Source organism: Pseudophryne corroboree, chromosome 4 (assembly GCF_028390025.1).
Source record: "Pseudophryne corroboree isolate aPseCor3 chromosome 4, aPseCor3.hap2, whole genome shotgun sequence".
NCBI lineage: Eukaryota > Metazoa > Chordata > Amphibia > Anura > Myobatrachidae > Pseudophryne > Pseudophryne corroboree.
Window position 1 is genome coordinate 454767589 of NC_086447.1, and position 144179 is coordinate 454911767.

The following is a 144179-nucleotide window of genomic DNA, read 5'->3' on the forward strand; positions in this document are numbered from 1 at the left end:
CATCAGAAGCAGAGCAAAATGCATGATCAAGGTCCTCCTATATTGTTTTTTTTTTTTTTTTGAAGAGTCACTTTGGATCATATTTCTGCCCATTATTTAAAAGGGCGATGCTTTTACTTGCTAGACATGGCTAGTAAAAGCATTGACCTTTTAAACAATAGGCAGACACATGATATAAAGTGATGGTTTTACAACTCTTCATAAATAAACTCTGGGGAGCCCCCTAAAAGTCTCATATATGTGATACCATGCCCAAGCAAGCAAGGTATCATCATTAAAAAGAGCCCCTTTAGGATATAAATCCTAAAGTGACTTTGAAAGGGACCCCTGTATTATAATATGTTATTATGAATGGAGTATATTCAAAGATTTTGATGCATGTTTCATATATGTAAAAATGTATGTAAATTAATATTATTATAAATAAAAAGGAATATGTATGACAAGCCAACGGGCACCTATAAGACTTTAAATACTCAGAGCAACTGCAGCATGAGCCACCAGCTATAAAAAGGAGAGGAGTCAGCCGGAGCCAATAAAAAATGGAAGAGATAGCAAGAGCCATGATCTATGGAAAGGGGAGGAGAGAGACCTTAAACTACTTTTACAGCACAATACCTGTGGAGGAAGAAAGCAATGCCCCGTCAGCTCTTCTGTCAGACCAGAAAAGTAGAGATGAAGTCAGGAGCAGTGTTAGGACTCAGCTAAGGCAGCAGGAGGAGTGAGGCAGTGACATGAGGCGGGGTGATGCAAGTGAGGCAGAGCCTTTCCTGTCACACTAACTTATATGCCAGAGTTTTTACTATATAAAGTGTATGAAAACCAATAGAAATGTGTCAAAAAATTAGTTTTATGCTTGGAGACATAATTTCAGAATTTTACTTTATACACTTTGCCTGGAGTTGCATCTGTACATCGCCATTTACCGGGAATTTCATCTACCTTTGTGCATTAGTTCTTTGTTTACTATCAAGAACAGTCATGTAAGCCTGTAGTCACGTGTCGTGTGAGCGCAAAGTGATCGGAAATAATCGAACATTACCAATGTGTGATTGTGCTGTTTTCTTACATTCCAGATTGTCAACAAGTTTCTTGAAAGTTCCAGTTAGTCAAAAATGGCCAAAAAGAACTGTGAGTTAAATGTAAAAACATGTGCTTAAATCATTGTTTTGCGGGAAGAAGGTTATTCTTTGCAGCAAATTCACAAACGGTTGAAGGTATCCATTGGGGCCATGCATTGGGCTATTGAACGAAAGTCAAAAAATGGTCAAAATGTTAAAAGAAAATGAACTGGTCGTCCAAAATCAACAACTGTTCATGAGGACAACTTCATTGTGACTACTATCAAGCATACCAGATGTTTGACAGCTCCAGAAATAGAAAGGGAGTTGCGGCGCTTGCATGAATATGGCCTTAGTAGTAAGGTAGTGGTAATAAAACAAACATAGCAAAAATGTGCTTTGGGCTGACAAATCGAAATTTGAACTTTTTGGCTCGCAACGCCGGGTTTTTGTGCATCGTCGTCCAAGTGAGCGCTTTCTCCCAGACTGTGTAGCGCCAACAGTTAAGCATGGAGGAGGCAATGTGATGGTTTGGGGATGTTTCACGGACAACCAAGTAGGTGACTTAGTCAGAATTGATGGAATAATGTATCAAAAGGTGTACCACAACATTTTAGTGCGTCATGCGATTCCCTCCAGAAGGTAATGATCCAAAACATACGTCCAAGTTGTGTACTAATTATTTGCAAAAGAAAAAAGACGCGCAAGTCGTAACAAAAATGGAATTGCCACCTCAATCACCAGATGTTTCACCCATCGAGCTTTTGTGGGAAGAACTAGACAGGTAAGTCCGAAAACAGATGCCTACTAACACTGAGGGCCTCTGGGAGGCTCTTCAAAGCTGCTGGAGTCGATGGATCACCAAAAGCTGGAAAAACTTGTAAATAGGATGCCAAGGATATGCAAAGCGCTTATCAAAGCTAAGGGATGCCACTTCAATGAAAGCAGTCTACCTAAATAAACTTGCCTAAAAGTCAATACAAGTATTTCTTTTTGTTTCCTTATTGGTCAAACAGTTGTTTATTTTTTCAACAAAGCCAATAAAACAGGTTTTATTTTGTAACTGTGCAGTTAAATTGAAAATTCCTTAAAATATACTGGTGTGGTCAGACTTTTGAAAGTACTGTAGGTAACTTAATTCTTGAGAGACCAGAGAAAAATCTAAAATAGTCATGTTAGAATAATGATAACATCCATTGACCAGCATTAAATATACTTCAAACACTCCAAAAGTAACTGGAACATATTAACAGCTAAACACTCAGTATTAATTATTAGTTTTAGATGTCAGTAGGTGATAATTTGTATTTCACACTGCAGAAAAGTTATCAATTTACAGGGTGTTCATTTTATACTAAATTGAAACATTAAATCGGATTTTCTGAATACTCCTCTAGAAAAGGTCAAGTACTTTTTCAGATGGTTTAGTATGTTAAAATAAAAAATAATAATAATAATAATAATAATAATAATAATAATAATAATAATAATTTTCAGATGCAAACATGCACAATGAAGCCACAGAGATTATGCCATTCTGGGAGGTAATAAGCCTATTTTGTGCGTATTTCACCCAAATGAAAAAATAAAATAAAAATAATGTGGGATAAGATTTTGATAGGGATTCAAGAGCTGGAGAGGATATGTATATGGGGGAATTTCTAGTTAACATGTACCCATAGCACCTTTTCTAGTCCAATGTCCTATAATTCTCATGTGTAAATGAAGCATTAAATGGAGATGGAAAGGGCAGCATAGATGGATAAAACTATTTTTAAACCATTCTCCATGATCCTGTAGCTGTAGAAGATAAAGTACTTTTAACAGTTGCTTAACAACTGTACTAATTGTATTAGGATTCAGTGGCAATATGGATCATGCAATAATAAATGCTGAAAAGCATCTTATGACATATACTGAACTAAGGACATGGTTCAAAAGTGGTACAGGCAGAATTGGGAAAGAACATGTTTATTCTTTCCCCAGTTTCTTAATAATAAGTGCATCTCCTTTTCCTATAGACAGTTGCCAATTAAAAGTCCTTTCCAGAACAATAGACACAACCTTGTCATCTTTAAAAGGGGAAAAATCCTAACACTAAGTGCTTGTTGATTAAGATCCATTCCAGGATTCAGGCCTGAACCAGCCAACCAACCAACCCTGAGTATTTACAACTCCTGCACTTTACCTTACTTTTTGATCCTTACTCTGCCTTTGTGACTGATCCCATAACCTGTGTACTGACCCAACTTTTATTCTGAATATGACAGCGCTTAAATCCTATGTCCAATGTGGTCTGTGCTTTGAATTAGAGTGAACTAAAGTTCTGTGACCAACCCAACTTTTGTTCTAGACTTTGATATATCGAAAATTCTGTGTACTGACCTGTTTTTTTTAATCTGGGCTCCAAGTCAACTGAAGTTGAATTGTGGACTTGCTTGCTATAAATCCTAATAGGTTACCTCACATTGGCTGTTGCTTTATATATAGACAGACTAACAAGAGCCAATACACATCCTCTGAAGAGGTGAGCAACACTATTATTATTATTTATTATTATCCTTTATTTATATGGCGCCACATGGGATCCACACCAAAAAATTACATGGGATCCACACCAACCAATTATAGAGTAAACAAGAAAAACATGAAGACAGTGACTTACAGTTCAATACAATTTAGGACATGTACAGGGTATATATACATAGCTGCGTCAGTAGACAGCACTGAAATAAGTATCAGGGTGGCAGAAAACCGAAGGATTTGGTGCCGTCAAAGGATGTTGAAAAGAAGATAAGTTAAGTAAGAGACATAAAAGCACATAAGGGAAGAGGACCCTGCTCGTGAGAGCTTACATTCTAAAGGGGAGGGACTATCACCTTAAACTGTTTTTCACAGTTGTAATTAGATGTTCCTGCCACTGTGGATTACATAGGATGATATATATACCTGACTGTGACAGTATTACCTAACCTGCTCTACGAAATGAATCCCCTAGGAACTCAAAACCAGTCCACCAATGCAACATCTGCTTAGGCTTATTGGCAATATTATGTATTGGTGCTTGTTTTGTTAAATGCGTTATTGTCTCTTATGTATACATTGTAATGTGTATGTATATTTCTCTCTTTTTGTTCTAACAGAGTAACTGAACTTTATACATATTTAAATAAACCCTATAAACCCTATAATAAAAGTTAAGTATTGCTAATTTCATATCACTGAGTGTATCTCAAAAAAACTTGTTAGCTGTTCCTATAATTTACAACTAAAAAGCACTAACCCTAATCCCTCTTCTACATAAATTGGAAACTAATATTTATGGTGAGTATACTATCTTTAATTTTTATTCACTTAGCTGGTGTGATCTGTTTTCCTACACTATTTTAGCTATGACAGAATTAACTAGCCTAAGAAATGGATCCCATAGGTACTCAAAACCAGTGTACCATGACACAATTAATTAAATCTGTGCAGAATTTACAAGCGCAATTAACCATTACTACAACAGAGGATTAAGGAAATAAAGTTACGCAGTATATGTGGGGGCTCAGCCTACAACCACTTTGCCAGATGTTGCTCTACATAACCCGAGCCTATCATGAAATTGCCAGAAATGTTTATTGAGGACAGAAGTCAATAACAGCAGTTTGTAGTCCAATATATTTTGGTCTTTTAAATGGATTCCAGGAGTTATCATTTTAACTCTTTTAAAGTCAAGTTAATGTTTACTTATAGCCAGAATTGGCATGGGTTCCCCAATTTTTGGAGAAACATGACTCACTGCTAAATTCTTTACCACTTTGTCCCATGCATTTGCTAGAGCATATGATTACTCTCCTATGGCTGCTTTTTTTTTATAAACTGTCTACTTTACATTAAGTAGCAAGGTTTTTAATGGAATATGCAATGGAATTCAGACAGTGGTTTGGAGATACTGGGGTCAATTCAATTGTGGCACATGACCCTGGTGGCTGTCTAAATGAATTAGAGTCTAATAGGGAAGGTCAATTGTTGCTATGATGAGACCCCCATTAGCATTTAACATGACTGACAGCTTTGGGTTAAGCCACATAAAGTGGCTAAACCAGTCTAAAGTTCACATTTGGGCATCTTAAAGTCCAGGTTTAGATGCCTTGTACCCAAACTACGGACTTTTCACACATTTTTTTCTAGCATCAGGTGGCTGCAAGAAAAAATGTGTGCCGTGACAAATGGGGGTCTGATTGGAACAACAACTGAATAACTGTGATAGATGACCATTCATTTAGATGGCCAGCAAGGGGAGTTTGCCACAATTTAATTTTCCCCACTGAATGTGATAAAACTGTCCAAATATGTCAGTTCCATAAGGGCTAATTTATAATATTAATGATAACATTACTCAAGTGGAATCTCTCACTGGATTAGAAGAATTTATGGATACGTGTATTATAATTGATGTATGGTTTAAAGAATGATCCACTACACATACATCCACTACTTCCAGATCTAGAATCGATGAAAGTGGGAGGAATCGTGTCTGTTAACTTCTAAAGAAAGACAACATCATACAGACATGCAACTATATCTTTACTGTCCCACTGCAAATAATCTTGTACCTTAAAAAAAGAAAAAAAGAAAGTGTCAGAAAATACCAACTCTATGAAGAGGGGGAGGGGATCAGTTTGAATGCTGCCCTCTAAATATTGACTCTGTTAAAATGATTAAAAGTTTGTCTTGATGTTATGCTTCACTGTAAATGAAAGTTCATTACAAAAGTGGCATTGATTGATTTTCTCTCAATGAGCAACTATATTGATCAGGGTCTGAAATAATCACATCAAATACCAGAATTCTCTAAGGATGTCAGTATACCTATACAAACTGATAAGTCTCCTATTATTTAGGACTGTTAAACTGTAAACTAACTGTGCATTGAAATGATCAAGGATGATGAAATCCTGGTGCTTGACATTGTACATTCACTCTGATTCCCTATTGTATTGGAAAAACATTCTTCAAAAAATTGTGAGATATGTGAACTGGCTATCCCTTACGTTGTCAAGTATGAAAATATATAGGCTCTGACATGAATACTTTGACTCTGGAAACTAAAGATAATATACCCAAATTTCACCAGGATTGAGGCTTGTGGGGTCCTCTAACAATAACATTGACAAAATCATATACAGTACTGAAGATGTTATTAAAAAGTATAACGCATATTTACTCCTAGTACCACAAATATGTTAAACACACTGTTGTTCCTCTCATTCACATTATGCCATATAGAAGCCCCAGTTCACATTTTGCCAAAGTGCCAGCTATACTTCTGATGTACAGTAGTTGTGTGTGGGGGCCCCTGGGCAACTACCCAGTTGTTAGTCTGGCACTTATATAGATGTCTTTGATAAGAGATAAGATGAAAAATTGCCTTAATAATAGAATCTGTTATTGTCCAGTTGACATTGCTCCTGCAGAACAAATTCCTTTTAGTCCCATCTTTTCTATATCAGTGCCTGAGTTGCAGACTTTGAAAGAATATATTGATGACAATCCTTCACAGGGTTTTATTTGACCATACACATCTCTTACAGGGGACACAATATTCTTTTTGGAAAAGCTGATGGTGGACTAAGACCTTGTATAGATTGTAGACTTCTGAACACAGTGACCATTTGGAATTATTGGTCTTTGCCTCTTATACTGTAGCTTAACTTTTTTATTTAAATTAGCATTAAGAGGTGTCTATATGAGTAGAAACAGTCTTTAGAACAAGATACAGTATGGTCATGTTTAATATCTTGTAATGGCATTAGACCTAGTGAATGCTCCAACTAAATACTTTTCAACACTTTGCAAATAACAATTTAAGAGATATTTTTAATATTTAATTATATATATTGATGATATAATAATACAATATACTCTCAAAAATTTGGAGATACATTGTATGCATATCAGAAAAGTTTTAGAGCACTCAAGAATCTATTGTGTATATGTTTAATTGGAGAAAAGTGCTTTTGAAACAGACAATATTGAATTTATGTCACATTTTGTGTCAGCAAGATGAATTGTGATGGATAAAGCCAAGACACTAGCAATCCAAAATTTGCCAGAGCTACTGTACATAATGTCAGAGCAGTACAATGCTTATTAGGGTTTGCAAACTATTATAGATGAATTGTCAAAGGGTTCTTTAAAATTATTCAGCCTCTAACTGCTCTTACAAAAAAAAAATACATTTTCTTTGGACTGATGTGGTTCACTTTGCCTTTAATCAATTAAAGAAAGGCTTTTAGACTGCTCCTGCTATAAGTTATCCTAATTTACAAATATATTTTGTACTTCAAGTTGATACTTCAGAAATTGCTATACTGTAGGTTCTATATTTTCTTAACAAAAACAAATTCTTAATTCTTGTGTTTGTTTTCAGAGGTTATTGTATGCTGAAATAAATGAATCCATTTGATATTGAGAATTATTATCAGTCATCATGGCATTACAAGAGTGGAGATATTTTTGGGGATTGAACTTTTCATCCAGTGACTATCTATGAAATTGATGCTTCAGAAACCGCTGTAGGTGCTGCAACAAATTCCTAATTTTTGTGCTTATTTTTCGAATACAGATATGACCGTCATCATCCAACCCATAAACAAGTCGCACATGAGGTCGCACTGCAATTGCGACCTATTCACAGGAGCACCATTCAATCATGTGGATCATGGGTGCATATGCAGTGCACACACATGACAATCGCCTAATGATTTCTGTGGCTAACAGTAAAGATGAGGGGCTCTGTCAATACAGTAACGTACAGATGTGTACATTACTGTATTGCCTGCTGAAATAAATTTCTCCATTAAATATTGAGAATTATTCCCAATTCTCATGTCATTGAAGGATATGAATAATTTGTTGGTATTAAGTTTTCTTCCAGTCACTATCTTTACAGTTCATCAAAACAGTATATCCAATATGCCAAAATATTACATTTCAGACAGGCCAGGTGGGCACTATTCTCTATTTCAAATTTATAGAAACTTATAGACCTGGGTCAAAACATAAAATAGAAGACAACGTATTTAAGAAATTTGAAAAAAATTCTGATTAATCTCAACTAATATGACCCAGTGTACCAGTAAGCAAGATTATTGCTACTCTTATTCAATAAACTTAAGTAATTAAGTAATTAAACTTATTAATAAACTTAATAAACACAAGTAAATGTGTGATAATAGCCAAACATAGACAGAGAACAGGAGTCTATAAAGATTTGCTTTCTAAAGGTGCACAAGTCATAGATGACTGCTTAGAGATATATTCTCATTTATGTGTTCCCTCATTACAGTTGCAGAAAGAGGTTCTTTAACAATTTAAAGATTCACCTACAGATGGGCATCTTATAATTAACATAACAATTCAATTAATATCTCAACAGTTCTGGAGGCCACAATTCACTCAAATTAAAGCACAATATGTAAAGCACTGTCCATCCTGAAGGATGTACTGACATTGCCCATAACAACCAATTATATTCTATAATTTAATAGAATGCACTTGGTTATTGTTACCTCAAAGCTTATTTGGTTGCTTCTGGCAACTTCTGCACTGGTCCACTTCTCCACTATTTTCACTGTTTTGTACATCAACCCTTAAGTGAATAAGGTCCATTTTTGGATAATGCCATGAATCTATTTGACTCTTGCACTTGACCTCTGTCTACAGTACATTAAGTCCCTCTATCTAAACCTGTGACTGGTCTGACAACTTGTGTACTGACTTGGCTTATAGTCTGACTTCTTGAGATCTAAAATCCTGTATATCGACCCAACTTGTGTTATGGACTTTCAGAAGTCTGAAATATTGTTTTGTGCATCCTCTGTTCATGCACTTTTTTCACCACTTTTTCACCCTCCGTACCTACTTCTCTGCTGGCCCATCTTACATTCTATCAGTTGATAGTGCATCAATTAGACACTGGCTTCAGCATGCACTATGCATTGGCAGACATGCTTGTACAGTGAGGACCTAATGGACTTGCACCTGTTTTTTTAAACCAGAGGACTGAGTAAATATTTTGTATTTGTTTAGAGGTATGCAGGGGCAGGGTTGTGGTTTGCTCAGCATGTGGAAGCTTTTTTTTTTTTTAAAGATGTCATCACTATATATTCATAGAGTTCAGTATAAATATTAAATACAGTTTTCCATTCCTCTCCCTCATTTATTCAAATAAGATTATATGTTCCCCAAAGATCATTTTTTTTAAAGATTTTGGCACCCCTCAATTGAATGAACAGATCATTAGGACAATTGGTTCTGTGGTAGTATATAGAAAGCCAGAGTCCCATCTTTTTTTAACATAAAAAAGAATACAGCCCCAGAATGGGATTTTGACTGGTGGATGATGGTTGAAACATTGCAATTGTTTTCTGTCAGTTTTGGTCTTCCATATATTCTGATGTGTTAGATGGTGATTGAAGGCCAATAAGGTAATCTTGTTGATAAATCTTGTGCTACTTGTGAAACATCTTTGAATCTCCTCAGGGAGGACCATGGTTAAGTGGTCTCTCCATGAATGATTTGTACCCTTCCAGTATATTGGCTGGTGATAATAATGTTAAGATCAGTCTCCTTTAGTAAACCATTAGAATAGTCATGTTAGAGCTTCCCTTATAACAGTAATTTTTCTCATAGATCTGAACACTATCACAGACTTAACTTTGAGTAGTAAAGGTTTACTAGCAGAAACTGATATTGTAGATGACATTGGAGTCTAAAATAACACAGTCAATGCAAAACAGATACAAAGAAATTATATAATCATGGAACTCTGGAATGGACTGCGGGGCAAAATTTTATAGGAATTTGGTTAAGGTGGGATTCTCAGTTGTGTTTGCCCATTATTCCAAACAGAGAAATTTACCAGAGGCAAACACAGGAGTGTCTTATCGAATTGAACTTCCAAACACTGGCTTTCATGCAAATACAATCAAATACATAATCGGACAAACTTGAAAATGCTTCCCATAGACATCAATGAAACATGGATTTTACAAAAAAATCATGTTTGCAAACATGGTCGTAAATTTAGCAAACTCATTCCAAAATAGAAGTTTCAAATACACTACCTCTTGTCCAGAGTGTTTGACATGTTACCACTTAAAGTAATTTTGCACACAATTACAGTACATTAAGTATACCACTTAAAATACAAATTGTATGTACATCTGTCCCTCTAAAATGTTCCAAAACATTGCCACTCTGTATTTTTTTTTAAACCTAATAGAACATTGTTTGTTACAGAATACATTTTTAACAATATACTGTACATTTATTTTTTTTAAAACAGACAAAAATGAAGTTAACAATATATTTGCTCAACAGCAAAATGATCGAAAAAATTCAAAGGTCATGTAACCATGTTTAACTATGTTAATTTTACCTAACATAAAAAGGGGTTAAAAAATAATTCTTTGCATAATTATGTTTTATCAATTTTTTTTAAAACATAACAAATTTTATTTTTCTTCCCAGCCTACCTCTAAATGAGGCCCGCCCTCTACATTGAGAGTCACCTGGATTTCGAGTACACAATGTGGGCCTTGTTGGGGAAGCAATGGGGGTTGTGTATGGGGCGTTACCTGCCAAAGTAGAAGCCTCGGTTAACCGGGCAATTAATTGAGTCCCTAAGCTTAAAAGGGTTGAATTTAAGATCTGAGTTGCATTGTTTTGTGATTCCATGATGTGTATAACAGTCTGATGGTGGGAAGTGTGTTCCTCCAACAAACTGATGTTTACCTGATAAAATTGTTGATTATCCTCCATCATGTGCAGGAATGTATCATGGAAATGATTGTTGTCATTGCAAATCTGCTCATCGTGTTTGGTCACCTGAGTAGTCAGTGATGAGGTGGTCTTGTTGCTCATGTGGCTATATTTTGTCAGGTCATTAATTTGCCTCACTTGGTTCTCTAAACAATTCAGTTGCTCAGTTTGGTAGTGGGACAATGTGGTCCAAAACGTTTGTTCAGGATTTTGTGGTGGTGGTGGTGTCGGACTGAATTGAGGTGGTGGTGTAGGCAGCATTAATGGAATTGTGGCTTTCTCAGTGACTGGCAGCAAATTTTATGTAAATATTTCCTCTTCTGTTTTAGGAAGCTGAGTATCTGCTGGTTGCAGGTCACTTTGATCATCCTCATCTGAAACTAAGGATGAGAAGTGTATAAGTATATTGTGCAATGTTTTATTTTTGCAAGTTCCAAACATACTTTTGAAACACAAAGTACATTATTTCTAATTTTAAAACCATAACAAAGTGTAGATGTACTTCAGAACAAACACATTTTAATTAGCTTATACTTTTAAATGTAAATACAAATATACATACTGTATAATATGTTTGTTGTTTATTTATTTGTTAGGGATCACATCACTACCTTTTATAAAGTATTAATGTAAATGTTTGTACATTGACATTGACCTTTTTAAAAGTCTGGACAAGTCAGCTTCATAATTTAACTTAATAGAATGTGTTATGGACAAGATTGCATTTTTATATATTATTTTAAAATAAAGTGTGTACATTTAAATTTTGGTAACGTTTGTGCAAAACCATTCACTGCTGTGATTATGTAGTTCTGAAAGTATATGTGATGCAATGCTAAAGTGTGTTTTTTCCCCCAAAAAACAGAGTCTCCAAGAAGCTGTAGAGAATGGTGACTTGTCTCTTCAGATGGTGCCAGGATGGTAATGGATGGCAGAGAGGACACCACCGACAGCCTGGGTTGTTTTGGCGGAGGTGCAGAAGGACTATAATATATAAAAGTGGGAAAAACAATACTGTAAACCACAAATATTGAAATTCATTGTAAAGAAAATACATTAAAAATATTCTAATACCATAATAGGGCTCCCAGTCCCCAGTCTCAGTGCCTCCACCAATAAGTTTACACTCCATGTTCTCCATGCAGCAAAAACTTCAGCATGCACAACTATTCACCACACTAAAGTCAGTACTTTGTAGAGCCACCTTTTGCGGCAATTACAGTTGCAAGTCGCTTTGGCTAAGTCTCTATGAGCTTGCCACATCTTGCCACTGGGATTTTGCCCATTCCTCAAGGCAAAACTGTTCCAGCTCCTTCATGTTGAATGGTTTCCGTTTGTGAACAGCAATCTTCAAGTCTGACCACAGATTTTCAACTGGATTGAGATCTGGGCTTTGACTAGGCTATTCCAACACATTTAAATGTTTCCCCTTAAACCACTCGAGTGTTGATTTAGCAGTATGCTTTGGGTCATTGTCCTGCTGGAAGGTGAACCTCCATCTCAGTCTCAAATCACAGGCAGACTGAAACAGGTTTTGCTCAAGAATAGCCCTGTATTTAGCACCATCCATCTTTCCCTGGACTCAAAACAGTTTTCCATTCCCTGCTGCTGAAAAACAACCCAACAGCAGGATACTGCCACAACCATGTTTCACTGTGGGAATAGTGTTCTTGGGGTGATTGGATGTGTTGGGTTTGCGCCAGATATAGCATTTTCCTTGGTTACCGAAAATGAAAATTTTAGTCTCATCTGACCAGAGCACCTTCCTCGATACATTTGGGAAGTCATCTACATGCCTTTTGGCAAACTCAAAACGTGTCTTCTTATTTTAAACACTAAGTAATGTTTTTTTTCTTGCCACTCTTCCTTAAAGCCCTGCTCTATGGTAGTGATGTGCAGCGGAAATTTTTCGGGTTTTGTGTTTTGGTTTTGGATTCGGTTCCGCGGCAGTGTTTTGGATTCAGACGCGTTTTGGCAAAACCTCCCTGAAATTTTTTTGTCGGATTCGGGTGTGTTTTGGATTCGGGTGTTTATTTACAAAAAACCCTCAAAAACAGCTTAAATCATAGAATTTGGGGGTCATTTTGATCCCATAGTATTATTAACCTCAATAACCATAATTTCCACTTATTTCCAGTCTATTCTGAACACCTCACACCTCACGATATTATTTTTAGTCCTAAAATTTGCACCGAGGTCGCTGGATGGATAAGCTAAGCGACCCAAGTGGCCGACACAAACACCTAGCCCATCTAGGAGTGACAATGCAGTGTCAGACAGGATGGCAGATTTAAAAAAATAGGCCCCAAACAGTACATGATGCAAAGAAAAAAAGAGGTGCACCAAGGTCGCTGGATGGCTAAGCTAAGCGACCCAAGTGGCCGACACAAACACCTGGCCCATCTAGGAGTGACACTGCAGTGTCAGACAGGATGGCAGATTTAAAAAAATAGGTCCCAAACAGTACATGATGCCAAGAAAAAAAGAGGTGCACCAAGGTCGCTGGATGGCTAAGCTAAGCGACCCAAGTGGCCGACACAAACACCTGGACCATCTAGGAGTGGCACTGCAGTGTCAGACAGGATGGCAGATTTTAAAAATAGGCCCCAAACAGCACATGATGCAAAGAAAAAAAAGGTGCACCAAGGTCGCTGGATGGCTAAGCTAAGCGACCCAAGTGTCCGACATAAACACCTGGCCCATCTAGGAGTGGCACTGCAGTGTCAGACAGGATGGTAGCTGGATGGCTAAGCTAAGCGACCCAAGTGGCAGACACAAACACCTGGCCCATCTAGAAGTGGCACTGCAGTGTCAGACAGGATGGCAGATTTATCAAATAGTCCCCAAACAGCACATGATGCAAAGAAAAAAAGAGGTGCACCAAGGTCGCTGGATGGCTAAGCTAAGCGACCCAAGTGGCCGACACAAACACCTGGCCCATCTAGGAGTGGCACTGCAGTGTCAGACAGGATGGCAGATTTAAAAAATAGGCCCCAAACAGCACATGATGCAAAGAAAAAGAGAGGTGCACCAAGGTCGCTGGATGGCTAAGCTAAGCGACCCAAGTGGCCGACACAAACACCTGTCCCATCTAGAAGTGGCACTGCAGTGTCAGACAGGATGTCAGATTTAAAAAAATAGGCCCCAAACAGCACATAATGCACATATATGGATAGTATACTTGACGACACATAGGTAGAGCAATAAACTACTGTACCGTACTGCTATATATATACTGGTGGTCAGCAAAATTATGCACTGTCCTCCTACTATATACTGCGCACAACTAAAATGCAGCACAGGTATGGATGCATAGTATACTTGATGAAACAGAGGTAGAGCAATGGACTACTGTACTGTACTGCTATATATATACTAGTGGTCAGCAAAATTCTGCACTGTCCTGCTACTATATACTGCGCACAACTAAAATGCAGCACAGGTATGGATGGATAGTATACTTGACGACACAGAGGTAGAGCAATGGAGTACTGTACCATACTGCTATATATATACTGGTGGTCTCAGCAAAATTCTGCACTATCCTCCTACTATATACTACAATGCAGCACAGCTATGGAGCGTTTTTCAGGCAGAGAACGTAGATATTTTCAGCACACTGAGCACAGATATTTGCAAGCACACTGAGCACAGATATTTGCAGCACACTGAGCACAGATATTTGCAGCACACTGAACACAGAAACTGAGAGAACGCAGCCACGTCCTCTCGCTATCATCTCCAAAGCATGAGTGAAAATGGCGGCGACGTGCTGCTCCTTATAGAGAATACGAATCTTGCGAGAATCCGACAGCAGGATGATGACGTTCGTGCACGCTCGGGTTAACTGAGCAAGGCGGGAAGATCCGAGGCTGCCTCGGAACCGTGTAAAATGGGTGAAGTTCGGGGGGGTTCGGATCCCGAGGAACCGAACCCGCTCATCTCTACTCTATGGAGTGTATGGCTTATTGTGGTCACATGCGCAGATACACCAATCTCTGCTGTGTAACTCTGCAGCTCCTTCAGGGTTACCTTTGGTCTCTGTGCTGCCTAATTAATGCCCTCCTTGCCCGGTCTGTGAGTTTTGGTTGCCGGCCCTCTCTTGGCAGGTTTGTTGGTGAAGGACATGTGTGGGTATAGCCGATGTCAAAGCCTGATGTGTTTAAGGGAGCTGTCATGTGATCGGGAGACTGTACTTATAGTTTTTTACCTTTTAATGTTTCCAAGGTCTTGTAGCAATATACATCAAATTAAATACTACCAGTCAGCATGAGTTGTATGTTTTACATAAAAGTCTCCCGAACAAGGGCTTTGATTGAAAGCTAAAAAAATATGTCCAGGTGTGTGGATTAATCATCCATGGATTGGACACTAAAGGCCATGTGATGTTATAGTACAGGGATAAAACCCCTGTCTGTTCATTAAGGTGGCACTTCTTGACAAAGGAGAAAGAGTTCCCCGAAACGCGTTAAAAGTCACTATTTTTAAACACTGGAGGCTACGTCTAAATAGAACCTGGGAAGACAAAGGACGGCTTTACCATCTGCTGGATTCACGTCATGTCTGCAGCTGGGATGTACACCTTTGGTTCCTACAGAGACTGTTCACTCACTTGGTACTTATCATCTGCCCTAGTTTGGATTTTTATTGTTTTTATATTGTTTTGCACAGATTGTCACATACTGTGGAGTTTATATGTAAATCAAATATCATTGGAAGCTTCACCTGATGGATCTGTGAATGATTTACAGCCACCTGTGAAAACTGAAGATACCTTTAAGTGCATGCGAGACAGAAAACACATGTAAGTGTTAAATTTTTAAGTTTCCAGTGTGTGGCCAAGCTAGGAGATCCTTTCCACATAAAGATTTCTTTATGTACATTCGAGAAAGGAATGGAATGTAAGTCTTAGTCTATCAGAGAGAGACGAAAGCATCGTCGATCTGAAAATGACTGTGTACATCTGACCATCCATCATTATATACAATTATTTATGCTGGGTTTCTTTCAAGCACTTGTTTTGAGCAATATTTTGTTTTCTATATTGTTGTGGTACCATGTTCTTTCCGTTAGAAGATGATGGATTTGATGGTGCTCCAGGGGATCATCAAAGATTTGGATATTTTTTTATAACCCAACCCTGACTTATACTTCTCAACAACTTTGTCCCTGATTTGTTTGGAGAGCTCTTTGATCTTCATGGTGTGATGCCTCTTGCTTAGTGGTGTTGAAGCCTCTGGAGCCTTTCAGAAAAGGCGTGTTTATACTGACAGATCACTTAGATTGAACACAGGTGGACTTCATTTCACTAATTATGTGACTTCTGAAGGTAAATGGTTGCACCAGAACTTTTGAGTGGCTTCATAGCAAAGGGGGTGAATACATATGCACATGCCAATTTTCTATTTTTTATTTATAGAAATTATTTTTTATGTAAATTTTTCTCATTTCACTTCACCAACTTAGACTATTTTGTACATATGCATATCAGAAAATTCAGATAAAAAAAAAAAAATTACAGGTTGTAATGTAATAAAATAGGTAAAAAGCCAAGCGGGGTGAATACTTTAGCAAGGCACTGTAACCCCTTAAGTGGCATGCCAGGAAAATCTCCAGGGCCCGATGCACTGGGGAGACTGGTTATTCCGAAGATTTCCAGGGCATGCCTTTGCTCCTCCTCCCTTGTATTCCATTCGGGGGCCATCATTCTGAAAAACTCCATCCCCCCGAGTGGAGTATGAGGGAGGAGGGGGAGGTGATTTCAGTGCTGGTGGGCTAGTGCCCGCCAGCAAAAATACACCCCCTTGGCGACAAGCATTCCCCTTGGCAATGAGCATTCACCTTGGCAATGAGTATTACCCTTGGATTCACGCTTTGATCCCAGAGCATGATACCCAGCATGTGATACCCCTGGCAACGTGCATAAAACCCCTGGCAACAAGCAGATAGTTCATTTGAAAAACAATTCTGGGAGGTATGACATAGTAAAAATAAAGTCACCACTGAAGGGATTAATAGAGCTAGCGGACATTAGGACCCAGCACGGCTCTAACAGCAGGTTCGTACGGCATTGTGCTATGGCCATGCACAGCGAGGTCAGAAATGACAGGACCCCCCCCCCCCCCCCCCCCCCCCCCCCCCCCACACACACACACACACACACACACACACACACACACACACACACACACACACCAGATCCGCCTATGAATGTGGGTATAAACTACAGACAAAAGGTTATTTAATTTTAATTATTTAATTTTAATATGAATTTGAAATATGTAAGGAATACTTACATGGTGATACTTTTTGCTTGTTGGGATACTTCCCTGTGATGTATTGAATTAGTGCAGGTAAAAATTATTTTTTATTTTCCCAATATCTTGTTTTCAAAACCTTTAAATGAAATGAACACATAGAGTATTTTCTTGTGGTACTAACTTTCCATATCTACGAAAAACAGTAAATAACATTTGACAGATTACAGGAAAAACAAAACATGATTTTATTTTTCTCATACAGAACATATTTCAAAGATAAATACAGTTTATCTATAACTGTCTGACCCCTATCTAATATGATCATGTACTATTTCACTGGTACAGATTCATAGGGTCATCATAATACTTACAGGAAAAGTATTAATAAACAATAATATGACATGCATCATCTAGCTAATTATATTAAGGGTTTATTGACAAATTGCATTGAAATCAAACTGTATTTTTAACTGGAAATTCTGCAAACCATAAAGACCAACCTATATTTTCTATTCATGATACTGGGAGCTGCAGATGTGACCAGAGTGAACTATTACTTTCACATCCCTGCAATGTAATGCCATAATTGATGGCATTATGCCACAGAAGAGGGGGGGGGGGGGGGGGGCATGGTGATGTAATTCACATCAAATTGCACCATTACACCTTAGTGAGATGCTAGAGGGTTGTTTACTTTAGCTAGAACACAGGAGAACTGCTCCAAATGTGTGTGTCTCACAGAAATTAGTGGGAGTGGGCAAATAAGTATAACAGGAACAGCACCATAAGTGTTTTCAAAAAGCAAATTTGTTCAAGCATATGTGCAGTAGATTTATATGGGGACAAAGCAGTTTGTTAAAAATTAGCAAGCACCATCAAGAGAATTTATACTGTACTTTCTAGATACTATGTCAGCGTCATTGTACTCTGGTTACTCTTATAAACACAATTAAATGAGCTGCACAATCATTTTAGTGGTATTCCTATAAGAAGTAGAGATGAGCGGGTTCGGTTTCTCTGAATCCGAACCCGCACGAACTTCATGTTTTTTTTCACGGGTCCGAGCGACTCGGATCTTCCCGCCTTGCTCGGTTAACCCGAGCGCGCCCGAACGTCATCATGACGCTGTCGGATTCTCGCGAGACTCGGATTCTATATAAGGAGCCGCGCGTCGCCGCCATTTTCACACGTGCATTGAGATTGATAGGGAGAGGACGTGGCTGGCGTCCTCTCCATTTAGATTAGGAGAGAGAGAGAGAGATTGACCTGAGGCTGATACTGTAGAAGAGAGTGCAGAGTTTAGTGACTGACCACAGTGACCACCAGCAGTGCAGTTGTTTTATTTAATATATCCGTTCTCTGCCTGAAAAAAACGGTACACACAGTGACTCAGTCAGATACCATATCTGTGTGCACTGCTCAGCCCAGTGTGCTGCATGCCTGCATCATCTATGTATATATTATATATCTGACTGTGCTCAGCTCACACAGCTTATAATTGTGGGGGAGACTGGGGAGCACTGCAGTGCCAGTTATAGGTTATAGCAGGAGCCAGGAGTACAAGACAGTCACATACCATATCTGTGTGCACTGCTCAGCCCAGTGTGCTGCATCATCTATGTATATATTATATATCTGACTGTGCTCAGCTCACACAGCTTATAATTGTGGGGGAGACTGGGGAGCACTGCAGTGCCAGTTATAGGTTATAGCAGGAGCCAGGAGTACATATTATATTAAAATTAAACAGTGCACACTTTTGCTGCAGGAGTGCCACTGCCAGTGTGACTGACCAGTGACCTGACCACACTGACCACCAGTAGAGTTAGTAGTATACTATATTGTGATTGCCTGAAAAAGTTAAACACTCGTCGTGTGACTTCACTTGTGTGGTGTTTTTTTTTTTATTCTATAAAAAACTCATTCTGCTGACAGACAGTGTCCAGCAGGTCCGTCATTATATAATATATATACCTGTCCGGCTGCAGTAGTGATATATATATATTTTTTATATCATTATTTATCATCCAGTCGCAGCAGACACAGTACGGTAGTTCACGGCTGTAGCTACCTCTGTGTCGGCACTCGGCAGTCCATCCATAATTGTATACCACCTACCCGTGGTTTTTTTTTTCTTTCTTCTTTATACATACATACTACTACATCTCTTTATCAACCAGTCTATATTAGCAGCAGACACAGTACAGTACGGTAGTTCACGGCTGTGGCTACCTCTGTGTCGGCACTCGGCAGTCCGTCCATAATTGTATACCACCTAACCGTGTTTTTTTTTTCTTTCTTCTTTATACATACATACTACGACATCTCTTTATCAACCAGTCTATATTAGCAGCAGACACAGTACAGTACGGTAGTTCACGGCTGTGGCTACCTCTGTGTCGGCACTCGGCAGTCCGTCCATAATTGTATACCACCTAACCGTGGTTTTTTTTTCTTTCTTCTTCATACATACATACTACGACATCTCTTTATCAACCAGTCTATGTTAGCAGCAGACACAGTACAGTACAGTAGTTCACGGCTGTGGCTACCTCTGTGTCGGCACTCGGCAGTCCGTCCATAATTGTATACCACCTAACCGTGGTTTTTTTTTCTTTCTTCTTTATACATACATACTACGACATCTCTTTATCAACCAGTCTATATTAGCAGCAGACACAGTACAGTACGGTAGTTCACGGCTGTGGCTACCTCTGTGTCGGCACTCGGCAGTCCGTCCATAATTGTATACCACCTACCCGTGGTTTTTTTTTCTTTCTTCTTTATACATACATACTACTACATCTCTTTATCAACCAGTCTATATTAGCAGCAGACACAGTACAGTACGGTAGTTCACGGCTGTGGCTACCTCTGTGTCGGCACTCGGCAGTCCGTCCATAATTGTATACCACCTACCCGTGGTTTTTTTTTCTTTCTTCTTCATACATACATACTACGACATCTCTTTATCAACCAGTCTATATTAGCAGCAGACACAGTACAGTACGGTAGTTCACGGCTGTGGCTACCTCTGTGTCGGCACTCGGCAGTCCGTCCATAATTGTATACCACCTAACCGTGGTTTTTTTTTCTTTCTTCTTCATACATACATACTACGACATCTCTTTATCAACCAGTCTATATTAGCAGCAGACACAGTACGGTAGTTCACGGCTGTAGCTACCTCTGTGTCGGCACTCGGCAGTCCGTCCATAATTGTATACTAGTATCCATCCATCTCCATTGTTTACCTGAGGTGCCTTTTAGTTGTGCCTATTAAAATATGGAGAACAAAAATGTTGAGGTTCCAAAATTAGGGAAAGATCAAGATCCACTTCCACCTCGTGCTGAAGCTGCTGCCACTAGTCATGGCCGAGACGATGAAATGCCCGCAACGTCGTCTGCCAAGGCCGATGCCCAATGTCATAGTACAGAGCATGTCAAATCCAAAACACCAAATATCAGTAAAAAAAGGACTCCAAAACCTAAAATAAAATTGTCGGAGGAGAAGCGTAAACTTGCCAATATGCCATTTACCACACGGAGTGGCAAGGAACGACTGAGGCCCTGGCCTATGTTCATGGCTAGTGGTTCAGCTTCACATGAGGATGGAGGCACTCAGCCTCTCGCTAGAAAAATGAAAAGACTCAAGCTGGCAAAAGCAGTAGCACCGCAAAGAACTGTGCGTTCTTCGAAATCCCAAATCCACAAGGAGAGTCCAATTGTGTCGGTTGCGATGCCTGACCTTCCCAACACTGGACGTGAAGAGCATGCGCCTTCCACCATTTGCACGCCCCCTGCAAGTGCTGGAAGGAGCACCCGCAGTCCAGTTCCTGATAGTCAGATTGAAGATGTCAGTGTTGAAGTACACCAGGATGAGGAGGATATGGGTGTTGCTGGCGCTGGGGAGGAAATTGACCAGGAGGATTCTGATGGTGAGGTGGTTTGTTTAAGTCAGGCACCCGGGGAGACACCTGTTGTCCGTGGGAGGAATATGGCCGTTGACATGCCTGGTGAAAATACCAAAAAAATCAGCTCTTCGGTGTGGAACTATTTCAACAGAAATGCGGACAACAGGTGTCAAGCCGTGTGTTCCCTTTGTCAAGCTGTAATAAGTAGGGGTAAGGACGTTAACCACCTCGGAACATCCTCCCTTATACGTCACCTGCAGCGCATTCATAATAAGTCAGTGACAAGTTCAAAAACTTTGGGTGACAGCGGAAGCAGTCCACTGACCAGTAAATCCCTTCCTCTTGTAACCAAGCTCACGCAAACCACCCCACCAACTCCCTCAGTGTCAATTTCCTCCTTCCCCAGGAATGCCAATAGTCCTGCAGGCAATGTCACTGGCAATTCTGACGAGTCCTCTCCTGCCTGGGATTCCTCCGATGCATCCTTGCGTGTAACGCCTACTGCTGCTGGCGCTGCTGTTGTTGCTGCTGGGAGTCGATGGTCATCCCAGAGGGGAAGTCGTAAGCCCACTTGTACTACTTCCAGTAAGCAATTGACTGTTCAACAGTCCTTTGCGAGGAAGATGAAATATCACAGCAGTCATCCTGCTGCAAAGCGGATAACTGAGGCCTTGACAACTATGTTGGTGTTAGACGTGCGTCCGGTATCCGCCGTTAGTTCACAGGGAACTAGACAATTTATTGAGGCAGTGTGCCCCCGTTACCAAATACCATCTAGGTTCCACTTCTCTAGGCAGGCGATACCGAGAATGTACACGGACGTCAGAAAAAGACTCACCAGTGTCCTAAAAAATGCAGTTGTACCCAATGTCCACTTAACCACGGACATGTGGACAAGTGGAGCAGGGCAGGGTCAGGACTATATGACTGTGACAGCCCACTGGGTAGATGTATGGACTCCCGCCGCAAGAACAGCAGCGGCGGCACCAGTAGCAGCATCTCGCAAACGCCAACTCTTTCCTAGGCAGGCTACGCTTTGTATCACCGGTTTCCAGAATACGCACACAGCTGAAAACCTCTTACGGCAACTGAGGAAGATCATCGCGGAATGGCTTACCCCAATTGGACTCTCCTGTGGATTTGTGGCATCGGACAACGCCAGCAATATTGTGTGTGCATTAAATATGGGCAAATTCCAGCACGTCCCATGTTTTGCACATACCTTGAATTTGGTGGTGCAGAATTATTTAAAAAACGACAGGGGCGTGCAAGAGATGCTGTCGGTGGCCAGAAAAATTGCGGGACACTTTCGGCGTACAGGCACCACGTACAGAAGACTGGAGCACCACCAAAAACTACTGAACCTGCCCTGCCATCATCTGAAGCAAGAAGTGGTAACGAGGTGGAATTCAACCCTCTATATGCTTCAGAGGTTGGAGGAGCAGCAAAAGGCCATTCAAGCCTATACAATTGAGCACGATATAGGAGGTGGAATGCACCTGTCTCAAGCGCAGTGGAGAATGATTTCAACGTTGTGCAAGGTTCTGATGCCCTTTGAACTTGCCACACGTGAAGTCAGTTCAGACACTGCCAGCCTGAGTCAGGTCATTCCCCTAATCAGGCTTTTGCAGAAGAAGCTGGAGACATTGAAGGAGGAGCTAACATGGAGCGATTCCGCTAGGCATGTGGGACTTGTGGATGGAGCCCTTAATTCGCTTAACAAGGATTCACGGGTGGTCAATCTGTTGAAATCAGAGCACTACATTTTGGCCACCGTGCTCGATCCTAGATTTAAAGCCTACCTTGGATCTCTCTTTCCGGCAGACACAAGTCTGCTGGGGTTGAAAGACCTGATGGTGAGAAAATTGTCAAGTCAAGCGGAACGCGACCTGTCAACATCTCCTCCTTCACATTCTCCCGCAACTGGGGGTGCGAGGAAAAGGCTCAGAATTCCGAGCCCACCCGCTGGCGGTGATGCAGGGCAGTCTGGAGCGACTGCTGATGCTGACATCTGGTCCGGACTGAAGGACCTGACAACGATTACGGACATGTCGTCTACTGTCACTGCATATGTGTCACGAACCTCGGGCAGCGGCGACCGCGCTTGTCCCTGCGGGTGGCCTGGTCTGCCCGGCGCCTCTCTTCCCCTGTCAGTCTCCGGCTTCAGCGGCGGGTCGGCGCTGCTCTCCGGCGGCTTCCCGGAAGCAAGGGCGCCGCCATCACAAGCAAGGGCAAGGAGGCGGAGCAGGTCTGACGTCACCTGCCTGCTCCGCCAATCAGGCTAGGGCGGGGAATTTAAAATCAGATACCAGGCAGAGATCCGATGCCTGAGTATCTTCGTTTCTCCTGTGGAAGCTATGATCCAGAGCTCCCTCGTCCCTGCAAGCATCCTGTGCTTCCAAGCATCCTGTCCCTGCAAGCATCCTGTGCTTCCAAGCATCCTGTCCCTGCAAGCATCCTGTGCTTCCAAGCATCCTGTCCCTGCAAGCATCCTGTGCTTCCAAGCATCCTGTCCCTGCAAGCATCCTGTGCTTCCAAGCATCCTGTCCCTGCAAGCATCCTGTGCTTCCAAGCATCCTGTGCCTACAAGCAACCTGTGCTTCCAAGCATCCTGTGCCTACAAGCAACCTGTGCTTCCAAGCATCCTGTGCCTACAAGCACCTCCGTGCCTCCAGTTACCTCCGTGCCTCCAAGCACCTCGTGCCTCCAAGCACCTCCGTGCCTCCAAGCACCTCCGTGCCTCCAGTTACCTCCGTGCCTCCAGTTACCTCCGTGCCTCCAAGCACCTCCGTGCCTCCAAGCACCTCGTGCCTCCAAGCACCCCGTGCCTCCAAGCACCTCCGCGCCTCAAAGCACCTCCGTGCCTCCAGTTACCTCCGTGTCTCCAAGCACCTCGTGCCTCCAAGCACCTCGTCCCTCCAAACACCTCGGTGTCTCCAAACACCTCCGTGCCTCCAAGCACCTCCGTGCCTCCAAACACCTCCGTGCCTCCAAGGGTCTCCCAGCACTCCCTGTACTCCCAGTACCTCAGTGCCTTCAATACCACAGTGTCTCCAATATCTCAGTACCCCAGCCTTCATTATTTCTACAAGTCTTGTCTTACAGGAGACCTACAAGAATTCCTCTGGGCCTCCCGCCTGCCGTCTTAGTTCTGCATGAGGAAGACCTACATCCGGCCATCTCTACTACGACCCAGTGGCGGTTCCTCTTCCCGGTCATCGGAAGAAGCCCCGAGTCCACAACACTCCCAAACCAGGTCAGTGATAGTATACTCAGGCCTCATGGACTCGGGGGATCGGAACACGGACTCTAGTGCCATCCAGAACCTGGCTTCTCGAGTGCAAAGTCAGGAAGCAGCACAAGGTCAGGTGATGCAGTACCTCCAGCAGTTGTCCGGGCGTCTGGATCAGATTCAGGCGTCTCTGGCCTCAGTAATTCCGGCTCCTGTTCCAGCAGTCGCACCAGTTGCCGTTGCCAGCAATGTTCAACCATCGGCCGGTGTCACTCCACGCCTTCAGTTGCCTACTCCGTCCCGCTATAATGGGAATCCCAAAAATTGTCGTGGTTTCTTGAACCAGTGCGAGGTACATTTCGAGCTACTTGCACACAACTTTCCTACAGACCGGTCCAAGGTAGCATATATTATTTCTCTGTTGGAAGGTTCTGCTTTGGATTGGGTGTCTCCATTATGGGAACGATCTGATCCCATGGTTTCCAACTACACCAACTTCATCTCGTCCTTTCGAAGGATTTTCGACGAGCCCGGCAGAATGACCACTGCTTCTTCCGATTTGCTCCGTGTTCGGCAGGGCGCCCGTTCCGTGGGCCAGTACGTGGTTCATTTCCAGACCATTGCTTCCGAACTACGCTGGAATAATGATGCCCTGAGAGCTGCCTTCTGGAACGGTCTTTCCGACCGGCTGAAAGACGAGCTGGTTACTAGAGATCTGCCGGATCCATTAGAAGATTTGATTTCCCTTTGCGTCAAGGTGGATCTTCGGATGCAGGAGCGTGGAAGAGAACGTAACCGTTCGGATCGTTCCAGGTTCCGGAATCCTACTCCTAGGCCGGTGGCCTCACCTAGCTCAGATGAGCCCATGCAAATTAACCGCTCCCGACTGTCTCCGGAAGAACGACAGCGTCGTCGTGAGGGTAAACTCTGCCTTTACTGTGGAGCCGCAGATCATTTTCTTAAATCTTGTAAAGTCCGTCCGGGAAACGGGCAGACCTAGCTTGTTCCGGAGGAGTCAAGCTGGGAGTTACGACAAAAGCTTCTCCAACTTCGGACTGCTTGCTTCCAGTAACTCTAGTCTCCAATTCAGTCTCCAGGTCTTGTGAAGCCCTATTGGATTCCGGAGCTGCAGGGAACTTCGTTTCTTCCTTCTGTGCCCAAAGTTTGGGTTTAAAGTTACGGCCTATCGAGCGGCCAATTTCACTGACGGCTATCAACGGGACTAGAATTTCCAAAGGTCTCATAATGTGGCGCACGGGGCCAGTTAAGCTGCGGGTCGGGGCTCTACATCAGGAAGATTTGGAACTCTTGGTAATCCCAGAAATGCCCCATGATCTGGTTCTTGGAATGCCTTGGCTGAAAAGTCATAACCCCCACATCGATTGGAAGTCGTCACAAATTCTGTCCTGGAGTTCCTTTTGTCACACTAATTGTCTTACTCCTGTTTGTCCGCTCCGTGTTACCTCCAAAACGGATGAAGAGCACATTCCGGAGGCATATCAAGGGTACAAGGACGTATTTTCGGAACAAGCTGCTGACCTGTTACCACCTCACAGGCCTTGGGACTGCCCTATTGACCTTGTCCCAGGGAAGACGCCACCTCGTGGTCGCACATATCCTCTGTCTCTTCCCGAGACTCAAGCCATGTCGGAGTATATTAAGTCCAATATGCTCAAGGGATTCATTCGCCCCTCTTCCTCCCCTGCTGGTGCAGGCTTCTTTTTCGTGAAGAAAAAGGACGGGGGGTTGAGACCATGCATCGACTACCGCGGCCTAAACGACATTACTATTAAGAATAAATACCCCTTGCCACTAATCACAGAGTTATTTGATAGGGTTCGTGGTGCCCGCATTTTTTCAAAACTCGACTTGAGAGGAGCTTATAATCTTATACGCATCCGAGAGGGGGATGAATGGAAGACTGCCTTTAATACCCGAGATGGGCATTACGAATACTTGGTGATGCCGTTTGGTCTTAGTAATGCTCCCGCGGTTTTCCAGGGATTCGTCAACGAAATCTTTCGTGATATGCTGTATCAGAGCGTTGTGGTATATCTGGACGACATACTGATTTTTTCCAAGAATCTTGTCGAACACAGGACTCAAGTCAAAGAGGTGCTACACCGTTTACAAGAGAATCATCTCTACGCCAAGCTTTCCAAATGTACCTTTGAAGTAACATCTATTCCGTTCCTCGGTTATGTCATCTCGGGGACGGAGCTTCGCATGGATCCGGAAAAGTTGTCGGCCATTCGTGATTGGACTCAGCCTCTTTCCCTGAAAGCAATACAAAGGTTCCTGGGCTTTGCGAACTACTACAGGAAATTCATTAAAGGTTTCTCCACCATTGTTGCACCCATTACTGCCCTGACGAGAAAGGGTTCTAATCCTAGTTTGTGGCCTCCGGAAGCCATTGTAGCTTTTTCTCGCTTAAAGTTAGCTTTCACGACGGCTCCAGTTCTCCAACAACCAAATTTCGAGGAACCCTTCTTCTTAGAAGTTGATGCATCTTCAGTCGGGGTGGGGGCTGTCCTCTCCCAGCATTCCTCTGATAAGAAATTACATCCGTGTGGCTTCCACTCTCGTAAATTCTCTCCAGCCGAACGAAATTACTCTATTGGAGACCAGGAACTCTTGGCAATCAAATCTGCCTTGGAAGAATGGAGATATCTTCTAGAAGGGGCTAAACATGTGTTTACCATCTACACGGATCACAAGAATTTACTGTACATCAAATCCGCACAATGTTTGAATCCTCGCCAGGCGAGATGGGCACTTTTCTTTTCCCGATTCTCGTTCATTATCAAGTACCGTGCCGGGACTCTCAATATTAAAGCAGATGCGCTTTCCCGTTCACAGGTTCCCACAGACGAGGATGAACCTCCGGAGCGGGGTTTAATTCTGAATCCAGTTTCTGTCTCTGCTGCTTTAACTACTCCAGCTCCTCCTCCTGGAAGAATGTCCGTACCAGCTAGATTCCGCCCAGGAATACTACGGTGGGTCCATAACTCCAAGTTTTCCGGTCATCCCGGCGCTCAGAAGATGTACAAGTTTCTGCAAAGGTCTTACTGGTGGAACACCATGAGGAAGGATGTACAAGATTGCGTTAATTCATGTCCCCAATGTACACAACATAAATCTCCTCGTCTGCCTCCTGCAGGGTTACTTCGTCCTCTGCCTATCCCTGTGAGACCCTGGACTCACATTTCCATGGACTTCATCACTGACTTGCCCTGTTCCAAGGGTTGCAACACCGTTTGGGTTATCGTTGACCGTTTTTCGAAGATGGCACACTTTGTGCCCTTGACTGGTCTTCCGACAGCACCGAAACTGGCTCTATTGTTTATCCGAGAACATTTTCGTTTGCATGGGTTGCCACAAGAGATTGTTTCTGACCGTGGAGTACAGTTCACCGCCAGGTTTTGGAAAGCCCTTTGTTCAACTCTACACATTAAACTTAAGTTTTCGTCGGCTTATCATCCCCAAACAAATGGACAAACGGAACGAGTCAATCAAGATCTAGAGACTTTTCTTCGGTTGTATCTCTCTCCTTCACAGGACAACTGGGTGGAGTTGTTGCCTTGGGCGGAGTTTGCCCATAACCATTTGTTTCATTCTTCCACTGGGGAATCACCATTTTTCGTCAACTACGGGTTCCATCCCCGTGTTCCGGAATTTCCAAGCCTTCCGATAATAGAGGTTCCTGCTGTAGCGTCCACTCTACGACACTTTGGACAAATTTGGAGAAAGGTTCATGCTAATCTTAAGCAGGTTTCTGTTCGGTACAAGTTCTTTGCAGATAAGAAACGGCAAGCCGCACCTCAATATAAAGTTGGGGACAGGGTATGGCTGTCCACACGGAATCTCCGGTTGAAGGTGCCCACCATGAAATTCGCTCCAAGGTTCATCGGTCCTTACCCTGTGCTACAAGTCTTAAATCCTGTGGTCTGTAAACTGGGTTTGCCTGCCCATCTTCGCATACCTAACGCCTTCCATGTTTCTCTACTCCGTCCCCTCATACTGAATCGATTCCACTCAGCACTCCCAAGGCCAACGTCCGTAGTGGCAGAAGCTGGAGCGGAGTTTGAAATCAAAGCTATTCTGGACTCTCGTTATCTTCATAAAAAATTACAGTACTTGGTGGACTGGAAGGGTTATGGACCTGAGGAGAGAAGTTGGATTGGGGCTACTGAAGTAACGGCTCCTCGTCTGATTCGGATCTTCCACTCCAGACATCCGACTAAGCCCGGGAAGTGTCCAGGGGCCACTCCTGGAGGAGGGGGTACTGTCACGAACCTCGGGCAGCGGCGACCGCGCTTGTCCCTGCGGGTGGCCTGGTCTGCCCGGCGCCTCTCTTCCCCTGTCAGTCTCCGGCTTCAGCGGCGGGTCGGCGCTGCTCTCCGGCGGCTTCCCGGAAGCAAGGGCGCCGCCATCACAAGCAAGGGCAAGGAGGCGGAGCAGGTCTGACGTCACCTGCCTGCTCCGCCAATCAGGCTAGGGCGGGGAATTTAAAATCAGATACCAGGCAGAGATCCGATGCCTGAGTATCTTCGTTTCTCCTGTGGAAGCTATGATCCAGAGCTCCCTCGTCCCTGCAAGCATCCTGTGCTTCCAAGCATCCTGTCCCTGCAAGCATCCTGTGCTTCCAAGCATCCTGTCCCTGCAAGCATCCTGTGCTTCCAAGCATCCTGTCCCTGCAAGCATCCTGTGCTTCCAAGCATCCTGTCCCTGCAAGCATCCTGTGCTTCCAAGCATCCTGTCCCTGCAAGCATCCTGTGCTTCCAAGCATCCTGTGCCTACAAGCAACCTGTGCTTCCAAGCATCCTGTGCCTACAAGCAACCTGTGCTTCCAAGCATCCTGTGCCTACAAGCACCTCCGTGCCTCCAGTTACCTCCGTGCCTCCAAGCACCTCGTGCCTCCAAGCACCTCCGTGCCTCCAAGCACCTCCGTGCCTCCAGTTACCTCCGTGCCTCCAGTTACCTCCGTGCCTCCAAGCACCTCCGTGCCTCCAAGCACCTCGTGCCTCCAAGCACCCCGTGCCTCCAAGCACCTCCGCGCCTCAAAGCACCTCCGTGCCTCCAGTTACCTCCGTGTCTCCAAGCACCTCGTGCCTCCAAGCACCTCGTCCCTCCAAACACCTCGGTGTCTCCAAACACCTCCGTGCCTCCAAGCACCTCCGTGCCTCCAAACACCTCCGTGCCTCCAAGGGTCTCCCAGCACTCCCTGTACTCCCAGTACCTCAGTGCCTTCAATACCACAGTGTCTCCAATATCTCAGTACCCCAGCCTTCATTATTTCTACAAGTCTTGTCTTACAGGAGACCTACAAGAATTCCTCTGGGCCTCCCGCCTGCCGTCTTAGTTCTGCATGAGGAAGACCTACATCCGGCCATCTCTACTACGACCCAGTGGCGGTTCCTCTTCCCGGTCATCGGAAGAAGCCCCGAGTCCACAACACTCCCAAACCAGGTCAGTGATAATATGATTCTCTCACCATTGAAAGAATGGTGGAGGATTATATGAGTGACCGCATCCAAGTAGGCACGTCACACAGTCTATACTTATACTGGCAGGAAAAAGAGGCAATTTGGAGGCCATTGCACAAACTGGCTTTATTCTACCTAAGTTGCCCTCCCACAAGTGTGTACTCCGAAAGAGTGTTTAGTGCCGCCGCTCACCTTGTCAGCAATCGGCGTACGAGGTTACATCCAGAAAATGTGGAGAAGATGATGTTCATTAAAATGAATTATAATCAATTCTTCCGCGGAGACATTGACCAGCAGCAATTGCCTCCACAAAGTACACAGGGAGCTGAGATGGTGGATTCCAGTGGGGACGAATTGATAATCTGTGAGGAGGGGGATGTACACGGTGATATATCGGAGGGTGATGATGAGGTGGACATCTTGCCTCTGTAGAGCCAGTTTGTGCAAGGAGAGATTAATTGCTTCTTTTTTGGGGGGGGTCCAAACCAACCCGTCATATCAGTCACAGTCGTGTGGCAGACCCTGTCACTGAAATGATGGGTTGGTTAAAGTGTGCATGTCCTGTTTTGTTTATACAACATAAGGGTGGGTGGGAGGGCCCAAGGACAATTCCATCTTGCACCTCTTTTTTCTTTTATTTTTCTTTGCGTCATGTGCTGTTTGGGGAGGGTTTTTTGGAAGGGACATCCTGCGTGACACTGCAGTGCCACTCCTAAATGGGCCCGGTGTTTGTGTCGGCCACTAGGGTCGCTAATCTTACTCACACAGTCAGCTACCTCATTGCGCCTCTTTTTTTCTTTGCGTCATGTGCTGATTGGGGAGGGTTTTTTGGAAGGGACATCCTGCGTGACACTGCAGTGCCACTCCTAAATGGGCCCGGTGTTTGTGTCGGCCACTAGGGTCGCTAATCTTACTCACACAGTCAGCTACCTCATTGCGCCTCTTTTTTTCTTTGCGTCATGTGCTGATTGGGGAGGGTTTTTTGGAAGGGACATCCTGCGTGACACTGCAGTGCCACTCCTAAATGGGCCCGGTGTTTGTGTCGGCCACTAGGGTCGCTAATCTTACTCACACAGTCAGCTACCTCATTGCGCCTCTTTTTTTCTTTGCGTCATGTGCTGATTGGGGAGGGTTTTTTGGAAGGGACATCCTGCGTGACACTGCAGTGCCACTCCTAAATGGGCCCGGTGTTTGTGTCGGCCACTAGGGTCGCTAATCTTACTCACACAGTCAGCTACCTCATTGCGCCTCTTTTTTTCTTTGCGTCATGTGCTGATTGGGGAGGGTTTTTTGGAAGGGACATCCTGCGTGACACTGCAGTGCCACTCCTAAATGGGCCCGGTGTTTGTGTCGGCCACTAGGGTCGCTAATCTTACTCACACAGTCAGCTACCTCATTGCGCCTCTTTTTTTCTTTGCGTCATGTGCTGATTGGGGAGGGTTTTTTGGAAGGGACATCCTGCGTGACACTGCAGTGCCACTCCTAAATGGGCCCGGTGTTTGTGTCGGCCACTAGGGTCGCTTATCTTACTCACACAGTCAGCTACCTCATTGCGCCTCTTTTTTTCTTTGCGTCATGTGCTGATTGGGGAGGGTTTTTTGGAAGGGACATCCTGCGTGACACTGCAGTGCCACTCCTAGATGGGCCAGGTGTTTGTGTCGGCCACTAGTGTCGCTTAGCTTAGTCATCCAGCGACCTTGGTGCAAATTTTAGGACTAAAAATAATATTGTGAGGTGTGAGGTATTCAGAATAGACTGAAAATGAGTGGAAATTATGGTTTTTGAGGTTAATAATAATATGGGATCAAAATGACCCCCAAATTCTATGATTTAAGCTGTTTTTTAGTGTTTTTTTAAAAAAACACCCGAATCCAAAACACACCCGAATCCGACAAAAAAAATTCGGTGAGGTTTTGCCAAAACGCGGTCGAACCCAAAACACGGCTGCGGAACCGAACCCAAAACCAAAACACAAAACCCGAAAAATTTCAGGCGCTCATCTCTAATAAGAAGTGTCCTGTCTGTACTGTAGTTTTTAACTATGTAGGGATTATGGGGATGGTTCTGAGTCACATTCAATTGCACACGCAGCAGCTATTGGCTGTCACCCATCTGCAAGTTTATGCAAATGCCACTACAAACTACTTCCTTGTGTACATCCATATGGCTGGATGTGACTGAGATACCTTTTTTTAGCATCTGTACATGCCATATTACTGATTGGTGCATCCTTAAATGCCACCATTAGTTGTACTATCAAAACTTACACCAGCGCTATAACAGGTGCAGTTTCTCCATCTGCAATGATATTATCATTTTTTTCTGTTGGTGCAGTGTATAAGATAAGTACAAAATGACCTGACAAATCTATCAAATAATAGTGCAATATATTCAATATCAACATGCACTGCAGTTATTCCAGAAAAAAGACTATCCACAAAAAATCTTTTAGGTCTTGTCACTGATAGATGAATCCAAATGTGTCACACTACCAATAGGTGAATTAAATACTCTTACTTTAAAAAGGAATGTATAGGCTCCACTTATTTTCTTTTCATACCTCTTATTCATACAGACATAAAACCATGGGCGAGAACAAAATAAATCATGAAATGCAACATTATAAAAACTCTCAATACATTTATTAATTGCACTTGCAATGACAGAACAACCATAAAACAGGGAACGGAAACACTGTATAGATATTGTAAATGGTTTGCCTATCATACCCTTTCACATCTCCAATGCCGGTTCCCACCCGAGAATTGGAAACGGTGGGATCCGGCATTGGAGACATTCCTACCCCTTTCGCTGGCTTCCAAACCCGGCAATATGAAGGGTCGGATGCCATAGCGGTGGGGGGCGGAGGTGGAGGTGGCGCTTGGAGATGAGCTCATCTCCACGCTGCCTCTCCCTATCTAGTAAATGGGTCCCGGGTTGCATCGACCCAGGAATACGTTTATACAGCCACTGACCCAGTATTCAACCCGGGAATAACACTGCTTATAACCCAGTTTGAATTACCGGGTCAGGCGACCCAGGAATTCAGACTTATGCTGGGTCGATACCGGGTAATTTGTGCAGTGTGAAAGGGGTATCAGAGGGACAAGACTGTGAGGCACATAAAGCATAAAGTTGATCTCAGTCCTGTATTCAGCTAGTTATGTCTCTGGAGTGCCCGGTCTACCTTCAGGTGGGAGTGGCCTCTGTGATCTCAGTCCGCTTAACGTGTTTCAATATCAATAAAAAAAAATTAAAAGCTGGCTTTGGGATGTATTTAGATATTGAATACATTCCACTGTTATTTGTTATATTTATAATTCAGGTTGTTTTCGAGCATTTGTATACACAGCACCAACAGAGAAAATAGTTTTTAGTAGAGAGGAGCAGGTTCAGATCTCAGAGATCAACCCCCCCCCCTGAACTTCACATCCCGAGCCAGGAACTGAGTTCAGCTCAGGACGTCCCCCCAGACTCGGAAACCAGAATGAGGTAAAATGTCATCATCCCACTATCGGATACTCGCGGGTTTTGGATTCCATAAAAACAGCCATGCATCACCACCATTTTCACTCCAGAAGTGGAGAGTGAGGGAGACAGACCTCTGTCTCTCTCTGTCGGAGATGGCATCGGGTGGGGACAATATGTGATCTCTAGGGGTGCTGTCACTGTGGTGTCCCTGTGATGTTAGGGGTGCTGTCCTGGCTATCACTGGTGTTTCATGTACTGTTAGGGGTGCTGCAGCTGTACCTGGGTGTTGCTGTCCTGGCTGTCACTGTGTTGTACAGGGGGAAGGGGCACTGTCCTCCTGTATGCTGTGAAAATACAGGGGTGTTGGTCCTGTCTTGTATGCTGTAAAAATTCAGGGATGCAGTGAAAATAAATGTACACTAGCCCTGTCTTGTATGATGTAAAATTTCAGGGGTGCAGGGAAAATAAATGTACACTGGCCCTGTTTTGTATGCTGTAAAAATTCAGGGGTGCAGTGAAAATAAATGTACACTGGCCCTGTCTTGTATGCTGTATAAATTCAGGGGCGCAGTGAAAATAAATTTACACTGGCACTGTCTTGTATGCTGTAAACATTCTGGGGTGCATACACTGGCCCTGTATGCTGTAAAAATACAGGGGTGCTGTTATTAGAATAAAAGAACACTGGTGCTGTATGCTGTAAAACTACAGGTGTGCTGTTGTTAAAATAAAAGTATACTGACCCTGTATGCTGTAAAAATACAGGGGTGCTGTTGTTAAAATAAAAGTACACTGGTCCTGTGTGCTGTAAAAATACAGGGGTGCTGTTGTTAAAGTAAAAGTACACTGATTCTGTATGATGTAAAAATACAAGGGTGCTGTGAAAATAAAAGCACACTGGCCCTGTATTGTCTGCTGTAAAAATACAGGTGTTCTGTGAAAATAAATGTACACTGGCCCTATCTTGTATGCTGTAAAATTACAGGGGTGTTGTGAAAATACAGGGGTAGTGGCACTGTCCTGTATGCTGTGAAAATACAGGGGTGCTGTCAAAATAAATGTACACTGGCCCTGTCCTGTATGCTTTAAAAATACAGGGGTGCTGTGAATATAAAAGGGGTGCTGGCCCTGTCTTGTATGCTGTAAAATTACAGGGGTTTTGTGAAAATAAAGGGATGCTGGCACTGTTCTGTATGCTGTAAAAATGTCATAAATCCCCAAGGAGAGTCCAAGTGTGTCCATGGTTGCTATGCCTAGGCCTGACCTTCACAACTCTGTATGGGAAAAGGAGGCTCCTACCACCATTTGCATGCCCTCTGCAAGTGCTGGGAGGAGCACCGCCAGTCCAGTTGCTGATATTGAGATTGAGCATGTCACTGTAGAAGTACACCAGGATGAGGAGGATACGGGTGTAGCTGGTGCTGAGGAGGAAGTTGATGATGAGGATTCTGATGGTGATGTTGTTTGTTTGAATAAGGCACCAGTAGAGACAGTTGTTATCCATGGGATGAAAAATCCCATTGTACTGCCTGGGCAAAATACCAAAAAAGCCACCTCTTCGGTGTGGAATTATTTCTCTACAAATCCAGACAATAGGTGTCAAGCTATCTGTTGCCTTTGTCAATCCATAAGTAGGGGTAAGAATGTTAACCACCTAGAAACATCCTCCCTTATACATCACCTGCAACACATTCATCATAAGTCATTGTCAAGTTCAGAAACTTTGGGTAATAGCATATGCAGTCCACTGACACCTAAATTATGTGGTTTGTTGGAATATTATTTCTCTGTGAGGATGAGGATGTAAACACTGAAGGGGGAGGAATCTGAGGATGAGGATGACATCTTGCCTCTGTAGAGCCAGTTTGTGCAAGGAGAGATTAATTGCTTCTCTTTTGGTGGGCCCCCAAAAAAACAATAATTTCAGCCACAGTTGTGTGGCAGACATCTTTTCTTTGCCACATCATTCCAGGGGTGCTATCCTATATGGGGTGCTGCCCCTCTGCCCTATCACTCCAGGGGTGCTGTGCCACTGCTGTTTAAGTCCAGGGTTGCTGTTACCTGTCTGCTGTGCTGTGTATTTCTCCAGGGGTTCTGCCTATGCTGTATAAATCCAGGGGTGCTGCCGTATAATTCCAGGAGTGCTGCTGTACTTGACCCCAGGTTTAAATAAAAAGCCTAGAGCAGAATATGAAACAAGCTTCAACATCACAACAGATGTGTGCAAACATAGCCGCAAAGGTGGAAATGGAAATTGCAATTTTGACGAAGTGTTTTCCAATGAGAAAACATTTGTGGCCAAAGTCAGTCAGACTCAGAAGAGACAGAATCATAATCCAGCGCAACTGCCGGAGAGGTAAAAGAGAGATTTTCTGCCGGATCATTAGAGAGAGGTTCTTCTCAATTATTTCATGTCAGGGGCTCACTCAAATGAATGGATCCAATTAGTCAACCTTAATGTTGATTTATTATTGATGTTCCACATTTTGGGATTATTTATATACAAGATGCGCATTTGTTGTACAGGGTTCTTTTCCTAAGGGCTGTATAGGGTTATCGCAAGGCCTTGCGGTGTTAGAAGAACAGAGTTTCAGTGATCTTGCATCAGCTTTCCATTGCACTGCAGTACTAGATGGGCAAGGAGCTCCTGTGAGTCACAAAGAGTTACTGAATAAGGCCTAGAATGGAGTCTCATGGTGGCTTACAGCCAGGAAGATGTCTGGCTTGCCAGGCTGAGGCATGATGTGGGCACAGAGGTTAGCATTGCTTCCTCCCACTGTCCTACTTATAGTATGAAATGATTTATGACTGTAGAGTGGTAAGCTTCACTAGGGCAGGGGCTCAATAGCAAAAAATTCACTGCACAGTCCTGCTTAGTACTTTACCGAACCCACCCAAACTCAACTTGCCCCATCCGGGGCTGCTGTGGGGACTCAGGAGGGGCTGCTAAAACATCTAAGGGGCTACTTTATTTAAAAAATTAAATATAAATAAAATAAAGACACACAGGTATGCTCATATGCATGTAACTGGGACACACAGGTATGCTCACATGCGTGTAACTGGGAGCTGTGAAAAATGAAAATAAGGCATCTGCCACAAAATATGTAAATAAAAATGCAATAAAAAAATGGAAAAAAAGAAACCCACGAGATTTTCACAAAAAAAGTCTCCAGACTCCGTGGAGGGGAAAATATTTAATCTTGATCCCGTGGTGTACAACAGTTTATTTGCATCCCAGCATTAACTTCGAGATTATCTTAATCCCTGAAAATGGAGAAGGGTGTACAATTTTGGAGGCTTTTGTCCCTAGTTTTTCAGTTTGTCCAGTAATGTGGTAATTATATATTTGCTTGGTTGAAGATCTTTCCGTTCCACACCAATATAGGAGTGGAGGTGAAAGCATGTGTGTTGTTCCTGATTGCGTGTGCAACCTTCTTGACACTGTCCTCTTCCTCTTGCCTCTTCTCATAATGTGAAAAGTCATCAAAGAAGGAGGTTGTATGTTTATAGCTAGCTAGGACTCAGTGAACTTGGCAAGCTTTTTCCAGGGGGACCACCTGTCGCTGAAATGAAGGGTTTATTAAACTGTGCATGTTCTGTTTAAACAACATAAGGGTGGGTGGGAGGTTCCAAGGACAATTACATTTTGCGCCTCTTTTTTTCTTTGCATTATGTGCTCTTTGGGTTTTATTGTTTAAAACTGCAATCCTGTCTGCCACTGCAGTGCCACTTCTAGATGGTGTTTGTGCCGCCCACTTGTGTCGCTTAGCTTAGTCATCCAGCTACCTAGGTGCAACCTTTTGGCATACAAAAATAAATTGTGAGGTGTGAGGTGTTCAGAATAGACTGAAAATGAGTTCAAATGAATGTTATTTAGGGTAATAATACCTTAGGATCAAAATTACCCCCAAAATCTGTGATTTTAGTTGTTTTTATGTTTTTTTTTTAAAACTTCTAGGGTTTAGTTTTGGCAAAACTTCACCCGAAAGGGTGGGTTTGGCAAAACCAATCCATATCCAAAACACGAACAGAGATCCAGATCCAAAACCAAAACACAAACTCGAAAAGTGTCCGCCCCACATCTCTAGATTTTAGGGGATGCAGTTAATTTGCCTTCCGTTGTGATCCCGGCAGTCAGGATACCAATGCTGGAATCCCGATCGCTGACAATGCCGACAGCTGAAATACCAGCTAACAAAGGCTATTCCCATTCGTGGGTGTCCACGACACCCATAGAGTGAGAATAGAACCTGTGGCGAGCGCAGCGAGCCACCGAGCCCGCAGCGAGCCCACAAGGGGACTCTGCACTTGCCTTTCCTGACAGCATACTGACAGCCAGGATGCCGTTGTTGGTATACTGATGGCCAACATCCCGACCGTCGGTATATCATACTGATCCCTTTTTCAGTACTAACTTTTTATTTGCAGCTGCAGTAAAAGGGTCCGCTAGACTATTTAATTTCAAACATTGCCGTTTCTCCATATTACTACAACCTACTACAACTGCACTTGTTTGTCTGTGAAAGCAGCTGATTGACACGCCTGTGACACTCTTATTTCACGCTTACTGTGGACCATTTTTGAGTGAATTTTTAACCACCTCCCAGTAACCACGAAGGGATGCCAATAACTTTTGTGGAACATTTCTGATATCATCTGTTCCAATCTCAACTGCACCTTTATGCATGCAGTCTGTGTATAGCATGTTCATAGGTGTTTTCAGAAACTTTCACTGACCTACAGTACAGTATGTGAACATCGGAAATATATATACAGTATATAGCTTAAATAAATGTGAATGCAGCAATGTAGCAACACATTTCATTACTGATAATCATTTTAGTTTGTACTTAGTTATAATGTCTTGCTAGGAGTGTACTCCGTGTCCCGGAAATCTGATATGCAATGCAGTTAATTACATCTTGGAAAGCAGGACAGGGTGTTTTGGGACAGGTGTGGGAAATATGGGGTAAATAGTGCTATTATTTTTTGCATATGTTGTGAAGGTTAGATTCGTATGCTGGTCCCGGATGAAAACAATGTATAGCTATTAAAATGTTGGACTTATGCAATCCATGTTTTTCACTATTTATGACGCCTCTGAGCTGTTTTTTTTACTCCTGCTACTTATATATATCTATGTACAGTATATACAGTATAAATCAAAAACTTTTGATTTATTGTGTGTTCCAGTAACCAGTGACTTAAGTGGCTCAGCTGTATCCAAGAGTAGAGGGAGTTTCACCTTCCCCCCACAGCAACACACTGCAGTACATACATTGCCTGGACATGTTCCCAATATCTACCTTAGGGTGCATCACATATTGGATATTTGCTTCATAGTGAAATGCAGCATGTTCAAAGTATTGCCATGGTTTTAACCCGAGAACTGCCATTCTTGCAGCATTAGTAAATTGTCAAATTTGTGTTGCTGCTGAAGACTCTAGAGGATGCAGTTTGTACATCATTGTTGACTGCTGGGTTTATCTTGAAGCTGGGGAATCCATTGATGTGAATGTAACAGTTTATGAAGCCTTGATTGACTGATGTGTTTGCTGACTCCATGTACCCTGATGGTGCATGTCAAGCAACATTGTCTAACTGATGTGTCTGTCTTGCAGCTGGATATTGAATGGCCCTGGATGCTGCATGTTGTAGCAGCATCAACAGATTGGCGAGCAAGCCTTGCATTGAGTGATTCTTGAGTGGCTGCTTGTCTCTCTTGTTGAGCTGCCAAGTGAGCTTCTACTTCGTCTGAAGTCTTCTTATGTCTTTTACTTCTAGCAGCTGAGGAGCTGCGACCCAGACTGTTTTTTGATTCATAGCTTTTCTGAAACTAGGTCTGTTGTTGTGCTTTAACAGTAAATGTGCTTGAAAAGGACCACACTTTTAGAGGCAGTGATGTGAAAAGAAGTAACCATAGTTTGAATATCGTATACTAAAATGGGAAACATTTAAGAAGGAACAGAGATGTCATTCACACCTGGATAACAATGCAAATTAGTAGTAATTTTCACTGCAGATAGGCATATTCTCTGACTGTTTGGAATGGGGTATATCAGGTGCAGACTGACTTACAGAACAGAAATCACCAGTATACTGTAGTTTCCAAAATCACTGTGGTTTTAGAAATTACTGCAGAACAGTAATCGTTGCTGAGCAGAAATCTCTGCAGGCCAAAATTGTAGATCATAGCTAGTAGCTGTCAGTGCTGCTGCAGTGTGACAGTTGATTCTCCCTCACTCATATATATTAGCATGTGCCTTCAGATCTGTGCAGTTTTTTGCACTGGTAGACATCCCGAGCATAGCTGCTTAAACACAAATTTCATTTCAGAGATTCCACAGCCTAGTTGGTGGCCACCATGTAGACCTCCATGGCCCAGACAAAGTACAAATCTAAACAAAAACATAATCCTGGTCAAACTACACCACAAATTTGGTTGTGCTAGGCACAAACCTTTGGCTGTGCATAAATGACAAACACACACACACACACACACACACACACACACACACACACACACACACTTTTAAAACTTGTGTTCTGTCTATCCTAAATCCTCCCCAATACCTCAGTACCATGAGTACCTACAGTAGAATATCCTTTTGCATCTGATCACCAGTAAGAACATCAATCTTTAAGGGAAAGATGGTTTGCTAAAAATGACCTCGTGAAGCTATTACCACTTCTCTATTTGTATCTACCTAACAACTGTTAGGCGCCGGGGTCCGCTCGTCGGTGCGGCCTGGCGCCTAGCAACCAGGGACGCCGTACGCGTACAGCCGCCGGCTCCCTGGCAACGCTAGACGCCGGGCGCACGGAGCCGCACGGACCCTAGCAACGGGGACGCCACTGGCGGACCGCGTTCCCCGTTGCTGGGTCCATTTAAATTAAGTAGGGCACCTGTTTCCTGGCCGTGCAGCAAGGCAGCTGCACGGCATCAACGCAATCAGCCCTGTCAGCAGTTGATTGGAGGGCTTCAGTTTATATGCTCTTGCAGTGCCTCACACAGATGCCGGTAATTGCTTCCTGCATGCTGTCTCTGTTTGCTGAGAGTGTTTCCAGTCTTGCTGTATCCGGTCGTTCCAGTCCTCAGTTGTCCTGCACTCGGAAGTCGTCATCTTGTTCCTGGAGTCCTGACTGAGCACCGTTTAAACATCCAGTGGTGTTCGTGAGTCGCGGCGTTGCCGTGTGTTGCGGCTTGGCCGCTTTATTATTTATTACTTATTATTTGTGTGTCGGAGCATTTTGCGGAGGATTCCGCTCCCACAGATCCACTCTGGTATCCAGCGGTGCTGGGTAGGAGTAATGGACTAGTGGATTTTTGTTGTCCTTTTACCTGGCGGTTTTTCCGCACATACTTCAGGTTTGGTTAGTTAGCTTGTTGCCCTTGGCCTGTTGTTAGTCAGAGGTCCTCTTGTCATCATCCTGCCTCGGATTTCCCTTTGTCTCTCACTAAGACCGGGGGGCACCGGAGTTGGGCAGACATAATCCGCCTTTCAAACGTGGCTGCCAGGGGCTCAAGAAACCATAGTCTCACAAGGGATTTCCGATAGCACGGGTGAGACAATAGAGTTAGGGCGCCAGGGGCAACTAGTCTTTCCTGCTCCCGTAACCAGCATTCCCTTCCAGTACTCTGGCCATTGTCATAAGATCTCCTCTGGTCAGGAGTACTGGAATCATAACATTATTACCGGCCAATACCAAAACTTAAAATTAAAACAGGGTTTAATTTTTTCCTTATTCAGTTTTGTAAGAGTTATCGGCCTCATGAATCCCACAGGTTTAGGGCCAAATCCTGGTCAGCTCCTAGTCAGCCAGATTCAAGAACTTACTCAGATGGTTCAGGATCTTTCCCTTCGGGTGAAGTCGCAGGAAGATCTTTTACGAACTTCCCCGAGGGTAGTCCCTGAACCAAAAATGCACTTGCCTGACCGTTTTTCTGGTGATAGGAAAGAGTTTTTTAATTTTAAAGAATCCTGTAAACTTTATTTTCGTTTAAGACCGATCTCCTCAGGTACTGAATCTCAGCTGGTCGGGATTATTATTTCTTTGCTCCAGGGGGATCCTCAGACCTGGGCATTTGGTTTAAAAGCAGAGGATCCGGCGTTGTTGTCAGTAGACGCTTTTTTTGGGTCTTTAGGGCTTTTGTATGATGACCCTGATAGAGAGGCATCCGCTGAGAGTCAGTTGCGCGCTCTCAGACAGGGTAGAAATCCTGCAGAGGTTTATTGTACGGAGTTTCGCCGTTGGTCGAACGACTGTGGCTGGAATGACCCAGCCCTGCGCAGTCAGTTTCGCCTCGGCTTATCAGAGTCTATAAAAGACAGTCTCCTTCAGTATCCCGCTCCTGAGACTCTCGATAAACTCATGGAGCTTTCTATTAAGATTGATCGTCGTCTCAGAGAGCGGAGGGCTGAAAAAGGAGCACCTGTCAGGTCTACTCCATGTGTATATTCCATTCCTGAGGACGTAGAGGAGCCCATGCAGATGGGTCTCTCCCGGCTGTCTCCAGAAGAAAGAGCCAGAAGGCAAAACTCTGGTCTTTGTTTGTACTGTGGGGGTAAGGGACATTTTGCCCGTAATTGTCCGAACAAGTCGGGAAATGCCTCGACCAAGTGAATTGTGAGGGGGTTCACTTCGGTCTGCAGCTTATCTCCTCGAATAACTCCCTTTTAGTCCCAGCTAAAGTTTCCTTTGGCAGCCTCAGTTCTTCGGTGTCGGCTTTTGTTGACAGTGGAGCTGCAGGGAACTTTATGGACTTAACTTGGGCCAAGGCCTTAGGCATTCCTCAGTTAGCCTTGGGTAGGTGTGTCACCATGCATGGTTTAGATGGAAGTCCTTTGTCCAATGGGGTTATTTCCCTCTGTACACCCCCTGTACTACTTACGGTAAGAGCTCTTCATTCCGAAAAGATCGAGTTCTTCCTTACCCATTGCCCAGCAGTTCCAGTGGTTCTGGGTCACCCTTGGCAGGCTTTTCATAATCCCACCATTGATTGGCGGTCGGGGGAGATTTCACAATGGGGTACCATCTGTAATAAGGAATGTATTACGTTTCCCGTCAGAATAGCAACTGCCATTCCTGAACTCATTCCCGTGGAATACCAGGACTTTGTTGATGTGTTTTCCAAGGGCAATGCGGACATTCTGCCTCCCCATCGGCCTTATGATTGTGCTATTGAGCTAATTCCTGGTGCCACATTGCCAAAGGGAAGGTTATATGCTTTATCCGGGCCAGAAACTGCGGCCACGAATGAGTATGTTAAGGAGAGCCTAGGGAAAGGATTTATTAGGCCATCTAAATCCCCTTTAAGTGCAGGCTTCTTCTTTGTGGAAAAAAAAAGATGGATCACTCAGACCTTGCATTGACTTTAGAGCCCTGAATAAGATCTCAGTTAAAAATACTTATCCTCTGCCGCTGATTTCGGTCCTCTTTGATCAGCTGCGTTCGGCTGTGATTTTTTCTAAAATTGACCTAAGGGGAGCGTATAACCTCATCCGAATCAAGTCTGGAGATGAGTGGAAGACGGCATTCAGTACTCAGTCGGGTCACTACGAGTATCTGGTGATGCCGTTCGGCTTGTCTAACGCTCCAGCAGTTTTCCAGGATCTCATTAACGATGTGCTCCGTGACTTCCTAGGAAGATTCGTGGTCGTTTACTTAGACGACATCCTGATTTATTCTGACTCAATTGAACAACATGTTACCCAGGTGCGTCAGGTTCTTCAAAAATTACGTGAAAATCATCTATATGCCAAGCTGGAGAAGTGTGAGTTTCATGTCACGGAGGTATCCTTTTTAGGGTACATTATTTCCCCTCGGGGATTCTGCATGGAACCTAAGAAGCTCCAAGCCATCCTTAGTTGGGCGCAACCCACCAATTTAAAAGCAATTCAGCGCTTTTTAGGGTTTGCAAATTATTATAGAAGATTTATTCATTCTTTTTCCGACCTGGTTGCTCCCCTTGTGGCACTGACTAAGAAGGGAGCGGAACCTACCAATTGGTCACGTGAAGCTGAGTTATCCTTTCAGGCCTTGAAACAAGCTTTTGTCTCAGCTCCAGTCCTCAGACATCCCAACCCAGAATTGCCCTTCGTTATTGAGGTTGATGCCTCGGAGGTTGGAGTGGGGGCTATCCTATCTCAAAAGGATCCGGAGTCTCTGGAACTACATCCTTGTGCCTTTATGTCCAGGAAATTCTCATCCGCTGAATCCAACTACGATGTTGGTAACCGGGAGTTACTGGCTATTAAATGGGCTTTCGAGGAGTGGAGGCATTGGCTTGAGGGAGCAACACATACCATTTCAGTATTGACTGACCACAAAAATCTTCAGTACATCGAATCAGCTAAGCGGCTGAATGCCCGGCAGGCTCGTTGGGCTTTATTTTTTACTTGTTTCAAGTTTATTATCACTTTCAGGCCAGGTTCCAAGAATACCAAGGCGGATGCCCTGTCACGCAGTTTTCTTCCAGTTCATAATAACAGTCCTGTTACTCCCATACTTCCGTCTTCAGTCATTCGGGCAGGCCTCACACAAGATTTATTTACCCAGTTAAAGCAGCTTCAACATCAAGCTCCTGGAAATACTCCTGTTGGTCGTCTTTACGTCCCTGAGTTTTTGAGAGCTACTATTTTGACTGAGTTTCATGATAGCAAAGTTGCCGGGCATCCGGGGATCTCTAAGACTTTGGAATTAGTCTCCCGCTCAGTATGGTGGCCTGGTCTTTCTAAAGACATTAAGGAGTTTGTTTTTTCTTGTCAGGTCTGTGCACAGCATAAGGTTCCCCGTTCCTTGCCTATCGGGCAACTTATGCCCTTAAATGTTCCTCTCAGGCCATGGTCTCATATTTCCATGGATTTTGTGGTAGACCTTCCTCTGTCAGCCGGATTCCGAGTCATATGGGTGGTAGTGGACCGTTTTAGCAAGATGGCTCATTTCATTGCTCTTCCCCGACTGTCATCTGCCCAGGGATTGGCTGTTTTGTTTCTCCGCCATGTTTTCAGACTTCATGGGTTGCCCACTGATATTGTTTCTGATCAGGGTCCACAATTCATTGCACAATTCTGGAAGTCTTTTTGTGCTTCATTAAAGATGAAATTGTCTTTAACATCCGGCTACCATCCCCAATCCAACGGGCAAACCGAGCGAGTTAACCAATCATTAAAACAGTATTTGCGTTTGTACTCAGCCAAACTCCAGAATGATTGGTCCGAGTTTCTTCCTTTGGCGGAGTTTGCTTACAATAATTCTTGTCATTCCTCCACTAATGTGTCTCCATTCTTTTCAGTTTTTGGTTTTCACCCCAGAGCTAATTCTTTTTTTCAACATTCTTCAGTTTCCTCGCTAACCTTAACCTCTCATCTCAGAGTCATTTGGAAAAAAGTGCACCTTGCTCTCAGAAAAGCGGCCTTTCGAGAGAAAATTTTTTCTGACAGGCTCCGACGTCCTTGCACTTTTAAGGTGGGAGATAGGGTATGGTTGTCGACTCGTAACATTAGACTTCGACAATCCTCAGCTAGATTGGGCCCCAAATTTATTGGACCATTTCATATTATTAAAAAAATCAACCCAGTTGCTTTCCGGTTACTTTTACCAAGAGCTCTCCGGATCGGAAATACGTTCCATTGTTCCCTGTTGAAACCATACGTTTCTTCCAGTAGATTTCCTCGGAAGATCTCTCAGGGGAAATCTCCAGTAGATGTACAGGGACAACAGGAGTTCTTGGTGGAGAAGGTTCTCGATTCCAAATTGTCCCGGGGTCGGCTTTATTTTCTGGTGCACTGGAGAGGCTATGGTCCAGAGGAAAGGTCTTGGGTCCTGGATAAGGATCTCCATGCCCCGAGGCTCAAGAGGGCATTTTTTCGGGAATTTCCTCAGAAACCTGGCTTTAGGGGTTCCTTGACCCCTCCTCAAGGGGGGGGGGTACTGTTAGGCGCCGGGGTCCGCTCGTCGGTGCGGCCCGGCACCTAGCAACCAGGGACGCCGTACGCGTACAGCCGCCGGCTCCCTGGCAACGCTAGACGCCGGGCGCACGGAGCCGCACGGACCCTAGCAACGGGGACGCCACTGGCGGACCGCGTTCCCCGTTGCTGGGTCCATTTAAATTAAGTAGGGCACCTGTTTCCTGGCCGTGCAGCAAGGCAGCTGCACGGCATCCACGCAATTAGCCCTGTCAGCAGTTGATTGGAGGGCTTCAGTTTATATGCTCTTGCAGTGCCTCACACAGACGCCGGTAATAGCTTCCTGCATGCTGTCTCTGTTTGCTGAGAGTGTTTCCAGTCTTGCTGTATCCGGTCGTTCCAGTCCTCAGTTGTCCTGCACTCGGAAGTCGTCATCTTGTTCCTGGAGTCCTGACTGAGCACCGTTTAAACATCCAGTGGTGTTCGTGAGTCGCGGCGTTGCCGTGTGTTGCGGCTTGGCCGCTTTATTATTTATTACTTATTATTTGTGTTTCGGAGCATTTTGCGGAGGATTCCGCTCCCACAGATCCACTCTGGTATCCAGCGGTGCTGGGTAGGAGTAATGGACTAGTGGATTTTTGTTGTCCTTTTACCTGGCGGTTTTTCCGCACATACTTCAGGTTTGGTTAGTTAGCTTGTTGCCCTTGGCCTGTTGTTAGTCAGAGGTCCTCTTGTCATCATCCTGCCTCGGATTTCCCTTTGTCTCTCACTAAGACCGGGGGGCACCGGAGTTGGGCAGACATAATCCGCCTTTCAAACGTGGCTGCCAGGGGCTCAAGAAACCATAGTCTCGCAAGGGATTTCCGATAGCACGGGTGAGACAATAGAGTTAGGGCGCCAGGGGCAACTAGTCTTTCCTGCTCCCGTAACCAGCATTCCCTTCCAGTACTCTGGCCATTGTCATAAGATCTCCTCCGGTCAGGAGTACTGGAATCATAACACAACTGTGCATTCCTTTTTTTTTGTATAGAACTGTCATGTGATATCAAAAGTAGTATATTAAGATTATTTAAATTTAAATGATCTTCAGACTCTTTCCAATATTAATATCATGAAGGTTACATTGAATATCAGATATTTCCTATAGTACAGCACTTCCATTTCTTTTTGTAAAAATTGCTGAAGCTGAAGAATTCTAAAACGTTTGTACTGAAATTAGCTTTTATGTATAATGATCACTGGCATATTTCAGTGGCAAATGCAGGATTTTCACGAGGGCGGGAGGAGTACAGTCATGCTTCGGGTGCCCTCATTAAAGATGCAATACAGGTATGGATAGATAGCAGTGGCGTGCGGTGAGGTCAGTGGCTGGTGAGGCACTACCATAATGTCCGCCTAATCCTGGCGATGACCCCTACCACTGCCGAGCCAATGCCCGCTACAGCCTCTGAGCCGCTGCCCACTGCCACCGCCAATGGCTTACAAACTCGGCCACCATCAACTGACCCAGCCCTCAACCACTAATTTACATCTCAGTCCGATGCCGCCAATGCCCGCTGCCTGCCTGCTCATCATAAAAAAATAAAAATTAGTGTTTGGGACTGGGAAGGGAGTGGGAGGAGGACATGAATGCAATTTTGTTGTCCAGGGCTTCCAGTAACTTGAAAAAAAAAATGCGTGAGGTCCCCCCTCCTAAGTATAACCAGCCTCGGGCTCTTTGAGCCAGTCCTGGTTGTTTAAATACTGGGGAAAAAATTGGACAGGGGTTCCCCGTATTTAGACAACCAGCACCGGGCTCTTAGTCCAGTCCTGGTTCCAAAAATATGGAGGACAAAAGATGTAGGGGTCCCCTGTATTTTTAAAACCAGCACCGGGCTCCACTAGCCGGGGACATAATGCCACAGCCGGGGGCCACATTTATGTAGGTCCCTGCGGCCGTGGCATTACCCCCCCAACTAGTCACTCCTAGCCGGGGTTCCCTGGAGGAGTGGGGACCCCTTAAATCAAGGGGTCCCCCCCTCCAGACACCCAGGGGCCAGGGGTGAAGCCCGAGGCTGTCCCCAGCACCCCTGGGCGGTGGGTGCCGGGCTGATAGCCATGTGTGTAAAAAAAAGAATATCGTTTTTTGTTGTGGAACTACAAGGGCCAGCAAGCCTCCCCCGCTTGCTGGTACTTGGAGAACCTCAAGTACCAGCATGCGGGGAAATAATGGGTCCGCTGGTACCTGTAGTTCTACAACAAAAAAATACCCAAATAAAAACACAACACATACACTGTGAAAGTAACATTTTATTATAACACACGTACACACTTACACATACTTACCTAAATCCCACACTGGTCACGTCCACTTGTCCAGTAGAATCCAATAGGGGGACCTGTAAAAATGAGAGAGATTACTTACCTACATCCCACGCCGGTCACGTCCACTTGTCCAGTAGAATCCAATACCTGGAAAATAAGTAAGTTACACATAAATGCTTCAATCCACAGGAGGGGGTGAAAGGGGAGGGAGAGAGAGGGAGGGAGAGAGAGAGGGGGAGAGAGAGAGAAAGAGGGAGAGGGAGAGAGAAAGAGAGGGAGAGAGAGAGAGAGAGAGAGAGAGGGAGAGAGAGAGAGAGAGAAAGAGGGAGAGGGAGAGAGAGAGAGGGAGGGAGGGAGGGAGGGAGAGAGGGAGAGAGAGAGACCGACCAAAAAAAAAAACCTGCCTGCTGTTGTGTGCGGACGGAGCAGCCGGAGAGAGCCGCACAGAGGACAAGTGGCTGTCAGCGGGATGGGAGGACGGAGCCGCCGGACACTGGCAGGTGTCAGCCGCCCACAGGAGAGACGTCTGGTGCCTGTGTGCGGGAGGAGGGGACGGAGCTGCCGGAGAAGGACTGGGAGAGCCGTACAGCCACAGAGGACAAGTGGCAGTCAGCAGGAGGGGAGGACGGAGCCGCCGGACTCTGGCAGGTGTCAGCCGCCCACAGGAGAGACGTCTGGTGCTTGTGTGCTGGAGGAGGGGACGGAGCCGGCGGAGCATGACAGGGGAGAGCAGCAGTCACTGCAGACCCACCGCTGCTGCTGCTCCCGTCCCAACTTCTGCCTCCCGCCGCGTCTTGGTGATTGGACAGCGGATCCAGTGCTGGATCCGCAGTCCAATCACAGCTGCCTCACTGACATGGGGGTGGTGTCCCTGTCAGCGAGGCACTTTTTTCAGTGCCGCTTTGCCACTGTTTTTCAATGGGCTTTTACAGCCCAGTGCTAGGCTCCGCCCCTCGCTCTCTCCACGTTCCTATTCTGTATGGGAGGCACTGCTAACAGTGCCTCCCAAAGTAATTTCACACAAAAAAAAAATATGGCATTACATAAGGAAGATACTTATGACATAGAATATGTGTCATAAGTATCTTCTATGTATTCTTTTACTAATTAATCACAGGGGAGGCACTGCCTCCCCTGACTGCACGTCCCTGATAGATAGGGCACTCCTGACGGCTGAATAAATGGCTCTAAGGCAGCATAGCAGTACAACGTTTCATTGCTTTAATACAGCAATTTTGTCAAGTCAAAGAACAAACAAACAGAGCTTACCTTATATACCTTAACACCATAGTGAAATGCCACATCCGGAAGGCGGATCACCCGCCCACCCCCGGCAGCAGCTATGCCCACACTGCACACCCTGCACCAATTATTTTTAATACTCACCCTGCAGAGTCCCGCGGTGCAGCAGCAGAGATGCAGGGATCCCTGGGAAAATGGTGCTGCACCATTTTCCCGGTGTGTCACTCATGCGCAGTAGGAAAATCACTGGGAAAATAGCTGCCGTGCCATTTTGCCATAGCTCTGCGCATGCGCTCTAGACCCTGTGACAGCGCTGGGACCCTAAAGCCCAGAGCTGAACAGCACTGCTGGCTTGAGTAGAGGGGGTCCAGACATAGCCTGCACACGGCCTGTTTATATATGCCCCTGATATTGATGAAGTATTTATTTGATGCATCTTCAATATCAGGGCCTAATTCAGATATGATCGCAGCAGCAAATTTGTTACCTAATCGGCAAAACCAGGTGCACTGCGGGGGGGGCAGATATAACATGTTCAGAGAGAGTTAAATTTGGTTGGGGTGTGTGGTGGACATTTTTCGTGTTTTGTGTTTTGGTTTTGGATCTGGACCCCTGCTCGTGATTTGGTTCTAGATTGTTTTTGCCAAAACCACCCTTTCACAGAATTTGGGGGTCATTTTTATCCTTCGTATTATTATCCTCAATAACATTCATTTCCACTCATTTCCAGTCTATTCTGAACACTGGATGACTAAGCTAAGTGACAAAAGTGGGCGGCACAAACACCTAGCCTATCTAGGAGTGGCACTGCAGTGGCAGACAGGATGTCAGTTTTAAAAACTAGGCCCCTAAGATCACATAATGCAAAGAAAAAAAAGAGGTGCAAGATGGAATTGTCCTTGTGCCCTCACACCCACCCTTATGTTGTATAAACAGAACATGCACACTTTAACAAACAAATCATTTCAGCAACAGGGTCTTCCACACAACTGTGGCTGAAATGATTGGTTTGTTTGGGCCCCACAAAATAAGAAGCAATTAATCCTCCCACCAAAAAAGAAGCAATTAATCTTTCCTTGCACAAACTGGCGCTACAGGGACAAGATGTCATCCTCACCCTCATCCTCGGATTCCTCACCCCTTTCAGTGTGTATATCCTCATGCTCCCAGAATATTAATTCGTCCCCACCGGAATCCACCATCACAGGTCCCTGTGTACTTTCTGGAGGCAATTGCTGGTAAAGATCTTCCTGGAGGAAATTATAATTAATTTTGATGAACATCATCTTCTCCTCATTTTGTGGAAGTAACCTCCTACGCCGATCGCTGACAAGGTTACCGGCTGCACTAAACACTCTTTCGGAGTACACACTGGAGGGGGGGGGGAACTTAGGTAAAATAAAGCCAGTTTGTGCAAGTTGCCTCTTTATTCTGACAGTATACAAATGGACTGTCTGACATGCCTACTTGGATTCTGTCACCCATTTAATCCTCCACCATTCTTTCAATGGTGAAAGCATCATACTCAGTGACAGTAGAGATGTCAGTAATCGTTGGCAGCTCCTTCAGTCCAGACCATGATGTCAACACTTGCTCCTGACTGCCCTGCATCACTGCCAGTGGGTGGGCTAGGAAATTTTATCCTTTTCCTTGCAGCCCCAATTGTGGGAGAAAATGAAGGAGGAGCTGTTGATGGTCACGTTCCACTTGAGTTGACCATTTTCTCAGCAGCAGGTCTTTGAACTTCTGCAGACTTGTGTCTGCTGGAAAAAGAGATACAACGTATGCTTTAAACCTAGGATTGAGCACGGTGGCCAAAATGTAGTGCTCTGATTTCAACAGATTGACCACCCTTGAATACTGGCAAAGCAAATGAAGGGCTCCATCCACAAGTCCCACATACTTAGCAGAATAACTCTGTCTTGACTCCTCCTTCAATTTCTCCATCTGCTTCTGCAAAAGCCGAAGGGAATGACCTGACTCAAGCTGGCAGTGTCTGAACTGACTTCATGTGTGGCAAGTTTGAAGGGTTTGAGAACCTTGCACAACACAGAAATCATTCTCCACTGTGCTTAAGTCAGGTGCATTCCCCCTCCTTTGCCTATATCGTAGGTGGATGTATTGGCTTGAATGGCCTTTTGCTGCTCCTCCATCCTCTGAAGCATATAGAGTGTTGAATTCCAGCTCGTTACCACATCTTGCTTCAGGTGATGGCAGGGCAGGTTCAGGAGTGTTTGCTGGCGCTCCAGTCTTCAGCATGCAGTGGCTGAATGTCGAAGTGGTCTGCAATTTTTTGGGCCACCGACAGCATCTCCTGCACGCCCATGTCATTTTTCTAAAAATTCTGCTCCACCAAATTAAATTGTATGTACAAAACATGGGACATGCTAGAATTTGCCCAGATGTAATACATGCACAATATTGGTGCAGTTTTCCGATATCACAAATCCCCAGTACAGTCTAAGTGGGGTAAGCCATTGTGCGATGATGTCCTTCAGTTTCCGTAAGAGGTTGTCAGCGGTGTGCCTCATGCAGAAACCTGTGCTACACAGCGTCGCCTGCTTAGGAACGAGTTGGCATTTGTGAGGTGCTGCTACTGGTGCCACTGCTGTTGTTGCTGCGGGAGGCAAAACATCTAACCAGTGGGCTGTCACAGTAATGTAGTTCTCAGTTTTGCCATCCTCCACTTGTCCACATGTCCGTGGTTAAGTGGACACTGGGTACAACCTCATTTTTCAGGACACTGAGAACACTTTTCTTAATGTCCCTGTACAGTCCAGGAATTGCTTTCCTAGTGAAGTTGAATCTAGACAGGATTTGGTACCGGGGACACAGTACATCCATTAACTGTCTAAATCCCACTGCACTAATGGCGGACACCAGATGCACGTCTAACACCAGCATACAGTAGTTGTTATGGCCTCAGTAATCTGCTTTGCAACAGGATGACTCTTGTCATATGTAATCTTCCTCGCAAAGGACTGTTGGACAGTCAATTGCTTAGTTGAAGTAGTACAAGTGGTCTTATGACTTTCCCTCTGGGATGATGATCAACTTCCATCATCAACAACAGCAGCAGCAGCAGTAGGCATACCACTCAAGGATACTCCGGAGGAATCCCGGTTAGGAGAGGACTCATCAGTCATGCCAGTGACATGGCCTGCAGGACTACTGACATTCCTGACTGAGGAGGAAATTAACTTTGAGGGAGTTGGTGGTGTGGCTTGCAGGAGCTTGGGTACAAGAGGAAGGGATTTAGTTGTCAGTGGACTGCTTACACTCTTATCCAAAGTTTTTGAACTTGACAATGACTTCTGATGAATGCGCTGCAGGTGACGTATAAGGGAGAATGTTACTAGGTGGTTAACATCCTTACCCATACTTATTACGGATTTACAAAGGCAACACACGGCTTGACACCTGTTGTTCGGATTTGTGGAAAAATAATTCCACAGTGAAGAGGTGGTTTTTTTTGGTATTTTGCCCAGGCATGACAATGGGCTTTCTCATCCCAATAACAACTGTCTCCAATGGTGACTTATTCAAACAAACAACATCACCATCAGAGTACTCACTGTCAACTTCCTCCTCAGCGCCAGCTACACCTTGCAGGGGGTGTGCAAATGGTGGTAGGAGCCTCCTCTTTCCATACAGTCTTGGGAAGGTCAGGCCTAGACATCACAACCGTGGACACACTTGGACTCTCCTTGGGGATTTGTGATATCTCTGAACGCAGTTGTATTTTCCTGTGCTTTAACAAGCTTAATTTCTTTAATTTTTTGAGAGGGAGGAGGGCTTCCATCCTCATGAGTAGCTGAGCCACAAGTCATGAACATAGGCCAAGGCCTTAGCCTTTCCTTGCCACTTCATGTCGTTAATGGCATATTGCCAATTTTACATTTCTCGTCAGATAATTTCTTTTTTTTCCTGATTATTAATTATTGCTTCTTGGATTTTACATGCCCTCTATGACATTGAGAATCGGCCTTAGCAGATGATGTTGATGAAATTGCATCGTCAATGTCATGACTGGTGGGAGCAGCTTCAGCACTAGAACTAGGAAATGGTAGTGGTTCCTGATCTTCCACTATTTTTTCCACCAAATTGTTTTTCTCCATTTCACAGGACAGCACCCGTTTATTATTACAGCACACAGAACAGTGTGCCTTTATTTTCACAGCACCATTCTATAGTTACAGCATTCAGGGCTGGTGTAATGTTATTTGAACAGCAGCACCCCTATACTTAACAGCATACAGGACCAGTGTGCTTTTAATTTTTAACAACTGCACCCCTTAATTTTAATTACATACAGGCCCAGTGTAATGTTATTAAACAGCAGCACCCCTATATTTTACAGCATATTGCAGTGTGCTTTAATTTTTTAACAACTGCACCCCTTAATTTTTATAACATACAGGGCCAGCAGCACCCCTATATTTTAAAGCATACAGGAGCAGTGTGCTTTTAATTTTTTAATAACTGCACCCCAGAATTTTAATAGCATACAGGGCCAGTGTAATGTTATTTAAACAGCAGCACCCCTATATTTTACAGCATACACCAGTGTGCTTTTAATTTTTATCAACTGCACCACTGAATTTTTACAACATACAGGGCCAGCAGCACCCCTATATTTTATAGCATACAGGATCGGGATTATTATTTCTTTGCTCCAGGGGGATCCTCAGACCTGGGCATTTGGTTTAAAAGCAGAGGATCCGGCGTTGTTGTCAGTAGACGCTTTTTTTGGGTCTTTAGGGCTTTTGTATGATGACCCTGATAGAGAGGCATCCGCTGAGAGTCAGTTGCGCGCTCTCAGACAGGGTAGAAATCCTGCAGAGGTTTATTGTACGGAGTTTCGCCGTTGGTCGAACGACTGTGGCAGGAATGACCCAGCCCTGCACAGTCAGTTTCGCCTCGGCTTATCAGAGTCTATAAAAGACAGTCTCCTTCAGTATCCCGCTCCTGAGACTCTCGATAAACTCATGGAGCTTTCTATTAAGATTGATCGTCGTCTCAGAGAGCGGAGGGCTGAAAAAGGAGCACCTGTCAGGTCTACTCCATGTGTATATTCCATTCCTGAGGACGTAGAGGAGCCCATGCAGATGTCTCCAGAAGAAAGAGCCAGAAGGCAAAACTCTGGTCTTTGTTTGTACTGTGGGGGTAAGGGACATTTTGCCCGTAATTGTCCGAACAAGTCGGGAAACGCCTCGACCAAGTGAATTGTGAGGGGGTTCACTTCGGTCTGCAGCTTATCTCCTCGAATAACTCCCTTTTAGTCCCAGCTAAAGTTTCCTTTGGCAGCCTCAGTTCTTCGGTGTCGGCTTTTGTTGACAGTGGAGCTGCAGGGAACTTTATGCACTTAACTTGGGCCAAGGCCTTAGGCATTCCTCAGTTAGCCTTGGGTAGGTGTGTCACCATGCATGGTTTAGATGGGAGTCCTTTGTCCAATGGGGTTATTTTCCTCTGTACACCCCCTGTACTACTTACGGTAAGAGCTCTTCATTCCGAAAAGATCGAGTTCTTCCTTACCCATTGCCCAGCAGTTCCAGTGGTTCTGGGTCACCCTTGGCTGGCTTTTCATAATCCCACCATTGATTGGCGGTCGGGGGAGATTTCACAATGGGGTACCATCTGTAATAAGGAATGTATTACGTTTCCCGTCAGAATAGCAACTGCCATTCCTGAACTCATTCCCGTGGAATACCAGGACTTTGTTGATGTGTTTTCCAAGGGCAATGCGGACATTCTGCCTCCCCATCGGCCTTATGATTGTGCTATTGAGCTAATTCCTGGTGCCACATTGCCAAAGGGAAGGTTATATGCTTTATCCGGGCCAGAAACTGCGGCCACGAATGAGTATGTTAAGGAGAGCATAGGGAAAGGATTTATTAGGCCATCTAAATCCCCTTTAAGTGCAGGCTTCTTCTTTGTGGAAAAAAAAAGATGGATCACTCAGACCTTGCATTGACTTTAGAGCCCTGAATAAGATCTCAGTTAAAAATACTTATCCTCTGCCGCTGATTTCGGTCCTCTTTGACCAGCTGCGTTCGGCTGTGATTTTTTTCTAAAATTGACCTAAGGGGAGCGTATAACCTCATCCGAATCAAGTCTGGAGATGAGTGGAAGACGGCATTCAGTACTCAGTCGGGTCACTACGAGTATCTGGTGATGCCGTTCGGCTTGTCTAACGCTCCAGCAGTTTTCCAGGATCTCATTAACGATGTGCTCCGTGACTTCCTAGGAAGATTCGTGGTCGTTTACTTAGACGACATCCTGATTTATTCTGACTCAATTGAACAACATGTTACCCAGGTGCGTCAGGTTCTTCAAAAATTACGTGAAAATCATCTATATGCTAAGCTGGAGAAGTGTGAGTTTCATGTCACGGAGGTATCCTTTTTAGGGTACATTATTTCCCCTCGGGGATTCTGCATGGAACCTAAGAAGCTCCAAGCCATCCTTAGTTGGGCGCAACCCACCAATTTAAAAGCAATTCAGCGCTTTTTAGGGTTTGCGAATTATTATAGAAGATTTATTCATTCTTTTTCCGACCTGGTTGCTCCCCTTGTGGCACTGACTAAGAAGGGAGCGGATCCTACCAATTGGTCACGTGAAGCTGAGTTATCCTTTCAGGCCTTGAAACAAGCTTTTGTCTCAGCTCCAGTCCTCAGACATCCCAACCCAGAATTGCCCTTCGTTGTTGAGGTTGATGCCTCGGAGGTTGGAGTGGGGGCTATCCTATCTCAAAAGGATCCGGAGTCTCTGGAACTACATCCTTGTGCCTTTATGTCCAGGAAATTCTCATCCGCTGAATCCAACTACGATGTTGGTAACCGGGAGTTACTGGCTATTAAATGGGCTTTCGAGGAGTGGAGGCATTGGCTTGAGGGAGCAACACATACCATTTCAGTATTGACTGACCACAAAAATCTTCAGTACATCGAATCAGCTAAGCGGCTGAATGCCCGGCAGGCTCGTTGGGCTTTATTTTTTACTCGTTTCAAGTTTATTATCACTTTCAGGCCAGGTTCCAAGAATACCAAGGCGGATGCCCTGTCACGCAGTTTTCTTCCAGTTCATAATAACAGTCCTGTTACTCCCATACTTCCGTCTTCAGTCATTCGGGCAGGCCTCACACAAGATTTATTTACCCAGTTAAAGCAGCTTCAACATCAAGCTCCTGGAAATACTCCTGTTGGTCGTCTTTACGTCCCTGAGTTTTTGAGAGCTACTATTTTGACTGAGTTTCATGATAGCAAAGTTGCCGGGCATCCGGGGATCTCTAAGACTTTGGAATTAGTCTCCCGCTCAGTATGGTGGCCTGGTCTTTCTAAAGACATTAAGGAGTTTGTTTTTTCTTGTCAGGTCTGTGCACAGCATAAGGTTCCCCGTTCCTTGCCTATCGGGCAACTTATGCCCTTAAATGTTCCTCTCAGGCCATGGTCTCATATTTCCATGGATTTTGTGGTAGACCTTCCTCTGTCAGCCGGATTCCGAGTCATATGGGTGGTAGTGGACCGTTTTAGCAAGATGGCTCATTTCATTGCTCTTCCCCGACTGCCATCTGCCCAGGGATTGGCTGTTTTGTTTCTCCGCCATGTTTTCAGACTTCATGGGTTGCCCACTGATATTGTTTCTGATCAGGGTCCACAATTCATTGCACAATTCTGGAAGTCTTTTTGTGCTTCATTAAAGATGAAATTGTCTTTAACATCCGGCTACCATCCCCAATCCAACGGGCAAACCGAGCGAGTTAACCAATCATTAAAACAGTATTTGCATTTGTACTCAGCCAAACTCCAGAATGATTGGTCCGAGTTTCTTCCTTTGGCGGAGTTTGCTTACAATAATTCTTGTCATTCCTCCACTAATGTGTCTCCATTCTTTTCAGTTTTTGGTTTTCACCCCAGAGCTAATTCTTTTTTTCAACATTCTTCAGTTTCCTCGCTAACCTTAACCTCTCATCTCAGAGTCATTTGGAAAAAAGTGCACCTTGCTCTCAGAAAAGCGGCCTTTCGAGAGAAAATTTTTTCTGACAGGCTCCGACGTCCTTGCACTTTTAAGGTGGGAGATAGGGTATGGTTGTCGACTCGTAACATTAGACTTCGACAATCCTCAGCTAGATTGGGCCCCAAATTTATTGGACCATTTCATATTATTAAAAAAATCAACCCAGTTGCTTTCCGGTTACTTTTACCAAGAGCTCTCCGGATCGGAAATACGTTCCATTGTTCCCTGTTGAAACCATACGTTTCTTCCAGTAGATTTCCTCGGAAGATCTCTCAGGGGAAATCTCCAGTAGATGTATAGGGACAACAGGAGTTCTTGGTGGAGAAGGTTCTCGATTCCAAATTGTCCCGGGGTCGGCTTTATTTTCTGGTGCACTGGAGAGGCTATGGTCCAGAGGAAAGGTCTTGGGTCCTGGATAAGGATCTCCATGCCCCGAGGCTCAAGAGGGCATTTTTTCGGGAATTTCCTCAGAAACCTGGCTTTAGGGGTTCCTTGACCCCTCCTCAAGGGGGGGGGGTACTGTTAGGCGCCGGGGTCCGCTCGTCGGTGCGGCCCGGCACCTAGCAACCAGGGACGCCGTACGCGTACAGCCGCCGGCTCCCTGGCAACGCTAGACGCCGGGCGCACGGAGCCGCACGGACCCTAGCAACGGGGACGCCACTGGCGGACCGCGTTCCCCGTTGCTGGGTCCATTTAAATTAAGTAGGGCACCTGTTTCCTGGCCGTGCAGCAAGGCAGCTGCACGGCATCCACGCAATTAGCCCTGTCAGCAGTTGATTGGAGGGCTTCAGTTTATATGCTCTTGCAGTGCCTCACACAGACGCCGGTAATAGCTTCCTGCATGCTGTCTCTGTTTGCTGAGAGTGTTTCCTGTCTTGCTGTATCCGGTCGTTCCAGTCCTCAGTTGTCCTGCACTCGGAAGTCGTCATCTTGTTCCTGGAGTCCTGACTGAGCACCGTTTAAACATCCAGTGGTGTTCGTGAGTCGCGGCGTTGCCGTGTGTTGCGGCTTGGCCGCTTTATTATTTATTACTTATTATTTGTGTTTCGGAGCATTTTGCGGAGGATTCCGCTCCCACAGATCCACTCTGGTATCCAGCGGTGCTGGGTAGGAGTAATGGACTAGTGGATTTTTGTTGTCCTTTTACCTGGCGGTTTTTCCGCACATACTTCAGGTTTGGTTAGTTAGCTTGTTGCCCTTGGCCTGTTGTTAGTCAGAGGTCCTCTTGTCATCATCCTGCCTCGGATTTCCCTTTGTCTCTCACTAAGACCGGGGGGCACCGGAGTTGGGCAGACATAATCCGCCTTTCAAACGTGGCTGCCAGGGGCTCAAGAAACCATAGTCTCGCAAGGGATTTCCGATAGCACGGGTGAGACAATAGAGTTAGGGCGCCAGGGGCAACTAGTCTTTCCTGCTCCCGTAACCAGCATTCCCTTCCAGTACTCTGGCCATTGTCATAAGATCTCCTCCGGTCAGGAGTACTGGAATCATAACACAACTGTGCATTCCTTTTTTTTTGTATAGAACTGTCATGTGATATCAAAAGTAGTATATTAAGATTATTTAAATTTAAATGATCTTCAGACTCTTTCCAATATTAATATCATGAAGGTTACATTGAATATCAGATATTTCCTATAGTACAGCACTTCCATTTCTTTTTGTAAAAATTGCTGAAGCTGAAGAATTCTAAAACGTTTGTACTGAAATTAGCTTTTATGTATAATGATCACTGGCATATTTCAGTGGCAAATGCAGGATTTTCACGAGGGCGGGAGGAGTACAGTCATGCTTCGGGTGCCCTCATTAAAGATGCAATACAGGTATGGATAGATAGCAGTGGCGTGCGGTGAGGTCAGTGGCTGGTGAGGCACTACCATAATGTCCGCCTAATCCTGGCGATGACCCCTACCACTGCCGAGCCAATGCCCGCTACAGCCTCTGAGCCGCTGCCCACTGCCACCGCCAATGGCTTACAAACTCGGCCACCATCAACTGACCCAGCCCTCAACCACTAATTTACATCTCAGTCCGATGCCGCCAATGCCCGCTGCCTGCCTGCTCATCATAAAAAAATAAAAATTAGTGTTTGGGACTGGGAAGGGAGTGGGAGGAGGACATGAATGCAATTTTGTTGTCCAGGGCTTCCAGTAACTTGAAAAAAAAAATGCGTGAGGTCCCCCCTCCTAAGTATAACCAGCCTCGGGCTCTTTGAGCCAGTCCTGGTTGTTTAAATACTGGGGAAAAAATTGGACAGGGGTTCCCCGTATTTAGACAACCAGCACCGGGCTCTTAGTCCAGTCCTGGTTCCAAAAATATGGGGGACAAAAGATGTAGGGGTCCCCTGTATTTTTAAAACCAGCACCGGGCTCCACTAGCCGGGGACATAATGCCACAGCCGGGGGCCACATTTATGTAGGTCCCTGCGGCCGTGGCATTACCCCCCCAACTAGTCACTCCTAGCCGGGGTTCCCTGGAGGAGTGGGGACCCCTTAAATCAAGGGGTCCCCCCCTCCAGACACCCAGGGGCCAGGGGTGAAGCCCGAGGCTGTACCCAGCACCCCTGGGCGGTGGGTGCCGGGCTGATAGCCATGTGTGTAAAAAAAAGAATATCGTTTTTTGTTGTGGAACTACAAGGGCCAGCAAGCCTCCCCCGCTTGCTGGTACTTGGAGAACCTCAAGTACCAGCATGCGGGGAAATAATGGGTCCGCTGGTACCTGTAGTTCTACAACAAAAAAATACCCAAATAAAAACACAACACATACACTGTGAAAGTAAAATTTTATTATAACACACGTACACACTTACACATACTTACCTAAATCCCACACTGGTCACGTCCACTTGTCCAGTAGAATCCAATAGGGGGACCTGTAAAAATGAGAGAGATTACTTACCTACATCCCACGCCGGTCACGTCCACTTGTCCAGTAGAATCCAATACCTGGAAAATAAGTAAGTTACACATAAATGCTTCAATCCACAGGAGGGGGTGAAAGGGGAGGGAGAGAGAGGGAGGGAGAGAGAGAGGGGGAGAGAGAGAGAAAGAGGGAGAGGGAGAGAGAAAGAGAGGGAGAGAGAGAGAGAGAGAGAGAGAGAGGGAGAGAGAGAGAGAGAGAGAAAGAGGGAGAGGGAGAGAGAGGGAGGGAGGGAGGGAGGGAGGGAGGGAGAGAGGGAGAGAGAGAGACCGACCAAAAAAAAAAACCTGCCTGCTGTTGTGTGCGGACGGAGCAGCCGGAGAGAGCCGCACAGAGGACAAGTGGCTGTCAGCGGGATGGGAGGACGGAGCCGCCGGACACTGGCAGGTGTCAGCCGCCCACAGGAGAGTCGTCTGGTGCCTGTGTGCGGGAGGAGGGGACGGAGCTGCCGGAGAAGGACTGGGAGAGCCGTACAGCCACAGAGGACAAGTGGCAGTCAGCAGGAGGGGAGGACGGAGCCGCCGGACTCTGGCAGGTGTCAGCCGCCCACAGGAGAGACGTCTGGTGCTTGTGTGCGGGAGGAGGGGACGGAGCCGGCGGAGCATGACAGGGGAGAGCAGCAGTCACTGCAGACCCACCGCTGCTGCTGCTCCCATCCCAACTTCTGCCTCCCGCCGCGTCTTGGTGATTGGACAGCGGATCCAGTGCTTGATCCGCAGTCCAATCACAGCTGCCTCACTGACATGGGGGTGGTGTCCCTGTCAGCGAGGCACTTTTTTCAGTGCCGCTTTGCCACTGTTTTTCAATGGGCTTTTACAGCCCAGTGCTAGGCTCCGCCCCTCGCTCTCTCCACGTTCCTATTCTGTATGGGAGGCACTGCTAACAGTGCCTCCCAAAGTAATTTCACACAAAAAAAAAATATGGCATTACATAAGGAAGATACTTATGACATAGAATATGTGTCATAAGTATCTTCTATGTATTCTTTTACTAATTAATCACAGGGGAGGCACTGCCTCCCCTGCCTCCCCTGACTGCACGTCCCTGATAGATAGGGCACTCCTGACGGCTGAATAAATGGCTCTAAGGCAGCATAGCAGTACAACGTTTCATTGCTTTAATACAGCAATTTTGTCAAGTCAAAGAACAAACAAACAGAGCTTACCTTATATACCTTAACACCATAGTGAAATGCCACATCCGGAAGGCGGATCACCCGCCCACCCCCGGCAGCAGCTATGCCCACACTGCACACCCTGCACCAATTATTTTTAATACTCACCCTGCAGAGTCCCGCGGTGCAGCAGCAGAGATGCAGGGATCCCTGGGAAAATGGTGCTGCACCATTTTCCCGGTGTGTCACTCATGCGCAGTAGGAAAATCACTGGGAAAATAGCTGCCGTGCCATTTTGCCATAGCTCTGCGCATGCGCTCTAGACCCTGTGACAGCGCTGGGACCCTAAAGCCCAGAGCTGAACAGCACTGCTGGCTTGAGTAGAGGGGGTCCAGACATAGCCTGCACACGGCCTGTTTATATATGCCCCTGATATTGATGAAGTATTTATTTGATGCATCTTCAATATCAGGGCCTAATTCAGATATGATCGCAGCAGCAAATTTGTTACCTAATCGGCAAAACCAGGTGCACTGCGGGGGGGGGGGGGGGGGCAGATATAACATGTTCAGAGAGAGTTAAATTTGGTTGGGGTGTGTGGTGGACATTTTTCGTGTTTTGTGTTTTGGTTTTGGATCTGGACCCCTGCTCGTGATTTGGTTCTAGATTGTTTTTGCCAAAACCACCCTTTCACAGAATTTGGGGGTCATTTTTATCCTTCGTATTATTATCCTCAATAACATTCATTTCCACTCATTTCCAGTCTATTCTGAACACTGGATGACTAAGCTAAGTGACAAAAGTGGGCGGCACAAACACCTAGCCTATCTAGGAGTGGCACTGCAGTGGCAGACAGGATGTCAGTTTTAAAAACTAGGCCCCTAAGATCACATAATGCAAAGAAAAAAAAGAGGTGCAAGATGAAATTGTCCTTGTGCCCTCACACCCACCCTTATGTTGTATAAACAGAACATGCACACTTTAACAAACAAATCATTTCAGCAACAGGGTCTTCCACACAACTGTGGCTGAAATGATTGGTTTGTTTGGGCCCCACAAAATAAGAAGCAATTAATCCTCCCACCAAAAAAGAAGCAATTAATCTCTCCTTGCACAAACTGGCTCTACAGAGACAAGATGTCATCCTCACCCTCATCCTCGGATTCCTCACCCCTTTCAGTGTGTATATCCTCATCCTCCCAGAATATTAATTCGTCCCCACCGGAATCCACCATCACAGGTCCCTGTGTACTTTCTGGAGGCAATTGCTGGTAAAGATCTTCCTGGAGGAAATTATAATTAATTTTGATGAACATCATCTTCTCCTCATTTTGTGGAAGTAACCTCCTACGCCGATCGCTGACAAGGTTACCGGCTGCACTAAACACTCTTTCGGAGTACACACTGGAGGGGGGGGGGGGGAATTTAGGTAAAATAAAGCCAGTTTGTGCAAGTTGCCTCTTTATTCTGACAGTATACAAATGGACTGTCTGACATGCCTACTTGGATTCTGTCACCCATTTAATCCTCCACCATTCTTTCAATGGTGAAAGCATCATACTCAGTGACAGTAGAGATGTCAGTAATCGTTGGCAGCTCCTTCAGTCCAGACCATGATGTCAACACTTGCTCCTGACTGCCCTGCATCACTGCCAGTGGGTGGGCTAGGAAATTTTATCCTTTTCCTTGCAGCCCCAATTGTGGGAGAAAATGAAGGAGGAGCTGTTGATGGTCACGTTCCACTTGAGTTGACCATTTTCTCAGCAGCAGGTCTTTGAACTTCTGCAGACTTGTGTCTGCTGGAAAAAGAGATACAACGTATGCTTTAAACCTAGGATTGAGCACGGTGGCCAAAATGTAGTGCTCTGATTTCAACAGATTGACCACCCTTGAATACTTGCAAAGCAAATGAAGGGCTCCATCCACAAGTCCCACATACTTAGCAGAATAACTCTGTCTTCACTCCTCCTTCAATTTCTCCATCTGCTTCTGCAAAAGCCGAAGGGAATGACCTGACTCAAGCTGGCAGTGTCTGAACTGACTTCATGTGTGGCAAGTTTGAAGGGTTTGAGAACCTTGCACAACACAGAAATCATTCTCCACTGTGCTTAAGTCAGGTGCATTCCCCCTCCTTTGCCTATATCGTAGGTGGATGTATTGGCTTGAATGGCCTTTTGCTGCTCCTCCATCCTCTGAAGCATATAGAGTGTTGAATTCCAGCTCGTTACCACATCTTGCTTCAGGTGATGGCAGGGCAGGTTCGGGAGTGTTTGCTGGCGCTCCAGTCTTCAGCATGCAGTGGCTGAATGTCGAAGTGGTCTGCAATTTTTTGGGCCACCGACAGCATCTCCTGCACGCCCATGTCATTTTTCTAAAAATTCTGCTCCACCAAATTAAATTGTATGTACAAAACATGGGACATGCTAGAATTTGCCCAGATGTAATACATGCACAATATTGGTGCAGTTTTCCGATATCACAAATCCCCAGTACAGTCTAAGTGGGGTAAGCCATTGTGCGATGATGTCCTTCAGTTTCCGTAAGAGGTTGTCAGCGGTGTGCCTCATGCAGAAACCGGTGCTACACAGCGTCGCCTGCTTAGGAACGAGTTGGCATTTGTGAGGTGCTGCTACTGGTGCCACTGCTGTTGTTGCTGCGGGAGGCAAAACATCTAACCAGTGGGCTGTCACAGTAATGTAGTTCTCAGTTTTGCCATCCTCCACTTGTCCACATGTCCGTGGTTAAGTGGACACTGGGTACAACCTCATTTTTCAGGACACTGAGAACACTTTTCTTAATGTCCCTGTACAGTCCAGGAATTGCTTTCCTAGTGAAGTGGAATCTAGACAGGATTTGGTACCGGGGACTGTCTAACTGTCTAAATCCCACTGCACTAATGGCGGACACCAGATGCACGTCTAACACCAGCATACAGTAGTTGTTATGGCCTCAGTAATCTGCTTTGCAACAGGATGACTCTTGTCATATTTAATCTTCCTCGCAAAGGACTGTTGGACAGTCAATTGCTTAGTTGAAGTAGTACAAGTGGTCTTATGACTTTCCCTCTGGGATGATGATCAACTTCCATCATCAACAACAGCAGCAGCAGCAGTAGGCATACCACTCAAGGATACTCCGGAGGAATCCCGGTTAGGAGAGGACTCATCAGTCATGCCAGTGACATGGCCTGCAGGACTACTGACATTCCTGACTGAGGAGGAAATTAACTTTGAGGGAGTTGGTGGTGTGGCTTGCAGGAGCTTGGGTACAAGAGGAAGGGATTTAGTTGTCAGTGGACTGCTTACACTCTTATCCAAAGTTTTTGAACTTGACAATGACTTCTGATGAATGCGCTGCAGGTGACGTATAAGGGAGAATGTTACTAGGTGGTTAACATCCTTACCCATACTTATTACGGATTTACAAAGGCAACACACGGCTTGACACCTGTTGTTCGGATTTGTGGAAAAATAATTCCACAGTGAAGAGGTGGTTTTTTTTGGTATTTTGCCCAGGCATGACAATGGGCTTTCTCATCCCAATAACAACTGTCTCCAATGGTGACTTATTCAAACAAACAACATCACCATCAGAGTACTCACTGTCAACTTCCTCCTCAGCGCCAGCTACACCTTGCAGGGGGTGTGCAAATGGTGGTAGGAGCCTCCTCTTTCCATACAGTCTTGGGAAGGTCAGGCCTAGACATCACAACCGTGGACACACTTGGACTCTCCTTGGGGATTTGTGATATCTCTGAACGCAGTTGTATTTTCCTGTGCTTTAACAAGCTTAATTTTTTTAATTTTTTGAGAGGGAGGAGGGCTTCCATCCTCATGAGTAGCTGAGCCACAAGTCATGAACATAGGCCAAGGCCTTAGCCTTTCCTTGCCACTTCATGTCGTTAATGGCATATTGCCAATTTTACATTTCTCGTCAGATAATTTCTTTTTTTTTCTGATTATTAATTATTGCTTCTTGGATTTTACATGCCCTCTATGACATTGAGAATCGGCCTTAGCAGATGATGTTGATGAAATTGCATCGTCAATGTCATGACTGGTGGGAGCAGCTTCAGCACTAGAACTAGGAAATGGTAGTGGTTCCTGATCTTCCACTATTTTTTCCACCAAATTGTTTTTCTCCATTTCACAGGACAGCACCCGTTTATTATTACAGCACACAGAACAGTGTGCCTTTATTTTCACAGCACCATTCTATAGTTACAGCATTCAGGGCCGGTGTAATGTTATTTGAACAGCAGCACCCCTATACTTAACAGCATACAGGACCAGTGTGCTTTTAATTTTTAACAACTGCACCCCTTAATTTTAATTACATACAGGCCCAGTGTAATGTTATTAAAAAGCAGCACCCCTATATTTTACAGCATATTGCAGTGTGCTTTAATTTTTTAACAACTGCACCCCTTAATTTTTATAACATACAGGGCCAGCAGCACCCCTATATTTTAAAGCATACAGGAGCAGTGTGCTTTTAATTTTTTAATAACTGCACCCCAGAATTTTAATAGCATACAGGGCCAGTGTAATGTTATTTAAACAGCAGCACCCCTATATTTTACAGCATACACCAGTGTGCTTTTAATTTTTATCAACTGCACCACTGAATTTTTACAACATACAGGGCCAGCAGCACCCCTATATTTTATAGCATACAGGAGCAGTGTGCTTTTAACTGCACCCTTTATTTTTACAACATACAGGGCCAGCATCACCCTTATATTTTACAGCATACAGGAGCAGTGTGATTTTATTTTTTAATAACTGCACCTGTGAATTTTAATAGCATACAGGGCCAGTGTAATGTTATTTAAATAGTAGCATCCCTATATTTTACAGCATACAGCAGTGTGCTTTTAATTTTTAACTACTGCACCCCTGAATTTTTACAACATACAGGGCCAGCAGCACCCCTATATTTTACAGCATAAAGGAGCAGTGTGCTTTTAATTTTTAACAACTGCACCCTTGAATTTTAATAGCATACAGGGCCAGTGAAATGTTATTTAAACAGTAGCATCCCTATATTTTACAGCATCCAGCAGTGTGCTTTTAATTTTTAACAACTGCACCCCAGAATTTTTATAGCATACAGTAGCATCCCAATATTTTACATCATACAGGAGCATTGTGCTTTTAATTTTTAACAACTATGCCTCTGAATTTTTAGAACATACAGGGCCAGCAGCACCCCTATATTTGACAGCATACAGGAGCAGTGTGCTGTTAATTTTTAACATCTGCACCCCTAAATGTTTACAACATACAGGGCCAGCAGCACCCTTATATTTTACAGCATACAGGAGGAGGACAGTGCCTCTGCACCCTGTACAACACAGTGACAGCCAGGACAGCAACACCCATGTACAACTGCAGCACCTGGCCATAACAGCAAATGAAACCACCAGTGACAGCCAGGACAGCACCCCTAACACAGCACAGGTACACCACAGTGACTGAGGCAGCAGCCCTACAGAGCACACACTACCCCCACCCGATGCCACCACCCACAGAGAGAGACAGAGGTCTGTCTCCCTCACTCTCCAAGTCTGGAGTGAAAATAGCAGCGACTCGCATCTGTTCATATGGGATCCAAAACTCACAAGAATCCGATAGCAGGATGATAACGTTTTGCTTGTTCTGGTTTCCGAGTCTGGCTGGAAGTCCATAGCCGGACTCGGATCAGGGCTCGGAACAGGATGTTCACAGGGGGTTCGGTTCTCATGGAACATAACCGGCTCATCTCTAGTTCAAACTGAAATGTAAATTGCAGTGTAAAAATAAAGCATCCAGTATTTTACCCTGTACAGAAACAATATAACCCACCCAAATGTAACTCTCTCTGCAAATGTTACAGATGGGGCTACACTAGTCAATTTTTTTATAAAGTCAGTCAATATGGGATTATCATATTTGTAAAACTTTGTATTTATCAATATTTTTATCAATACTTTCATAGTTACGGTTGTTTATACCTGTTCCCCTAGCAGCACATTGCTTTCTTCACACACCAGCTGCTTCTGTCTGACAATCCCTGGATGACATTACTTCTGATACTACATTGCATGCCGGGGTACTGCGACTGGAAGCCAGGATAACTAGAGCATTGGGTGGTGAAAAGAATCCACTACTCAGATATGTATTGTTCACTTTTACACTGTTTATTTATTGTGTGTCACCTGAAGACGGGGAGACTGTCCCAAAACATTGTCAGCAAACACTGCTTTTTCACTTATTGCATATAGAGATCCATTCTCCTAAGTAGGACACCAGAGCAAGGATTGTACTTACACTACTTTGGCGAGCAATAGATGTCCTTTTGCTTTTACTAAAATTTAATTTTTGTTTTATTTAGCACATGCAAAATCCATTCCAATCAATATTCTTTCTGTCAATGTTTTGGTCCTGTCAGACCTCTGTCTATACTCCAAAGGGACATGCAACAGAGCAGCAGCACAACATATCCAGATGACCTGTGCTTCTGCTCTCTTCAATGTCCAAATGCAATTGGAAAAGGCCATAGCAGCCTAATAAAAATGTCAATGGTCAAAAAGCTACATGTAGTGATCAACACATGACATGATGTTAATTATTGAGAGGAAACATATGCATACATAGGAACAGTAGTTTGATAAGCTGTATTGATAATTTTCCCATTTGAAATTTACCTAGGGGCATCACTTTCTGGTCGCACTCAAGACACTATGGGCCAAATGTAATCGAGTGAGAGTTTCAGAAAGTGAGAGATTTGGTAAGGTTTTCCAGTTTTTTTTTAAGGTGGCAATCATTTACACAGCAAAACCAGGTTGATCTTGCTGTGTAAATGATTGCCACTTAAAAAAAACTGCAAAACCTTACCAAATCTCTAATTTTCTGAAACTCTCACTCTATTACATTTGGGCCTTTTTTATTACTGTACAGTATGTCCAAAATTTCCCACTAACTTCAAAATATTAGCACTGTACAGTAACAGATGCCATGTAGAGTGGAATATAGGCCCTCATTCCAAGTTGATCACACCAAGCAACTTTTTGCTGCTGGTGCGATCAACTAATCTCCGCCTGTGGGGGAGTGTATTTTAGCATAGCAGGGCTGCGATCGCTTGTGCAGCCCTGCTATGCTAAAAAAGTTTCCTGCAAAACAAGACCAGCCCTGGACATACTTACCCCGTGCGACGGATCCAGCGATGAAGGTCCCGGCTTTGACGTCAGACTTCCACCCTCTGTTCGCCCGGACACGCCTGCATTTTTCTTACCACTCCCCAAAAAACGGTCTCCAATGGTCAGTTGATGCCCCGGAACGCCTTCCTGCAGTCAATTTTCTTGTGATCCCTGCCGCTTTTTCCGCTGTCAGCGTTGTTGCCCGGCGACGGCTGTCACCGGGCTATAATGCGCGTTCACGTTATGGCCCCCACGCGTGTGCAGTAGTCACCCGGTCGCAGCTGTGCTAACAAAAGAACGCTGCGATTGGGTCGGAATGACCTCCATAGATAGGTAGAAAATTCACAGAATGAGCATATCCTACCTTTAAACACTCAACTCAAGATGGCTTACAGTTAGGTACAGTATAGTAGAAATATTTTATGGGAAATGCATTGGCCAGTAGTACCTGTCAGTTATCATAGGCATCTCTCTGAATGGGTTGCAGTTAGATACAGTGGGATATACTGTAGTATGTCACCCATCTAGAGTCCAGTCAAGATGGTGTATGGTATAGTAAACATTTTTGCAGTTACTAGGAAATTCTGAATGTTTTAAAACTGTCAGTGACATAAATAAAACAAGCATTCAACCTAATAATCAAATTTATAAAATTGGGGCGGCCATAAATGATGTGCCTTGGGAGGCCTCAATGCTATATATGGCCCTGTGAGTCCTTCTCTTAAAAGTGGATCATAAGCATTAACCTAGATATGTACCAGGTAAACTAGTACACATTCATGCAGTGTGTTTTGTATTTGAGGCTCACAGTCTGCCAGGTACAGTATATTACTTATCAGAGATTTTTAGATTGCAGGCTCAGGTATGATCTGAAGTATTTTTGACTTTCTTATCAGGAGATGATGAGGAGTGTGCATGTTTTAAAATGAGTAAAGGCTATGCTACACCTTCTACCCTCCACTTAAATCACCTTGCATTCAGAGCACAGTGAGCACATAGTCACCAGAGAACAAAGGGTACATGAAGGTTTGTTATCCTATATCGATATGGAAAAGAATGAGGGGCCAGTAACACAACCACCCCCCCAAGACATCATCCTTTCAATATCTTTAAAAAAAAAAGAACAGACCACAGACTTTGTTTTCTCTGAATATTTTAAAGTGGTATACAAAGTATAAGGGAAAAAATGCAAATAATTGAAATAATGTATTCATATTAATGACATGCTTGTGACAATGCTACATAATATTAAGGCTGTGAAGAGATGTAGATACTGTAGATAAAACAAGCAAATAAACCAAAACGGGTGTAGTATGGTATGCCGGCTGTTGGGGTCTCGGCGCACAGCATATCGGTGCTGGAATCCCGACCGCTGGGATACCGACAGCATGGCGAGCGTAAACTAGCCCCATGCGGGCTCGCTGCATGCGCCACGCTATCTATTCTCCCTACAGGGGGGTCATGGACCCCCAAGAGGGAGAAACGGTGATGGGATTCCGGCACCGGTATACTGTGCGCCGGGACCCCGACAGCTGGCAAACTGAAGACCACACACTAAAACAAGTACAATTTTTTTTTAAAAATACAAAAATATGCAACTAAAAACTTTCCCTGCATGCTTATGCACTGTATGCAGTATGTAATTCAATGTTGAATCCCCATAGAGGTAAAAATAATCTTTAGAGCTTGCAAAGTAAAAAGAAAAAAATTCTTCAATTTTGACATACGTGCCTCCTTGAAAGTAGAAAATGTTCTTTAACATTCTAAGTGATTGGTTTGTGCACTGAACTAAATGGAATTGGCTATAGCATTTAAACATAATGACTTAAATAGAAATGGCAATATTTTTCAAGGTCAGTAGAGGTTTTTGTGTCGGTTTTATAATGACAAACCTTTGTTGCCTCACTAAATATTGTATCTTTTATTCACTAATTTGTTTACAGGCAAAATACATACATTCCATTATGTCTGTAAGCAATAAATACAGCAATAGCAGCACATGCACAACAAATATAACCTTAGAAGTATATTTTATATTTGGTAGTATGGAGTAAAATATACAAATTACCTATAGTACGTTCTGTAGCTTACAACCATTTTGATATTCTCTATTTGTTCTTTTTTCAAGGTAAAAGAAAATGCTCTTGACTGAGATTTAAAAAAGTGACATTGAATGTGTTCTGTGATGGAGTATTCTTTCCTTTGGGCATTTTCAGAAATCCTACACTCCATTGCTCTGAGCAACGTGGATTGATTGTACTTTATAATTGTCACACACCTATTGTCAAATTGATTTCTTCTGGTCCTTTTTTTTGTATCATTTGCTTTAAAGTCATGTAAATGTTTGTACTGAGCAAATAAGTTACCACTTTACAATTCCAAGCTTTCTTGAATCTTTCTTGACATTGTGGTGTCACATCCACGTGTGTCGACATGCCAGCTTATGTACATGACTTCCAGGATGACCAACGAAAGGTCCTCATCAAGACCCTATTCATGTGGCAGCCCTAGAATATTTATAAAAGATTAATACACTGAGAGCATGATTCAGAGATGTATACTGACCCAATGGTTAGTGCATATCTCCAATGGTGGAAGGATTGCTCATGCACCGGATGTGTCCTGCGTATGTGCAGCCCTCCATTCTACGTGCAGTGTCTCCCAGCCACAGCTTGATTGACAAGCTATGGAATTGGGAGGCAGAAAGGGGGCTTTCCTGGCCAGCATTCCTGGAAATGGTGGAGTGTTGCCCCTGTTTTACGGTAGGGATGAGGTCATGACCTGCGTGGCTGCACGCATATTTTCTGGCCCCGCAAACTGCCAGGAATAAGCTTACGCAGCTTAGCCAAACCTGTAACCATTGTAACCAATGTTTTTTTCATATTGACACCGCCTGCTGTATTTGCATTTTGGTGGACAGAATTGCAAAGCTGCTTGTGTGAGGCTCTGCAATTCCATCCATCTCTAAATCAGTCCCTTTGTCTCCATTAGCAGACTATCCAATATCAAAAATATTCTGAAATACAAAAGTATTTGAGCACAACTGAGAAAGTGACACCTTTGCATTTTGATGGTTCAGTATACACAAAGTTTGTTTCATGCACAAAATTAATATATGTTGTATAAAATTACCTTCAGGCTATGTGGTAAGGTTTATATGAAACAAATGTATTTTGTGTGTAGACTTGGGCCCTATCCCCAAGATATCTCATTATGGTATGCAAATATTTCAAAATACTATAAAATCTGAAATCCAAAATACTCAAAATACTTCTGGTTCCAATTATTTCTGATATGCGAGACTTAACCTGTTCTTAGTTTTAATCTTACTAAATTATTAAACTCTTGAATATAATCCAGTGTTTCTGTGATCCTGGTTCCTCATTCTGATTTCTTTATTTTTTTGTGTTTCAGTGCTTTTGTGTATCATGGTGATGGTTGATCCCAGGAAAAAAAACATTTTATTGGGGTGACTATCTGAGATAACTACAAACTGCTTAAATGATGGCTCATAAAGAACAAGGCTGAAGTTTTTGAGAAGGAGACAGTCAAATCATGAAATTTTAAAGCAAAGTTGTTAAACAGATAAACAAAATTCTGTAAGACTCTTGAAGCAGAAAATAAGTTTCCAACTTTACACATACAAAGATTGGAAAGAGTGTGGCCCTTAGAAAGGCTGTATTGTTGCCAAATAACTGAATGTCCACATGACTGATTGAAGTAATTAAAAAGTTTTTACTTCAAGATTCCGCAAAGGTATAACCATAAGCCACAAGTGACATTACAAATTCATTAATATTATATATTATGCATAGCACATAGACTTAGATTCTAAGAAATAAGCACAATATCTTAAAGAATAATATATAAATATTGTCTCAAATACAGTAGTTTTTTTAGGAATAATATTAGCTGACTGAATCAAATGTCATAAAAAGCCATTTCAATAGTCCTCATACAGTTGTGTTGAATTGGATACCTGCGTGTGAGTATCCTTACTCCTTGTCATGTGTCCCCGATTTTGGGCGATTGACTGTAATTTTTTTCTGGGCTATACTAAATATGATGCACTTATACGTGTATCCCTTATGCTGATGCTGTTAAAAAGTTACAGAACCCTTCCCTTCCATGGAGGAAAGTGTTCCAAGTAGAGCAGATTGCAGGCAGATATTGGGTGCTGTGTTATCTACCATGTGGTATCTATTCCACTACTGTAAACTTCCATTAAGTATGCTGATGCATGGCTGCTTGCCAAAGCTGTCACAGCACATACTCTTCTTAATTCCCAGCCTTGTGAGTCCTGGTAGATGTTAGGAGTGTTCAGAGACACTGTGCTGTTCTACACTTCCTGGTCTTTGTCTAACCTCCTCTAGGGGATACAAGAGAAATTGTATACAAACACAGTGTAAATGTACTGTATATGTAAATGCTCTTTGTGGCACAGAAGGGGCTATCAGATCATTTTGATTGATTATTTTATTTGTATACATACATGGAATGTTATTATTGTGCCAGCCATTAGTCTAGGTGATGCCTTAATCCACCATTAAAGGGGTTAATGTGTTGTGGAGACTGAGGGAGAAGTTTTTAAAGGCTGCACACTCTCTTAGCTGTCAATCATTCTCCCTGTTTGAGAAAGAGGCATAAAAACTGACCCCCTAGTACTGGGCAGTGCTTGTCATGTGACATGTTTGAAAGAATATATAAACTGTCAGTCGCACCTGACAGAAGTCTCCTGATCCCTCCCTCCAGAGCTCACACCTTCCCCCTGTGTACCGAGAGGAGCAGTAACATCTTTCTGTAAACTGGTTGCCAGGCACAGGGGGAGTAATGCCAGAGAGGGAGCTGTGGACACAACAGGAGCTGTGAGGTCACGATAGTAGAGTGGGGATCAGTGACCTGCTGTACCTACTCACTGGCCCCCCAACTGGGCATCACAGCAGCAGGGGGCTGTGACAGTGCATGATGGCTGTGCTGAAAGTGGGGGGAGACAGCAACAAAAGTGGGCAAAGTCAGTAGTGAAAGCGGGCGGACCCAGTACCAGAAACTGGCGGAGCTACAGTGGAGTGTGATGGAAAGTGTAGTAGACTAACTGATTGGGAAGCAGTACCCAGTGATACTTGAGTGTGGCAGCTCTACCAATGGGAGAGAGGAGGGTGGAGTCAGGGAAGTGACTATGCACTGATGGTTTGGATAATAGCTGGAGTAGTCCAGAGAGGTACCTCTCGTTGCAATACAGCAGGACATTAAAGAGCCAGCCCTCAGTTACAGCTCTCAATTTAACTGATACCTTGCCAGCACCAAGCTGCATGCCCTTGGATGATTTGCAAATAGCCAAAATACCATTTGCAACATCAACTATTCTTACAGGAGTCATTGATAGCTGATTTCGATATAATAGTACTTTTAGAGACATATCCATACATTTTCATGGAGAACACATTGCAGGTCCAGGACTATTGAATGAAATGTTGCATCGTGGTCAGAGACAGATGGTTTAATATAATTTCTTTATATGTCTATAGTCAAGGCAACATAGAGTCCACATAGTAATACCCGTGAAGATAATTCTAAATGGGATATTACATCCATTACTAGCTACTGTACCTGTAGTTAAAGTAGTTTCATAAACCACAGCTGAATGGATTCACAGAACTTGAAGCAATAGAGGCGTCTAATTGCTTTGTTTACCTTGGAGTAAGCTTACTTTCAAAAACTCGAAAATGGAGCCCGAGTTTATTTATAATATATATATATACATATATATTCATTAGTACCCTAACTATACTACAGTGTATTGATCTGTGAACAAAGCTAGTGGTACTTGCTTAAATTCTAAATCCCCACCACTGTAAACACATGGTAATGGGGGAAGGGGGGGTCATTTGAGTGCAGAAGATCCTGATTGGATTGGTCTCAGTCTCTGGTATGGTGTAGTGAGTCTAGTGACCGGGGGGAGTGAGGGTATGTCCCTATATGTTTCTCCCAGTTCAGGCTTCATCAAAGCATGCCCTGATGCACATCATTAATTCTAATTCTAATTTAGCCTAAGGTACAACCTCTACACTTATAGTACCCAGTTCTCTCACATCCCCATGCTGAATTTTCTGTTCATCTTATGTACCAAACTGTCTCCCTGTGATCTGTACATGGATGTCCAAATGATAAGTAAAGCTCAATATATCTGCCAAGACTACTGCCTTGGTGTCACACTTGACTCTTCCCTATGCATTTTTCCTTATATCCACATCTTTCTCAGTCATGTTGCTTCCATCTTGAGAATATTGCCAGAATACACCTTTTTCTCACCATTATGCTACCAAAACTATTTTCCACTCCCATCATCTCATGCCTTGACTATTGCAGCCTCATCTGATATGGCTCTCTATGTACCCCATCTGTGTCACCACTGTCTGTCTACCCCTCTCCTTTAGAATGTAAGCTCTCATGAGTAGGGCCCTCTTCCCTCATGTGCTTATCCTTTTCTTACTTTAATAATCTTCAACTGCACCACATCCAGCAGTCTTTTGCCACCTGATACTTATTACAGTGTCATTTGCTGATGTACCCTGTACTATTTATTTACCCTGTACTTGTCCTATATTGTCTTCAACTCTAAGTTGCTGTTTTCCTGTTTTGGTTATTTGTTTGTGTACTCTGTAATTGGGGGCTGCGGAACCCTTGTGGTGCCATATAAATACAGGATAATAATAATAATAATAATATGTTGTCCCCAGTTCCTTGTAAATGCTGTAGTGAGAAAGATCTTCCTGTCTTGCCAATACACATCTGTCACGCCAGTTTTAAAATGTTTATACTGACTCCCCATATCATACCGTGTTTAAACTACTTAACAAGCCTTATCTACAAAGTTCTTAACACCACCACTCACCTTACATCTTAAATATCCTCTCATAATATTCTCTTTCACACCAGCTTAGCCGTACCATTGACATGAGCATTGCTTTGGCTCTGGTAACCACCTTTACATACCAAAGAATTCTCCCATGCTTCTACTCTCCTACCACAGCCTTTATCTTCAAACACTCACTAAAAACCTATTAGAGCTCCCACCATTTTTACCTATATGAAGCAAAATAATGCACCCTCACAACTGTCCAAATCTCAACTCTGGGCCACACTTGGTCTTCTCTGTGCTCACTTTCAATTAGAATGTAAGTAACTTGGCCCTGTCTACCCTTTGTTTTCAAGTCTACATTTATTTTATGTACCTTGTTTTCTCCACTGATAGTGTAAACATCTTACAAGTAAAAAATAATAATCTACTATATTATAATCACTAGCTAATAATTACCACAAAAAGGTTCATGTAACATAACATTGTATATACTGTAAAATGGACCAATCTAGAATTCAGTCATATCGCCCAATTCACTAAAAAAAGTATAGTAAACAGTTAAGAAGACAATCAGTTTTTTCATATATTGAGATATTACCATAGGCATGCGCACAGTGGGTGCCTAGTTCGCACAGACACCCCCTAATGTCCGGCACCCCTCACACGCCATGCCTGATCGCCATGGCCCACGCCGAGCCCAGCCTGCTTCTCATTTTGACTGTGTTCCTCCTCCATGCTTCGCCCGCCTCTGGCCGCTGACGATGTACAGCATGATTGCCGAGCAGCCGCACTGAGCCGAGGACTGACATCTTGATGCGATGCTGCTTTCTCTCCCTTCCCACCTGGCTGCACTCTCCTCCCGCCTGCGCTCTCGCCTCTCAGTCCACAACGTGAGCCCTGTCACTGCCATCCCGCCAACACCGCAGGCCCAGCTCAGGCAGCACTCTTCTCAGGAGGACTCTGGTCTGATCTGCTGCCAGAGCGGAGGACACAGCTGAGCCTGTGGACAGTGCAGCAGAGGGTGAGACTGTCATTCTTTTCTTTTTTTTCTTTTTACCTTGTTTTTATTTTTTTACATATAAATATATATATATATATATATATTAGCTGAGCCATACACTCAGTAGTTTCCTGAGTGCACCTATAGTCTATAGGTGCACTCAGGAAACTACTGAATCCTTGGCTCAGCTAATATATATATATATATATATATATATTTATTTATTATAGAACTGGAATACAGTGGCACTCCACAGACTTGAAATAAAGTTAAAAGATCATACTTTATTGGTCCAACGGCGTTTCGGGGTCTAGCACCGTTGTCAGGGACATTGTAGAACGCTTGTCCCTGACAACGGGGCTAGACCCCGAAACGCCATTGGACCAATAAAGTATGATCTTTTAACTTTATTTCAAGTCTGTGGCGTGCCGCTGTATACCAGTTCTATATTGGGCCATTGCTTTGACCTATGGAGGGCACCGCAGCAAATATTTAAAATACCCTGAAACTACCCAAATGACCCTGATCAAAAGTTTACATACCCCAGTTCTTAATACCGTGTATTGCCCCCTTTAACATCAATGACAGCTTGAAGTCTTTTGTGGTAGTTGTGGATGAGGCTGTTTATTTTCTCAGATGGTAAAGCTGCCCATTCTTCTTGGCAAAAAACCTCCAGTTCCTGTAAATTCTTGGGCTGTCTTGCATGAACTGCACGTTTGAGATCCCACCAGAGTGGCTCAATGATATTGAGGTCAGGAGACTGAGATGGCCACTCCAGAACCTTCACTTTATTCTACTGTACCCAATGACAGGTCGACTTGGCCTTGTGTTTTGGATCATTGTCATGTTGGAACATGAGTGCAAATTTTCCTCCAGTATTTTCTGATAACATGCTGCATTCATCTTGCCATCAATTTTGACCAAGTTTTCAGTGCCTTTGTAGCTCACACATCCCCAAAACATCAGTGATCCACCTCCGTGTTTCACAGTAGGAATGGTGTACCTTTCATCATAGGCCTTGTTGACTCTTCTCCAAATGTAACATTTATGGTTGTGGCCAAAAAGTCCAATTTTGGTCTCATCACTCCAAATGACTTTGTTCCAGAAGTTTTGAGGCTTGTCTCTGTGCTGTTTGGAGTATTGTAAGCGGGATGCTTTGTGGCATTTGCGTAGTAATGGCTTTCTTCTGGCGACTCGACCATGCAGCCCATTTTTCTTCAAATGCCTCCTTATTGTGCATCTTGAAACGACCACACCACTTTTTTTCAGAGAGTCCTGTATTTCAGCTGAAGTTATTTGTGGATTTTTCTTTCATCCCAAACAATTTTCCTGGCAGTTGTGGCTGAAATTTTTGTTGCTCTACCTGACCGTGATTTGGTTTCCACAGAATCCCTCATTTTCCACTTCTTAATTAGAGTTTGAACACTGCTGATTGGCTTTCTCAATAGCTTGGATATCTTTTTATATCTTTTTCCTGTTTTATACAGTTCAGTTACCTTTTCCCGCAGATACTTTGACAATTCTTTTGCTTTCCCCATGACTCAGTATCCAGACACGTCAGTGCAGCACTGGATGAAAGATGCAAGGGTCTTTCAGGCTTCCAGAAACTCACTGACCTTTTATACACACACTGATTATAAGCAAACAGATCACAGGTGAGGATGGTTACCTTTAGTAGCCATTCAAACCCATTTGTGTCAACTTGTGTGTATGTCATCAGGCCAAAATCTCCAGGGTATGTAAACTTTTGATCAGGGTCATTTGTGTAGTTTCTGTTGTCATTATGATTTAAAAAGAATAAACACAGTTGTTTGACAATAAATGGCTTCCCCCAACCACTAACCATGAGTGAAAGAAAAGTTTGTGAGTTATCATTCATATTCTCTGACAAATGGCCAGAAAATCACAAATTCTGCTAGGGTAAGTAAACTTATGAGCACAACTATATATATATATATATATATATATACATATACGTGTGTGTCTGTGTGTGTGTGTGTGTGTGTGTGTAATATATCCTTTTTTAACCTACTGTATATATACATGAAGTTACCTCACCCCCCAAAAAAAAAGAAATTGAGATCTCTGAATGCACTCATGAAAAAAAAAAATAGAAATGTACATATGTACATATATTAGCTGAGCCAAGCATTCAGTAGTTTCCAGAGCGCACTTATCGATCTCATTCTTTCCTTTTTACTAGTAGCTATTTTTATACAATGATGAGATTGGTATGGTGCCACCACCTCTCTTTTAATATTAGCGTATAGAAATATAGGTGATGATACTCATACTGTGTGGCGTAATGTGAATTTTTGGCTCATACTCTGTGGCGTAATGTGAATTTCGGCTCATACTGTGTGGCGTAATGTGAATTTCGGCTCATACTGTGTGGCGTTATGTGAATTTCCGCTCATACTGTGTGGTGTAATTAGCGGGGTTCCTGGGTTTCAGATCACACATTGATAAGGCCCTATTTAGAGGTAAGTCCTGAATAAATTTATGGAATGTGATAGTATTGGGAATGTTAGGGACCCATGTGATGAAAGAAAAGAGTGGTGTTGAACCCCTGGCGCACTATATTACTAGATGCTATTTCTATTGTTGAATAATGGAATCAATGTGTTGGTTGTAACACAACACTGACAATGTTTATTAAAATACAATCCCCAGCTGGGAATAAACAAAAACAAACAAATAATGAACATGTACACACAAATGTGGTGAATGGGAAGGAACCCAGTGCTTTCATAAAGTGCTTTCCGTGCTTAAAGACCTTCTTAATTATAGAAGAAATCTCTCACCATGTTGCATAGCCGCGGTGGGCTAGCTTTTTGAAGAGATAGCTATGGTCCTAGGCTGAATTGCCCAGCACCACCGCAGCAAGCGTATCAGCTTCCTAGTCACTGGTTCCCAGATCTCCACCACTTCTGTCCTTATCCAAATAACGCGTTTCGGTCTTTTATTGGCCTTTCTCAAAGTTGGATAAGGGATGTCCTCCATGCTGGCTTTTTATTTCCTTACTGATTACTGTGTAATGAACGGTAATCCATTCCACCTGTAACTTCCGGGATCGTGTACCGGAAGTGAGGTGGATGCGTTCCAAATGTCGGGGAGGAAGTAGTTTTTGCGTTCCACGAGTAATTCTGGCGTCCGTGATCATTCACCGGAAGTGCGGTGGATGCGTTCCAGATGCCGGATGTTGTTTTTTTTGCGTTCCACCAGCGCTTCTGCCGTGTCCTCCTCCGATTTTAGATGTTTGCAGGTCAAACATCATTATAAGTGCGGTCCAAAGTTTCTCTTCCTTCACTGGGGAGCTCAATGGTTACACTTTATATTATGTGTGGATATAATAAGTTGATTTACCCCATCTCTACCAAACTAGGTGGTACTTCATTCCCAACCTGTCCATCCCTATTACCAAGATGGGGTAAGCTTTGTTTCACATTCATATCCATATAATCAATCCACATAAAAGGGGGGAAGAGATAAATAATACATTAATACAGAATCAATAAAAATACAGAATCAATAAAAATCAATAAAAATTATTTAAAATTGGTATGATATATAAAGCTGTTATGACAGGAAACTATAAAATATTTTAAAAGTGCTTAAGAATGATAAGGGAAATATGGTGGATGAAGGAATGAGATAATAAAATATCATAAAAACCATTTCAACTCAAAATCAATGTTGAGGCCGTTTGGTCTAATGGAGTTTAGCATATAAATCCACTTCATCTCACTTCTCGCTAATCTGGTTTCTATGTTATTGCTTTTCCAATTTGGTTTAATATGTTGTATACCCAGATACCTCTTAATTTGACGTTCACATTTACCGTGAACGGTCCTGAAGTGTTCTGATAAAGGGTGTGTATCGAGGCCTTTCCGGATATTATACACATGTTCTGCCACTCTCACCTTCAGTGGTCTAGATGTTTTTCCAATGTATATATACCCGCATTCACATTCCAGCAGGTAAATGACATTTTTCGAATGGCATGTTATAAAGTCATTAATTTTAAAAAACTTGCCCTTGTGTTCAAATTCAGTAGTTTTTCTTGTAATATCTTTTTTTGTGGTGGACTTGCACATGATGCAAGACCCACAACGATGGAACCCTTTATTGCACGACCTCACTGTATTTTTTTCTTGTAGACTACTTCGTACTACATGGTCCTTGATGGACTTGGCTTTCTTGTAAATGAAAACAGGTTTGGGTGGAAGATAGCTTCCAAAAACTGGATCATCTAATAGAATACGCCAATTGTTTTTGAATATCTTTTCGATCTTCTTATAATTTCCACCATACTGAGTGATGAAAGCCCACTGGTAGGGATTATCTCCGCTGGCTTGTGGCTCCTTTTCTTTCAAAAGATCTTTCCTTTCGATTGAGTCAACCTTCTTCTTTGCTACTTCTAATAATGATGAGTCGTATCCTTTTTCTAGGAACCTGTTGGACATTTCATCCATTTGTAAATTTAGAATGACAGGGTATGTGCAATTTCTCTTGAGTCGTTTATATTGACCCACCGGGATATTATTAAGCCATCTAAAATTATGTTCACTGTTAATGTGCAAATATGCATTTGAATCTGTCGGTTTGCGATGCGTCTTTGTGCAAATGGTTTGATCTTGAATATACACCCTTAAATCCAAGAACACCAGTTCTTCTTTGCTCTGGGTATATGTTAAGACAATATTGAACTGGTTGCTATTTAAAATCTCTTTAAAAGCTCCCAAAGATTCATCATCTCCATTCCAGATGCAAAAAATGTCATCAATAAATCGCCACCAGCACACCAGGCCCGCTCCCTGTCCCCTTACATGATCTATGGTGAGACTTTCCCAATAGGCCATGTAGAGATTTGCGTAACTGGGAGCGAACCTGGTGCCCATGGCGGTTCCCTTTAATTGTAGGTAATAAGAGCCGTCAAAATAAAAATAATTATTACGAAGGATAAAATCAATTGCTTCCATCAAAAAAGATTTGGTTTCCTCCTTAAAATCACTTTTGTTTAAAAAGTATTCAACGGCTGTTTTTCCTTTGTCCCAATCTATTATTGTATATAAAGTGCTTACATCTGCACTAATTAAAGTGCTGTTGGTATCCCAGGGTATCTTCTCTAGTTTCCTCAATATATCTCCTGTATCCTTCAGATAGGCACTAGTGGTGACTACCACGGTCTGTAAGAAGGAGTCTACCATTGCAGATAGATTGGACGTTACACTATTGGTCCCAGTAAGTATCGGGCGTCCTGGAGGGTGGTTTACATCCTTGTGTACCTTAGGTAACACGTAGATGGTGGGAGTGGAGGGATCACTCACATTAATGAACTCCTGCTCACTTTCTGTGATAGCTCCGCTATCCACTGCCCTTTTTGTCAACACCTTTAGTTTTTCTATTATACTTTTTAGTGGGTCAGATTTCAATTTCTTGTACGTATCCTGATCTCCAAGTTGTCTGTAAACTTCCTTTAGGTAGTAGTCTTTTGTCATTACTACCACTCCTCCCCCCTTATCGGCTGGTTTTATTACAATTTCATCATTAGATTGTAATGACTCCATCGCCTGAAATTCCTTTTTTGTAAGGTTCTTTTTCTTTGACCGTGGTATGGTTCTCAGCTCCTTAGATACAATGGAATTAAAGCAATTGATGCTTCCACCTTTTATATGTTGAGGATAGAAGCTGGACTTCTTCTTAAATTTTGATACCTCAACAATTTCTTCCTTGTCCGACGGTTCCTTGCTTAAAAAGAATTTTTTAAGGGTGATCTTCCTAATGTACTTTTGGAGATCAATGAAAAGATCAAATGGATTGGGGTCGCTAGATGGGGCGAATTTAAGTCCCTTCAGAAGTACACTTTGCTCATAGGGGGTCAGGACATGGCCACTGAGATTAAATATTTTACTCTCAGTTTCAGTGATACACACAGAATCTTCTGTTTGTGTGTTCACAATGTCAATGATTACTTGTTTCTTTTTTGTGGAGTTTTTTGGGGGGTTTTTTGGGTTTTTTTTTACACCCCCTCTTTTACCCCTCTTAGTGTTTTTTACACGTGTATTGGTCATTCCCTCCTTGGGGATCTCCGGCCCCTTTCTAAAAAATGACGGCTATCCCTCGGGGTGGGTAGGTTCTCTTGTATTACATTATCCTCAATAAATTTCCCTTCTCTAACGGTATTGCTCAAATTTGTATATATATCTCTCCTTCTTGTTGTGTATCTTGGAGTTTGATAATAGTCACCCCTTTCGTTTGGTCTATCATTTCTCCTTCTTGTATCAAAACTGGGAGGAGGTTTATCAAACGTTTGCCTCCTATCCCAATTCCGATAATGATTCCTTTGGGTAAACCCACTATTTCTATTGGTGGGGGTACCATGAAGTTTCCTTCTGGGACCAGTAGTTTTACCCCTCCATACTGGAGTAGAAACAGCTTGTTGTGTTCCCTTCTGTGTCTTAATATCTCGTTTAATGGGCTCAGATAAAATTCCCTCTTTAGGTGCATTGCAGTCTCTCTGAAGTTTACGTTTCTTCCTATTTTTTAACTCCTTAGTTTCTTTTTCCAATTTCTGTAGTATTTCTTTCTCTCTCTCCTTTACTTCTTTTGACTCTATAAAGGGGTCCACTAATACCTTTAAGGATTCTATTTCCTTATTGGTCTCCATGAGCGTTTTCTTTCTCTCCTTTATAATGAGTTCTATTAGAGATAGGCTGCAGTGTGTGAGGATTTTCTCCCATTCCTTAGTGAAACCTTCATTTTCATTGGTAAATGAGGATTTTTTAGATATTAGTAGACCTTTGGGTACTAATTGATTGGTCAAATAATACTCAAGTGTGGTCACCTCCCACCACAACCTATTTTCCTTGATCATATATTTTTCTAGTTTATTTAAAATGGTGGAGAGATCTTCATCCTCCAAACTTATTTCGCTACAGGGTTCATCTAGAAATCCCTTAGATAAATTCCTTCTAGTTTCTCTATACGAAAACATCCCTGCTGCTCGTCTTTACTAATACCGTGTGTTTGCAATGGTTCAAATACAGAAAAATAATGGTACTTTCAAATGAGCGCAGTGAGTATTAAAGTGCTGCCCAGGTTCAAGAACAAAGGAGACAAACACAAATCTCCAACATAAGATTCAAGAAAAGAGTGGTGTTGAACCCCTGGCGCACTATATTACTAGATGCTATTTCTATTGTTGAATAATGGAATCAATGTGTTGGTTGTAACACAACACTGACGATGTTTATTAAAATACAATCCCCAGCTGGGAATAAACAAAAACAAACAAATAATGAACATGTACACACAAATGTGGTGAATGGGAAGGAACCCAGTGCTTTCATAAAGTGCTTTCCGTGCTTAAAGTCCTTCTTAATTATAGAAGAAATCTCTCACCATGTTGCATAGCCGCGGTGGGCTAGCTTTTTGAAGAGATAGCTATGGTCCTAGGCTGAATTGCCCAGCACCACCGCAGCAAGCGTATCAGCTTCCTAGTCACTGGTTCCCAGATCTCCACCACTTCTGTCCTTATCCAAATAACGCGTTTCGGTCTTTTATTGGCCTTTCTCAAAGTTGGATAAGGGATGTCCTCCATGCTGGCTTTTTATTTCCTTACTGATTACTGTGTAATGAACGGTAATCCATTCCACCTGTAACTTCCGGGATCGTGTACCGGAAGTGAGGTGGATGCGTTCCAAATGTCGGGGAGGAAGTAGTTTTTGCGTTCCACGAGTAATTCTGGCGTCCGTGATCATTCACCGGAAGTGCGGTGGATGCGTTCCAGATGCCGGATGTTGTTTTTTTTGCGTTCCACCAGCGCTTCTGCCGTGTCCTCCTCCGATTTTAGATGTTTGCAGGTCAAACATCATTATAAGTGCGGTCCAAAGTTTCTCTTCCTTCACTGGGGAGCTCAATGGTTACACTTTATATTATGTGTGGATATAATAAGTTGATTTACCCCATCTCTACCAAACTAGGTGGTACTTCATTCCCAACCTGTCCATCCCTATTACCAAGATGGGGTAAGCTTTGTTTCACATTCATATCCATATAATCGATCCACATCGAAACTTTGGACCGCACTTATAATGATGTTTGACCTGCAAACATCTAAAATCGGAGAAGGACACGGCAGAAGCGCTGGTGGAACGCAAAAAAAACAACATCCGGCATCTGGAACGCATCCACCGCACTTCCGGTGAATGATCACGGACGCCAGAATTACTCGTGGAACGCAAAAACTACTTCCTCCCCGACATTTGGAACGCATCCACCTCACTTCCGGTACACGATCCCGGAAGTTACAGGTGGAATGGATTACCGTTCATTACACAGTAATCAGTAAGGAAATAAAAAGCCAGCATGGAGGACATCCCTTATCCAACTTTGAGAAAGGCCAATAAAAGACCGAAACGCGTTATTTGGATAAGGACAGAAGTGGTGGAGATCTGGGAACCAGTGACTAGGAAGCTGATACGCTTGCTGCGGTGGTGCTGGGCAATTCAGCCTAGGACCATAGCTATCTCTTCAAAAAGCTAGCCCACCGCGGCTATGCAACATGGTGAGAGATTTCTTCTATAATTAAGAAGGACTTTAAGCACGGAAAGCACTTTATGAAAGCACTGGGTTCCTTCCCATTCACCACATTTGTGTGTACATGTTCATTATTTGTTTGTTTTTGTTTATTCCCAGCTGGGGATTGTATTTTAATAAACATCGTCAGTGTTGTGTTACAACCAACACATTGATTCCATTATTCAACAATAGAAATAGCATCTAGTAATTTAGTGCGCCAGGGGTTCAACACCACTCTTTTCTTGAATCTTATGTTGGAGATTTGTGTTTGTCTCCTTTGTTCTTGAACCTGGGCAGCACTTTAATACTCACTGCGCTCATTTGAAAGTACCATTATTTTTCTGTATTTGAACCATTGCAAACACACGGTATTAGTAAAGACGAGCAGCAGGGATGTTTTCGTATAGAGAAACTAGAAGGAATTTATCTAAGGGATTTCTAGATGAACCCTGTAGCGAAATAAGTTTGGAGGATGAAGATCTCTCCACCATTTTAAATAAACTAGAAAAATATATGATCAAGGAAAATAGGTTGTGGTGGGAGGTGACCACACTTGAGTATTATTTGACCAATCAATTAGTACCCAAAGGTCTACTAATATCTAAAAAATCCTCATTTACCAATGAAAATGAAGGTTTCACTAAGGAATGGGAGAAAATCCTCACACACTGCAGCCTATCTCTAATAGAACTCATTATAAAGGAGAGAAAGAAAACGCTCATGGAGACCAATAAGGAAATAGAATCCTTAAAGGTATTAGTGGACCCCTTTATAGAGTCAAAAGAAGTAAAGGAGAGAGAGAGAGAAATACTACAGAAATTGGAAAAAGAAACTAAGGAGTTAAAAAATAGGAAGAAACGTAAACTTCAGAGAGACTGCAATGCACCTAAAGAGGGAATTTTATCTGAGCCCATTAAACGAGATATTAAGACACAGAAGGGAACACAACAAGCTGTTTCTACTCCAGTATGGAGGGGTAAAACTACTGGTCCCAGAAGGAAACTTCATGGTACCCCCACCAATAGAAATAGTGGGTTTACCCAAAGGAATCATTATCGGAATTGGGATAGGAGGCAAACGTTTGATAAACCTCCTCCCAGTTTTGATACAAGAAGGAGAAATGATAGACCAAACGAAAGGGGTGACTATTATCAAACTCCAAGATACACAACAAGAAGGAGAGATATATATACAAATTTGAGCAATACCGTTAGAGAAGGGAAATTTATTGAGGATAATGTAATACAAGAGAACCTACCCACCCCGAGGGATAGCCGTCATTTTTTAGAAAGGGGCCGGAGATCCCCAAGGAGGGAATGACCAATACACGTGTAAAAACCACTAAGAGGGGTAAAAGAGGGGGTGTAAAAAAAACCCCCAAAAAACCCCCAAAAAACTCCACAAAAAAGAAACAAGTAATCATTGACATTGTGAACACACAAACAGAAGATTCTGTGTGTATCACTGAAACTGAGAGTAAAATATTTAATCTCAGTGGCCATGTCCTGACCCCCTATGAGCAAAGTGTACTTCTGAAGGGACTTAAATTCGCCCCATCTAGCGACCCCAATCCATTTGATCTTTTCATTGATCTCCAAAAGTACATTAGGAAGATCACCCTTAAAAAATTCTTTTTAAGCAAGGAACCGTCGGACAAGGAAGAAATTGTTGAGGTATCAAAATTTAAGAAGAAGTCCAGCTTCTATCCTCAACATATAAAAGGTGGAAGCATCAATTGCTTTAATTCCATTGTATCTAAGGAGCTGAGAACCATACCACGGTCAAAGAAAAAGAACCTTACAAAAAAGGAATTTCAGGCGATGGAGTCATTACAATCTAATGATGAAATTGTAATAAAACCAGCCGATAAGGGGGGAGGAGTGGTAGTAATGACAAAAGACTACTACCTAAAGGAAGTTTACAGACAACTTGGAGATCAGGATACGTACAAGAAATTGAAATCTGACCCACTAAAAAGTATAATAGAAAAACTAAAGGTGTTGACAAAAAGGGCAGTGGATAGCGGAGCTATCACAGAAAGTGAGCAGGAGTTCATTAATGTGAGTGATCCCTCCACTCCCACCATCTACGTGTTACCTAAGGTACACAAGGATGTAAACCACCCTCCAGGACGCCCGATAATTACTGGGACCAATAGTGTAACGTCCAATCTATCTGCAATGGTAGACTCCTTCTTACAGACCGTGGTAGTCACCACTAGTGCCTATCTGAAGGATACAGGAGATATATTGAGGAAACTAGAGAAGATACCCTGGGATACCAACAGCACTTTAATTAGTGCAGATGTAAGCACTTTATATACAATAATAGATTGGGACAAAGGAAAAACAGCCGTTGAATACTTTTTAAACAAAAGTGATTTTAAGGAGGAAACCAAATCTTTTTTGATGGAAGCAATTGATTTTATCCTTCGTAATAATTATTTTTATTTTGACGGCTCTTATTACCTACAATTAAAGGGAACCGCCATGGGCACCAGGTTCGCTCCCAGTTACGCAAATCTCTACATGGCCTATTGGGAAAGTCTCACCATAGATCATGTAAGGGGACAGGGAGCGGGCCTGGTGTGCTGGTGGCGATTTATTGATGACATTTTTTGCATCTGGAATGGAGATGATGAATCTTTGGGAGCTTTTAAAGAGATTTTAAATAGCAACCAGTTCAATATTGTCTTAACATATACCCAGAGCAAAGAAGAACTGGTGTTCTTGGATTTAAGGGTGTATATTCAAGATCAAACCATTTGCACAAAGACGCATCGCAAACCGACAGATTCAAATGCATATTTGCACATTAACAGTGAACATAATTTTAGATGGCTTAATAATATCCCGGTGGGTCAATATAAACGACTCAAGAGAAATTGCACAGACCCTGTCATTCTAAATTTACAAATGGATGAAATGTCCAACAGGTTCCTAGAAAAAGGATACGACTCATCATTATTAGAAGTAGCAAAGAAGAAGGTTGACTCAATCGAAAGGAAAGATCTTTTGAAAGAAAAGGAGCCACAAGCCAGCGGAGATAATCCCTACCAGTGGGCTTTCATCACTCAGTATGGTGGAAATTATAAGAAGATCGAAAAGATATTCAAAAACAATTGGCGTATTCTATTAGATGATCCTGTTTTGGGAAGCTATCTTCCACCCAAACCTGTTTTCATTTACAAGAAAGCCAAGTCCATCAAGGACCATGTAGTACGAAGTAGTCTACAAGAAAAAATACAGTGAGGTCGTGCAATAAAGGGTTCCATCGTTGTGGGTCTTGCATCATGTGCAAGTCCACCACAAAAAAAGATATTACAAGAAAAACTACTGAATTTGAACACAAGGGCAAGTTTTTTAAAATTAATGACTTTACAACATGCCATTCGAAAAATGTCATTTACCTGCTGGAATGTGAATACATTGGAAAAACATCTAGACCACTGAAGGTGAGAGTGGCAGAACATGTGTATAATATCCGGAAAGGCCTCGATACACACCCTTTATCAGAACACTTCAGGACCGTTCACGGTAAATGTGAACGTCAAATTAAGAGGTATCTGGGTATACAACATATTAAACCAAATTGGAAAAGCAATAACATAGAAACCAGATTAGCGAGAAGTGAGATGAAGTGGATTTATATGCTAAACTCCATTAGACCAAACGGCCTCAACATTGATTTTGAGTTGAAATGGTTTTTATGATATTTTATTATCTCATTCCTTCATCCACCATATTTCCCTTATCATTCTTAAGCACTTTTAAAATATTTTATAGTTTCCTGTCATAACAGCTTTATATATCATACCAATTTTAAATAATTTTTATTGATTTTTATTGATTCTGTATTTTTATTGATTCTGTATTAATGTATTATTTATCTCTTCCCCCCTTTTATGTGGATCGATTATATGGATATGAATGTGAAACAAAGCTTACCCCATCTTGGTAATAGGGATGGACAGGTTGGGAATGAAGTACCACCTAGTTTGGTAGAGATGGGGTAAATCAACTTATTATATCCACACATAATATAAAGTGTAACCATTGAGCTCCCCAGTGAAGGAAGAGAAACTTTGGACCGCACTTATAATGATGTTTGACCTGCAAACATCTAAAATCGGAGGAGGACACGGCAGAAGCGCTGGTGGAACGCAAAAAAAACAACATCCGGCATCTGGAACGCATCCACCGCACTTCCGGTGAATAATCACGGACGCCAGAATTACTCGTGGAACGCAAAAACTACTTCCTCCCCGACATTTGGAACGCATCCACCTCACTTCCGGTACACGATCCCGGAAGTTACAGGTGGAATGGATTACCGTTCATTACACAGTAATCAGTAAGGAAATAAAAAGCCAGCATGGAGGACATCCCTTATCCAACTTTGAGAAAGGCCAATAAAAGACCGAAACGCGTTATTTGGATAAGGACAGAAGTGGTGGAGATCTGGGAACCAGTGACTAGGAAGCTGATACGCTTGCTGCGGTGGTGCTGGGCAATTCAGCCTAGGACCATAGCTATCTCTTCAAAAAGCTAGCCCACCGCGGCTATGCAACATGGTGAGAGATTTCTTCTATAATTAAGAAGGACTTTAAGCACGGAAAGCACTTTATGAAAGCACTGGGTTCCTTCCCATTCACCACATTTGTGTGTACATGTTCATTATTTGTTTGTTTTTGTTTATTCCCAGCTGGGGATTGTATTTTAATAAACATCGTCAGTGTTGTGTTACAACCAACACATTGATTCCATTATTCAACAATAGAAATAGCATCTAGTAATATAGTGCGCCAGGGGTTCAACACCACTCTTTTCTTGAATCTTATGTTGGAGATTTGTGTTTGTCTCCTTTGTTCTTGAACCTGGGCAGCACTTTAATACTCACTGCGCTCATTTGAAAGTACCATTATTTTTCTGTATTTGACCCATGTGATGAAGTCACTTGGCCTCAGTACATGGGCCCGCATATTTGCGCAAATGTGTGCTTAGAACTTCAATTATACTCCATGTTAATTGTGAGGGTTAAATTAAATTAATTTTTACTATCAGTGTTCTTAGTGCTAGGAGTGCGCATCTGCATCTCTCTTCCTCCAGTAATGTGAATTTCGGCTCATACCATGTGGCATAATGTAAATAAGGGTCACTACTGTCAGTAGCTGGTGAGCATGGAGACATGTGTGACAAATGCTGATGTGTGACAAATACTGGTGTATTGCAGAGGAGGAGTCTGATGGCATAGAAAGAGCCCAATGTGGCTCTGATGGCACATGTTTACATTTTAAACTTTACTTATGTTATATTAAAGCTGAAATGTTCGGCCCCCTAAATCTCTTCTACTTTTCAGAGTGGCCCACTCAAAATCGGGGTGTAGGTGCTGGCGGGTGTAAGGGGTGGGGTGTGTGTGGGGGGAGGGGAATGTATATGCACCAAGGCCCTCCACTCTCTAGTTCCGTTACAGGGTCAGGGGGTAGGTTGGGGAAGTGTAAGCAGCGATAGGGAGCAGCAGAAGCTAGAACTTGGGGGTTATGCCGAAGCAGGCAGTCAGTACTGGGCAGTGGTTACACCATTATGTTTCATTTTATTTCTCTGGGATGTATTATACCTACTTGTAGTATTAGGAACTAGGGAGAAATTAGACTAAGCCATGTGATTTTACTGAGAGACTGTAAAATAGTGCTAGATGCGCCCAAAAGGCGGTGCTAGACATGCCCCTCCTGCGATGCACCCCCTAATACAATTAGCTGAGCACGCCTATGGATATTACATGTAGAAAAATTAATACTAGAGACAATCATATAATTCCATACAAAATAACTCTCTCTCTATTTTCTTGCACAAGTAAAAAATGAAAGCATAAACCACAAACATAAACTTGCTCAGCTTTATCGCTGAGGTATCATTTAAGGAGCTGTGTATGTATTTAGATCAGACAGGGCCGTAACTAGGTGTATGCCGATGGTGCCTTGCCCACAGCGCATATGCACTGTAGGTGCACCATCTGGCATCACCACCCACACGGCCGCTTAATAAGAATGAATCTACCAGGACCCAGGAGGCGCCCACCGCACCGCAGCTCCGCACGAGTGAAGAAACAGGAAATAAACTACAGCTCCCAGCAGCCCTTGCTGCAGGAAGCTGTAGTTTATTTCTTTCCTGTTTCATCACTCAGCCAGAGTGGGTGCGGCATGTGATGCTGCCCCCGCGCTCTTACTGTTGCCGGCCCCACAGCGAAGCACTGCAGGAGAGGAGACAGAGATACAGCCCTTGCTGCTGGGAGCTGACTGAGCTCTCAGGCTGTCAGGGGGCGGAGCCAAGCTCAGGCAGATGTTAAAGACAGAAGACCCATGCTCCGGAGGAGCAGAGGTGACATGAAGTGTGTAAGTCTGTCACTCTCTTCCAGCTCTCTCCTTCATCTCTACCTCTGATTAACACTCTCTCATCTCTCTTATCTTTCTTTTCTCTCCCCCTGTGTAACACTCTCCCCTCTACCTCATCTCTCCCCCTGTGTAACACTCTCCCCTCTACCTTATCTCTCCCCATGTGTAACTCTCCCCCCTACCTTATCTCTCCCCCTGTGTAACTCTCCCCCCTATCTTATCTCTCCCCCTGTGTAACACTTCCCCTACCTTATCTCTCCCCATGTGTAACTCTCCCCACTACCTTATATCTCCCCATGTGTAACCCTCTCCCCCACCTTATCTCTCCCCCTGTGTAATTCTCACCCCTACCTTATCTCTCCCCCTGTGTAACTCTCCCCCCTATCTTATCTCTCCCCCTGTGTAACACTCTCCCCTCTACCTTATCTCTCCCCCTACCTTATCTCTCCACCTGTTTAACTCTCCCCCCTAGCTTATCTCTCCCCCTGTGTAACACTTCCCCTACCTTATCTCTCCCCGTGTGTAACTCTCCCCACTACCTTATCTCTCCCCATGTGTAACCCTCCCCCCCACCTTATCTCTCCCCCTGTGTCACTCCCCCCCTGTGTAATTCTTACCCCTACCTTATCTCTCCCCCTGTATAACACTCTCCCCTACCTTATCTCTCCACCTGTATAACACGTTCCCCTACCTTATCTCTCACCCTATATAACACTATCCCCTACCTTATCTCTCACCTTCTTGTATAACACTCTCCGCTATCTTATCTCCCCCCTGTATAATCTCCCCTATCGTATCTCTCCGCCTGTATAACACACTCCCCATAAAAGCTCTCCCGCCATATAACACTCTCCCCCACCTTATCTCTCCCCCTGTATAACTCTCCCCTACCTTATCTCTTACCCTGTATAACACTTCCCCTATCTTATCTCTCCCCCTATATAACACCCTTTCCTTCCTCCTTGTTCCATCTGTATAACACCCTCTCCTTCCTTCTCTCTACCTCTGTATAACACACTCTCCTTCCTCCTCGCTCCCTCTGTATAACACCCTGTCCTTCCTTCTCTCTACCTCTGTATAACACTCTCTCTCCTTCCTCTTCTCTTCCTCTGTATAACACTCTCTCTCCTTCCTCCTCTCTCCCTCTGTATAACACCCTCTCTGCGCTCCCTCCGTATAACACTCTCTTCCTCGTCTCACCCTCTGTATAACACTCTCTCTCCTTCGTCTTCTCTCCCTCTTTATAACACCCTCTTCTCTCCCTCTGTATAACACTCTCTTCTTCCTCCCCTCTCTCTCTCTGTATAACACTCTCTCCTTCCTCCACGCTCCCTTCGTATAACACTCTCTCCTTTCTCGTCTCCTTCTCTGTATAACACCTCTTCTGCCGCCTCTCTCCGTCTGTATAACACCCTCTCCTTCCTCCACGCTCCCTCTGTATAACACCTCTTCTTCCGCCTCTCTCCGTCTGTATAACACCCTCTCCTTCCTCCACGCTCCCTCTATATAACACTCTCTCCTTCCTCCACGCTCCCTCTGTATAACACTCTCTTCCTTGTCTCTCCCTCTGTATAACACTCTCTCATTCCTTCTCGCTCCCTCTGTATAACAGCGCCACCTTTCTCCTGGATCTGATGCTCCGCCCCCTGCAGTGTCTCTAGGGAGAGACATGATGACATAGGGGTTTGAGGTGGAGGCATTCAAGCTCACAGTGCAGCAGCAGCCCAGCGAGTCCGGAGTCATACCTCCGGTGACCTTTTCCCCACCTGCCGTCAGTCACAGAGCTTGGGGTGGTGAGTGATGTTTGAAACAAGAATGTTATTTTATATTTCTCTACCTGGAGTAATGTGTAAAATGGGACTCTATCTGGTGTAAAGTGTGTAAGTGGCGCTACTGTGCGGTGTAATTTGAGTACTGGAGACTACCGCGCAGCGTAGTATGAATTGGTATTATTTTGTGGTCACACCTCTTCCCCTAGAAGCCATGCCCCTATAGTTTTGGCGCACACCTACGATGTGCGCTGGTCCTGTTTTAAATATTGGTGGGAGGGGGTGCCGATGCTATTTCTTGCACACAGCGCTAAAATGTCTAGTTACGGCACTGAGATCAGATACTATATATTCACAGCATATAACACATTTTTAGAATGATTTAAAAAAAAAACAATCACTATATTAGATATATTATTTTCAGCATTTTAGTACAGGACAAGGAACAAAAATGAAGTTACACATCTTCGTACATAAACAGTGCATATTCAATGCTTTTTTTTCCTGATGGTACTCAACAGTACACAGCACTTGCACTTTATTTTTGTATTACTTTTAGTTAATGGTGGACTAGCAGAAAGGGCATTACATTTTGCAAAGCACCTGCTAGACAAATGTTATAAAGATGGTGCAGGGATCTTCCAACAGGCCCATGGTACAATTTGTGTTTTTGTGACTGCAACAGATGCCCCTTCCTAGGGGTGTGTGAGACAACACATATACCTCCCCTGACACTAACATCATCATGGACACTGAGTCCCCTGAAGATGCACCTATTGGGGTGCAGGACAATCCCTTGCTCTTGCTCAGTAGTGAGCCTATTTAGACACCAGACACACCAGTAGTCTCTTTTTCACAAGATCTGGGAGAATTTCAATCCCTAGTCCAACATTCCAAGGCTATGTTACTTAACCCCCTTTTTTATTTATTTATGTTTTGATTTATGTTTGCGCCATGATTCAAGAAAGTTTGGGGCAGGCCAGTGATATAGGTTAATATACCGTATGTTATTATTAGATATGAGTGGGTTTGGTTCCAGGGGCGGATTGGGAACAAAAAGCGGCCCTGGAAAAATTTGTACTAGTGGCCCCACATGGGCAGAACCAGAGGTGTAAGGTCTAGCCATGGGCCATGGCAGAAGCACCCTCCCCCCAAAACTTTCCAGATAGTGGACATGTCCAGCATCTAGGGGGAAGTTAAAAAGAAATAAAATTAAATATGAGCACATTATATGATACACCTTCAGAATTTAGGAAACTATATTATTCTTTAGAAATATATATTTTCTTGCTTATTACACAACCATATCCCAATCACTATTCACTCAATCTTATATGCCAGCCAAGCAGGCAGACAGAGCATACACTAGATCATCTGCAATCACAGGCTAAGTGGCAAAGTCATTTTCATATATGCAAATTATTTTGCATCTTATTCATTATGTCTATAAAAAGGACCACATGTCCTCAAACAAAACAGGCCCCACGGGTGCGCCGGCCCACCGGGAATCTTCCCTGTAAACCCTATGGCCAATCCGCCTCTGTTTGGTTTTCAGAGAACTGAACACCCCCGAACCTAGGGGATCCAGGGCGATCCGAGCCATAGCTTAGATCTTCCTGCCTGCCCCTGATCCCCAATCAAGGAAAAACCTGTCGGATCCTGATTTTTTACCTCGGGCGTCAGTCCCATTGTATTCAGTGGGCTGCTGCTGATTCGCTGAGAGAGCTGTCTGTCACGGCTCTCAGCCAATCTGCGTGTCCCCATTGGTATAATTGCCCGCACCCCTGCACTGCTGACACCGCCGCCTGCACCACCGCACTGTAGACACCACTGCTGGCACCCCTGCACTGCCGACACTGCTGGCCCCATCACACTGAGTACACCCCTGGCACCTCTGCACTGCCTACACTGCTGGCACCACTGCACTGAGGACACTGCTGGCAATCTTGCACTGCCAACACTGTCGGCACCACCGCACTGTGGACACCACTGGCACCCATGCACTGCTGACACTGCCGGCACCACCACACTGAGGACACCGCTGGCACCCCTGCACTGCCAACACTGCCGGCACCACTGCATTGAGGACACCGCTGACCCCCCGGCACTGCCGGACTCGCACTGAGGACACCACTGACACCCCTGCACTGCTCACACTGCCAGCACCACCACACTGCTCACACTGCTGGCACCCCTGCACTGCTGACACAGCCAGCACCACCGCACTGAGAACACCACTGGCACCTCAGCACTGCCAACACTGCCAGCATCACTGCATTGAGAACACCGCTGGCAGCCCAGCACTGCCGACACTGCTGGCACCACCGCACTGAGGACACTGCTGGCACTCTTGCACTGCCAACACTGTCGGCACCACTGCACTGTGGACACCACTGGGACCCCTGCACTGCTGACACTGCCGGCACCACCACACAGAGGACACCGCTGGCACCCCTGCACTGCCAACACTGCTGGCACCACTGCATTGAGGACACCGCTGACACCCCTGCACTGCCGGACTCGCACTGAGGACACCGCTGGCACCCTGCACTGCTCACACTGCCAGCACCACCACACTGAGAACACCGTTGGCACCCCAGCACTGCCGACACTGCTGGCACCACTGCACTGAGGACACTACTGACACCTTTGCAATGCCGACCCTGCTGGTATCACCACACTGAGGACACTGCTGACACCCCTGCACTGCGACTCTACTGCTCTAAGGACACCGCTGGCACCCCTGCACTGCCGACACTGCTGACACCACCACACTGAAGACACTGCTGACAACCGCACTGAGGATCCTCTGTCACAATAAGTGCACTATTGGTGTAGCTAACCTGCACTTTAATTGACCTGCACTGTAACCTGTGCTGTATCTGACCCACACTGTATCTGACCCGCATGGTATTTAACCTGCACTGAAACCCGCGCTGTATCTGACCCACACTGTATCCAACCTGCATTGTATTTGACCCACACTGTATTTGACATGTGCTATATCCAACCCACACTGTATCTGACCTGCACTGTATCCAACCCACAGTGTGTTTGACGTGCAGTGTAACCTGCACTTTATTCGGCACATGCTGTATCCGACCCACAATATATACAACTCACAGCGTATGCAACCCATACTGTATCTGACCTGCACTGTATCTCGCACTGTATCCGAAATGCACTGTATCTGACCTTGTACTGTAGCCAACTCTCACTGTATGTGACATGCACTGAATCCAACCTGCACTGTAGTCTACACTGTATCCAACCCACACTCTGATCTGCACAATATCCAACCCGAACTGTATCCTGCACTGTATACGACCCGCACTGTATCTCAGTCCCACTGTATACGATCTTGCACACTACATCCAACCCGCACTCCGACCTGCACTGTATCTCGCACTGTATCCAACCCGCACTCAGATCAGCACTGTAGCCAACTAGAGATGAGCGCCGGAAATTTTTCGGGTTTTGTGTTTTGGTTTTGGGTTCGGTTCCGCGGCCGTGTTTTGGGTTCGACCGCGTTTTGGCAAAACCTCACCGAATTTTTTTTGTCGGATTCGGGTGTGTTTTGGATTCGGGTGTTTTTTTCAAAAAACACTAAAAAACAGCTTAAATCATAGAATTTGGGGGTCATTTTGATCCCAAAGTATTATTAACCTCAAAAACCATAATTTACACTCATTTTCAGTCTATTCTGAATACCTCACACCTCACAATATTATTTTTAGTCCTAAAATTTGCACCTAGGTCGCTGGATGACTAAGCTAAGCGACCCTAGTGGCCGACACAAACACCGGGCCCATCTAGGAGTGTCACTGCAGTGTCACGCAGGATGGCCCTTCCAAAAAACACTCCCCAAACAGCACATGACGCAAAGAAAAAAAGAGGCGCAATGAGGTAGCTGTGTGAGTAAGATAAGCGACCCTAGTGGCCGACACAAACACCGGGCCCATCTAGGAGTGTCACTGCAGTGTCACGCAGGATGTCCCTTCCAAAAAACCCTCCCCAAACAGCACATGACGCAAAGAGAAAAAAAGGCGCAATGAGGTAGCTGTGTGAGTAAGATAAGCGACCCTAGTGGCCGACACAAACACCGGGCCCATCTAGGAGTGTCACTGCAGTGTCACGCAGGATGTCCCTTCCAAAAAACCCTCCCCAAACAGCACATGACGCAAAGAAAAAAAGAGGCGCAATGAGGTAGCTGTGTGAGTAAGATAAGCGACCCTAGTGGCCGACACAAACACCGGGCCCATCTAGGAGTGGCACTGCAGTGTCACGCAGGATGTCCCTTCCAAAAAACCCTCCGCAAACAGCACATGACGCAAAGAAAAAAAGAGGCGCAATGAGGTAGCTGTGTGAGTAAGATAAGCGACCCTAGTGGCCGACACAAACACCGGGCCCATCTAGGAGTGGCACTGCAGTGTCACGCAGGATGTCCCTTCCAAAAAACCCTCCCCAAACAGCACATGACGCAAAGAAAAAAAGAGGCGCAATGAGGTAGCTGTGTGAGTAAGATAAGCGACCCTAGTGGCCGACACAAACACCGGGCCCATCTAGGAGTGGCACTGCAGTGTCACGCAGGATGTCCCTTCCAAAAAACCCTCCCCAAACAGCACATGACGCAAAGAAAAATTAAAGAAAAAAGAGGTGCAAGATGGAATTGTCCTTGGGCCCTCCCACCCACCCTTATGTTGTATAAACAGGACATGCACACTTTAACCAACCCATCATTTCAGTGACAGGGTCTGCCACACGACTGTGACTGAAATGACGGGTTGGTTTGGACCCCCACCAAAAAAGAAGCAATTAATCTCTCCTTGCACAAACTGGCTCTACAGAGGCAAGATGTCCACCTCATCATCATCCTCCGATATATCACCGTGTACATCCCCCTCCTCACAGATTATCAATTCGTCCCCACTGGAATCCACCATCTCAGCTCCCTGTGTACTTTGTGGAGGCAATTGCTGCTGGTCAATGTCTCCACGGAGGAATTGATTATAATTCATTTTAATGAACATCATCTTCTCCACATTTTCTGGATGTAACCTCGTACGCCGATTGCTGACAAGGTGAGCGGCGGCACTAAACACTCTTTCGGAGTACACACTTGTGGGAGGGCAACTTAGGTAGAATAAAGCCAGTTTGTGCAAGGGCCTCCAAATTGCCTCTTTTTCCTGCCAGTATAAGTACGGACTGTGTGACGTGCCTACTTGGATGCGGTCACTCATATAATCCTCCACCATTCTTTCAATGGTGAGAGAATCATATGCAGTGACAGTAGACGACATGTCCGTAATCGTTGTCAGGTCCTTCAGTCCGGACCAGATGTCAGCATCAGCAGTCGCTCCAGACTGCCCTGCATCACCGCCAGCGGGTGGGCTCGGAATTCTGAGCCTTTTCCTCGCACCCCCAGTTGCGGGAGAATGTGAAGGAGGAGATGTTGACAGGTCGCGTTCCGCTTGACTTGACAATTTTCTCACCAGCAGGTCTTTCAACCCCAGCAGACTTGTGTCTGCCGGAAAGAGAGATCCAAGGTAGGCTTTAAATCTAGGATCGAGCACGGTGGCCAAAATGTAGTGCTCTGATTTCAACAGATTGACCACCCGTGAATCCTTGTTAAGCGAATTAAGGGCTCCATCCACAAGTCCCACATGCCTAGCGGAATCGCTCCGTGTTAGCTCCTCCTTCAATGTCTCCAGCTTCTTCTGCAAAAGCCTGATGAGGGGAATGACCTGACTCAGGCTGGCAGTGTCTGAACTGACTTCACGTGTGGCAAGTTCAAAGGGCATCAGAACCTTGCACAACGTTGAAATCATTCTCCACTGCACTTGAGACAGGTGCATTCCACCTCCTATATCGTGCTCAATTGTATAGGCTTGAATGGCCTTTTGCTGCTCCTCCAACCTCTGAAGCATATAGAGGGTTGAATTCCACCTCGTTACCACTTCTTGCTTCAGATGATGGCAGGGCAGGTTCAGTAGTTTTTGGTGGTGCTCCAGTCTTCTGTGCGTGGTGCCTGTACGCCGAAAGTGTCCCGCAATTCTTCTGGCCACCGACAGCATCTCTTGCACGCCCCTGTCGTTTTTTAAAAAATTCTGCACCACCAAATTCAAGGTATGTGCAAAACATGGGACGTGCTGGAATTTGCCCATATTTAATGCACACACAATATTGCTGGCGTTGTCCGATGCCACAAATCCACAGGAGAGTCCAATTGGGGTAAGCCATTCCGCGATGATCTTCCTCAGTTGCCGTAAGAGGTTTTCAGCTGTGTGCGTATTCTGGAAACCGGTGATACAAAGCGTAGCCTGCCTAGGAAAGAGTTGTCGTTTGCGAGATGCTGCTACTGGTGCCGCCGCTGCTGTTCTTGCGGCGGGAGTCCATACATCTACCCAGTGTGCTGTCACAGTCATATAGTCCTGACCCTGCCCTGCTCCACTTGTCCACATGTCCGTGGTTAAGTGGACATTGGGTACAGCTGCATTTTTTAGGACACTGGTGACTCTTTTTCTGAGGTCTGTGTACATTTTCGGTATCGCCTGCCTAGAGAAATGGAACCTAGATGGTATTTGGTACCGGGGACACAGTACCTCCAACAAGTCTCTAGTTGGCTCTGCAGTAATGATGGATACTGGAACCACGTTTCTCACCACCCAGGATGCCAAGGCCTCAGTTATCCGCTTTGCAGCAGGATGACTGCTGTGATATTTCATCTTCCTCGCAAAGGACTGTTGGACAGTCAATTGCTTACTGGAAGTAGTACAAGTGGTCTTCCGACTTCCCCTCTGGGATGACCATCGACTCCCAGCAGCAACAACAGCAGCGCCAGCAGCAGTAGGCGTTACACGCAAGGATGCATCGGAGGAATCCCAGGCAGGAGAGGACTCGTCAGAATTGCCAGTGACATGGCCTGCAGGACTATTGGCATTCCTGGGGAAGGAGGAAATTGACACTGAGGGAGTTGGTGGTGGGGTGGTTTGCGTGAGCTTGGTTACAAGAGGAAGGGATTTACTGGTCAGTGGACTGCTTCCGCTGTCACCCAAAGTTTTTGAACTTGTCACTGACTTATTATGAATGCGCTGCAGGTGACGTATAAGGGAGGATGTTCCGAGGTGGTTAACGTCCTTACCCCTACTTATTACAGCTTGACAAAGGCAACACACGGCTTGACAAATGTTGTCCGCATTTCTGGTGAAATACTTCCACACCGAAGAGCTGATTTTTTTGGTATTTTCACCAGGCATGTCAACGGCCCTATTCCTCCCACGGACAACAGGTGTCTCCCCGGGTGCCTGACTTAAACAAACCACCTCACCATCAGAATCCTCCTTGTCAATTTCCTCCCCAGCGCCAGCAACACCCATATCCTCCTCATCCTGGTGTACTTCAACACTGACATTTTCAATCTGACTATCAGGAACTGGACTGCGGGTGCTCCTTCCAGCACTTGCAGGGGGCGTGCAAATGGTGGAAGGCGCATGCTCTTCACGTCCAGTGTTGGGAAGGTCAGGCATCGCAACCGACACAATTGGACTCTCCTTGTGGATTTGGGATTTCGAAGAACGCACAGTTCTTTGCGGTGCTTTTGCCAGCTTGAGTCTTTTCAGTTTTCTAGCGAGAGGCTGAGTGCTTCCATCCTCCTGTGAAGCTGAACCACTAGCCATGAACATAGGCCAGGGCCTCAGCCGTTCCTTGCCACTCCGTGTGGTAAATGGCATATTGGCAAGTTTACGCTTCTCCTCCGACAATTTTATTTTTGGTTTTGGAGTCCTTTTTTTACTGATATTTGGTGTTTTGGATTTGACATGCTCTGTACTATGCCATTGGGCATCGGCCTTGGTAGACGACGTTGCTGGCATTTCATCGTCTCGGCCATGACTAGTGGCAGCAGCTTCAGCACGAGGTGGAAGTGGATCTTGATCTTTCCCTAATTTTGGAACCTCAACATTTTTGTTCTCCATATTTTAATAGGCACAACTAAAAGGCACCTCAGGTAAACAATGGAGATGGATGGATACTAGTATACAATTATGGATGGACTGCCGAGTGCCGACACAGAGGTAGCTACAGCCGTGGACTACCGTACTGTGTCTGCTGCTAATATAGACTGGATGATTGATAATGAGATGAAATCAATATATATATGTATGTATATATAATATCACTAGTACTGCAGCCGGACAGGTAGATAATATATTTATTAGGTATTGGTAATGATGACTGATGACGGACCTGCTGGACACTGTCAGCTCAGCAGCACCGCAGACTGCTACAGTAAGCTACTATACTATAGTAGTATGTACAAAGAAGAAAGAAAAAAAAAAACCACGGGTAGGTGGTATACAATATTATATATATATATATATATATATATTATATACAATTATATATATATTAAACTTGTGGTGATTGATTATTAAACTGGTGGTCAGGTCACGTTGCAACTTGCAACTAGTACTCCGAGTCCTAAGCAGACAATCACAAAATATATTATTATACTGGTGGTCAGTGTGGTCACAACAATGGCAGTGTGGCACTGACTCTGGCAGCAAAAGTGTGCACTGTACGTTATATGTACTCCTGAGTCCTGCTCTCAGACTCTAACTGCTCCCCACTGTCAGTGTCTCCCCCACAAGTCAGATAATACACTTACAGTCACACTATCTAATCTATAAATATCACTTCAGCAAGTAGTATAGTAGTATACAGTATAGTAGTACTCCTCCTAATAATGCTCCCCAAAATACTGTGTCTCTCTCTTCTCTAAACGGAGAGGACGCCAGCCACGTCCTCTCCCTATGACTCTATAAATATCACTTTAGCAAGTAGTAGAGTAGTATACAGTATAGTAGTACTCCTCCTAATAATGCTCCCCAAAATACTGTGTCTCTCTCTTCTCTAAACGGAGAGGACGCCAGCCACGTCCTCTCCCTATGACTCTATAAATATCACTTCAGCAAGTAGTAGAGTAGTATACAGTATAGTAGTACTCCTCCTAATAATGCTCCCCAAAATACTGTGTCTCTCTCTTCTCTAAACGGAGAGGACGCCAGCCACGTCCTCTCCCCCTATGACTCTATATTATCACTTCAGCAAGTAGTATAGTAGTATACAGTATAGTAGTACTCCTCCTAATAATGCTCCCCAAAATACTGTGTCTCTCTCTTCTCTAAACGGAGAGGACGCCAGCCACGTCCTCTCCCTATGACTCTATAAATATCACTTCAGCAAGTAGTAGAGTAGTATACAGTATAGTAGTACTCCTCCTAATAATGCTCCCCAAAATACTGTGTCTCTCTCTTCTCTAAACGGAGAGGACGCCAGCCACGTCCTCTCCCTATGACTCTATAAATATCACTTCAGCAAGTAGTATAGTAGTATACAGTATAGTAGTACTCCTCCTAATAATGCTCCCCAAAATACTGTGTCTCTCTCTTCTCTAAATGGAGAGGACGCCAGCCACGTCCTCTCCCTATGACTCTATAAATATCACTTCAGCAAGTAGTAGAGTAGTATACAGTATAGTAGTACTCCTCCTAATAATGCTCCCAAAAATACTGTGTCTCTCTCTTCTCTAAACTGAGAGGACGCCAGCCACGTCCTCTCCCTATGACTCTATAAATATCACTTCAGCAAGTAGTAGAGTAGTATACAGTATAGTAGTACTCCTCCTAATAATGCTCCCCAAAATACTGTGTCTCTCTATTCTCTAAACGGAGAGGACGCCAGCCACGTCCTCTCCCTATGACTCTATAAATATCACTTCAGCAAGTAGTAGAGTAGTATACAGTATAGTAGTACTCCTCCTAATAATGCTCCCCAAAATACTGTGTCTCTCTCTTCTCTAAACGGAGAGGACGCCAGCCACGTCCTCTCCCTATGACTCTATAAATATCACTTCAGCAAGTAGTAGAGTAGTATACAGTATAGTAGTACTCCTCCTAATAATGCTCCCCAAAATACTGTGTCTCTCTCTTCTCTAAACGGAGAGGACGCCAGCCACGTCCTCTCCCTATGACTCTATAAATATCACTTCAGCAAGTAGTAGAGTAGTATACAGTATAGTAGTACTCCTCCTAATAATGCTCCCCAAAATACTGTGTCTCTCTCTTCTCTAAACGGAGAGGACGCCAGCCACATCCTCTCCCTATGACTCTATAAATATCACTTCAGCAAGTAGTAGAGTAGTATACAGTATAGTAGTACTCCTCCTAATAATGCTCCCCAAAATACTGTGTCTGAGTAGTATACAGTATAGTAGTACTCCTCCTAATAATGCTCCCCAAAATACTGTGTCTCTCTCTTCTCTAAACGGAGAGGACGCCAGCCACGTCCTCTCCCTATGACTCTATAAATATCACTTCAGCAAGTAGTAGAGTAGTATACAGTATAGTAGTACTCCTCCTAATAATGCTCCCCAAAATACTGTGTCTCTCTCTTCTCTAAACGGAGAGGACGCCAGCCACGTCCTCTCCCTATGACTCTATAAATATCACTTCAGCAAGTAGTATAGTAGTATACAGTATAGTAGTACTCCTCCTAATAATGCTCCCCAAAATAGTATACTGTGTCTCTCTCTTCTCTAAACGGAGAGGACGCCAGCCACGTCCTCTCCCTATGACTCTATAAATATCACTTCAGCAAGTAGTATAGTAGTATACAGTATAGTAGTACTCCTCCTAATAATGCTCCCCAAAATACTGTGTCTCTCTCTTCTCTAAACTGAGAGGACGCCAGCCACGTCTTCTCCCTATGACTCTCAATGCACGTGTGAAAATGGCGGCGACGCGCGGCTCCTTATATAGAATCCGAGTCTCGTGAGAATCCGACAGCGGGATGATGACGTTCGGGCGTGCTCGGGTTAACCGAGCAAGGCGGGAGGATCCGAGCCTGCTCGGACCCGTGGAAAAAAGCTGAAGTTCGGGCGGGTTCGGATTCAGAGGAACCGAACCCGCTCATCCCTATAGCCAACGCGTGCTGTATTCTGCACTGAATCCGACCCACACTGTATCCAACCCACACTGTATTCATCCCACACTGTATGCGATCTGCACTATATAAAACCCACAATGAATTTCACCTACACTGTGTCCGACCTGCCCTGTATCCACCTGCACCTGCATCTGACCAACACTGTAACCTGCATGGTATCCAACCTGCACTGTAACCCACACTGTGTCTGACCCGCACTGTATCTGACCAGCACTGTAACCTGGTCAATATTTAACTGTGTCCCCCAAAGTATTCCACACTGTACTATGCAGGTATGGAATGCTGTTTTTGTGATTGGGGAGATTTTGATGAACTGCTCGACAAAAAGGCTGGTTGATCGGGGCTTTACATTGGCACAGAGTGCCAGTTATCAGTGACCCAGGGCCCCCAGGAGGGAGGTACAGACTGGGCACTGAGAATATGCATATGCTGGGGGCATGTGTACTTGTGTAGGGGGCATCAATATCTACTGTTGCTTAATTAGACATGGTTTCGGTTTTTTATTTCTTTGCTGTTTGGTAACTACTTTAGGGGGTCATTCAGATCTGAATGCTAGGCTGTGATTTTTGCAGTCTTGCGAACAGATAGTCGCCACCTATAGTGGGAGTGTATTTTTGCTGTGCAAGTGTACGATCGCATGTGTATCAGAGCTGCACAAACTGATTTACTGCAGTCTTTGCGCAGCCCAGGACTTACTCAGCCACTGCGATCACATCAGGCTATTCGGGATCAGATTTGACACATCCTCCCTGAAAATGCTTGATCCCGTCTGCATTTTTCCGGACATTCCCTGAAAATAGTCAATCGCCACCCACAAACGACCTCTTCCTGTCAATCTCCTTGCAAATGCGAATGGATCTTTTTCACAATCCCATCGCTGACCAGCGATCCCCGTTGCAGCAGTGCGACGTGCATGTGCAGTTTGGATCTGATCGCCCACTGTGCAAAAATGCACAGCAGCGTTCAGATCTGAATGACCCCCTTAGAGCAATGATATTGTACACACGATTCTCAGGAGATTTCTGTGTTGGATTGTTTTCTATTGATAGTACTTGTTAGTTGGTTTGATTGGTTATTGCTAATACAGTACTAATTTGTAAATTACTTGCATGTTTTTGTACCGCTCTCTGATGCTTAGTTTAGCCAACCAGGCTTTGGCCTACAGATGTGTCAACCTTTACCTTTCTGAAAACAGTGTCATGGTACTCAATTTGTCAGGACATCAATTCCTTGTGTTGTTGTGCTATGATGTTGTGCCATGACAATTAATAGTTTCACCACGGGGTGATAAGTGCATCACGTAACGTAGATTTCCACCTACATATGCTGTAGAACAGATTTTTTTTCAAGTATAGAAAGAGGACAAATGAAGGATGTCTATGAGACACCAAGGTAGTCTAGTGGACTAATGCTGTGATTTAGTAAACCAAATACCCAGGTTTGAAACCCAGAAAGCAACTTTCTTTTATATAAATTTTAATTCTTAAAAAACAGATTTTAAATATAAGCAGACATCATTTTAAAGTTAACAACAAGTATGGTGTATCAGAAAAAAATTTCTAGACTAATATTTATAATATACATATTTTATAAAACTAGAACTGATGTAATATAAATTCAGATATCAGTATATATGAACCATTAATAGCTTATCCTAGTACCCGAGTGCATAACCTAAGTGTATTAAAAATGTATATGTATACATTTATATATCATCCTTAAATGTTCAGTGTAAACATATAAGTGTAATTATTAAAAAGAAAAATCACATGAAAGTGAAATACAGATGAAAAGTGTGAATAAAACATAGATGAATATAAAGTGAAAATGAAGGTGTGGATCAAACACATAAAAACTCCACACAGAAAGTGTATCAAAATGTAAAAATATGTGAAAAAATTACAAAAATATGTGATATCCTATAAAAATTTAGACACATGTACCTAACTTATTAGAGATCAGACATTCTGTGGACCTATATTAAATGGAAGGCCCATGTGAAAGGTGGGCGCACCCATCTAAATGCTGGGTGCACTCCTGGGAATGCAGGCTTTCCCCTGGCTGCCTAGGGAGGGCGGCTGATGTCAAATGAGGTCAGTGCTCGTCCCCAATTTGGAAGACTACGGACAGCCACAGAGTGAGTCCTGGCTCACTCAGCGGCTGTGAGCGCCGGGAACACAGGAAGAAATGTATTCGATGGTGAGTATACATGGAAGGATTTCTCCTGTGTGCGGGCACTTGTGAGTGGATGTATAAGCATAAACATCCGCCTGCAATGTTTCGGGGGGATTTGGGCGGTGGGTGGCATGTGTTTGGCGGGGCGGCATTTACCTGCTTGCTAGGCTTCGATTGCACGCTGCCTAGCGAGCAGGTCTGAATCATGCCCCATGTGCTTGTGTACATAATTAAAACATGCCTATTGGTAGGCCTGGAAATGATGCCCCACACGTATACCAGCTGTTTGTGTATAATATATATATATATATATATATATATATATATATATATATATATAATACAGGATTATCCACCTAGTGGAACAGATGGCACTCTCCAGACTTTACTTCAAAAATATGTGATATCCTATAAAAATTTAGACACATGTACCTAACTTATTAGAGATCAGACATTCTGTGGACCTATATTAAATGGAAGGCCCATGTGAAAGGTGGGCGCACCCATCTAAATGCTGGGTGCACTCCTGGGAATGCAGGCTTTCCCCTGGCTGCCTAGGGAGGGCGGCTGATGTCAAATGAGGTCAGTGCTCGTCCCCAATTTGGAAGACTACGGACAGCCACAGAGTGAGTCCTGGCTCACTCAGCGGCTGTGAGCGCCGGGAACACAGGAAGAAATGTATTCGATGGTGAGTATACATGGAAGGATTTCTCCTGTGTGCGGGCACTTGTGAGTGGATGTATAAGCATAAACATCCGCCTGCAATGTTTCGGGGGGATTTGGGCGGTGGGTGGCATGTGTTTGGCGGGGCGGCATTTACCTGCTTGCTAGGCTTCGATTGCACGCTGCCTAGCGAGCAGGTCTGAATCATGCCCCATGTGCTTGTGTACATAATTAAAACATGCCTATTGGTAGGCCTGGAAATGATGCCCCACAGGTATACCAGCTGTTTGTGTATAATATATATATATATATATATATATATATATATATATATAATACAATACAGGATTATCCACCTAGTGGAACAGATGGCACTCTCCAGACTTTACTTCAATAAATCAGCAAAGAAAGTATTTAATGTAAAGGTAATCTCACAGTTCAAGGGTAATATCCATTTCCGACGTTTCGGTGCACACCAGGACCTTTGTCAAGGAGTTACAGCGTGGTCAAAGCAGTCAGCATCACAGCAAAAGTCAACATAGTAGGTAACTGTTATACAGAGATATTGCCTCACCGGCCCCCATTAAATAACCAGCATATAGGCGCCAGTCCCTCCCCCACACTTGCAGGAAGTGGGCTGAGACGCAGACATCACTTCCTTGTTCACAGGAAGCGTGCTGCGTCCGTCTAGTTGAGTGTGGCATCGGGCGCGCCGTGGAACGCAATCCGGAAGTGTGGAGAACCATGTGCTGGAACGCACGCGTCACTTCCGGGGTTTACCGGAAGTGAGCTGCGTCCGACTTTTCAGTATCCACAGCCGTGATCACCACTGATCACGGAGTAACACATCATATAGTGGTTTAATACACTAGAGTGCGTCACTGGTATTAGGGTAAAATACAGGTTAGCACATCATTATATTGGTTTATTGCACTGGAGTGTGTCACTGGTTATTGGGCAGATGTGGAACCGGCAGCGATGGGAAAATTACCCACCGCGATCCAGTTCATAATCTGCCTCACCCACCACGAATATAGTTCACACAGGGCATTACTCATAGTATAAACATTATTTCATCAAATTCCGATTCTAGCTGGGTATAACAGAGGCAGGTGTGGTCACTGTATTGGTGCCACACCGGCCTCTGTTATACCCAGCTAGAATCGGAATTTGATGAAATAATGTTTATACTATGAGTAATGCCCTGTGTGAACTATATTCGTGGTGGGTGAGGCAGATTATGAACTGGATCGCGGTGGGTAATTTTCCCATCGCTGCCAGTTTCACATCTGCCCAATAACCAGTGACGCACTAGAGTGCAATAAACCAATATAATGATGTGTTAACCTGTATTTTGCCCTAATACCAGTGACGCACTCCAATGTATTAAACCACTATGATGATGGATCGAGGTGGGTAATTTTCCCATCGCTGCCGGTTCCACATCTGCCCAATAACCAGTGACACACTCCAGTGCAATAAACCAATATAATGATGTGCTAACCTGTATTTTGCCCTAATACCAGTGACGCACTCTAGTGTATTAAACCACTATAATAATGTGTTACTCCGTGATCAGCGGTGATCACGGCTGTGGATACTGAAAAGTCGGACGCAGCTCACTTCCGGTAAACCCCGGAAGTGACGCGTGCGTTCCAGCACATGGTTCTCCATACTTCCGGATTGCGTTCCACGGCGCGCCCGATGCCACACTCAACTAGACGGACGCAGCACGCTTCCTGTGAACAAGGAAGTGATGTCTGCGTCTCAGCCCACTTCCTGCAAGTGTGGGGGCGGGACTGGCGCCTATATGCTGGTTATTTAATGGGGGCCGGTGAGGCAATATCTCTGTATAACAGTTACCTACTATGTTGACTTTTGCTGTGATGCTGACTGCTTTGACCACGCTGTAACTCCTTGACAAAGGTCCTGGTGTGGACCGAAACGTCGGAAATGGATATTACCCTTGAACTGTGAGATTACCTTTACATTAAATACTTTCTTTGCTGATTTATTGAAGTAAAGTCTGGAGAGTGCTATCTGTTCCACTAGGTGGATAATCCTGTATTGTACTATGGGTCCCACCTCTATGTGGGTCGGACTCTGATTGGCACCCCAGTTGTTGGCAGAGCTGCGTGAGAGTGCAGGGATCTGTATGTATGTATATATATATATATATATATATATATTGTATCCAGATGCCCAGCACTCCTATCGGGTATTGGGGGTCATTCTGAGTTGATCGCTGGCTGTCGTTCGCTGCTTAGCGATCAGTGAAAAAAAAGGCTAATCTGCGCATGCGTATGCACCACAATGCACGCGCGTCGTACGAGTACGAAGTCCATTGTGATTTTGCACTGGTTCTAGCGACGATTCCAATCGCACAGCCGAACGCAAGGAGATTGACAGAAAGAGGGCGTTTCTGGGTGTCAACTGACCGTTTTCTGGGAGTGTTTGGAAAAATGCAGGTGTGGCCGGACGTTTGCTGGGCGGGTATCTGACGTCATTACCATGTCACTCATCACAGCAATCATCGCACAGGATAAGTAACTACAGGGCTGGTCTTGTTTTGCACAAAATGTGTTTGCTGCCGCTCTGCTGCACAGGCGTTCGCACTCCTGCAAAGCGAAAATACACTGCCCCGTGGGCGGTGACTATGCATTTGCACAGCTGCTAAAAACTGCTAGCAAGCGATCAACTCGGAATGACCCCCATTGTTGTTACCTTCTGCTGTGCCTTCTTAGGCTTGCATGAGCATATGTAGATAGATCAGATAAGCAGCACTCACCAGACTTTCTCAATTTTAAAAAATCGTCCTTTATTGTGGACCACAATAAAGGACGATTTTTTTAAATTGAGAAAGTCTGGTGAGTGCTGCTTATCTGATCTATCTATCTATCTATCTATCTATCTATCTATCTATCTATAATATGAAGATAATTTATCATTTTAGAAGTTTATTAGTGTATTATATGCTTAGGTAGCCAGTTTATTAAAAAAAAATAGAAACATCGGTTAACATTGGTCTCACAGTAATAATGTTTCAGTCTAAAAATGTTTTGTAACCAATGTTGAAAAACATAATTTAACCAATGTTTTCTTTCAGTGTCCCATCCCTCCATGTACAGAGCCATGGACCTACAGTAATTCAGACCTGTACACAGGACAAATTTGTTCTCAAAATGGACAAAACCATGCTGCACTGCAGGTGGGGCAAATGTAATATGTGCAGTGAGATTTAGATTTGGGTGAGTTATTTTATTTCTGTGCATGGGGGGTCATTCCGAGTTGTTCGCTCGCTAGCAGATTTTAGCAGCATTGCACACGCTAGGCCGCCGCCCTCTGGGAGTGTATCTTAGCTTAGCAGAATTGCGAACGAAAGATTAGCAGAATTGCGAATAGAAAATTCTTAGCAGTTTCTGAGTAGCTTGAGACTTACTCCTACACTGCGATCAGCCACTCCCCCGTTTCTCCAGACACTCCCGCGTTTTATTCTGGCACGCCTGCGTTTTTCCGCACACTCCCAGAAAACGGTCAGTTTCCGCCCAGAAACACCCACTTCCTGTCAATCACACTCCAATCACTTCAACGATGGAAATTCTTCATTCGGACGTGAGTAAATCTACTAAGTTTTGAGCAAAAATACTTATCACATGCGCACTGCGTACCATGCACATGCGCATTTTCGCCTTAATCGCTCCCTTGCGAAAATCGGCAATGAGCGAACAACTCGGAATGACCCCCATGATTACTACTGGCTGCTTTATTTTTAGACTGCAATTAAAATTTCAATTTGAACACACCCCACCCAAATTTAATACTGCTTTTCCACTGACATAAAAATCCCGATATTTTGCATATGAATGCGCATCTACCCAGGATTTCTTTCACTGGAAATGGTGTTAAGGTAAAAATCCCAGGTCTAGTGATGTGGGAAACAAGCAGGGTTTTTAGCGAGTCTTTCCTGGGTAGGCTGTAGTGGAAACTGCTCTTACCTGGGATTTTAGACCCAAGATTCCTCGGAAGCCGCTGATTTGTCCCATCTGGGCACTGGCTGCTGATGTCATCGCCAAAGGACCAGAGAGGAGAGGACACTGCTGGGAGCCTGCAGGCTGTTTGGAGAGGTGGCCAGAGCTGGGCACATGCGACTGGGAGGCTGCAGGCTGTTTGGAGAGTTGGGCAGAGCTGGGCACATGCCACTGGGAGGCTGCAGAAGTTGTTTGGAGAGGTGGACACATGCCCCTTGGCAGAGCAAATGCTGGGCACAGTCTACGAGTGAGTAGCTACCATGTGGGCTGATGAGGAGGTCCGGGAACCATTGAGCAACCACGGGGAGCAAGAAATGATGTGTCAAATGACAGGCACAGTGAGGGATGCAACTGTGTATCATAAAATCACAAAGATGCTGGCCAGTCGTGGAATCAAAAGGTCCCAGCAACAAGTAATTAACAAGTTAAAGTCCATGAGGAAGATGTTTACAAAAGTCCATGACCATAACTGAAATAAGAGCTGTGCCAAGAGAATGGAGTGGAGGTATTATGAGGCTTGCGCCTACATTTTTGGCAACAACAAATCCAGTGAATTTGTCGTCATCTTTAAGGGCTCTTGACCAGCAGTTTCGCAAAAAAACCCAGCAAAACAGACCAGCAGTCTAGCCTTCCCCCCTGCTATTGGCAGCACCCCTTTATTTTTTCGGATCAGACAGGGTAGTGCCCCTTTACAGCACAGGACAGCACAGGACAAGAACACCCCTTTCCAGCACATGGCAGTGCCGCTTTGTTTTTAAATGGCCCGGCAGCACTCACTTATTTGTCAGACAAGGCAGCTCCCAATTATTTGCCACAGGCAGCTCCTAATTATTTGGCACAGGTGCAGTAGCAGACTTATTTGGCAGACAGGGCAGCTCCAGCTCAGATCGCTCAGCACACAGCGCTGCACCATCGATGTGTTCTGAGCGATCTGTCACTGACCGTGTTACCAATAGAAAAAGACGGGCGATAACTAGATATTTCAAGCATGCTTGAACTATCTAGACAGGCGATAGTGATGCGCGGGGACGCGCATCACTGATGGTGTGCACATCATGTGCACATCATGAGGCGCATCGTCTACCATACGACCCGCATACGATCTGATTGTATGCAGGTCGTTCTGATGTATGGTTAGCCTTAGAGTCTAATTCCTAATTGTGTAGGTGTAGAAATCTCAGTGTGAGAGGCCTTTGAAGTAGATTCCTTGGGGGGTGACTTTACCTTTTTTTTTTTAAACCATTTTCAGGATTCCATAACAAATGTAATACTAGGGTGAAGGACATGTTAAAGATAAAATATAACAAATTAATTAATTTAAGCAATGTAGTCTAATTTTGATATTTCGAGCATTTGCAGAAATGATGAGTACGATAGGTAAAGGGCCCTTTATGCAAATTCTATGCATTATACATTTGCGTACACATATCTGATGATGCAGCCCACAGAAAGAGATTTGGCACCCGAGGAATGAGGCTGGCATTGGAACTGATGGTGGCATTGATGTGGATGGTGGAGGGGTTGCTGGGTGCAGCAGTCTGGAGGTACTGTAGCAGTGAACTGGAGATAATTCACTGGAGTTGTGGCAGTCAATAGGTCTACCACTATTGGTCAAAAGGCCATAGATCGACTCATTTGAAAGGTCAACATGGTGAAAAGGTCGCCAAAAAAAGAAAAAGGTCAACATGAGTCTTTCCCTTTTTTTCCAAAACAGGTGGTTTTTCATACATTACTATCCAAGTGGACCTAAAGTTAGATACATTAGTGTGCCGAGCATATCTCGGCACTATGCCCGAAGCATGGTGAGCAAAGCGAACCATGCGAGGGGATGCAGTACACTTATGCAATGTACATGATGACATATGTTGACATAGACACCAAAAATCATGGAAAAATCATGGCGACCTATTTCATGTCGACCTTTTCTATGTTGACCTATTGCTTGTGTCGACCTTTCAACACTGTATACCTAAGCCATGTTGACCTTTTTGATGTGTTGACATATGGCCTGTCGACCAATATTAGTCGACCTAATGAGTGTTGACCTTATTGTCGACAATATGACCCATACCCATTCCAATTACATGCAGCTGGCTTGTCCATTTCTTTCTATTATCACTGGCAGCACAGAAAATAAATGGTCAACATAATTATGCTACAAGATAGGGTCTCATCAGGGCCTGATTAAGGGGTCCAGCTGCCCTAGGCTAATATAGAAGTGACTGCCGCCCCCCATACCTTAATTATAATTTTTCTTACCTACTTGCTCGTTTCCAGGCATTATGTGCTCGTTGCCAGGGGTTACGTGCTGCTTGCCAGGGGTTACGTGCTGCTTGCCAGGGGTTACGTGCTCATTGCCAGGGGTTACATGCTTGTTGCCAGGGGTTACATATGCTCATTGCCATAGGGGGTACATGCTCAGTGCCAGGGGGTTACATGCTCATTCCTGGTAGCGCTGGGTAATGGTCTAGTAATACTATCTAGCATCTGTCTCCTAGAAGGCAGCTGCCATTTTTTAAGGGCAGTCTTCCATGCTGTCTGCATGGAATCTGCAGAAACCCACCTCTCCTCCCACCACTGTAGCTTCCAGTAGTAGGTAGAGCCTAAGTGTCTATTGTGCCAGTGCTGCACCCCCCCTGCTCCCAGGACCGAGCCCTCCAGGCGGCAGACTGATCAGCCTATTAGTTGATCAGGCCCTGGATCTCATGTTTCTCTCATGTTTCTTAAAAAAAACATGATGTTCTAGGAAGCAAGTACAGACTCAACACATATGACAAAAGGCATTTAACATATAATGTGTAATAATGAACATATGGTGTCAACCTATCTCCTGTCTAGCTAGACATTGTACATCTAGTTGTCTCTCTGAGGAAAGAGTTAAGTCTCTACAAATGAATTCCTCATTACCCCTGTGTGTTGAGTCAAGCAATGGGTCAAATTGTAAAAGGAGATGAAAGTGGGTGCAGATCGAGTATTGGTTTATGTGTATGAAATAAATGGTTTACAAGTAATTATGATATTATTAATATATACTGTATAAATCTATTCTTAAATTTAAAAAAAATTACACACAGATACTTGGAGCTCCAAGAAGCTTCTATGAGATGCAGTGACTTTACCACTACACCACAATTACTGTAGGTGAAAAACCACTGTCTTTTGATCCCTACAATTTCCAATTAAATCCCTACATTTTCCAATTAGATTTCAAAAACTGAAAAGTTTTCAACAATCGCTAGTATCAGATGGTGATAGCAGTTACAGTAGGACCTTTTACTGTATGTGTAGGTAAAGTCTGCATTTTATAAGCCTGCCTGCAGTATCACTGGACATAAGACCTAATTCAGACCTGATCAGCCGATCAGGTCTGAACTGCTCATGCGCCGGCACTGCAGTGCAGTGGCGCATGCCAGACAGCCAATGGACATCTCAGCCCAGTGATCGCCTCTGCCTGATTGACAGGCAGAGGCGGTCGCTTGGCAGGAGGGGGCGGGCCGGTGGCATTTGGTCGCCATTTTGGGGGAGTGATCCTGGAAATGCTGGCATGTCCGGACCATGTGGGGGCTAGCCGAAGCAGCTGCGTGATGTCACACACAGCTGCTGTGACCTGGACAGTGATGGGTAGCTCCCTGCCAGTGCATAGGAGCTGCGCTCGTAGGGAGCTAATCGTCAAGTACAAAAGCATTGCCACTGTGTGATGCTTTTGTACTTGTGTGTGGGGGGGTAGGGCTAGACCTGCGAGGCAGACTAGCCTTGTGCTGGGTGTCCCCCCACATGTCTGAGTAATTGATCATAGCGGTTACGATCAAGTCCGAATTAGGCCCATAATCATCATCTCAGACTTTCGACTTACACAGTTTCTGAAAATGACACATGCTGTCTGAAAAGTGGTACTGCACTATATTTCAGATGCTTTACACATGGCCTTGCATGTATGTCTTGACAGGAAAGATTATCGAGTGCCGTGAATGGCAAGCCATGACACTTTTTTCAGAAAAGTAATCGTGGACATATCTGTATGTTTTTGAACAATATTGTGAGCAGTGAGGTGTCAAATTGACTGGAAATGAGTGGAAATGAATGTTATTGAGGTTAATAATACTGTAGGAACAAAAAAAAACCAACAAATTCTGTGATTTTAGCTGTTTTTATATTTTTGTTAAAAAAAATACAGATCTGAAACCAAAACCCGAAAAGGGTCGTTTTGGCAAAACCAATCCAGATCCAAAACACGAAAGGAGATCCAGATCCAAAACCAAAACACAAAACCCGAAAAAGTGCACATCTCTAGTTATAATATTACAAAACTGCTGTTAACTTTAATGATGTTTACAGTACATATATTTATTTAGTGATTCAATAAAATGCCAACCAAGAATATAAAATATCTGAAATGGGATTTCAATGGCAAAGTGTTTTCTAGCAAGCATGATTTCAAAAACAGCTATCCATCGATAATACCTTTGCTTAGCTAATACAAAGATTTTGCAGTACAAAAGTGAGAATCAAACCACATAGTATCTTCACTGCAATTAGTCAATGCACGAATTTAATTATCAATAAACAAAATATGTTTGAAGTCTGAAGAGAGCCATATAGCAAAAAAACTGATCTTCTTGTCAAATACAGTTTTACTAATTATCCAAATTCCAAGGCAATCATACAAACATAATCATTCACCTCACGCCTGGAAGCATAAGTCTTGTTCTTTTGATGAATATTTATAAGACAGTGTAAAGCAGCCTACTTTTCCCTTCAGGCAAGACAATTTGGAGTTCATCAATATGTATTACCAAGGACTTTTATAAAAGGCACTTCAAAGAAAATTCATCAGGCATTCCTTTTGTCTTGATTTCTGTTAGACTGGTACTTCCTTTTGACAAGTATCAATAAATTATCCTCTGATGACTAGAAACTTGATGTCTTATTCAGAAAGCCCCTCATACAGCATTATTTGAACTATACTTTAGCCTCCCAGTGAACTTGTTTTAATCTAATAAGTAATTTGAAAACTTGCAAATATGGAAATTAGACTAAATAAAGTAACATATACAAACTAATTTTGTGGAACAAATTTCTGCCTTTTGTTTGAACTTTCCATATTTTCCGCTATAATTAATTTATTCATAACATACAGTAGATGATATTTTTTTCATAATTGGCATTAAGCACTTACTAAATACATGGAATACGTGGAAGACGCCGGCCACCTAAAGCTCCACGAGGATCAGCACTGCAGGCGCCTGTAGCAACATCGCGGCTCCGGAGGGGGAGAAAAAAGACACATACAACCCACCACCGCTCGGAACTGAGCCCACCAGTCCCGTAAGGGACGAAGATACGTGAGTTTCCCATACACTAAGGAATCACCCTATAATGAGATAGAAACGGGACTGCAGCAATTACAGGAACGGAGAGACAGTTCTCCCCCTTCCACTGTTTAACGAGACTGTGCATGCACTGTAAGGAACTTCAGAAGGAAACATTCCAGCAACAGTATCCACCTGCTTTTGAACAGTGTGTCAGATATGTATCCTGTTGCAAACTTTTTATACACAATCACAGTTGCACGTTATTCACAGTGTTTTATAGTCGTCTCATATACAACTGAGATTAATTACAATTTCTAATTTCATTTTCTATCAATTTACCATGTATATCCTTAACAAACAGTTTTAAATAGCATATAAACAATCGTTTTAGAGAATACTGATTTTACTAATGTCATTTTTGTCAATATTGTTTACCAATACTGCTGACTTTGCATACTCATTTTCACAACTGTCATTATATATTTTCTCAAAAATAAAAACATTCTTTTTTTATACATAAGAACACAACTTGAATTTTTCAGTATCCAAAACCTATCCTGTAGCGCCAGAGGTCCCCCCTTCCGTTTCTCTCCACTTACTAAATACAGTATGTTAGAGCACCACTAATCCTATACCCACTTTCTACCTAAACCCTAATAATAGTTTTGCTTAAGATGGAAAAAAACAACAGATGTGTCCTCATACACATTGCCACAATACTCCATACAGCGCAAGAAACCCATGTTACTGAGCCGCACTGAGCAGCAGGGGCTGGCCGGGCAGGGGAACAGGTTGCCATCTGACCCCTGGGCCAGTGCAATTTAAGTGTTCCAGGGCCACCTGACTGCAAATTTCCTGTGAAATGCTGTACCGTTTGCTTGAGTCTGCTCCCTGGGCTGAAAGTTGCCAGCCATCCCCTGCTGAGTGGGTGTGGCATAAAAGATAGACAGTGTCTAGATAGACAGTCAATAGATAGACACCATATGTTAGACAGACATTAGGTTGACATAAAAATGGTCGACATAAAAAAGGTAGACACCATGTTTTTTGCATTTTTGGAATCTGTGTGGATAGTATTGTCATCTTGGACCCCCAACTGTAGAAAGACATACCCTCGTGGGTCTCGCTTCGCTCGCCGCACTTTGGGCTCGGTGGCTCACTGCGCACGCCCCAAGGTTTATAACCAACTCTATGCTGACATGGACAGAGAAGGTATGAAATAGTCCAAAAACATGTTACATTTAAAAAAAACATTTGTCTTTGTTTTTTATGTTGACCATTTTCATGTCGACCCTTTGACCCTGTCGACCTTTTGACCATGTCGACCTTCTGTACTGTCTACCTTTTTTATGTCGACCTTTTGACCCTGTCGACCTTTTGACCCTGTCGACCTAATGTGTCTATCTATTGACTGTCTAATGAGACACTGTCTATCTATCAACCGGATACCCTGCTGAGCAGGTAGCATAGTGACTATTTCATTTAATTTTGTGTCTTATTTGTATCGCAGATGCAATGACATATCACTCAAAATGTTCTGGAAATGTTGGGCTGCGATTTTAATACCACAGAAATTTGTTTTAAACAAGTACAAAGACACAGATAAAGTACAATGGAACATGGCATACGATAAACGCAGTTGCTGCTGTATCGTAGATATACGTATACAGATTATAGACTTAATCGCACAAATATGTATAAATGTAACACATCCAATTTATTAGTGCACTCTACCTAAGTAGTTTTGTTGCCTTCGTTGGCTTTATTTGTTCAAATGAGATGCACATTTTTATAAGATGAACATTTTAAGTAAATAAAATGTTCGGTGCCACCAAGCATCCAGGGACCTGGTGTGCTGAAAGGGCGGTTTGGCACAATAAAAGCCAGAGCAGATGAGGGTACACCTGTAGTTTCATGTCCCAGTTACAGCAAGATTTCACTACTAAACACAGTTCAGTGCTAAATTTATCAAGCAGTGAGTTATTTAAACCTTGATGTTTGGGGTGTTTTGGGGCAGATTAATTAAAGGCAAAATAACTGGAAAATCACATCAAACTACCATGACCCTAATTACCATACTGCAACAAATACATTTAATATGTTATTCTTTGTCACATATAAAAAATATAGCCTTATTACATATCTTCAAAAAATTCTTAAAATTAGAAATGCACACAATGTTAAACATCAATCAATATGCAAATTCAATAACAGACCATACATGCCTCCCACTGCGATGATAAGCTAAATGTCTGAGTTTCTCAAAGTCAGTAATTGGATCACACTGCTTACGTCAAGTTGCTATTCTGGGAATAAGTCAAACCAGTAAGGAAATTTAAATGCCTTTGTGCATAAGATAATATAGGACAACCATCCATAGTCATCATATGAATGGTATTTATAATGCAAATTAAGTTGTTCCTCATATGATAATTGCTTAGTTATGAACTGTAGATAAAATGTAAATCCTATAATCAGTCAATCAAAAACTGTAAATAGCTGCTACAATTCATAAAAAGAAGTGTAAAAAATAAATAAATTCAACAATAGTGGTCAAGAAGTCAAGCTCTATTACACAGCCATGTGTATGAAGATAACGTGCTAAAGGTTTCTGTGGCACTTCCTTAATGCTGTACCAGAACAAGAGAATGTAACCTGCAGATAAATCCAAACCTCCTTATGGTGGTCATTTGTCATTGGATTAGACTATATACTCTTGTCTCTGGTTGTGCAAATACTAGTGAAACCATGAATGCATTAAAAGTCGCATTACCAAGACAACAGCATACTTTAAAACATGAATACAAAAATTCATAACTAGCTAAAAAGGAGACAAATATAAAAAAATACTTCTATAAAAAAACATGTTTCATTAAAGATATATATTAGAGCCGTAGCTACAAGTGTGCCAGGTGTGCCTGGCACACAGCGCAGTCGCTGCAACTGCCCACATTACCTAAAGTCATCAGCGGCTTGTAATGAGTCAAAGTGACGCATTACAAGCCGTCTGTGTGCGCTGGAGGAGAGGAGCAGCTCCGGGGGCAGCAGAGAAGGAAGAGGAGGGAGGGGGAGGAGTGAGCCGCAGCAGCGATGTGTAATTGGTAGTGGCGCCGCTGCAGCTGTCCCTCTCCTTACACATAGGCTGGCTGCTGCCACTGTGAATGCTGGGATGCGCTTCCCTCATCCCAGCATTCACAGCCACGGCGGCCATCAAATGCGGAAGGAGAGGGACAAATGCAATTACATAGCACTGCTGCGGCTCCCTCCTCCTCCTTCCCTGCCTTCAGATCTGCCAGCACCGAGGAGCCTGTCTGCCTGAGCCAGCGGAGAGATTGTAAGTATCATCCATTCTATCTATCTATCTATCTATCTATCTATCTATCTATCTATCTACCTAATGTGTAAAAGGGGGACTGGCTGCCGTAATGTGTAAAAAGGGGACGCTGACTGCCGTAATGTGTAAAAAGGGGACGCTGTCTACTGTAATGTGTAAAAAGGGGGACTGTCTGCAGTATTGTGTAAAAAGGGGGACTGTCTGCCGTAATGTGTAAAAAGGGAACGCTGTCTACCTAAGGTGTAAATAGGGGATGCTGTCTGCCGTAATGCGTAAAAAGGGGACGCTGTAATGTGTAAAAAGGGCTCTACCTGGTGTAGTGGCACTACTGTGCAGTGTAATTTGAAAAATGGAGACTAGTGTGCACCGTAATATGAATTGGTATTATTTTGTGGCCACACCCATTCCCCATGAAGCCATTCCCCTATATATTTTCCATGCGCCTACGGCATGCACTGCCTCTATTTTATATAAAGGGGGGATGCCAATGCCATTTCTTGCACACAGTGCTAAAATGTCTAGTTACGGCACTGAGTATATATATATATATATATATATATATATATTACTTATCCCTTATATAATCAGAAGAAGAATATAGATCAATAAGTAAATCTCACTGAACCCCAAATTACTCAGGGATTGTTTGTCTGCCTGGTTCCAAGTTCCTATTGCAATAGGTGGGTGCATGAATAACATATGATGAAAAATAATAATGCTCTTCCCACAATAAAATCACAATAAGATAAATACAATTATTTTCACATATTTTCCATTTCCCTAATATTAAAGGCATAAACATTTATTTATGAACAGCTCAAAAACTTTTATACTACTCAATATATTTTCATTTTTCCTGTTGTACCACCCTTATTTCTATGTAAGTTGTGGCCCACCATTTCTCACCAGCATTATACAGTAGCTAACATTTTTTTTCTTTAATCGTATTTTTGTACTACAATATCTGATATCCAACATGTGTATGTACTCTTGTGACATGTTTTACTGCATTTGCCAAACAAAATATAGATTAATTGGATAAAGATCATAATGTACCTATATGATGATATTGCTGCATTAATCTTGGGAAAACATGACCATTACATATTAAAAAGCATCAACTAATATTACTAAACTCTGCACAACATAATACTTATATTATTACAGTCATATTGCGGTTACAGAATACAAACCAAATTTATTGTCCCCACATGTAAAATTGATAATTTTGAATGGACAGTTGACCCTTATAAAATGGGGAGATGAGACTAACAGAATTTTTTGGTACGAGCAATTGTAATGATGAGATGAAAAAGAGGTTTTCAAGAAACATGGTAGTCTTGATCCTGTATCCAGCAACCCAAGTTTAAAGACCTTTTTAAGGTTGGTGGATAAGGAAGTGACAGAAGGAGAATCCAATAGGTGTAGGTCTTTTGACAATTTAAGCCATAATGAGAGGAAGGCTCTTAATTCTCTATGTAAGGATTTCTCATTAGTCATAAGAAATGCAGAAAAAGGGGGTGCTGTTGTGCTCCAAGATATGGTTGACTATGATTTTGAGTTACGGAAACAACTGGGTGATAATATGGTTTATGAAAAATGAACTTTAACCAGATGCCAAGAATTAAGAAGGAAGTTGTCAATTTGATAAAAATTTGCTTGTAATATGGGTTGGATTGATGATACACTGGCTAAGTTTCTGTCAGTAGATCACCCAGTTTGTCTATGTTTATATACACTTCTTAAAACACATAAGTGTTTAAAAAAGCCCCCAGGTTGACCGAATATCTCGACTAGGGGTTCGTTTTTACAGCCATTAGCACAGTTAGTAGATTTCTATTTACAACCAATTGTTGTTAAAATTGATAACTACATTAAGGATACAAGTGACTTTCTGAAAACTTTAAAAACTATTGTAAATCTGCCTGAAAATTGTTTCTTCGCAACAATGGATGTCCACTAATTGTGCACTATTATACAGCATGAGGGTAGCATGGAAGTGGTGCATTGATCCTTATTAAATTGAGTTTATAATTGAGTTTCTACAAAAAAGTGTTGATTTGCAATCATTTTCTTTATAAGAATGATTTTTTTTGTTCAAGTATCTGGTACAGCAATGGGGTCAAACCTGGTGCCTGCATATGCTAATATTTTTGTGGAACAACATGAGTTGCAATATACTGTATACTAGGCCCTTTTTCCCCATTTATTATTTTCTATAAATGTTCCATCGATTATATATTTTTAATTTGGAGTGGTGATATAGCCTCTTTTCATGCAATGATCAATATATTGAATGAGCTTGACAACACTGTTCGTTTTACTGCATCCATACATCCATATATTTCTGGTTATAGGGTATAACCTCGACAGAGAATCACTGCTGCATAGTTAGCGCCATTAAGATACCTCTAATTCTATTTACTTATATCAGGCATTATATATTAGGCATTATATATATCAGTGCCATAACTAGACATTTTAGCGCTGTGTGCACGAAAGAACATCAGCACCCCCCCATATTGAAAATAAAGCCAGTGCAGGCCATAGTGTGCAAAAAATATAGAGGTGTGGCTTCATGGGAAAGGGGCATGGCCACAAAATAATACCAATTCATATTACACTGCACAGAAGTTTCCATTATTATTCAAATTACGCCACACAGTAGTGCCACTAACACACATTACAGCAGGTAGCGCCCCTTTTACACATTATGCCAGGTAGCGCCTCTTTTATACATTATGCCAGGTAGAGCCCTTTTTATACATTACTCCAGGTAGAGCCCCTATCACACATTATGCCAGGTAGAGTCCCATTTAACACATTGCTGCAGGTAGAGTCCTATTTTACACATTATGCCAGGTAGAGTCCCCTTTTATACATTACGCCAGGTAAAGTCCTCTTTTACACATTACGCCAGGTAGAGTCCCCTTTTACACATTATGCCAGGTAGGGTCCCCTTTTACACCTCACGGCAGGTAGAGTCTACTTTTACACATTTCACCAGGTGAGACACATTATGCCAGGTCGAGCTCCAGATACACTTTATGCCAGGTAGATCCCACATTATGCCAGGTAAAGCTCCTGAGACACATTATGCCAAGTAGAGTCCACATTATGCCAGGTAGAAAGGAAGGAAGGGTGTGTGTATGTGTCTGTGTGTTCGTCACTTACAGAGTGTCTGGTGATCTTTGTTTAGCATGTATTCCTGCAGCAACTTTTCCATGAAGCTGCTGCTGTGTCCGGACTCTGGTCTCTTACACTGTCAGCTGGGCGGGTGCTGTTAGAAGTTGACAGTGCACCCTGATCTCCATGCCTTTCTGCCAGACAGGTGTTCCTGCTTTGCTCCATGTCTCTAGTCTCTGGGCAGACACTGCTGATGTAGTGCCATTCCACACTCCAGGCTGCAGTGGCAGTTGTTATCGGCAGGACCCTTTCTGCTGTAATAGTGCATTTCACTTACTGCGGCGTAGTGTACAGTCCGATCCCTGCAGTTCAGTGGGGGTGTCAAGGAGCTGGCATAATGGCTCAGCAGCTGGTTGCTGTGCAACGGGGAATGCAGGTGGATGCGGGTAGTTGTGCCCACAGGGTGACTGCGCTGTGTGCCAGGCCTCATTGGCACACACGCAGTTTCAGCCCTGGGGTGCACACAACCCACTTCTTAGACCTTAATGTTATGAGCAGAGACTGACAGAGGGAGCCACTAGTGCTTATGATCCTAACCATGAGCTGCTTCTTACTTCCACTTCCAGTGGCCTGTCAGTGAGCAGCAGTTTGCAACCAAGACCACCAGCACCAGCGGGGCCCTTTGTCAGTGGTACTTCCTGTGACCACTTTCCTCCCTAGAGTAGAGTCTGCAGATCAATCTGTCCCCTCCCAGCAGAGTCAGTTCAGGCTACCGACTGTGCGTATACTGTGTGCAGCTCCCACAGCCCCCTCAGCTCCGCCCACTAGCAGCTCATCAGTCAGCAATCCCCTGCAAATATCTGCCTGGCCCCACACTTAACGCGGTCTGCAGACCGGACCAGCAGCGCTATCTCTAGCTGTCTGTCATGTCTTACTGCTACATTCAATGTGGACAGTCCGCGGCAGGAGGTGGGGTGCTGAAATGTCTCGGGCCCATAGGATCATGTTGCCAGTGCTTTGTCTCTCCTTCCCGCCCAGCACTGCAGTGCTCCTGTCCCAAGTCATCCCCTCCTCTCATTGTTGTACTATGCAGCGAGGATGATAGGTAGACTCTCCCATGTTGCTGGCGCTGATGTTGTATCATTTGCTGTAACCCCGGGAAACACCACTGTAAAGCTAGATAGATGTAAAGGCTAGAGGGCGATGGGCTGACAACACTAGTGCGGAACGGCCCTGCGAATGCTGCCAGTGGTTGTGCGCCTACAGTTCATGTGTGATGTGTGCATTACACCGTTGGCCCACACGTAGTTATGGCCCTGATATATATATAACGTATTGCACACGATGGAGTCACAGTCGGTTGACAACAGGGAATACATTACGGGATGCAGAAGCATGCCCTTAACTAAGGGTTTAGTGCACAGCTTCACTGATGAGGAGGCTGGAGAGCCATGGCCTACTTGGGAATCTAACCTCACAGCTGAGAAAATTTATCAACAACTTGTAAAGTTGAAAAAACTTGAAATAGACTACCTAATGCACGAATTCACACTCACAGAATACTTTAAAGAGAAGATGATACATTGAGGCTTCCGCTGCTGCAATGTACCAACTATCGGCCGCTACAGTCCGGAATTTTGCAAACCATGGATCGAGATTGTGAATAAATGTGGTCTCGATTTAATGTTGGTTATTAAGGAATCTGAAAAAGAACTGAATCTTGTTCGAGACAAAATTCAGAAGTTTCAAACAATTAATGCTTCTACATTATCTGTCGACACGGGTACCGACTGGCATTCCAAGATTAAATCTACCATGGAATCATATCAAAAGGAATTTACCAAATTTAAACTAAGAAAATATGACACAGTAGTACAAGATTATGAAACCAATAGGGTCTATCATTGGTTGATGTGTGGAGACCGTTCCTCGACGAGACCACAGAAAGGTGGATCACGAAAGGGCTGGCATCAACGTCATGAAAATAGGGTTAAAGAGACTTTGACCTCCAACAGCGACAGTGACTTTCAAATCAGAGACTCTGACGACCCTTTAGAAGGGACTTCCATTCCTTCAGAGGGATCTATCAAGAAAACAAAAGATCAGGCCGTCAAGTCAAAGCCACCCGTCGTGGAGGTCAAATCACGTGGCAAAAAATAAGTACCCTCCCAAAAGAGAAAATGATTTACAATCTCTCCTCCCATGTCCTTACGGAGACAGAGGAGAAGGTTCTCAATAAAGGCCTCTCCTTTGTCCCCACCAACCAGCACAATGATTTAAAGTGGAATATAGACCTCCATTGTTTTTCTCGGACACTTCGATTACAGGAACATTATCAACATTCGACTGAGGAATCTACTATCTCTTCAACTCAACAATTTTTGAGGAAAAGAAGTCGTTCCAAATTTGATCCCTGTTCACAGAACACCTCCATTCAAACTTTCACTAGAATGATGGATGATTCGGTCAAAAAATTTGTGAAAGCTCAACCCATCCATAACAACAATATTTGAGTAAACAAGAAAATATAGCATTGAAAAATCTCACGGGATATAGAGACATGGTTATCCATCCAGCAGATAATGAGGGTGCTATCGTGGTCCAGGATCTAGGGGACTACATGTCTGAAATTGAACGTCAGCTGGCAGACACCGAAGTGTACCAAAAACTGGATGCCGATCCCACTCACCAATATCAATCGGAACTGACCAGCATTTTGCAACAGTCCAGAGCAGCGGGTCATTTGGACGATGCACTTCTGACGGCTCTGCAGCAACCTTTCCCGGTGAGTACAATTTTGTATACCATCCCTAAGATACATAGGGACCCGATACACCCCCCTGGACGCCCCATCATTTCCGCCAAAGATTCTCTTTACCAGCCTATTGCCATGTACCTTGACAACATCTTGCAACCGTATGTAATCCAGCATGGCAGACTGATTAAAGATACTACAAGTTTTCTTAATCATCTAATTGATATTGTTGATGTTCCGGTAGACGCAATTCTATGTACAATGGAGATCAACAGTCTGTACATGTCGATTCCACACGTGCAAGGTTTAGCAGCAGTAAGAACTTTCTATATCAATGAGGTTATTACTGATTTGAACATAGAGCTCTTCATGAAATTTCTTGAACTTACATTAACCCGAAACTATTTCATCTATAAATGGCACATTCTACAGGCAACTGTCGGGATGTGCCATGGGTAGTAATGTCGCGCCTAGTTACGCGAACATCTATATGTTCTTTGAAGAGGAGCTCATGTTTTTTTCCACCCCTGATACCACTAGGTACATTAAAATATACATGCGCTACATTGACGACTTGTTTCTTTTATGGGTTGGGGATGAAGAGACCCTCCTATGCCTCATTGAAGCTATCAATGCATGATCATCAACCATCAAGATTACGACAACGCATAGTAAAATATCCATTCATTATTTGGATGTCAAAGTGTCCATTGAGGATTGTAAATTGATGACTGAAGTGTTCTCAAAACCAACTGATTGGAACACGCTATTACTATCTTCTAGTTTCCACCCCAAACCTCTGAAGAAAGGGTTGACAAAATCCCAAATGATCCGGGTGGCTAGAATTGCTAGTAATCAAACGATAGCAGCAACTAGCATTGACACTGTCATTGACAAATTTGTTGCTAGGGCGTACAATTTGACCGATTTAAAAAAAAAACTGAAAACGGAGGTGCTGGCATTGGACAGGAAACAATTGCTTACATCAAAAGTCAAAGACAAGAAATCGGTGATCCCGTGGAGGATGGAGTATACAGCATCTAGTCAAGTGGTCCAACAGGCAAGTCGTGCCCTATGGCCTGTAGTAGCCTCTGCTAAAAATTTACCATGCTTCAAATCCAAAAGGCCCATGGCTTTTTATACTAGAGGTCGGAATCTTAAAGCCACGGTGGTCCATACAGACATTACTGGATTTGCGAAATCTATTTCCGCCCCTCATTTTTTATCTAAACCACCTGGCTGCTATAAATGTCCCCGATGCACCACTTGTTCCCATATGATTACGGGATCTTCATTCAAACACCCCCATACTTCAAAGAATATCTTTATTAAACATACTCTTTCGTGTCTTTCCACCCACGTGATCTATATCATCGTCTGCCCATGTAATTTATATTACGTGGGCAAAACGATTCGTGCAGCCCGAGAACGTATGGCTCTGCATTGTTCTTCGATTGAGAAAGCCATTGCCAGTGGGAACTCAGATCAACCTGTAACACGTCACTTTCAACAGTTGGGCCACCCCCTTTCATCTTTGAAACATATAGATCACGTTCCAGCCTCCTTACGAGGTGAGGATCGAGGTGGAAAGCTTTTAAGATGCGAAATGAAATGTATCCACTATCTTAATACAGTGTCTCCAGCGAGGTTGAATGAACATCAGAATTGTAACTCTTTCCTCTAATCTATTTATATAGTAGCCTTTTCGCTTATATACTGAGATAGAGTAACTTTGTGAATGGATGGTGTTTATTTATCTACATCTTGTTGGTTCTTTGTAATATCCTGTTTTGTTTCCATGTATATTTATGTATATTTAGTGTTAAGATGTGCTTTACTTTTTCCTTCAGCCACTGTGGGAGGCCGGGGAGGCAATGCAGCTGCAGGTGCCTGGTTGCCTGGTAACGTATGACGCGTCTCCAGGATTCCGCCGGAGCCTGCGGACTGACGTCATTGGCAAGCGACCGCAGTGGACGGACGTCACGCGGGAAGCTACTGGAACCCGGCTTCCTTCAGCGGCGGGAGGCTTTTTGGTATTTAGGTAAGTTACCTTTCTTTTTTGTGCTTGTTTTGTCTTCTAGCCTGACAGCATGTGGCTTGAAAATGGTACCTACGAGTACCGGAACGTTGCTTAAGGATTTGCTGTCATGATAGTTTAACTTCTATCAATACACGTTTTATTCATTGGAGTGCCGCAGTCTTCTTTCCATCATTATATATATATATATATATATATATATATATATATACACTGTATGTGTGTGTGTGTTTGTGTCTACATGCAAATCAAAAAGGACATAATGAGGTCCAGTGTATCCTGTTGCAGATATTTGTATTAATTATTGTACCTTGTTTGTTTTTTATAACCAATTTCCAAATAATATATATTGAGAAATATTGTCAGTTTCTGTTTTTTAAGTGTCCAGCTGTAAACACCAAAGTATACAAAAAGAATAGCACTCTTGAAAAAAAAAATAACAATAGACATGTTATGACCTCCAATGGCAGTTGCAGCACAGTCCAAAATTCAAATATGGAAACCACACCAACTGCTACCCAAAAAGTTAGTGGTGCTCCCCTATTTGAATTATTGACTGTGCTAAAACTGCCACTAGAGAAGAAATATTAATCTCTTTTCTTTGTTTAAAACAAATTTATCACCATCACCAGAAAACATAAATATCACATTTTCCAATAGATAATTATGGGGGTAATTCAGACCTGATCATAGCAGCAAATCTGTTAGCAGTTGGGCAAAACCATGGGCCTAATTCAGACCTGATCGTAGATGTGCTAAATTTAGAACATCTACGATCAGTCACACAGAAAAGCGGGGGGATTCCCAGCACAGGGCTAGTCCACCCCGCATGTCAGGCCCGACCCCCCCACACAAGTGCAAAAGCATCGCTCAGCGGCGATGCTTTTGTACTGTAGGAGTAGCTCCTTGCCAGCACAGCTCCTACATGCTGGCAGGAGCTACTCATCATTGTGAGTGTCGCAGCGGCTGTATGTGACATCAAGCGGCCGCCGTGGCACTCCACCCCAACAGTCAGGGCACGCCTGTGTTGCCTGGACCACACCCAGTAAATGGTAGCCAAACGACACCGGCCCGCCCCCTCCCGCTCAGTGACCGCCTTTGCCTGTCAATCAGGCAGAGGCGATCACAGGGCTGAGACAGCCATCTGTTGTCTGGCATGCGCCGCACACTGCAGCACCGGCGCACTGCGGCACCGACGCATGCGCAGTTCAGACCTGATCGGCTTCTGTGCGAAAACACACAGCCAGCGATAAGGTCTGAATTAGGCCTCATGTGCACTGCTGGTTTGGCAGATAACATTGGCAGAGAGAGTTAGTTTTGGGTGGGTTATTATGCTTCTGTGCAGAATAAATACTGCCTGCTTTATTTTTACACTGCAATTTAGATTTCAGTCTGAACACACCTAACTCTCTCTGCACGTGTTATATCTGCCCCCACCCCCCTGCAGTGCACATGGTTTTGCTCAACTGCTAACAAATTTGCCGCTACGATCAGGTCTGAATTACCCCCTATGATTATTAAGTAGCCCTCACAATCTTGTACAAACTGGTCATAAAGGGAATATGTAAGGTTGGTTGGGCTTTGTGCATACATTTCTTTTGGATAGATTGCTATGCTGCTAGCATATATGAGGATACCAGGCCCCACTGGATTCAGTACAAGGATGATTGGTTATGCAGCGCTCAGACTTGTATCTACTGCATGTAAAAAAAAAACGAGAAAAAAGCTATTTTTTCTTTTTCTATATACTTTTTTCGTTGCTTACCACACCATATAATTTTGTGTTACTGTGTAAACTTTTGCGCATGCGCACACACCACTGCACGCATGCGCAAGGACTTAAATTGTGATTGTAGATTGTATGCGATTGCAGTCTAAGTCCTGGCTGTGGGCGGGGACAGGACGTGATGCAGCATTTTATAGACATCAATTCACCATTTGGGGGAAGGGGTGCAGTTCGTACAACATAACCCTGTGCAGACCATTTGTGGGGTGGGCCGCAGTGGCTGCGTTATATTACACGCAGCCTCTGTGACCCACAACATGGCTTTCTGGTGACTGCAATCCTTAAGATGCCAGCGCATTGTTATACAGCATACAGTATACTGCTATACAGCATTTCAGCAGGGGGCAGACCTGGCATGCGGGGCGGCCTTGCCCTGTGCTGCCCCCCCCCCCCACATGCTAGAGAAAGGAGTTGTAATTTTGCTATTTTTCACAAAACTACAAATCATGCTGAATTAGGCCCCCTTGCCCCCTTATCTCTTCTTCCTGGCTTGTGTTTGACCTCAAATAGATTAAAGATGGTAATACTTCTTTTTACAAACAATTACCTCTGCACATGGACCAACACAGTCTAGTTAATTTATAGGTCACTAGGCTGGCATACATTTGATACAATCTTAATAACAGACGATCAATGCAGTGCATAAACTCGACTCCTGTAAACCCATATTTTGAAACGTAACTTTTATGAAAAATTTATAAATATATACATAAATATTTTATATGAAAAAATTGTAATTGAGTAAAGCACACAGTACAATGTTGTTATACGGTAATATAAGCGATCAGCAATTTATTGATTAACAATAGGTTTTGAACAATGTATAACATACATACAATGGCGTATTCAGGGAAGTGTGTGTGTGTGGGGGGCCAACAAGGAGTGTGTGTGTGTGTGTGTGTGTGTGTGTGTGTGTGTGTGTGTGTGTCCCCTGTCACTTTTATTTCCACTGCAGCCAGAAGGGGCAGGTTGTGGCATTCTGCACCTACTGGCTGCAGTGTAAATGACAAGTAGCATCAGTGCTTCCCATGGGCTCTAGTTCGGGATAATAATTTATTAGGACTCCATCTTCAGTTCTGTAACAAGTGTGGAAATGTTTCCTGGCCACTTGAGTGGACATGACACTGGACAGGGTACTAGTGTTGTATGGCTCCTGTTAAACTGTGGTAGCAGGGTTCCATACATACTCTAATCCACCAGTGCGGAGAGATCCTCATGGACTCTTTCTGTCTCACTGCAACTTGCTGCCTGGAGGTATGGCTTCCGTGAAGCCACAGTCAGTGAAGAAGCTACTGCCATATTTTCCTCTTCGAGAGAAACTGCCTATCTTCATGCTCTCACCTTCCACAGTTAGTAATACTGCAGTATTGCAGCTAATATCAGACAACTTGAACCACTTGACCACTTGGACCACTTGAAGTGGCAATTCATGTGTGACAAAACTAAAGTGATGCACTATAATAATCTGACAGAGCTGATTATCACTGGGCTTATTAATGCAGTTTAAAGATAACTGAAGTTCACCACTAACATCCTACATTACTGCATGTACACATCCTTTCCAGTTATTAGCTCAAGTTTTATCTTTAAAGAATAGAAACATTTTGTAGTGAAAAATATTAGTCTTATCATGTTTATGAAATATGTTGTTTAAGCAACACATATTTGATATGCAATGAACAAATAATGTGAAAATAAATATATACAAAAGCAGATTTTCTAAGTTATGCAACTAAAGATAAACCTTTTAATGTTTCCAAATTGTTCTTCTTTGTGTCACTGACTTGACTGGGGTTTTTTTAGATGCTATTTTGAATTCTAGCTTTCAAAAAATACTTGCCACTAGTGCTTGTCCCCGTTGTTGAAATTATTTTTTCCTTTCTCTGACGTCCTAGTGGATGCTGGGAACTCCGTAAGGACCATGGGGAATAGACGGGCTCCGCAGGAGACTGGGCACTCTATAAGAAAGATTTGGTACTATCTGGTGTGCACTGGCTCCTCCCTCTATGCCCCTCCTCCAGACCTCAGTTAGATTTCTGTGCCCGGCTGAGCTGGATGCACACTAGGGGCTCTCCTGAGCTCCTAGAAAGAAAGTTTAATTTAGGTTTTTTATTTTACAGTGAGACCTGCTGGCAACAGGCTCACTGCAACGAGGGACTAAGGGGAGAAGAAGCGAACCTACCTGCTTGCAGCTAGCTTGGGCTTCTTAGGCTACTGGACACCATTAGCTCCAGAGGGATCGACCGCAGGACCCGTCCTTGGTGTTCGTTCCCGGAGCCGCGCCGCCGTCCCCCTTACAGAGCCAGAAGCATGAGATGGTCCGGCAAATCAGCGGCAGAAGACTTCAGTCTTCACCAAGGTAGCGCACAGGACTGCAGCTGTGCGCCACTGCTTCTCATTACACACTTCACACTCCGGTCACTGAGGGTGCAGGGCGCTGGGGGAGGGGCGCCCTGAGCAGCAATAAAAACACCTTGGCTGGCAAAATAACCACAATATATAGCCCCAGAGGCTATATATGTGGTAATTACCCCTGCCAGAATACAAAAAATAGCGGGAGAAAAGTCCGCCAAAAAAGGGGCGGAGCCATCTCCCTCAGCACACTGGCGCCATTTTTCCCTCACAGTTCCGCTGGAAGGAAGCTCCCTGACTCTCCCCTGCAGTCTACACTACAGAAAGGGTAAAAAAGAGAGGGGGGCACTAAATTTAGGCGCAGTTTAATACTATAAGCAGCTATAAAGGGTCATAATTTAGTTAGTCCCTGCATTATTATAGCGCTCTGGTGTGTGCTGGCATACTCTCTCTCTGTCTCCCCAAAGGGCTTTTGTGGGGTCCTGTCTCCTTTAAGAGCATTCCCTGTGTGTGTGCGGTGTGTCGGTACGGCTGTGTCGACATGTTTGATGAGGAGACTTATGTGGAGGCGGAGCAGATGCCTGTAAATGTGATGTCACCCCCTGCGGGGCAGACACCTGAGTGGATGGATTTATGGAAGGAATTACGTGCAAGTGTCGACTCCTTACATAAAAAATTTGACGACATGCCAAATGCGGGACAGCCGGCTTCTCAGCTCGTGCCTGCCCAGACGACTCAAAGGCCATCAGGGGCTCTAAAGCGCCCGCTACCTCAGATGGCAGACACAGATGTCGACACGGATACTGATACCAGTGTCGACGACGATGAGTCAAATTTAATGTCCACTAGGGCCATTCGTTGCATGATTGAGGCAATGAAAGAGGTATTACACCTTTCTGATATAAACCCAGGTACCTCAAAAAAGGGTATTATGTTTGGGGAGAAAAAACTACCTATAGTTTTTCCCCCATCTGAAGAATTAAATGAAGTGTGTGAAGAAGCGTGGGCTTTCCCCGATAAAAAATTGGTGATTTCAAAAAAATTACTAATGGCGTTCCCTTTCTCGCCAGAGGATAGGTCACGTTGGGAAACTCCCCCTAGGGTGGATAAAGCGCTCACACGTTTGTCTAAAAAGGTGGCACTACCGTCTCCGGATACGGCCGCCCTAAAGGAACCTGCTGATAGAAAGCAGGAGGCTATCCTAAAGTCTATATATACACACACTGGTGTTATACTGAGACCAGCTATTGCTTCAGCGTGGATGTGCAGTGCTGCTGCTGCTTGGTCAGATTCCCTGTCGGAAAATATTGACACCCTAGACAGGGACACTATATTGCTAACCGTTGAGCATATAAAAGACTCAGTCTTGTACATGAGAGATGCACAGAGGGAGATCTGCCGGCTGGCATCTAGAATAAGTGCATTGTCCATTTCTGCTAGGAGAGGCTTATGGACTCGGCAGTGGACAGGAGATGCAGATTCTAAAAGGCACATGGAAGTTTTGCCTTATAAGGGTAAGGAGTTATTAGGGGATGGTCTTTCAGACCTTGTTTCCACAGCTACAGCTGGGAAGTCAGCATTTTTGCCCCATGTCCCCTCACAGCCTAAGAAAGCTCCGTATTACCAGGTACAGTCCTTTCGACCCCAGAAAAACAGGCGGGGAAAAGGCAGGTCCTTTCTGTCTAGAGGCAGAGGAAGGGGGAAAAAGCTGCAACGCACAGCAGGTTCCCAGGACCAAAAGTCCTCCCCCGCTTCTTCCAAATCCGCCGCATGACGGTGGGGCTCCACAGGCGGAGCCAGGTACGGTGGGGGGCCGCCTCAAAAATTTCAGCGATCAGTGGGTTCGCTCACGGGTGGATCCGTGGATCCTTCAAATAGTATCTCAGGGGTACAAGCTGGAATTCGAGGCACTTCCCCCCCGCCGTTTCCTCAAATCGGCCTTACCGACAACTCCCTCGGGCAGGGAGGCTGTGCTAGAGGCCATTCACAAGCTGTATTCCCAGCAGGTGATAGTCAAGGTACCCCTACTTCAACAAGGACGGGGTTACTATTCCACACTGTTTGTGGTACCGAAACCGGACGGTTCGGTGAGACCCATTTTAAATTTGAAATCCTTGAACACATACATAAAAAATTCAAGTTCAAGATGGAATCGCTCAGGGCGGTTATAGCAAGCCTGGACGAGGGGGATTACATGGTATCCCTGGACATCAAGGATGCTTACCTGCATGTCCCCATTTACCTTCCTCACCAGGAGTACCTCAGATTTGTGGTACAGGATTGCCATTACCAATTCCAGACACTACCGTTTGGACTGTCCACGGCACCGAGGGTGTTTACCAAGGTAATGGCAGAAATGATGATACTCCTTCGAAAAAAGGGAGTTTTAATTATCCCGTACTTGGACGATCTCCTTATAAAGGCGAGGTCCAGGGAGCAGTTACTGGTCGGAGTAGCACTATCTCGGGATGTGCTACAACAGCATGGCTGGATTCTAAACATTCCGAAGTCACAACTGGTTCCTTCCACTCGCTTACTGTTCCTGGGGATGATTTTGGACACAGAACAGAAAAAAGTGTTTCTCCCGCAGGAGAAAGCCAAGGAGCTGTCATCTCTAGTCAGAGACCTCCTGAAACCAAAACGGGTATCGGTGCATCACTGCACACGAGTTCTGGGAAAAATGGTGGCTTCATACGAAGCAATTCCATTCGGCAGGTTCCATGCAAGGACCTTCCAGTGGGACCTCTTGGACAAGTGGTCGGGATCGCATCTTCAGATGCATCAACTGATAACCCTGTCTCCAAGGACCAGGGTGTCTCTACTGTGGTGGCTGCAGAGTGCTCATCTTCTAGAGGGCCGCAGATTCGGCATACAGGACTGGGTCCTGGTAACCACGGATGCCAGCCTTCGAGGCTGGGGAGCAGTCACACAGGGAAGAAACTTCCAAGGACTATGGTCAAGTCAGGAGACTTCCCTGCACATAAATATTCTGGAACTAAGGGCCATTTACAATGCCCTAAGTCAGGCAAAACCCCTGCTTCAAAACCAGCCAGTACTGATTCAGTCAGACAACATCACGGCAGTCGCCCATGTAAACCGACAGGGCGGCACAAGAAGCAGGATGGCGATGGCAGAAGCCACAAGGATTCTCCGATGGGCGGAAAATCACATAATAGCACTGTCGGCAGTGTTCATTCCGGGAGTGGACAACTGGGAAGCAGACTTCCTCAGCAGACACGACCTACACCCGGGAGAGTGGGGACTTCATCCAGAAGTCTTCCTACTGTTGGTAAACCGTTGGGAAAGGCCACAGGTGGACATGATGGCATCCCGCCTCAACAAAAAGCTAAAGAGATATTGCGCCAGGTCAAGGGACCCTCAGGCGATAGCGGTGGACGCGCTAGTGACACCGTGGGTGTACCAGTCTGTTTATGTGTTCCCTCCTCTGCCTCTCATACCAAAGGTATTGAGAATAATAAGAAGGCAGGGAGTAAGAACGATACTCGTGGTTCCGGATTGGCCAAGAAGAGCTTGGTACCCAGAACTTCAAGAAATAATATCAGAGGACCCATGGCCTCTACCGCTCAGACAGGATCTGCTACAGCAGGGGCCCTGTCTGTTCCAAGACTTACCGCGGCTGCGTTGGACGGCATGGCGGTTGAATTCCGGATCTTAAAGCAAAAGGGCATTCCGGAGGAAGTCATTCCTACGCTGATAAAAGCCAGGAAAGAAGTAACCGCAAACCATTATCACCGTATTTGGCGAAAATATGTTCCGTGGTGTGAGGCCAGGAAGGCCCCAACAGAGGAATTTCAGCTGGGTCGTTTTCTGCACTTCCTACAGTCAGGAGTGACTATGGGCCTAAATTTGGGTTCCATTAAGGCTCTGTCGATTTTCTTCCAGAAAGAACTGGCTTCACTGCCTGGAGTTCAGACATTTGTAAAGGGAGTGCTACATATTCAGCCCCTTTTTTGTGCCTTCTGTGGCACCTTGGGATCTCAACGTGGTGTTGAGTTTCTTAAAATCACATTGGTTTGAGCCACTTAAAACTGTGGATTTGAAATATCTCACGTGGGAAGTGGTCATGTTATTGGCCTTGGCTTCGGCCAGGCGTGTGTCAGAATTGGCGGCTTTGTCATGTAAAAGCCCTTATCTGATTTTCCATATGGATAGGGCAGAATTGAGGACTCGTCCCCAGTTTCTCCCTAAGGTGGTATCAGCTTTTCACTTGAACCAACCTATTGTAGTGCCTGCGGCTACTAGGGACTTGGAAGATTCCAAGTTACTGGACGTAGTCAGGGCCTTAAAAATGTATATTTCCAGGACGGCTGGAGTCAGGAAAACTGACTCGTTTTTTATTCTGTAGGCACCCAACAAAATAGGTGCTCCTGCTTCTAAGCAGACTATTGCTCGCTGAATTTGTAGCACAATTCAGCTGGAGCATTCTGCGGCTGGATTGCCGCATCCTAAATCAGTAACAGCCCATTCCACGAGGAAAGTGGGCTCATCTTGGGCGGCTGCCCGAGGGGTCTCGGCTTTACAACTTTGCCGAGCTGCAACTTGGTCAGGGGCAAACACGTTTGCTAAATTCTACAAATTTGATACCCTGGCTGAGGAGGACCTTGAGTTCTCTCAGTCGGTGCTGCAGAGTCATCCGCACTCTCCCGCCCGTTTGGGAGCTTTGGTATAATCCCCATGGTCCTTACGGAGTTCCCAGCATCCACTAGGACGTCGGAGAAAATAAGATTTTACTCACCGGTAAATCTATTTCTCGTAGTCCGTAGTGGATGCTGGGCGCCCATCCCAAGTGCGGATTGTCTGCAATACTTGTATATAGTTATTGACTAACTAAAGGGTTATTGTCGAGCCATCTGTTGAGAGGCTCAGTTGTATTTCATACTGTTAACTGGGTATAGTATCACGAGTTATACGGTGTGATTGGTGTGGCTGGTATGAGTCTTACCCGGGATTCAAAATCCTTCCTTATTGTGTCAGCTCTTCCGGGCACAGTATCCTAACTGAGGTCTGGAGGAGGGGCATAGAGGGAGGAGCCAGTGCACACCAGATAGTACCAAATCTTTCTTATAGAGTGCCCAGTCTCCTGCGGAGCCCGTCTATTCCCCATGGTCCTTACGGAGTTCCCAGCATCCACTACGGACTACGAGAAATAGATTTACCGGTGAGTAAAATCTTATTTTCTATTTCTTTGCATTTCCTTTTCCCAGTGTGTGCAGTTCTTCGTAATGCCTGTCCCCTAAGTCTCCCCTGACCCTAGAAGTGCCTCAGTCTTTTCCCTTCACACCCCTCATTGTTCCGCATTCCCTCTCTGTTTCTCTTCCACTTACCTGTATTCCTACATGACACCACTGCACCCATCTTACTACCTCTCACCTCCGTAGAACCCCAAGCCAGTCCAGTCACAGTGATTCCCCCCCTCATTTAGACCAGTGTTCCACATCTGAACAGTGAGATACTGCTCCCTTTCCATCCTGACCAGTACCCTCCATTCACAAAGATCTCCCAGCCCACTGCCCCATCTAACTTCCCCTCAGCAAGAACCCCCACCTGTCCAGTCCAGTGTACCCCCTTCTCAGGCCTAGTGATCCCCCCCACTGCCTCTCCATGTCACCCTCTCCATGTCACTCAGTGTCTTTCACCATCTACCTGGCATCCTCCACTGCATTTCCCTTTAATCCACTGACTGCCACCCTCTCACCCACTGCCTTTCACTCTCTCCCTGGCATCACCCACTGCCTCTTCCCATCGCCCTCTCTCTCCTGTCACCATCTTCCTATTCAAGGCATCACTCTCTCACCCTCTGCTTCTTTCTGCCACCCACTGCCTCTCCCTGTCACCCTCTCCCTGTCACTTACTGCCTCTCCCTGTCATTATTTCATGTCATTAACTGCCTGTTCGTCTCCCACTATCTGTCCTGTCACTTTCTCTCTCTCTCTATGGCACCTACTGCCCATGACCATCTACATAACCCACTGCCTCCTTCTGACATCACCAACTGCCTCCCCTTGTCACCTATTGCCTGGCTTCACCCACTCCTGGTTGTTACTAAATAGTAACATATTAAATCCATGTACTTATCTGCTCTGAAGGCCATAGTGTTATGACATAGACCCAAAACTAACCCATTTGTTCAGATCAGTCTGTACAGAATCCATAAGAACTGACAAAATGTTCTCTTTACATCCTACAACACACAAACATATGCAGCCTTTTGCTGACTATCAATGTGGTACAAGGATCACATGATTTTAACATTAACCCAACTGGTTACAAGAGTAATTATGAAGATGAATGTGAAATAAAGCAAAATGTTAGCTTACTATAGTTACTATACTTTAGTAGCTGATATTTATATTTCTTATTAAATGCCAAATAAAAAAAATCTATTTTAAATTATTTAATTGAATGCAGCTTGGTTATTTGTGTGGTATTAATACATTGGGGTATATTTACTAAGGTCCCGATTTTGACCGAGATGGTGTTTTTTCTTCAAAGTGTCATCTCGGGAATTTACTAAACTCAAATCACGGCAGTGATGAGGGCATTCGTATTTTTTTGGGAGTCCAAGGGAAAAAATACGATTGAATACACCTTCGGTCAAACGCGGCTGTTTAGGTATATTTCACGGTCATTTACTAACCATTCGTATTTGTAATCTGTACCGTGAAAATGCATTTGCGGCCGTGAAAAAATACAAATCGTAAAAAAGTCCTAAAAAAAAGTAGACCTGCTTTTGATAAGCGTGTTTACATGTGTATTCAATTATCCATTAGTCACACCTGAATTTTTGGCCCTTTAAAAGGGTCCCAAGCACATTTTGACCAACTCTCACTCTGAAATGGCTGCTGCCGTGTTTAGTACAGATTTATTGTTTGCTGGGGGATACCTGAGACTGCTCCATGAGGCGACAATAAATCAGGGCCAGGTAAGTCAACATGGTCAGCAGGTTGTACAGGTGCCACGGAGGCTGCGCAGGCCTCGTTTTTTTAGGGGTCGTTTAAACTTAAACGCATTGTCCGATGATAGGGTCATACAGATGTTTCGGCTAAATAGAAACAACATTTTCCGTCTGTATGACCTTGTCAAACTGGACCTAGACCCTGAGACAGCACGCTCTCGCTCTGTCTCAGGCCTGCACAAACTCCAGGCTGTGTTGCACTTTATGGCTACTGGGAGCTTCCAGGCTGTGACAGGCGATGTAATTGGTATCTCCCAGCCCACCTTTTCAAAATATTTAAATCAGGTGAGTTGAAACATACATACACGTCTATGTCTAAGTGTTGCTTCTGTTATGTCTTATAACACAGTATTGTATTGATTACAGATCATGACACTCACCTTATATTTTGTAATGTCCACTCAGGTTTTGGATGTGTTGGAACCCCACATAGATGCCTCTATCTGCTTCCCTACCCAGGAGTTGCAGTGGCATGCAGTCAGGGTAGCTTTCTATGAGCTTGCTGGCATGCCCAATGTGCTGGGTGCCATAGATTGCACACACGTTGAGCTGAGACCACCTATGGGCAGGCAATATGTTTTCACAAATAGACATTTTCGCCAATCCACTAATGTCCAGGTGGTTTGTGATGCAAATCTCAAAATTATGAGTGTGGTTGCAGGTTACCCTGGCGGCTGCCATGACTCCTTCATCCTCAGTCAGTCATCACTCTTCGATAAGTTTGAGGACGGACAAATGCCTGATGGCTGGCTGCTGGGTATGTTCCAAGTGTGTTGTGTGTATGTGTGGTAACTTCAAACTCCTGATTTTTGTATGAGATTTACCATAATCCACATGTCCTAATGTTGGCTATATCTGTATTTCAGGTGATGGTGGTTATGGCTGCTACTCTTGGCGCCTTACTCCATTGTCCCAACCTGATTCTCCTGCTGAACACAATTATAATAATGCACATAAGTCTACGCGGAATGTGATAGAAAGATGTTTTGGGGTGCTGAAATCTAGGTTTCGGTGTCTGGATAAGTCTGCTGGGCTTTTGATGTATAGTCCCTCAAAGGTGACTAGGATTGTGTTCTGCTGCTGTTTTCTTCATAATCTGTGTTTGAGTCAACATCTGCCACATGTTGGTGATGAAGTAAACAGCCAGCAAGTAAGTGAGTTAGAAACATCTGGTGACAGTGTGAGTACAGATGTAGGGAGGCAGGTAAGGCAAGAAGTGATTCTGCGTTATTTTAACGGTAAGTATTATTTAGTTATAAATAACCTTGCCTAACCACTTTTTTAAAATGTATTGTAGGTGTGAATGTTGTTTGTGTTGCGTTAGTGTTTGTTAATTATACTGTTCTTTACAGTTATACTGTAATTTGAATAACTTACACTGTCACTCATTAGCACATTAAACCATACACATATTGCGTGTTTAAAAATGATTTGCTTGGACACAGGCATTTTTGGTGTAACAATTCCAAAAACTTTATTATTTAACAACCATTTGATGCATCCTTCATTTTTTTTTTTTTTGTGTGCTGGGTGCAGAGGATTGACCTGGTTCGTTGGTCCGTGTTCTGCTGGAGCGTCTAACAGGGGAGGTAACTGGGGTCTGGCTTGGTGTTGTAGTTCCGGAGCTTGAGCTGATTTGTTGGGATGCCAACACATTAATGCTTTGGCTGAGGTTGTGTATGCTTGCAGTCAGTTGGGTATTTGTGGCAGTGTTGCTGGCAATAATTCTGGAGAGGTTTTCATTCACCAGTTGGTTGTGTTGTATTATTTGTATGAGGGCTTGTTGCTGCCGCTGTTGTTCATCCATGATTCTGAGTAAATTGGCTTGCATTTGACTGTTGTCTGCCCTCATCTGCTCCATTGAATTGGCAATTCTGCCAACCTGAACTATCAGTCTGCCTGAGTTCCGACTGAGGCGAGGAAGATGATGGGGCAGACTGGCAAGGTATTGGGTGTGGGTGTTCAGGCAGGCATAGTGTTGTGCCTGTTGTGTGGCCCAACTGCTCCAAAACTCAGGGGCCATTTGTTGCTGGGGTGGTGTTGGCCTCAATTGGGGGCTATGGGATGTTTGGGGTGATTGTGTTATGTCCTGCTGCGTGGTTGGCTGGGTAGGATCGATGGGCTGCAGGTGTAGTGTGTAGGTAGGCTGCTGGTCACTTTCCTGCTGTGCGTCCTCGTCCATGATGGGTGGTTCTGTATGGGGTTGATTACAGCCACTATTTCGTTTTTTAAATATTTCTTTGCTTGACGTAAACATGCCTTACTTAATAATATTCATGTTGAAAATGAAACAGAAATTGTGGCCTAAAATTACCTAGGAATCTTACCTTTGTTAACACATATGTGGCTTCTAACTTTCCATACTCAATGGAAAAATGAATTAGGGAATTGTCGGACTCTGAGCCATAATGAATGTGCAAACTCGAAGAACTGTCGCCATTTTAAAATAATGCATTTACAGATTGTGTATGACCCTTCCTTTTGTTAAACACACACAATACATTAAATGTGTTTTGGAACACACTCACAAATTGATCAAGGCAGTCAGTGTTGTGTGGGCAAATTACACCAAAGAAATAAAGCACACATTTAAAAAAAAAAAACCATGTAAATGTCTTAAGGTGGCCTATGTTTAGAAATGGTGATGTTGTCCATGGCAAACAATTGGATTCTAGATTACATTTATGTTGCTGTTTCTTGTTTAAATTTCTGGAATATTAAATGGTTGCTATGGGCAACATCACATCTGAAAATGTAACCGCAAAAATGTCAAAAATACCATGTGCTTGTTGTTTGTGATTATTGCCTGGAATAAGAATTAACACAAATAAATTAATTTTGCCAGTACACAAACAGTGGTGCAGATGAATTAACCTGGAGAAGACCTAAGGGTTTGAAAAAACAGTGATATGTGCAAGGTGATAAAGGCACAAGCCAAACAGGGACGTTCAGAATTTTTACTGTTAGGATCTGTTTTGCGTCTGCCTTGATCACCTTGCACATATCAGTGGTTTATCAATTCATTATGCCTTATCCAGGTTAATTCATAGACCACACTGTTTAAAATTTTTGTTACAATTAACTTTTATGTTTACTCACCAGACAGCTGAGGTGATTGTGGATCCTCGCTTTGTGGACTCGCCAAAATTGCTTGTGGTGGCAGGGACAACACTGCGGAGATGCGCCGTTGGGGTGGTGATGATGGAGCAGCAGATTCAGCCTCAAGACGACGTCTCTAGGTTGGCCTCCTAGGCACAGTCACCGAGCCCTGTGATGGGCGCCTTAGTGGAGGGGGGTTTGCAGAAGAAGAACCTATGTGATAAGATAAACATTAACATTTTGTGCTTCTATGTGTTTGCTGAATATGTGATTACAGTGAATTCTTACCTGCATTCCCACCATCTGCATCACTTGGCAGTGTTGGCTGTGGCCTGGCTGTGCTGCTTCTCTGGCGTACTGTAGAAATATGAAGAATTACCTTATGCAGTGCCAGATTAATGTCCACATGGGCCTGGAGCTGATATTTATGAAGGGCCTATTGCATGCCCCTGTAGGGGCTGGGACAATTGCTGCGGTGGAATGACTGATGTGGGGGTGTGGCCAGTACTGTGGGCATGGCTATCTCTATGGAGGACATAGCTGGTACATACCTTCAACCACTTTATAGTGGAGTTATAACAAGAAAAAGGTTTTTTTTTTAATGAAAGGGTGAGAACTGTATTCTATGCCTTTTCCTGAGTGCTAGAATAGTTTACATTTATAAAAAATAAAGAAAAAAAAATCAGGGTTAACTTACTGCATTTCAGATGTGCATGCGTGAGCTGGTTTGGGTTCTCAGTTATACTTTTTAGTTTAAAGATACAAATAAAATGTAAAATAAAAAATATTTCTGATGATGAAAAAACTACAAAAAGTCTTTACATTTAAAAATATATCTATTTAAAAAAAATAAACTGTCATTGCCATCCTGAGATAGCGCTAATAAAACAGTTCAGTTGCCAGAGGTAACTTTTATAGGTTTTGTGTATAGTATTATTATTATTATTATTATTAATAGCTAAAACTTTTTTTTTTGTACTACCTTTTATGTCTATGGCAAAAAACCATTAAAATCTCCCCTTTGTACCTTGAAATCGCACTCTCGGAAAATGTTCTTCATTTTCAACATTTGTATGATTAAATATTTAGTATAATACATATAATACACAGCATCTTAGTGACCACCACATAATACAGAGCATTACAGTGACTGACATATAATATGGAGAGCATCGGTTGCCACGATATAACACAGACAACACATTGACTGCCATATAATACAGAGAGTATCACAATGACCACAATATAATACAGAAAGCATCAATGACCACTAGTGGCGGCTGCAGCACCGACCACATAGTGCAGGGGTTGAAGGTTAGCACATATAAACATACATGTTATGGTGTATGAAATATATGTGCTACCTGGTTATCCCAGGGATTGGCACTGCGTGTCTCACAGCTGCCATGTGACACCCGGGACTCAGCATTCGGCTTTACTCTCTGACTAACCTCACCCCTCCCCCCCATCGCCAGACTCCTATGAAACCTGCACAGTGTGGTCCGCCACAAATTACAAAAAGCATCAGGGACCACCATGTAATACAGAGGGCATCACAGTGAGTGCCATATAATACAGAGGGCATCACAGTGAGTGCCATATAATACAGAGGGCATCACAGTGAGTGCCATATAATACAGAGGGCATCACAGTGAGTGCCATATAATACATAGGGCATCACAGTGAGTGCCATATAATACAGAGGGCATCACAGTGAGTGCCATATAATACAGAGGGCATCATAGTGAGTGCCATATAATACAGAGATCATATGATACAAAGAACTCCAACAATCACAGCAAAATACACAGTTCATAACAGCAACACACTGTGTATGGTCTCTTGAATGGGATAAATCGGACAACAAGATGCAGGCAGATCTATCTATCTATCTATCTATCTATCTATCTATCTATCTATGAAGGGAGATATCAAGGAGCAGTGTTACATCTAACACATAGCGACCTGTAGATACTACTTGCGTTGGCGTAATATATGACCCATCAAAAATTGTGCACATGCTACACATAACATTTTTCCAGATGTGCCTGTTATAGGCACACTCTCACACTCCATTGCACTCCATAAGTGTGGCCCATTAAACATATATCTTACCTGTCCTGATGTTCTGCTCCCCTCTAATAGTGCCTCAATAGTACCCACTACTAGATGATGACACCAACTAGGTACCTCTTTCTAGAGCAGGGGTGGCCAACCAGTCAGAGGAAAAGATCCCAAAAGTATCTGCAGTTAAGCTAAAGAGCCGGATATCATGTGCGCGCTGAAGGCGCGCGTGCAAAAAATATGGTGTGGCCTGACACAAGGCCATGCCCTATTTCTGTGCACCCGCCTTCGGTATGATGTTTGTAGGAGAATGACCATGTGTCATCCACCCGTTTTTAGTCACACAGATCTACATAAAATACACTGAAACAAGCCAGCCTCCCCCCATACTCTGTGTCTCTCAGCATCCCACCTGTGTCTTACCCCTTTCACTGTGTGCCTCACAGCATCCCCCTTCACTCTGAGCCTCTCAGCATCTCACCTGTGTCTTACCCCCTTCACTATGTGCCTCACAGCATCCCCTTCACTCTGTGCCTCTCAGCATCTCACCTGTGTCTTACCCCCTTCACTATGTGCCTCACAGCATCCCCTTCACTCTGTGCCTCTCAGCCTGCCCCCCTAATTAAATTCATTAATGACAGAAGCACCATTTAAATGACAAACTTGTGGCGCTATAAGTGCCAGCATGGATGGTCATTAATTATTAATATTGCCTCAATTAATATTAAAATACTATTTTCTTCATAATTTAACAAGGAGACAAGGAGAGGGTGACTGGGAGATAGTGGGTGACAAGGAGAGGGTGATAGGGAGATAGTGGGTGACAAGGAGAGGGTGACAGGGAGATAGTGACAAGGAGAGGGTGACTGGGAGATAGTGGGTGACAAGGAGAGGGTGATAGGGAGATAGTGACAAGGAGAGGGTGACAGGGAGATAGTGAC